General features: G+C 47.9%; 9 protein-coding genes and 1 long non-coding RNA gene across 11 annotated transcripts; 5 read left to right on the top strand and 5 right to left on the bottom strand.

Annotated features, from left to right (window-relative positions):
• Positions 1-9227: 9227 nt before the first annotated feature.
• LOC141936292 (uncharacterized) lies at positions 9228-12968 on the bottom strand. Of its 2 annotated transcripts, XR_012626724.1 has the most exons (3): positions 12732-12968; positions 10922-10989; positions 9228-10243 (listed from the first exon to the last, which is right to left on the bottom strand). It is a non-coding gene; the product is annotated as an uncharacterized LOC141936292 (long non-coding RNA). The 2 variants fall into 2 exon arrangements; XR_012626725.1 differs by lacking the exon at positions 10922-10989.
• A 13122-nt stretch (positions 12969-26090) lies between these two features.
• Positions 26091-27078, bottom strand: LOC141936342 (uncharacterized). The gene has a single exon (XM_074853219.1). The coding sequence runs from the start codon at positions 27076-27078 to the stop codon at positions 26128-26130; it is 951 nt and encodes a 316-aa protein (XP_074709320.1). The 3' UTR covers positions 26091-26127.
• Positions 27079-31925: 4847 nt separating this feature from the next.
• LOC141936376 (uncharacterized) lies at positions 31926-35838 on the bottom strand. Its single transcript, XM_074853285.1, has 2 exons — positions 35509-35838; positions 31926-34340 (listed from the first exon to the last, which is right to left on the bottom strand). Exons 1-2 carry the CDS (start codon positions 35710-35712, stop codon positions 32838-32840), a joined length of 1707 nt encoding a protein of 568 aa, XP_074709386.1. The 5' UTR covers positions 35713-35838; the 3' UTR covers positions 31926-32837.
• A 12006-nt stretch (positions 35839-47844) lies between these two features.
• LOC141936450 (uncharacterized) lies at positions 47845-48861 on the top strand. Its single transcript, XM_074853405.1, has 2 exons — positions 47845-48432; positions 48475-48861. The coding sequence occupies exons 1-2, from the start codon at positions 47845-47847 to the stop codon at positions 48859-48861; spliced, it is 975 nt and encodes a 324-aa protein (XP_074709506.1).
• Positions 48862-55988: 7127 nt separating this feature from the next.
• On the bottom strand, positions 55989-56663 carry LOC141936452 (uncharacterized). The gene has a single exon (XM_074853408.1). The coding sequence runs from the start codon at positions 56661-56663 to the stop codon at positions 55989-55991; it is 675 nt and encodes a 224-aa protein (XP_074709509.1).
• Positions 56664-81183: 24520 nt separating this feature from the next.
• Positions 81184-82582, top strand: LOC141936344 (uncharacterized). Its single transcript, XM_074853223.1, has 2 exons — positions 81184-81333; positions 81464-82582. Exons 1-2 carry the CDS (start codon positions 81196-81198, stop codon positions 82580-82582), a joined length of 1257 nt encoding a protein of 418 aa, XP_074709324.1. The 5' UTR covers positions 81184-81195.
• Positions 82583-87679: 5097 nt separating this feature from the next.
• Positions 87680-97769, top strand: LOC141936159 (uncharacterized). The gene is made up of 6 exons (XM_074852884.1): positions 87680-87817; positions 88308-89339; positions 89688-90510; positions 90871-93698; positions 95139-96569; positions 96798-97769. Exons 1-6 carry the CDS (start codon positions 87680-87682, stop codon positions 97767-97769), a joined length of 7224 nt encoding a protein of 2407 aa, XP_074708985.1.
• A 3066-nt stretch (positions 97770-100835) lies between these two features.
• On the top strand, positions 100836-102837 carry S100A11 (S100 calcium binding protein A11). Its single transcript, XM_074853393.1, has 3 exons — positions 100836-101009; positions 102136-102273; positions 102552-102837. The coding sequence occupies exons 1-3, from the start codon at positions 101007-101009 to the stop codon at positions 102699-102701; spliced, it is 291 nt and encodes a 96-aa protein (XP_074709494.1). The 5' UTR covers positions 100836-101006; the 3' UTR covers positions 102702-102837.
• Positions 102838-103357: 520 nt separating this feature from the next.
• COPA (COPI coat complex subunit alpha) lies at positions 103358-125508 on the bottom strand. Its single transcript, XM_074853390.1, has 33 exons — positions 125420-125508; positions 125125-125238; positions 124601-124674; positions 124216-124296; positions 123849-123925; positions 123267-123376; positions 119333-119442; positions 118633-118732; positions 117917-118052; positions 117393-117475; positions 116686-116836; positions 116194-116260; positions 116012-116087; positions 113924-114006; positions 112788-112927; positions 111790-111875; positions 110708-110846; positions 110220-110382; positions 109454-109600; positions 108975-109164; positions 108747-108842; positions 108302-108390; positions 107969-108092; positions 107587-107676; positions 107387-107496; positions 107117-107194; positions 106846-106914; positions 106484-106620; positions 105708-105894; positions 105520-105630; positions 105142-105303; positions 104356-104550; positions 103358-104037 (listed from the first exon to the last, which is right to left on the bottom strand). The coding sequence occupies exons 1-33, from the start codon at positions 125457-125459 to the stop codon at positions 103978-103980; spliced, it is 3675 nt and encodes a 1224-aa protein (XP_074709491.1). The 5' UTR covers positions 125460-125508; the 3' UTR covers positions 103358-103977.
• Positions 125509-125602: 94 nt separating this feature from the next.
• On the top strand, positions 125603-138748 carry NCSTN (nicastrin). Its single transcript, XM_074853391.1, has 17 exons — positions 125603-125759; positions 126018-126122; positions 127572-127695; positions 128208-128326; positions 129394-129539; positions 129728-129878; positions 130339-130448; positions 131238-131390; positions 132782-132886; positions 133069-133146; positions 133295-133464; positions 134736-134838; positions 135093-135188; positions 135683-135770; positions 135904-136055; positions 136344-136556; positions 138059-138748. The coding sequence occupies exons 1-17, from the start codon at positions 125633-125635 to the stop codon at positions 138179-138181; spliced, it is 2163 nt and encodes a 720-aa protein (XP_074709492.1). The 5' UTR covers positions 125603-125632; the 3' UTR covers positions 138182-138748.
• The last annotated feature ends 1291 nt before the right edge of the window (positions 138749-140039 follow it).

Here is a 140039-nt window from a genome sequence, read left to right as displayed (position 1 = left end):
CCCATATAGCAAAACATAGTTTGGCAACGCGTAGGAAGCTCTTGCACAAAGCATGGCTCACAGCCCACTGGGGGTCTGAAGAGGTATATAAGAGTGCTCTGAATGCTTCACTCTCATCAACGACAGCTCTTCATCTACACTTCTCCAGACCTGGTGAGTTGGATCTCTTTTGCTCTCTATATGAACCATTAGGAAAATATTTTCAGTATTTAACTGAGGACTTAGTCTTCTGCAGAAAGTGTGATGCTAAGCAATGCTGTTTGCCTTTTGTCATACATTAATTTTATAGTCATTTAAATGTATGTCTTTGTAGACACAGTTGATGAATTATAAGACTGGATTTTCACAGGCACTTGAATCAATTCAATATTGTCAGTTAACTCCAGAGCTGTGTATTATAATCCAACACAATCTTGAAGATGAGCTGCTTCCAAGGACACATGGACCTTGGCTTTGCTCTCCATGATTACTACTATTTCTAGAGCAGCAGAAAGTAATTTGGGAAGTACCAGATGTTACTGCATGCATGTTCAGAAATACGCATAAGAGAGAGAAACCTGAATTTTTCTAAACACTCTTCTTCCACCGTTTTTTCATGCTCATGAAAGACATCAGAGCAAGCTTTTTCCCTCCGGCATTTGGGCACTGTACTTATGCTTTGTCTCCTGCTGCAGGTTTATCTCCATCACAGAAGATGTCTTCAGGAGGACAGCTCATGAGCAGTAGATGCTCCTCACCCTGCGAAGTGACCTGCCCAGAGCCATGGGCAAACGCCTGGAGCCAGCCCTGCGTCACCTCCTGTGGGGACTCCCGGGCTGTGGTCTACGCACCACCCGTGGTCATCACCTTCCCAGGCCCCATCCTCAGCTCCTGCCCACAGGAGAGCATCGTGGGCACCTCGTTCCCGTCACCCATTGGGGGGTTTTCTGGGGGAATGGGCTCTGGTGAATCAGGGGGCTCATTTGGTGCTGGGGGTTCATATGGAGGAAGCAGTTCATTAGGGATGGGTGGCTCATATGGTGGGGGCAGTTCCTCGGGAATGGGGGGCTCCTATGGAGGGGGTAGTTCATTTGGCTCTGGGGGCTCATATGGAGGCAGAAGATCCTTTGGCTCCGGCTCCTATGGCGGGGGCTTTGGGGGCTCCTGCGGAGGAGGCAGCTCCTACGGTGGGGGCTCCTTTGGAGGAGGCCGGTGCTTTGGTGGGGGGAGCTCTCAGAGCGGTGGAGGCTACTCTAGTTACAGGAGGTTTGGTGGAGGAAGCTGTAGCTCTGGATATTTCTGAAGGGACAACATCTCCTGCTGCAGCAGCCCTGAGCTGTGCTACCCTCGCAGGGGAAGCTGCAACCCAGTGATGTCCAAGCCATCGACTTTGCTGGCACGTGTGGAGCTGCATCGCTTCCCAAATCCCTGGGAAACGTCCTTTGTGATCTGTGCAACCGCCTTCACCAAATGTATCCTGTGCTTCCCTGTCATTAAAATTATGCTGCATCAATATGTTCGCCTAATGTTTTCTTTTTCACCTTCTCACCTTCAAACCACTTTGATTATGAATCACATTGCCATAAAGCCAGCTGACAGATGAAAACTTTCTTAAGTCTTTTAGAGACTGTCAGGCCCCTTTAGCTGACAGCAGGAATTTGGAGCAGTGGGAAACGTTGGAACCTGTGACACATTTCAGGTTTCCTGTCACTGAACTGGAATTTTGGTTCCTGACAATGTGTGATTATCTTACCTCCTAGCTGCAGAGCTACAGAACAATTGCAAACAAATTATCTAATTGTTTTCAAATTGAGCCTGTTTCTTCAGTTATATTAATGTTTTGCTTGGAGCTGATGAGTTTCTTGTCTGCAATCATTAAATAAATCACAGATCAAAATTCCTTAACTTCTTTAGACATGGGAAACATAAGCAATTGCTTAACCCTGTGAGTATCCTCTATTTTTTTTTATCTCCAGAAAAGCTGTAAATTAAATTTTCTGTTATTGTCATTTTCACCTTAGTTTTAACAAAGAGATAATAGTTCGATTTTCAAGTGGGACCAGGAATCTACGATGGGGTCATTCTGTGTTCCGGCTCTGCTAATAGTCTCTGGTTTCAGTTCTTTCTTGACTTTGGGAACATTCTTGACTTTTGAACATGAACAATTCTGTTCAGCAATAGCGACAGAAAACAACAACACAAGGTGTTTTTTCTGGTCTCATGTTACTCACCACTTACGAAAGTCTCTCTTGCACACCCCTGTGATATGAAAGCACATGATGCAGTCATACAAATGCAGTCCTGTGATGGGGCCACAGTCAAAAGAAATTCCTAAATGTCTTCAGGTATTTAACACTACAAGTTCAAGGTGACAAATCTCAGAAATCAAGTAAGGCTTGTGTGGTTGATTTTCTTTGGTTGTAATTCTCAGTCCTCAGAGAAATTTATTTTTATGTTGGTTTGCATTCTTTAGGCACTCCTGATAATGTTTTTAAGTTGCCTAAACCTCAGACATATCCAGGGAACCATGATAATTCCTATAAACTGATTCTAAATCCAATATGGTGGCAGAATGGATGGACAAACAGACTCCTTCAGAAGAGAAGAGTTGGGCTATATCACAGAGTGTAAAATAACCTTATGAATTTCTGGTCTTCAGCTGACCATGTCTCATCCCTTATACTTTTTTTTTCCTACACTTTTCCCCATCAGCCAGGGAGAGGTAATATTAAGCAGCCTGACCTCTTCTGCAAAGGTCTCGTACATGTGACATTTTAAATCTCATCCCTCACTTGACATGAAATGAAACAGCTGCACTGATGAGAAATGAGCTATCTGAGGGTTGTCTATGGCAAGTGACTTCTGTTTGCTATCTGTTCATACACCAGCAAAGTATTGAGTCATCAACTCCGGAAACCTCTGTGCCCTACGGAGAAGCAATGCTGAACTGTTTTGTGTACTTAAATTCTGAACGCTTCTTTCAACCATCTTTTTCATAACACCTTTATTACTTAAGCAATTACTATCATATTACCATAAAAACACATAATTGTTGCTCACAGGCTGCGCAACCAGCTCTAGGAAGCCTAATGAGCAAGTGGAAAGGGTAGGACTGAAACAGTCTTGCGGAGAAAGAAAAGCTGAACAAAATTTGATGATGCAGGAGAATTTTAATACAGATGAGAAATGGGATACACTGCAGAATGAGATGGCACACAACACAAAGCAGACAATTCCTCAGTTCCAGGGAAGGCCACAGCATTCACTGCCTATGAAGAGTCCATTTTCCACCAGTTGTTCTACTCCTATCACAGTTTTATTGACAATCTCTGTGAAACGCCTTTCAAATTATTTTCTTTTCTTACATAGGCACAATGAAAATGGGGATCGCGCATTGTGAGGTGATTAACAGAAGCTGTCATTAATAGATGAAACGAAAAATGCAAGAAAGAGGTGTGGGCCCAGTTCGCAGAGGAACTGAGCAAGGGTGGCTCCCATGACTGATGCAATGGGCTTTCGCCATCTCTGAAAGCCAACCCCAGCTGCGGAGCTGGATCTTATGTTTCTGCCTCCTAAGTTGTTGCGTGGTCTGCAGGTATCTGGGCTGCCTTAGAACGAGCCACAGTTTCCAAGGCGGGAGCCACAGCTGCTGCTGTAGGACCGCCTGCTGTAACAGCCCCCAGATCCAAAGGAGCCCCCAGACCCAAAGGAACCCCCAGATTGAAAAGAACCTCCCGACATGCCCCCAGAACCAAAGGAGCCCCCCATCCCGGAGGAATTCCCAGAGCTGTATGAGGTCAAAGCACCATACGGCTGAGGAAATGATGTTCCCACAATGCTCTCCTGAGGGCAGCTGCTGAGAATTGGGCCTGGGAAGTTGAGGACGACTGGCGGGGCGTACACCACAGCTCTGGAGTCCCCACATGACACCACACAGGGATCAAGGCTTCTGCTGTAGGCACATGGCTGTGACAATGTCACCTCACGGGCGGGCAGACACCGGGAGCTGATGTTGCAGTACATTGTTCTTCAGGGTTTGAGGTGAAGCTGGGAAAGACAACGTGTAGTCAGGAAATGATCACAGTCAGGTGCTGATGGGTGCCCATCACACACATGACACCAGTGGGGTTTGGCAGATTAGATCCTTGTTCATGCTTCCTATTCCTCCCTCAAGTCCTCCTGTCCTGTGATCCCTTTTCTTCCTCCCTTCTTGCCCCTCTGGAGGATGCCTAGGACTTTGTTTATTCAGTAGGGTTTAGCTTTATATTTGCAGCTCAAGTTTTGAAAAACATAAGAAAAAATAAAGTAACTCTTAAAATTCTGTCTTTAAATGTAAAATTGATTCTTACCATTGTCTACAAGTTACTGCAGTAAATCTCCTACGAAAAGTAAGATTTCACTCTGACATCTTATCTCATTGCTAAAATCACAAAATACAGACACAGGAGAGTCCTCATTTAAAACTATCATTACAGAGACATGACAGATATAAAATTATTAGTTTAAATCAAACTCACCTAGAGCACCAGGACAGGTAAGTCAGGAGAAGTTTTTAGAAGACTCTGGAGATGTTCCTGCTTTTATACCTTTTTGCAGGCCACTCTAGAGATGTGAAGCATCTCATAAAATCTCTAGCACTTACAAAGTATGGATTTTATTTTATGGGTAACTCCTCTAATACCTGTAATTATTTTCATAGTTTCTAATCAGTAAATCATCCACAGACCTACACAACATGACTCTCATATAATAAATATGGGCTTTCTATTGTGTTGAAATTTTACAGCCAAATTCCTATGCAATATCTACACTGGATTTACAATGGAAACTGATTGACCACTGCTTACTACTTTTTGCTAATGATTTACCAAGAAGGGCCGCCCAGAAAGATCAACCCTGCAAGTCTGCTTTCAAGAATGGCCTGACCCTGATGCTGAGCAACATGAGATAATTTTGAAGTTCAACCTCACTTCTAAGTTTGAGATCCACCTTGGAGCAAAAAGACCTGGTGATCTTTGGGTATGCCCTTGCAGTGGCCCCACTGGCATCCTCATCACAAGGCTCTAAATGTAACATCCCTACGTGAATTTTGATACATACTTCAGTAAAATTACTCAGGTGGCTCAGAGTTTAAGGGAGATGCCATGTGTCATTTCAATCCCATTTATTAGTGTTTTGAAAGACTTTCTGCAGGGCTTTGTCCTGGCCAGTGTTTGAGAGTAACTTGTGAGGCCTCATTCTGTCATGGTGCTGTATCATCCATTCGGTCAACAGATACAGGCAGGGTTGTGAAGAATGCTGACTCCCCATCCAAGGTAGTGTTGGATGATTCCATTTGGGAAGTATTATACCTAAATCTAAGGCTTACAAGTAAACTGTGGGACTGACATATCAGTAAGCCACCTTCCTTAAAGCCATTACAGAGAAGTGAACAGAGAGATCAATTCCTCTTTCAGTTAGAACCAGAATGATGCTGAAAGGATTTTTTCCATTGTTTGAAACAAAAGGAAACTTCTGGGTGTTGGATGCCTGTCACTCAAAGTAAATGGATCACTAATTATGAGTTGAAATGAAAACAATTACCAGGCTTAGAAGAGTGTCTTTTTCTTAGGTAGGTGACAACAATTTAGTAAATAATGGATGACCTCATAACCTTCCTATTGTCTAAGAAAGTGCATAAAGGTGTAGAGAACTAGGAAATCTTCTATTCTTCCAGCTCCACTGACATTGCTCCAAGACACAGCGTAAGTCTAACTTCATTGTATTTCTTTGTAGCTGTAGAATACTTACAACTTATTTCATTTTTATCTTGAAAAGTGTTAGCGATTTTGGAAAACCTGAGGTAAAGAGAAGAGTAGACTCAGCAAGAATTCTTAGAAAAGCTGGGGGAAAGGGAAGAACAGAGCAAGGAATATTCTGTTACTTTCCTCTGGAGATTTTCTGAAGTTACAGGAAAACCTTCCTGTAGGTCTACTTTGAAAAGAGAAGGAATGGGACTTTTCTGAACAAGTAATTGTATTATAAGGATCAGGTAATTTAGTCCCAGAGAAAAGACCAATATTTTTTGAGAGATTCAGAAGAATGAGACGTGGATAGTACACAAAAGAAGAACAACTGAGAAACCTTACAAGGAGTCAGTCAGGAAGGAACTAGCAGGGAAAGTGGAGACTGTGAGGGAGGGTTGAACTAGGAGTTGATGGGCAGCTGCAAGAGAAGGACAAGGTGCACCTGGTTCATACGGAGATCCTGTTGACACCAGACTGTGATGGTTTCCTGACTACATGTTGTCTTTCCCAGCTTCACCTCCACTCCCCAAGAATGATGTTGAACAACATTAACTCTGAGTGCTTGCCTGCCTGGGAGGTGACGTGCATGCAGCCATGTGCCTACAGCAGAAGCCTTGAGCCCTGTGTTGCATCGTGTGGGGACTCCAGAGCTGTGGTGTACGCCCCGCCAGTCGTCCTCAACTTCCCGGGCCCGACTCTCAGCAGCTGCTCTCAGGAGAGCATTGTGGGAACATCATTTCCCCAGCTGTATGGTGCTTTGACCCCATAGAGCTCTGATGAGTCCTCCGGGATGGGGGGCTCCTTTGGTTCTGGGGGCTCCTTTGGGTATGGAGGCTCGTCAGGGATTGGGGGTTCCTTTGGACCTGGAGGGTCCTTTGTGGGTGGAGATATGTCAGGGATCAGGGGCTCCTTTGGATCTGGGGGTTCCTTTGGGTATGGAGGCTTCTCAGGGGTCTGGGGGCTGTTACAGCAGGTGGTCCTACAGCAGCAACCGTGGCTCCCGCCTTGGAAACTGTGGCTCGTTCTAAGGCAGCCCAGATACCCGCACAACAGCTTAGGAGACAGAAACGCAAGATCCAGCTCCGCAGCTGGAGCTGGCTTTCAGAGATGGCGAAAGCCCATTGCGTCAACAGGAGGCACCTTTGCTCAGTACCTCTGCAAACTGGGCCCACACCTCTTTTTTTCATGCTGTGCCTCATCTTCAGTCAATAGCAGTTTCATATGATGGCTTCTCTCCTTAAATTCTTATTAGTCTTTTACTGCGTCCTTTCTGGTGGAGTGGAAATGCTTCAGAATTTGCAAGTGGGACTTTGCTGCAAAGATTTCACCTTTACCTTGTTACCTTTTAGCATCAGTGCCTTTTATCATCGACACAGATGGGTCTGGCTGCCTTTGGACTACAGAATAGACCATTAATGAACTGCACCATTCTATTCTAGAGCACTTATGTCATATTAAAAGTCTTGTTGAATCAAATTACTAGCTTTCTGGTTTTCCTTTTCTTTCATTCTGCTTTACAAACTAGTTATAGTGAAATTGAACTCAGTGGGAGTCAAAATAGGAGGTGGAGCTCCATGTATGTAAAGGGAAGTAGTATTCAATACTCTGACGGGTGGCTGCTTAAAAGCACCAATCTCATTGTTCTTTCTGTGTAGGGAAGTGTTTCTATGTATTTCAGTGGCTGAGCCTGCAAGGAGTCGTTCCTGAGTGCTCATTTCAATTTGAGAACATTTTCAATAATGTGGTTTGCGGAGGATGAGCGATAACTGTACCTGCATTCAGCTTCATGCACTTGCACTCACACAGTATTAAGAGGATCAGAGCCGGAGATTCTGAAGCTGAGCCAGGAGTATCTACGCAAACTGCCACACACGTGACTTCAGTGAAGGTGATGCCTCATAGTTTACAAAGGAGAGTTACACCCCCACACAGTTCTTACTCAATAGGTTGAGGAATGAAACATTGAGTAATGAGATTGAAAATTGCTGGGGCATTGCTGCCACAATCTTATTTGTGGTGCACTAGAGCAAAGTCAGCTGTGCCTGAGCTGAGACTAAAACTAGAGTCACAACAGCCAAGTAACGCCTTCAGTGCTTTGGTATCCCAGTGTGTACACACACATCTCTGCATATGCATTCAAGGAGCTGAAAATACCAATTCTATGCTAAAAGAAAGGCTTTATACCCAATTAGAAGCAATCCTGCTTTTTTAACAATAAAAATATATATTATTGCTTAGGTCTGTGGATCCAACTAGCAGAACATCATTACTTTGCTTGATAGGCTTCTCATAAAGTAATGCCATTACTGCTGGGTGATATAATTCAAGCAATATTCTGTTAATGTTATGGTGCAGCACATTGTATGCGTAAGCCCACAATATGAGTAGAGCTACTTGAATATTTCTCCTAAGATTTTATGATTGAAATTCCTATTTCATCAAATGGCTTGCAGACACAGCCTCTTAGAGATCTGTGTAAAAGATATCAATGAAAAAAAAAATCTAAAGCCAGAAGCAAAGTTGTTGTGGAAGAATCTGTTTCTGAGACAGTTCTGGCAATTATTGTGCATGAGACACTTTGTGATTCTTAATTCTGAGAGAGCACAAGGGCGTCCATGTAGCTGTTGCCTGAGGGATCCCATGGTGATGTTTAACAAGCTCAGATCATTTACTGCATAAATGCTTCAATTAAGTTAACAAACCACAAGGATTAAGACAATCAAAGGAAGGAAATGAATGTTATGCTTGGCACAGCAGCACTTGCTCAGCCTACGCACGAGCCCTCTCTTGTCACTAACAGCAGCACAATGGAAACAACTCCTAAAGAAAAATATTGATACAGCTGCTGGGGTGAATTTCTCAGCTTACTTCAAGGCATGTCGCAGAATGCAAGACTTGTAGTCTGATTCTCAGCTGCATACAAATAACTTCTTCCCATCCCGTTCGGCCCTGCCTCCCCACAATACTCAGATCTAGGCTAACCCATTTCCATTTGCACTCTGTAATCAGATAAACTATTTTACCATCAAGACTAGATAAATCAGAGCACAGCTTTGCCTTCTGATGGAATCGGGACCTGTGCGGTCATTTCAACCCCTGCTGAAGGTTAAAACAATTTCCTCAGGGATATTCAAGAAATGACTGGTCATGACCCTGAGTAACTGAACTAGCTTCTAAGTTGCTTTGGTTTTGAGTGGGAGCTGTACCAGACCATTTCTGGAGGTTTTTCCAACCTAAAATATTCTGCGATTCTGTTCTATTTATTAGTATGCATATGTCAGAAAGGGGAAAAAATACTTTACTGAAGAATTTCTGACAAATTATGTTGGCCATACAGAGGAATTAATTCTTCTCTGATGATAGTTCTCAAGTAATGTGTAAGAATAGATGAACAAAGTTAACTTCTTTCAGACTGGTTTGTGAATATGAAACGACAGTGAAATGAAATCCAGAAGACGGTGCTATGATGCAACAGGGCTTTAATACAAACAAAAAGAGGAGTAAATTCTTGCAGAATGAGGCAATGCAGAGACAAAGAATGTAATTTCCATTTCACCAAGGACTACAATCAATCAGTCATTCAGAGGAGCACAAGGCTCACAAGACATTCTTCTATCAGCTGGACATTTTCACAGTCAAGTCCTATTACTTGTTTTACTCTCTTCAGGTTCAGAAAGAAGAAAACATAACATGAGAAAATGACAAAGTGAGGTAACATTAGGATTGTAAGCCTTTGATAAAGCGCAACGAGATCCCAAGCAACCCCAGCTCCTACTGACATCGGCTGGAGCAGAGGCTGCCTGGCATGTCTGATTTCCAGGCCTCTATGTCAGCTACTAGTTTGTATCTTATTGTTTTTTCAGTCATTACTCTTTCTTAAAGATTTAAAATGGCCCATAGTTTCCATAGCGATACCTATAATACCCGCTGGAAAAAGGGAAATAATTTCTACCAAATCCTGAAGAAAATGAGTTTCGGTAAAAGCTTCCCAAACGGAAGATTCCACCACCACATGAGCCCTCCCCACCGTATGAGCCCCCTCCCATGCCACCATAAGAACAGCCTGAACCACGGGAGCCCATCCCGTAAGAGCTGCCTCCACCACAGGAACCTCCAGAGCCCATTCCTCCACCTCCAGAGCCCATTCCTCCACTCCCGGAACCCATCCCTCCACCTCCAGAGCCCATCCCTCCACCTCCGGAGCCCATCCCTCCACCTCCGGAGCCCATCCCTCCCTCAATTTCAGGTATGGCAGTTCCCACAATGCTGTCCTGAGGGCATGAGCTGATAATGGGTCCTGGGAAAGTCACGACAACGGGTGGCGCATACACGATTGCTGTTGAATCTCTGCACGATCTGACACATGGTTCATTGCAACAGTCGACATATGGTTGCGGACACGTCACTTCACATGGCCCAGAACAGCGGGAGCTAAGCATCTGTCCATAGGAAGACATCTTCCCAGAAGGCAAGTTAACCTGAAAGGCAGAGAGTGCACTAGCCTGGTAAAGTTACAGCCAGAGGAGTGGAAGAACAAATGTGTTGAATGGTGTTCATCTGAACAAGTGCAGATACATATGTCAGAGTCATCTACACTAAACTTAAGACTTAGTGATTTAAAAAAAAAAAAAATCATAATAAAAGCTAATCACCATTTCTAAGACACAATCGATTCTAGTCTAAAACAGATTTGTACATTACAGATCTTAGCAGTTGAGTGAGATGAATCGCCAGGTAGAGGCTTCTAAGTCTACTCCCACTCCTCTCTAGTGCTCCATTGCCCCATAGCCTATTCCCAAACTGAGTTCTGGGATGAATGTGTCTCTATCCTTTTCTCTCATCATTGCCTTTGCTGTGTTTTTTTGCCTGGGAGTCAGTCGTATCCCAATAATATTTATGGAGTGTCTCATCTCCATAGACAGATGCTCAATTCCTAGGAATTGTTACCATCCACGTTTTTGAACCTCCCATTCATTTCCCCCCCTGCATGTGGCTATGCCTATATCCACCCTATTTGCAAATTACAGATTCTCAGTAAAATGTTTTTAGAGAATGAGGTCCTACCCATAAATAGGGTAGGATATATAACCTCATATTAACGCTACCTATAAATCCATGTCTATAATTATGAGCTGATTCAGTTAAATCTGACTTACCCAGTCACCAAGAAGAATAAGTCAGCAGAAGCAGCTACAGAAACCTGAGTTACGAGCACTTTTATATGCTGTCATAGAGAACAGAAATTGGGAGATACCTTTACGCAACCATTCTTTACATCTTGTGAAAGAGAATGTTTTCCCCTTGTGATGCCTTCCTTTGTTGCAACTGTTTTGATAACAGCTTATGCTTACTAGATAATTTGCAATCCCACACAGCATGGTGCGCACACTTCACCCATCTTGTCTTTTCATGGAAAATCTCACAATAAATTCAGGTTGGTTTTCTCTTAAATACTTGCTACTACTTGTGAAGGTAGTTCAGAGATGGATAAACTACATGCTGCTAGTAAGCACAGGATTCCAGTTTATCATTTGTCATCTCAGGTAATAATAAACTGAATAATAATAATAATAATAATAATAATATAACCTTCTGGATTTTTCCTCTTTAAAGGTACGAAATCTTTTTACATTAAACAGCCCTTAGTGTCCATGGCCATTGTGTACTCACTCCAGGGGCTTTGGGACTGGAGTTTATGGCTTGGGACTGCCCCTTGGACAGAGGTTCTCCTACATGACTATACCACGTCCCAAGGAAGTAGAAAGTAAGAGATACTGAAGCAGTTCATGGACTCTCCTGTGAGCACTAGGATCAGGCACAATAGCCCAATTAGAAATTCAGCTAAGGAGAGGCATTGACCAAGCTTTTAAAATTTATCAGCAGTTCCTCATCTCAAAGACTCATCTCCTTCCAAAGTGCCTTCAGAATAAATACCAAAAAATACTAATAACTATGAATAAATTGAATTTTCCTTTCCAAGTATGCTTGTCAGAGGCCAATGTGAGGAGAGGAACAGTATACATTACCTGTGGGACTAGAGAATCCTGGGGAAACATTACCTGAAGTACAGGTCCATAACCTCAGCCAGAATAAATTCACAAGGCCTGACAAATGCCGATACTGTGATTCACATAATCACATTTACATAAAAAACCCTCTTAGCTACGTTGTTGTGGCAAATTATTAAAACTAAAGCTAAAAAAATATATAGATGATTTTATTTACATTTCATGACCATGAAATCAATATAATGACCAGAGGAATGTATGCAGCCAATAGAGATACGACAGCAAGCTGCAGAGAGTAATATGACTCACATAATTTCTGGGAATGAGAAGTAACTAATAATTATGGCAATTGACAGCTAAAGCAATTAAAGTAGTTACCTCAAAAACAACAAGGTCCTTACTAACTTTTATAAAATATTTGGTTTGTTATTTCAAACATATAGAAAGCTTGTTCAAAACACAGTTTCTTAACACACACTGCAAAATCACACTGGCTTGACCATCCATACAGTTTGCTTTCTGTAACTGATGCTCTTTCCCAGCAGCTTTAACTAAAGGGAATTCATGTTTCATATAAGGTAGAAAGCCCTAAGAGCAGATACAGGCTTTCAAGCTCAAACTGTAGTCACGCCCCATACTCCACAGATATCCTTTTAAAAATGTAAGATACAAAACACAAAAAAAATAATTGGCAACAGTCCAGCATCCCTTTTCACAACACCTGAACCTCAGCTGCCTTACATCAAAGAATTCTTTTAAAGACAGAGAAATAAATACCTTCCCTCACCAGGTGAAAGCTAAATACTTCTGAAAATATGAATAAATACATTAGGGATTTTGTATTTTTCTCTAAAGAATTTGTTGCTTCATATACAGAGCAACGGACTTACATCAACCTGCAGTCTGGCCTGGCTGAAAAATCCAGACATGGTACTTCCAGCTTTAGATTTAAACTCACCTATCATAACGCAAATCTGAAGCATTATCTGAAAGATTCCTCATCTTGTTTTTTTCTAGCTGCTGCTTCTTGTTGTTGGCGGCGGTGGCTTTATTGATTTTTCAGGTTTTAGAAATCCCAGTACTGTGCTCTGATCCTTACACAGCTGCTTTGCATACTAAGATTAAATCTAAAAGAGGAAGCTGGTTTAATTGCTATTGCTCTCACCCATGCTATGCTATAATTTTCTAAATTGGTCTGAAAGCTCACTTGTCTGAAAGGAAATAGCCTATATTATTATCAAAGATTGTAGCAAAACATTACCCTTAACCTTCATTTTTCCACAGATTTTATCAGCAGTTCCAGGCAGATAGTGCTTGTAAGAGAACAACAAACAACACCATCAACAAAATAAATAAGCTAAAATATCTCAATCGTTGTGCAAGAGTGCAAACAAGGCTGCTTTCGATCCTGGACATCCACATTTCAGCGTACGTTTCCAGTGTGCTCTAAGAGCTGCCACCTGGAAGCATACTTCCAAAATGGCTCAAAGTGGAGGGTCAGTACTACTGAGTGCTTTTTCATTGCCTAATTACAAGACTGAAGATGAAATAAGGAACTAAAGGACTAGATCACCACTGTCTGCTCTTTCATTATCTGTACATTGAGTGCTATTATATTGCTCAGACAATAGCAGTATCTCAGTTTTGTATTTTTGTGTTCATTGTAAACTGTGCATTGTATTTACTTGATTCCCTTTGTTCATCCCTATTAAAAAAAAATCTTTTTTGTTGGCAGTGTGTTTGGAGCTGTTGGAGATTATTTACTCAGACTATGCTATTGTAAGTATTGAAAACCTCATGACTGTGGGCCAAGCAGAGCACCAAACAGAAAAAAATTAAAAAAAGGAGTCTAGACTGATGCTAGAATTTATAATTTCCAGAAAAACTGATGCTTCCACCAGTTCCCAAAATCAAAGGAACTTAATTTCTTCTTAAAATCACACCCACATCTGCCTTCTGTTTCTCAGGCTTTATCTTATATTTATAATGATCTTCTCCAGTAACCATGTCTTAGGACCTAAAACTGCTGCTTGCTTGTCCTGTCGGCCGCTCAGTAAATCAAAACAAGTCATTGTGCCTAAAAGTTGGACCTGGTTGTGTAACTATGTGGTTGCCACAGGAGAAAGGAAGATGTAGGGGTTCGATTCAGTTCCAGATTGAGATAACTACACTTGGGTGCCTCAAAATACCTCTCTGAGTTTCTCTCAGAGTCAGCAGACACGTTTGGTGGAGCCTGGAGAGAAATCCATGCCTTCACCTTTCCATAAATGCTTGCATTTCATCAAGTGTGCAGTTCTGCCATCTCTTTGAAGTACTGTCTAGCTGTCCTTTGAGAGCACTGGAAGTTTAGAAACACCACTGACATGGAGACCCTGTATTCAGCCACCACTGCAAGTTCCAGTTTCTATTGGCACTAAAATGACTTTCTTCTATTTTTTGCCTTTTTCACACTCCTCACTTAATCCCCTTTCAGCAAAATGCACCCTGATCCCAGGGGGAATTCATAGCCAGTGACCTCAGTCTACTCATCTTTAAATATTTAATAGGAAAATGCTCCTCTCTTGTTATATGGATTTCCTCTCTTATAGATAGGATTGGTTACGTTTTCTAGCTACAGTGCAACTAAAGGTGGTGACTCAATAATTATACACACAAATAATTCTGAAGCTGAAGAATTCTTCCCCACCACTAAATGAGATTTGCTTGGAGCTCAGGCATAATTACACTATTGCAATCTTACCAGGCATCTTTCACCTTAAAAACAAAACAGAACTAATGCTCTTTAATATATGAGTGCTGCTCTTCTTGATAAAACCTGAGGGTCTGTGAAACTGCAGCCCAAGGTGTACCTACAACTTGCACGTCTGTGTATAATTTAGCTTTGTATAAAAGCCGGCCAAGGTATACCTCTCAGGCTGCACACAACAGAACCATCACCCAAGCATGTTTTCTAGGCTGGAGCCACCTTGCTTGACCAGGAACAGGGCTGTAGGACTCTGAGGGATACTGGGTCAGCTGAAGTCCCCATCTGTGAGAAGAGCTGATGTAGCAGCATTGCTAAGGCTGCAGAATTTTGCCGCACCTCGATTACTGTGTTCAGTTTTGGGTCCCTCACTACAAAAAGGACATTGAATTACTCGAGCGTGTCCAAAGAAGGGCAACGAAGCTGGTGAAGAGTCTGGAGCACATGTCGTACGAGGAGCGGCTGAGGGAACTGGAGAAGAGGAGGCTGAGGGGAGACCTCATCGCCTTCTACAGCTATCTGAAAGGAGGTTGCAGAGAGCTGGGGATGAGCCTCTTTAACCAAGTAACAAGCGATAGGACAAGAGGGAATGGCCTCAAGTTGCGCCAGGGAAGGTTTAGACTAGATGTCAGGAAGTATTTCTTTACAGAACGGGTTATTAGGCAGTGGAATGGATTGCCCAGGGAGGTGGTAGAGTCCCCATCCCTGGAGGTGTTTAAGAGTAGGGTCGACATAGCGCTGAGGGATATGGTGTTGATGGGAACTGGCAGTGTTAGGTTAATGGTTGGACTAGATGATCTTCAAGGTCCTTTCCAACCTAGTTGATTCTGTGATTCTGTGATTCTGTGAGTTGCTCCATAAATCAGCCCTGCCCTGCCCCATCCCATAAGACCCAGGCTCTGAGGAAGAGGCTTGTGCCTTCTTTGTGTCTGAGTTGCTGCAAAGAGGTGAAGGACCTCGGTAAGAACCAAGAGGTTTGTAGTGGTGAGAAGGATGTAGTGATGTGTGCTCACCAGAGTGGCAGTTGTGTATTCAAAGACAGCCTGGAATAGCACTTTTGTCCCATGACAAAGGGGGAGGAAGGGGTGTGAGGTTAGCTGGGCCTTCTTAAAATGCAAGTATGGTAAAGATGTGCATAGACCTGCTTCTTAGTAAGGTGGGTGCTCATGAGTCCAAGTCTTGGATTACTTAGAGTGGAGTACCTTGGAAGTTCCACCCTTGCAAATAATCCATTTTTAATATGTTAGTGCTTATGGTATGTGCTGATACTGCCAGAGTGAATTCATATTCCTGTATCACCTCATGGCTCAAAGAGGCGTGGTGCTAATATCCAATTTAATAATCTATTAATTTTAAAGCTATTAATTAAATCTTCTTTCTAGTTCATTACTTAATTAAGCCTGCTAATCTCAGCAAGAAAAACTGGCAGCTGACTTTCAGTTCCTTCGAGGCTATTAGACTAAAAGAGCGCTGATTTGGTGACACATAACCCTGTTAAATGAATTTATAGTTGAGTTTAGAGGCAGAGAAGGCTCTTCTCACAAAAGGAAAAGGGAAAGCAGAGTTCTGCTATCCAGAGGAAATACCTGAATTATGCTGCCAGGACCTCTTCTGCTGCAAATATCTGTATAACGCTGCTTCTTCCAACTCAAGATCAACAAGGCTAAACTTCGACTTGAGTAGAAAACTGCCACAAAGTCCAGTGCACTCCTACCTCACTCCCAGTAACTTTTAAACAGTAAAAGCAGCCCTGCATGAGCACCTTCTCTGGGAATCCCATGCAGGATTCATTCTGCCCCTTCTCCTCAGTCTGTCCTATGCCTTGGTCTCCCTGGCCCCATCATAAATTTGGCTAGCGTGCAATATTGGAATTATAATGACAGGTTATAAGTAATAAGACTAATAATAATTAGGTGTGTCTAAGTCTTAGATCCACCCTTACGGATAGACTGTCCTTGGACAGGTTAGGTGACTTTTGGGCATCAGTTATCCCATAATAAGATTATAATTTTCTGTGCCATATGGGTGTAAAGAGAAAGAAGGTTTGCAAGAAGCAGTGAGATGGTGTGGGATGTTATAATGACAATGAAATGTGGCATCCTTTATAATGACTGAAACAGCAGGGGAAGGTAGAGGAACAGCTGGGCTCCAACATGCAAGGTAATATGAGTGGAAAGTATTGAAACAAGCAGGGTAAGAGAAACAGGTGAAATGTGTTTGTGGGAGGTTGCTAGATGGCAGGCAAAGGAGGAAAGATCAAGAATGAAGGCCAAATTGGCAGAAAGATGCAGTTTTGTCAGAAATACTAGGGGGTTTCTAGGCTGTTAATTCAAATGTCTCAAGTTATGGCTTAGGCAGATGAGTAGAGAATATTGAGGGTTCTTTGAAAATGTGATGTGTCAATACACACTGAATGAACCCACATGGCATGCCTGCATTTCACACTGCAGAGCACTGTGGTGTGCAGTATGGATATTACACACAGATTTCTCCAAAAGGGATCAAGCTGTAAACTCCCAGGCTGAAAGGCTAATGGCTCTTCCCTAAAAAGCCTCAGCAAGTCTCTTGGAGGACAGACTATCTTGTGCAAGGTGCTTTATTCTCAAGAAGAAACAAGTTAGCAATTTCCAGGCATGTAATTTTTTTTTTTTTTTTAAAAAGGAATAATTTGAAAGTCAGCAGCAGCAGGTAAAAATCACTTCCTGGATCCCCTTGTGCAACCAGATTATTGTTAAATTCCTTGAACTGCTGGACTGGATGGGGTGTAGAGAATGAGTCAAGACTGGGTCTTTTGGACTGGAGGCTCCTGAGAGCTCCACCCTGCTGATAACCTCGTTACCAAATTTTTCACAACACTTTTTGCATGAGCCAGGCAATCAACAAAACTTGTATCTCTACCCTGCTTCCCATCTTATCTAGGGCGTGACACCGAGACACAGTTCACAAGCTAATCTTCCAAGATATAGTAATTACATCTTCATATTGGTTCAATAAAGTAGGGCACATGCTAATGTCTTCAAGATAAACAAGCAGATTTATAGGAGTTCCCATCCTGTGAAGGGGAAAATTTAAATATATATACACCAAATATTTGAGGGGCTCATATTAGAAAGAGCAGATTTACAGGGGGCAGGGAGCATGTATGGGCTGCTCATCTCCCAGGCAGATGTCCAGGTGAGCTGGCTGAGCAGACAGCAGATCACAGGGAAGGTGAAACCCCAGGGGCTGTAGCAGACAGATGGGCAAACTGTCTTCTCAGAGGCTGGCAGCTTCCCAGGGAGACAGGACAGGGTAAGCAGGCAGACTGGCAGCAATCCAGGATGCTTAGCATATTTTCGTATGATGTTCTAACATTGCTGTAAAGTTTTCTGCAATCCCTTTTCTCTTTGAAGAAGACTCTGGAAAAACAACTGTGTCTGGATGTGACTGCATAGCCTGCTTGCAGAAGAAGGTGCACACCCTGATGTTCATGGGCATCTGCCACCACAGTTGAGGGCAAATTGTTAAACAGCAAATCTCAAGACCCACCAGCTCAACAATGGGGAGTTAGAGTTTAGCCAGCTTTCACATTTCAGTTTTAGGGACAAGTTTACCTACGAATTTTATTTCACATCTGTTAAACTGGACTTTTAGCTTGCAAAGACTGGCAGAGCTGTCCAATCATAACTGCAGCAATCTTCTTCTTGGGACCAAGAGGACAACGCTTTCACTTAAAATGTGTGGAATTCTTTAGAGGAAAAGAAGTTTAGAATGTGAGGGCGAAAGAGGTGGGGAGAGCGGAGCGGGGAGTAGCTGGGGGGGTTTCTTGAACTGAAGTAAATAAGGAAGATTTCTCAGGGTCTCATTCCTTTTCATCTACTTAGTGTTTTTCAACTGACACATCAAGCCATGAACTGTCAAAACCACAAGCTGTACTTAACAGGATGAGGAATGAGTGAAAGCTGTGAGATGAAAGTGAAAATTAAACAGTCTTGTGCAAAGGTGTGTGAACAGAGCTGAGGAGTGCAAGGAGGAGTTGATTATTTTCTCACTTCATGGGTGAGCAAGACCAACAGATTTGGTTTTGATGTTTGCAATCTAAATTTCACCAGTAGGTACCTGAAAATCAAGAGTAGAAGAGAAAGAAAATGAGAAAACCGCCATGATAATGCAGAATAATTTTAATGGGAAGGGAAAGGACAGAACAAGACTGATAGAATAAATAACAGCCCAAAGGGCACAGTTCCATATGCAGATTGTCACTCGTATACAGAAACAAATGACTTCTCTGTGTGTATGTATATATTTATCAAAAGGAAAAGTGAATTTCCTGCTGACTAGTTCTCCTAAATGCTAAGACCAGTCTAATTAGGTCATGTCTCCACTGTCCATATTTGTGGTGTTCTTGAAATAGTTGCTGCCTTCACTTTTCTGGAAAGCAATAGAAAAAAACAAATTGTTCCCGAGAATCAGATACTGTATGTTTCAAAGGTCAGGTTAAAACAAATTAGGCTGGGGTGCATTTTATTACTCTAATCACCTGCCTGAAAATGTACCTGAGGAAAAAAAAATCTATGAACTTAAGGTAAAGCATAATTTAAAGAAGACATAGGTAAGTCTGCTTTAGGCAGTAGGAGTCTACGAGGCCTTTGGACTTGGTCATTGGCATTGGTATCACTGTGTTATGCTTCTGATATCTCTTTGTCCTCCTTTGTTGTATCTGTATTTTCAGTTTCTGGCTTCTCCTCTGGAGCATGCTCTTCTCTCTCACTCTCAGATGGTTGGTAGCTTCTGTAGTTGGGTCTACTGCAAGGATGCATCCAGTGGGAAGAAAACACATAGGAGCACCGTGATGCACACTGAGGCACATATTTTGGTACGAATCTCTCTGCAGGTGGCTCTGAGCACAGGACTTCTGCTCTCAAAGATGTCAGCGGGGCTGGTGCACCTCCCTCCAGAACTGCAGAACTTCCCACTATCGTCTCCTGTGGGCACGTGCTGAGAATCGGCCCTGGGAATGTCACGATGACAGGAGGGGGGTATATAATGACTCTGGAGTCGCTGCAGGATACAACACAGGGGTCATTGCAGCTGGTAGCAAGAGGTTGTGGGCACTGCACATCGCATGAGTAGAAACACCGTCCTGCATCCGGCTCCCCGCTGAAGGACATCTGGGAGAAATGGTGGCAAACCTGCAGCACATAATGCAGACCACAGGCATGTTTCTCAAAGCATTTGCAACCCACGCCCTGCCCTTCGCCCCACAGACCCCTGCACCTCTGGGGGAAATCCTGCTCTTCTCCGCTGTCTTCTTGCAGGGAGGATGAGGCACCTGCCACAGCTGGGGATGTGCTGTGATGGGAAAGGTGCAAGTGGATAAAAGTGCAGCTCAGGTACTTTATTTATAGGGGCTGTGCTCATAACGTAGATGCTGTAGCAGAGACAACATGAGCCTGAGATTTCAGGAACTGAAGCTCACAGGTCAGTACAGGCTTGTCCCCTTGCTCACTTACCCCATCCCCATCACCCTGTCTCCACTCTCCCAAAAAGGCCTTTGGGTTTAACCAACCTCCATCCCATTTTATCACTGCCATCCATTGCCCCCAGGCCATTTTCACCTCTGCCCCTGTGTGTCTCTTTTCACTCCCAATTACAGATTCTGTCTGGGCAGACAACTGGAGAGGTACCTCAGCTGTGGCCAGTGACTTCAGCATAGCCACCGCTGGTGCCATAAGGCCACTGGTCATACAGGAATGTGTATTTTTTATCCCTGTACTGGAGAATGTCCTTGCCTGGGATTATTTGTTTGTCTCAGTGATAGAGCATGCCCAGCCCTCGTTAGAGTAATTATGTATAATAGGATTCCTGTGCCTCTGCTGAGGTTGCACTGGGCACTGTATCAGTGTCCTGAGAGGTTTGTGCAGACTAACGAGTCTGCGTCAGGCAGAACTGGGAGGAAAAATCATTATCCCAGCTCTGCAAGCTGGAAACTGCTGTACAGGAGGTGCAAGGACCCGATTTCGGTGCCATTCTGCATGCTAGCCCCTGAGCTCCTAGGAAAATCTTGCCTCCAGGTACTTCCAGATGGTTTGCAGAGACCATTTGTAGCAGAGACAAGAACTTCATAGAGATTTTTGGTGCCTACCTTTTTGCCTAGATCCTGAATCCATCTTTTAGGTCATTCAGCTGGAACTAATTACAAAAATATATTGTGGGATTTATCTGTTGAAGTTAAAAACTGCATAATGTAGATGTTTACCTATAGACACTTTTTTATGTCCCTGAAGAAAAACAGGTACTTTCAGAGTGCAGTCAAGCTCATTCAGAGGTAGGTGTTTAAATAAGTCATGTGAAATGCCTGTTTCTGTGCACCAATTATGATGGAAAGGTTAAGGGGGATCCAGTTACTCATCTTGTCTAGCTTTTCATGTCTGTTAATTCTCAGCATCAGATGGTCTCGTCAGAAAAACCCTGAAGTCACTGAATATGAAAACAATTGTCCCTGCAGAGTTTCTTCTTCCTAATAGTTCTATGATAAAGGTGTCTTAACCCCAAGAGAGAGGCTCCTGCATGAATGGCCAACTGAAAACCGGGGAGACATCACTCTTAGTGAACTGAACTCTGTTCTAGCTGTGTTTTGGATGCAAAGATGATCATTCTGGCAGGAAAGGAAGGAGGCAAGAAGATTTTGGTCCCTTCTTATCCCTTTGGAAACTAAATCTTGCTGATTTATGAATAAAAACCTTTGGAAAACAAATTTGAACATCTCCGATCTTCTCCAATTTTTTAATGAAAAAACACTAATATTATTGAGCAACCTGATCTAGTTGAAGATGTCCCCGCTCATTGCAGGGTCGTTGGACTAGATGACCTTTAAAGATTCCTTCCAACCCAAACCACTCTATGATTCTCTGATAATATTATCTAAACTCTATCTGAAGAGAGCTTAAAATGACTTTTATGTTGGATACCATGTAGCTATATACAGTTAATTGATAATAAAAAAATTGCACTACTTTTTTTTTAATAAGGATACCAGGCCCCACAGATACATTTTTAAGGCTGCACATGGTCCAAGTATACAACTAAATAATTTCTAGCAGACTTTTCAAGAAACAGTCCCATTCATATTTTTAGAAACCGCAGAGTATTATGGTCTGTTAAACCCCAGCTCATTTTAAAGCAACGTTTTACTCAATATAATTATATTGAGGTGAATGGGACTTACCAGCTGTCCAGGAAGAAGTCAAGAGAAATGGCCGGAGGAGCCCTGAATCCTCTGAGTTTTATATGCTTTCTTGAACTTCCAGAAAGATGAGACAACCTTTTTGCATGAGGTCTTAATTACTTTCCAAACAATTTTTCCCGCATGTGTAACACTTATAATTACTATAATTATTTTTAAATTGTTTACCGGCATTATTCAATTTTCTATGGTACATACTGTTACATGCTGTGGGATTCCCTTTGTATTATATTTTTATGGTCTAAATTAGTTGCTGATGTGATTTTACCACTTCTGTCTGTGTTAACATGGGGGTGCAACTCACTGCAGTTTGTTCAGCTTTGACTTAAATATCGGCCGTGTGAGCAGTGGTTTGCAGACAGCAACCAATGTATTGCAGCCATATCAGTTATATCTGTTGCTAGGTGTGGGATTTTAATTCATTCCCCTAAATCCACTGTAGCATTCCGTTGGAGGCACCATGGGGTTCATCCCTGTAGGTGGTTTTGAGAAGAGAGGAGTGGAGAACAGAATTTTGCAGGCTGCATGTACCCCATTTTTGTCCACAATGAAACTGATTTGGTTATTTGTGTTCTGTCCTTTGTTTCACTGACTGTTGTCACAGCTTCAGCTGGAGGATGTCATTCTGCTTGGGGATCCCCATGCATACTCTAGGTACTGACCAGCTGCCAAGTGTCTGGCTCCAATCACCATGCGTGATCAGAAGGCTACGAAATACCACCTCTGAAGGATGCCCACTTATGGAAGAGAAGACTGGAAGGAGATAAGGTAATAATTTCTGCAGATAAAAGGTAGATGCCAAGTTGATTTAGCTGCCATTTATACCTGCTGAGGACAAGAGAAGTCATGGGCTAAAAGTGCATCAAGGAAGACTTAAGTATGGGGAAAAGTTTTTAATCACTTGGCTACTGATGTACAGGAATTGATGCATTTTGTGGACCCTCACTGATTTCCCAAGGATTCAGGAGGATTCTCAGAGATGAGGGTCTTGTTTTCAACTCTCGCAGGGTTAGCCAAAGCCTTTTGACCCATTTCAAAATGTTTGCTTCTGAATGCAAACAGAAATGCATTATTTAATGAAAATGCAAAACACTTTGAGTTGTCAAGACTTGAAAAAAACATCCTGTTCATGAGAACAACTAAGACATTTCCATCAAAAAATGCATATTTTAAAGTTTCTATTAGCTCTGGGGTGTTTGTCTCAGATAACATACTATCAATATCATAAAGATAAAACACTTTGCATGCATAAAGCAGTAATGAATATTTTGGAAATGTTTTGACATTCCCTGTTGTATGGAAGCCTCACCTCACCGGTCTCTAATTGTCGGGATTATTTTCCCCATCCTCTCACAAAAGACAATGAAAAGTTCACACAAAGTTATCCCCAGATTCATAGCTCATGAAGGAGAATAACTTTATTGAGCTCTGTTGCTAGAAATTGTTGGCAATTTATGTTAAAAACTGTATTTCATATTCTTTAACAATTTCAGGTAGTTTATGGATCTCTTGGTGATTTCTGCACCAATTTCTGATCATACCCTTCTTTCTTAAAAATGAGAAAAATGTCTGGAAAAATGTAAATCCCTGTTTCTATTCCACTTTACCTGCAGAGCATCCAAATACTCCAAACAGGAAACTCATTTAGACCTCCCAGTCTTCCATGTAGGAAGAAAATACAGCAAGGTTACCATTTAATTTCTAGAAGTTATGATGCCTTCTGCACAAAGATCTTTGGAAAATGGAGTAGAAACACAACCCTAAACATCTTATGCCTCTTGGTAACGTGGGCAATGTGGAGTTTGTCCAGCTGAGGGATCCTGCACTAGAACAGATTTGGACAGCAGTTGCATGGAAAGGCTGTGCAAAGTAAGCCCCACAAAGAAAAAGCTGCTCTGTAGCCCACCCTGTCACTCTCCACCTCAGAGTGGAGCCCATGTTTGCTCTAAACACTCATTTGGTGAGTGAAGGCAGTAATAAACTGTCCCTTCAGTGTTTTCTTCTCCAGGGCAAACATACCCAGCTCTCCCAGCCTCTCTTTTCCTGCACCCAGTGCCCTGACCACCCTGCAGCCTCCATCGGACTCGCTCCTGGCTGTCCATGGCTCTTGTGCTGAGCACCCAAAACCACACGTGAAGGTCTGGATGTGGCCTTCTGGATGCCAGCAGGAGGGGAATCAACACTTTTTTCTTGTCCCTGGTTGGTGCTCTGGCTTAGGCAGTGCTGCCTGCAGTTGGCTGTCACCACCACAAGGATGCAGCACTGCCTCATGTCACCTTTTGGGCCACCAGGTCCCTTTTTTGCAGAGCTCATGACTTCTCCAGGAGCAGATCCCACCTACTAATCCATTTGATAAGGGAGAGCAGAGACTGCTGCCAGAGAAGGTAGTGGGAGGAGAGAGGGAACAAGAGAGCACAAAAATCATCCTCGTGCAAAGAGTCAGTAAAAATTCAGGCACCATTTAGTGGTTGCTCCGAGACATCAGATTTTTATACTATCATGTCAGCGTAACTCCTTTATCAGAGGCAAAATCACAGAAACAGAAGCTTCGATTTTTCAAAGGAAAGTCTTTTCTGCTGATCAATGCCATCTTCCCTATGCTAACTGAAGGGGAGTCTGGGTCCTTTCAGGACCAAGAGTGACTGAGATCAGCAGAGCCTTTTAAACCATGCAAGTGGGATAAATGCAGGTGGGAGAACTTCTCCTGGGCCTGGGCTGTGCCACCCTCATCCTTAATTGTGAACCTCCATCTCCCTCTAATGGCATCTCCAGGCCTCACCACCTGTCCTGAGCATGTCTGGGGTGAGCAAGGGTAGAGACGAACCAGGTTTTTAATAGACCTGCTATAAGAAAGAGTTTGATCTCATGTCAGGTAGTCAGGAGGGAGTTACTCACTCAGGCCTTTCCTCTCTTTTCATTTAATTCTCCAGGGTTAGTGATTTACCAGAAGTTAAAATGAAATCTCTCTCCCCATGGGGAGCAAGACTCCTCCTAATCCTGAAGGACTGCTGGTAGCTCTGTTTTTACAGACAAATCTATCACTTTACTAGAAAAAGGAGTCTATAGAAATCCTGCTTGGTCTGTTTGGGGTGCTGCAGAGGAAGCCAAGGAGATAGGAGGCAGTTTTCCAGCTGGGATTTTGCCAGGAAGCTGGCTGAGCAGAGCCAGACAGCAAAGCAGTGATGGGAGGAGCTGCTGGGTCTCCCTCTGCACCTTTAGATGGTGGCCAAGAGCTTCTGCTTCCCTGCTGCTCCCCAGGAGCACCCCTGGGAGAGACTGTGGTGTAGGGCAGGTATGTAAGGACACGTGCTTTGGGCCTTTGCCCTTACATATATATACCAGGAAATCAAAATATTGACCAAGCACAATAACTATTTCCTGCTGTCTATGAAGACGTAATTGTCAAAGAACAGCTGGAACTGAAAGTTAGTTTTCCCTCTGGTTACACTTTTATAACCACAGACTATTGACGCTGATCACCCGTCCGATGCAGACAAGGCCAGCTCAGGGTCACCGCATCAGAAGAGACCTTTTGCAGCATCCTCTCTCCTTCCTGCTATGCCAGGGACTGTCCCACACAACCCGTTTCATAATCTGCTCAGCAGTGGTTTGTCCAAAATTGCAGAGCAGGGGACACCTGGGGGAAGCTTGCCCTGCTCCCAGGGTAGAGGATGGAAAGCTCTCCTGGGTGGCCCACATGCAAACAGGGTGTGCTCCCCTGCGACACTGGTGAGCTAAGCCTGGATAGACAGTAAACTCCTGTCTGAGGGCTGCTAATGAGTCTCATTACTTTAGTCAAGCCTTCTTCTAAATACCACCCTGTGCTGCTTCTTTTAAATATGTCTCTGGGTAACCTTTCAAGACCAAGATCTGTTCCCACAAATGGTAAATCTTTCTAGTCCTAAAAGCATGATTACTGCCATTATTTTACACAAAAGAGTGGTATAACAACAGGGAATCATTTTGTCCAGTAGTGGGTATTAGAAACAGTTTTTAAAAATGGAAAATAAATCAGACAGAGAGCAGGAATCCAGCTACAACCTGAGTTTAATATGACTGGTACAACAGGGGAATATGATTGATCCAGTAACAGCAAAAACCTCTCAGGGTGTGAACACTGTAACAGAGTTCTATCGGTTTGAAGTTCAAAGCCTGAGCACCTGCTCAGAGTTACTTAACTTCTCACTAACAGCTTTTCTGTTGCAGGAATAATTGAAGTGTGGTCACAAAAGGAAGGCAATGCACTCTACGAGTTTAACATGGATACAATAAGGGGTAAAATAAGGCCAAAGCTTCTTTGGGGGTTAGGAATGGGAACGGGGAGAAAAATAACCTCACACCTCAGCTACATAGCTTGTTGTTTTCACAACTACTCCTTTATCTCTTTTAGCACAGCCATTTTGAAGCACAGCGACTCTTCTTGGAGTGGCTTGAACGTTTCACGCCCCCTGCATGGTGCTGCGTCGAGTGCTGGGTGGCCCGTGGGTAGTGGCACTTGGACTTGCTCAAGTGTTGTGTCGACGAGCTCTTGTGCTTGCCTCCCTCCTGCGGCAGCGAGCATTTGACTGCGTGATGGTGCGAGGAGCACTCCTTTATTCCCTGCCCAGGGGGGCACTTGGGCACGTGTGGCTGTGGCTTGGTTACACACTGCTGCGAGGAGTAGGTGGTGACACACTCCTGTGTCGGGTAGCCCTTCATGCATTTCTGGTGGGGGAACCCGCTCACGCACTCCTGCGTTATGCACTGCTGCGGGGGGCACTCAATGACACCCCTCAATGGCAGGGAATAGCCGCTGGTCATCCCCTGCAGGGACCGGAGCTCCGTGCCGCACCGCTGCGTCGAGCATTTGGAGATCTTCTGCGACCTGCATTCGTCCTTGCACGAGGCCGAGTACTTGATCCCACACGGTGGGAACTTGAGTTTGCCCGGCTCCGGGCACCTGGGTGCACATGGTGGGAGGCTCTTGGCTACACGCTTTTTCTCAGAGCAGCTGGTCTCACAGGGCTGGAAACTCTGCATTGTGCTCAGCTTCAGGCTGGGCTTCCTGCAGGGCAGAAGGCGAGTGGTCTCGCAAGGCTCAGGGTACAGCAGGACACACTGCTGTACATAGGGCTGGCAAGACAGCAGGGATGTCTGGCTCATGCTTGGCTGCGGGCACACATAAGTGAAAGGTTGTGTGTAGCTTTGCCATCTCGGCATCGGGCTCTTGATCACGCTCACTGGGTGGCACGTGGTACTGCACACATCGGACTGGGGCGTGCACTGCTGGATGCTTTCAGTGATATAGCCTGATCCCGGCAGGTACAAGTGTTTATATCGCTCCCCATAGTAGTGCATGGTCATGCAAGGCACTTATGTCTGAAAGAAACAAGAAAAAGACAGACAGTTCACATAGGCATTGGATATTTTTTGTGATGTAGGACTTGGAGTTTCCCCATGGCTGTCTCAACACGGCAAGCCCACACACTAGCTCTCACGAAGGTCAGGGGCTCTCAGTAACTCAAGACCGAGCTGTGATAACTGAGGTGACGAGAGGAGAGGCTGCTCTCAGCTCCTGCCCCCACACCCTTCTCTTAAGAGCCCGGAAACAATCAGGGATTGGAGCCAGGCAAACTGGGGAGTTTTCATGCTGCCCTTCAAAGACCAGCTAAGTGTCCATCAAAGCATTTCACCAAGGAAAAGTGACATTATGACCCTCCATCTTACTTCCGGGAAACCTTCTGTGTCACCACTGGGACATCCTTTCAAGTTTACGTTCTGCAACTCCCGAGCAACCAGAGATTAAAGGCAAGCCAAAATTAAAGGTGTGTCCATGCTGTAATACCCAGGTGTGGCTGCAGTTCACGCGGGCAAACCCAAACTGAGGTTAAATTAGCTAGCTGAGGGTAAGGATAGGTTTGTTGCAGCACGGAGCTCAGCACGTACAACCTGCCTGCCTGCCGATTCACGGTCCCACAGGGGTCTGCTGGGCTGGCAGCATGCAATTACAGGCTCTGACCTCGCTACCATAGTGTCAGCTTTGCTGCCTCTGCAAGCCTTGCAGTCCTGGCTTTGTACTGTTGTGTAGGCATCTTCAAGAAAAATAAAGAGGAAATACAACAGGATTGTTTCTAAGCATTTGGTGAAACCATAGCAGAAAGGAGATGCTATCAAGGCAAAATCTCAGTTGGTGTTAACTAGCCAAGTTTCACTCAGCTGAAAGAATTACACCCATTTAAAGCAGCCTCCAGTCCTGCACTACAGTCATACCAAGCCATAGGGTCCTGATTTTGTTACAATAACCTGAAAACTCACTGTCAAAATGGCTGGCATAGCAACTCTGACAGTGAAACCTCACCCTGGCAGCCCCTGTGTGAGCAGCACGAAGGGGAGTCTAGCTGAGACCCCATCCCTGGGGAAGGGACGAGATGGCACCGTCTGGGGGCCCACAGCTTCCTCCTGAAACCACTGTGAAGTGTCTCACTTTGCCTTGGCCCTGGGACTCATAGGAGAAACCATTCCACTTCAGTCCCCACACCAGAAAACACCAGTTTCAGGGAGTTTTCTGAGTTTTAACAAACAGGATTATTTTGAGCACAACAGGTACTGGAAGCACTGACATGTGAAACGTACTCTGATTGAAAATGGTCTTTTCATTTCAATACTGTTTGGAGATTAAGGCATATAATTTGACGACTAAAGAAACTGCATATTCTGAACGCTCCTAATTCTGTCTATAATTACAGTAAGATGTTTTATCTTCCAAAAGCCTATCACTGGGTGACTATTAGCAATAACAATGCTGTGTGTTACTATCATTAGGAAAACTTATTATCACTACAATTACAATAATCATCTACTAATAAAAACAACCCCTTGAAAAACAATGACAACAATTGCTACTACTACCTATACAATGCATACAATCTGGTGATGCTCATCAAGATAAAAAGCTTCTAAAGTAGGGGGGACTATTTGCTTCCAGGGGGTTGTTTGCATCTCAGACTTATTTTTATCGTTAGAAATTTTAACATGTTCAGCTTTAGCTAGAGAGTCTCTTTGCTGACTTTCACATTGGCACTGAAGTTGGTCAGCTTCTTCCTATTATCTGAAAAGTTGCTTTGTTTAAATTCCATAAAACGGCAACAAATGTTTCCACTTCCTTTAGAGATGCCTTTTCGTGTGCAAGCTCATATCTGACTCCTGCCAGCATCGAGCCCTTTATGTAGTCAATAGCCTCCTTTGGACTAGAACTAACAGAAAGCGTAGAAAAGCCCACAAATCCCACTCCTGACTTCACAGTCCATCTGGAATTGCTTTCCCAATATTCTTCAGTTTAGCACAGAAGAGATGCTCCAGCTGTTAGAGCCGCACACGCCGGTGCTGAAGGCAGCATCCCCCAGAGGATGCTTCTCCACAAGTACACAGGCAAGACCTCTGCCTGCTCTGGCCACCCAGGAATAAAACAGCATTTCAGGAGCTTCATTAAAAGCCAGACTTACCCACTTCATCAGTGAGAACAACCGGAGAGAAGTGCCTAGGAGAGCCCCGCGATGGCAGAGCTTTTATACAGTGAATAAGTGCCCTAGGGGAGTGAGGCGGTTTGACTGGGTGATGCTCTAATTGCCTGCCAGTCCTGGCCGAGCCACGTGCAGCTTCGTGCCGGCGGGAATGGCTGTCCTCGCTCTGCGGGGCTGCCATCACTGCCTGGCACTGCCGAGACATCTGCTTCACCTGTGAGCTCTGTGAGGGGGAGCCTCCTGATCCAACGTGCCAAACCAGTGAAGCCTCCGGCAGGCCAAGGACACCCTGTGCATGTGCTGCTCACGGCCCTCACGCTACGAATCCCCATGCACAGTGCCAAAGCGTCCCTGCCTGCCCATTGCAAATCCCACTAAAACGCACCTTTCCACCCAGAAAAAGATGGCAGTTGAGACCACCAAAGGGACTGCTCAAGGGACTCCTCGTTTCCATGGGAGCTGCCTGCATAAGTCCCTTCGGAGCCTTTGAAAACGTCATCCAGGAAGGACTCTCGGCAGCTTTTTGCAGACCATAATTACTGTGGCATGCAGACTTCCTTCACTTACAGAAGGAACCCAGGGAAGAAATGGATGATTGGGACTGAGAAAGCCTTGGGCTAAGGGCAAGACAGCTACTAAAAAGACATACCATGAAGTGAATAACCTGCTGAAAGAGGTGACGCTTTTCCGGCACAACAAAGGGGAGAAGGGACAAGAAGGAGCACTGGGGCGGCCTGGGCAAAAGCGCCTGAATCAAACCAGGCTCATGTCCTGAAAACACAAATCACATTTCCTGCTCTGCTGCACAGTCTCTGCACCAGCCATTCCTGCTTTTGTTCCCTATTTATGTCACAAATAAACCCAAGGTAAAATTAACAGTGGCATGAGTGTAAGTGCCAACAGGGAATGCATTTTTACGTAGTCATATCTGCATAAGCGAAGGCCCTTTTCCTTTAATGTGAATCTGACACCTATGAATCGGGTTCCAGCATGCTGGGAATTCAGGTGAGGTCTCACACATTGAAATAAAAAGAGCTGAAATAAGTTAACTTTTAAGGGAGCAGGTGGAAAATTTCTCACTGATATGAAGCACCAGGGATGCTGCTGGGTCACCATCCCTGAGGGGATTTAAAAGACGTGTGGACATGGCACACAGGGACATGGTTTACTGGTGGACTTGGCAGTGGTAGATCTACAGTTGGACTCGATGATCTTAAGGGTCTTTTCTAACCAAAGTGATTCTATGATTCTGTGATTTGAAGCAGAATATTGATCTCCGGATTATGAACCACAGAGTAAATTTTCTATTTCTGTTTTCACTAGAAAATCCAGAAGCCTGAAGGTAGGTTTGTTGTTTACATTTCTGATTTTCCAACAAAAAAGTCACACTCAATACCATGGAAAAAAATACAGAGTGCATATTTTTCCAGTTGATGCCAACATTTTGAGACCTACAAAAACCAAAGGGAAGAATGTTTTCTTTAGGCTTGTCTCATTTTCCACAACTGAAGACAAAAGCACTGAATCCAGCCTGGATCTCTCTAACTTTCATTGCATTTCACTCCCCCGAACCACAACGCCCTTTTTCATGGTAAATGATCTGACCCAAGGTTTTAGGAATCAAGCTGGAGTCAGAGAGCAGGTAAGTAGATTAATACAATTTTTATAAGCTCCATAAATCCAGTTCCTGGGAAAGCTCCAGACCAAGTGGCCTTCAAGGAATGCTAATATTCAGTTTAGTGTTTCCAGTGCAGGTAGCGAAATATTAACCCGATGATAACATCGTGCCTTGTCATCCAAATGTTCTTAATTAGCATCTGTAAAGTCCTTTCATCTCAGAGAGACGCACAGTGCCGCATGGGACATTGTTGTGGGGGTATTATTATTTCCAATTAATCACAGGGGAAACTGAGGTACATTGCACTGCGGTCACTTGGTGGCGCAGCGTGAGTCAGAGCCAGGGTCAGAACCAGACTCCATTGCAACCACCTCCAAAACAAGCCCCGTGCTCAGGCAGCCACTCCACCCCTGTGAGATGAGGTTCTGTGCCACCCGGCCACCCACCACTCATGAGGATTTTCCTAATGATCCCCTGGGCTCTGGCTCCTATGGGAAAGCCACAATGATGTGACAGCTCCTCAGAAGGCCACACCATGGCTCATTTCTTGGTTTTAAAGGCACAAAACGTTGGGTTGTGAGAGCATCCCTGGCTCTGCGTGGTGGAAGAAGGGCCACGGTCACTGCTGCTCTTGCATGTTGCCTCTCTAGGCCAAAGCATCGTCACTGGACATTCAGGAGAAGGTGTAAAAGGGGTCTGCTCCCCCATGACCCACTGAGCACCCTGGGGAAGCACCCAGATGCCACCTCACCATTGCTAGATGCACAGGTCTTGCCACCTCTTTGCCTTCAGAGGGCAGCCCGCGGTGGCACCCCAAGGTCACCGAGCGAGGGTGGAGCAGGGCAGAATGCGGGGCAGCGTCCTGGCCCCAGTCACACCCTCCTCTTTGTCTTGCAACACTTGTTTTTGCCCTCCAAATACGTATGAGCTACTTAGCGTGAGCTACTACTCATTTTCCTAATGATAGGGCATGTTACAGGATTTTTGTATTTTTCAGACAAGAGTTCACTGTATTTAATAAAGAACCACCAGAGGGCAAAAAGACAAGATATTTAATCTGAGGTCAGACAACTATATTTATTTCAGTATATATATATATGTATAATGTATATATACATATATATATATGTTTTCAATACAGTGTAGAGTACACATCTTCAGGCAGCATAAAGAATATAGTTAATAGCTTTTATAGCTCAAACATTTATAAAATAGTCATGCTACAACTTTCAGTGTTATCTCAGAGACTTTCTTTTGTTTCAAGTTGTGTTCTCAGTATTAATTAAAGCAACCAAGTGAATAAAAACTTCCATGTATAAAATTTCAGCAAGAACCAACTTCACCGAGACAGAAATCCTGTCTTGTTTGAGGACTCTACTGAAGTCAGCGCAGAGTCAGTGTTTTAAAGCAGCAAGGATTTCTGGCCACCTTCTGAAATGAAGGCCATTGGAGTAAGATTCATATACCGTTTGCTCAGCAAATTACATTTGGCTTCCAAATCTGTGAGTGAAAACAGCTGTTTTGGAGCACTCACAGCCTAGTGGAACCCAAGTTAACCTGAACATTGTCTTCCAAGGCCAGGACTAAACCTGGAGCCAAGCATGGGCCAGCCCTCCACCAGCCACACTGCTAATCCTCTTGATGCTCTTGTGATCTGGTCTCCTTAAAGATTTCTATTTCTTTTTTTCTTTTTTTTTTTTAAATTTTTTTAAAAATCACTGTTCATTTCAGTTAGGTGAGAATCTCACTAAACTATGCCTCGTAGCAGATCAAGGTACAAGCCACAGGCACCTGGAGTGCAGCAATGGAAATTGTATCACACCCTGGCCCAAAATAGATCTGAGCTACAGGGGAAACAGAGATAAAGCAGACTTAAGCAATAGGAACTAGTTGGCAGGTGGTACAAGGAGCTAAATAACCCCTGCCCCAAAGCTGTGCCTCGCTTTTTTTCTGTGGACCTTCCTTTCCCCTGCTCCTTTTTACCAGGGCCATTTGGACGCAGAGCAGTACTTTTTAGAGTGACTTGAAATTTTTACTCCACCTGACTGACACTGCTGCTGTGGGACACATTTGGTGGCACACTGCTGCTGTGGCACACACTTGGTCACACACTGCTGCTGTGGGACACATTTGGTGGCACACTGCTGCTGTGGGACACACTTGGTCACACACTGCTGCTGTGGGACACATTTGGTGGCACACTGCTGCTGTGGGACACACTTGGTCGCACACTGCTGCTGTGGGACACAGTTGGTGGCACACTGCTGCTGTGGGACACACTTGGTCACACACTGCTGCTGTGGGACACATTTGGTGGCACACTGCTGCTGTGGGACACACTTGGTCACACACTGCTGCTGTGGGGCACATTTGGTGGCACACTGCTGCTGTGGGACACACTTGGTCGCACACTGCTGCTGTGGGACACATTTGGTGGCACACTGCTGCTGTGGCACACACTTGGTCGCACACTGCTGCTGTGGGACACATTTGGTGGCACACTGCTGCTGTGGGACACACTTGGTCGCACACTGCTGCTGTGGGACACACTTGGTGACACACTGCTGCTGTGGGACACACTTGGTCGCACACTGCTGCTGTGGGACACATTTGGTGACACACTGCTGCTGTGGGACACATTTGGTCACACACTGCTGCTGTGGGACACAAGCTGTCTCACACTGCTGTGGGACACAGATGGTAACACCCTTGGTGGCACACTGCTGCTGCGGGACACACTTGGTCACACACCTGGTTGCACATTGCTGCGGGACATTCGTGGTGGCACACTGCTGCGGGGCACAAGAGGTCACAAACTGGTATGAAACACACTTGGTCGCACGTTGCTGCGGGACACACGTGGTGACACACCTGGTGGCACACTGCTGCTGCGGGCTGTACGTGGTCACACACTGCTGCGGGATGCACTTGGTGGCACACTGCTCCTGTGGGATGCCCTTGGTCAGGTACGGTTTCTGCGGCACACATGTGGTCACACACCTGGTCTCGCACTGCTGCTGGGGGGCATAGGTGGTCACGCACTTGGTTGCACACTCTTGCGGCATACCTGTGGTCGCACACTGCTGCTGCGGCACACACTTGGTCACACAAGGCTGCTGCGACACACCCTTGGTTGCACACTGTTGCTGCGGCACACAGGTTGTCACGCACCGAGTTATACACGGCTGCTGTAGGATGCGCTGGGTCACACGCTGCTGCTGCGGCACACATTTGGTTGCGTACTGCTGCCGCGGCACACACTTGGTCACACACTGCTGTTGAGAGAAGCTGGAGGACATGATCCGCTGCCGGGGGATGCAGGGGGTCACATACTGTGGGGTGCACAGTGTCGAGTGCCAGGTAGGCACTGGCAGGTGTCTGGTGGTGTACATCGGCGGGCACTTGATGGGGATGGGGTTCTGGTAGACAGGAGGGAGGCACTGATGTAGGTAGCACGACATCTTGGTGAGGTTTGGGCAGGACTGGAAGGACACATGAGAAAGCAGAGTCTTTAGAGAGGCACCTGGGTGTGTTTCTTGCGGTTCTGCTGCTGGCCACACCGCAGGAGTGCCTCGTTTCACAGGGCGCCGAAGACACGTCCTGCCTATGCCACAGTCTTAAAACCACACCAGCAGTAGCCGAGAACCCAACCCATCATTTTTAACTCTGAAGCACGGCACTAAGTCTAACAGTGGGGAAATTCAGAGACACGTAGAACTAAACATCTCCACAGACTGCAACTCTGTCTCCATCACCCGGACCTCCACAAGGGAGAACTGATCTTCGAGGTCAGCAGAGGAATGGCCGATCTCAGAGCTGCCTTTCAATCATTAAATCCAGTTTTGCCCTCCTGTTTTCAGCTGGTGACTGCCTCTGACCTCTTGCTGATGCATCAAGAAAAAAGCCCAAGCCAGAAACAAGATCTGAACCTCTGGCCACATCTGCCATAGCAGGAGAGGCAAAGAGCACCCAAGGCACTGCTGCTTGGTGATCCTGTCACACCGTGGGCAGGCAGAGGTTCACAGTTCAGTCCCGGCATCACAAAGTTCATGCTCATTAGGGAACCAAAGCCAATTAAAGGGTAGCGATACCACAACTGAACACAAACCTGCTAGCAGTTCTTCTAGCATTATGTTCCCTGACACACCAAATCTACTCTGACTGTCGTCAGCCCCCCCAAAAGCAAACAACAATAGCAGCACCACAATTACTGCTAACGACCTTTCCCCACATTTTTCAGGAGTGTCTCCTGGACACAGATGCCCAGCTGCAGACACTGAGAGTGCGCTCCCACTCCAACACAGCAATTCAAACAAATTAGTTTTAAAAACTTTTCCCATAGAGCATTTTTTATATGTAAAAAAGCAGAAATAAATCTGCATTTCAGCAGCTACAGAAGCTCAGCAAAAAACAGACTTACCCAGCTCCCTGGTGAGAACAGCTTTGTGATGTGACCAGTGAGCCCTAATAGAAGGAGAGCTTTTATATAGCTACTAAATGTGCCTTGAAGGTATGAGGTACCCACGACATATCCTATTAGTTCCTATGCAAAAGCTGTCCTGTGTGCAACACTCGTAGTGACTAGCCTCAGTGTACTCATCCCTGAGGATGAGTAGCTGAATGTCAGCTCCCCATAGTAAGAGTAATTACCTTTTGTATAATCCTTCCCGGCATGGTAAGACTGAATGGTATTTGCAGAGGCAGCAGCAGTGGCATCCCCAGCCTCAGGGGTTTTGCAAGGCAGAAGTGCACCCAGTAATATGCAGTAATGGCTTTCCAGAGGTCCCACTGGAAGTCAGGCTTCACAGTCCCTGGAAATGTCCTGGTGGTTCCCTGGAAATTGGGCCATCCCATCACTCAGCCTCTTTCCATACACACATGGCATTGGCTTCATGCCGTGGGAGCTACACTGACCGCTCCGTGTCCTTCTCTAGCTTTAATCCCTGGTTAGAGCCGGCAGCGCTTCTCATCTGCCCTGCAGTGCCCGGCCCCGGGGTCAGCTGTGTGTGAAGGCTGGACACAGGGCACTGCATCCTCTGAGGAAAAACAGGACCTCCTAGTAAAGTTCTAATCACCCCCTTGGGTGGGTGCAGTTCATCATCCATAGAGAACTTCAATTTTAGCTCACGTAGTCCCGATGCTCCCGTGATCCCAACGCAATCACTTGTTATCAGAGCAATGGGAATACACCATCCAGTGACTTCCAGATGAGCGGAAAAGATGAGCTACAGTCACACTTGATTGCAGCCCTTGCACAACCAGCTCAGCTGTCAAAGCTGTGACTGGCAGCACAACAGGACACAAAAAACACCAGGAGCAGATAAACTTCCTCCGGTCCTGCGGGTGACTTTCTCAGTGAGTCAACTTCTTACCGCGCGGTGCCCAGAATAAAGAAACTAGTTAGAGATTAATTTTTTGAAGTCACAGAAGATCTAATCAATGTTTTCATGTGTATGTTGTCACATGAAATATCCCCTCAAAGTGACAAATTCTTCCTGCTGACTACAAGGAGAGCTGAGGGGGACCAGCGCAGAAGAGTGCTCAGCCCCACCGACATCTAGCACTGGCTGAGATGAAACCCACCCCAAGGGGATCAGTTCCTGAGTATGTTTATTAAAAACAGTGGTTTCTTGTGAACTAGAGAAATGGCTCTGCCCAGCTGGTTTTTGAGACAAAGGAAAAGGTCCATAAATAATTTTGTAATGAAACAATAATAAAGTTTAGGAACTCTTGGACAACTATGCCCCACACCAGGCAAGAATCACAGAGGGTGAGATGCTCCCTTTACCATAGGCTTCTCCAGCAAGAACAAATCCTGACCCTTGCTGGTCAGCACTGAGTGTGTTCATCTTTGCCTGAACCACAAGAATTGTGACTTTGTTGTGGCATCTCTCCTTCATAAATTGGTTCTTTGATCCAAAGCCATAACTCTTCATTGCTTTTTGGTTCCAAAGGCCGTAGGTGTGATCCTCCCTGTCAACCAAAGTGAGCAGTTCACATTTATAGTATTTTTATTCTAGTTTGGATGCAGGCACTGCCCCAACCTTCAAACAAATCCTTATTTCATTCCGTACTTGACTGAAACCCCATGTGTACCTGCCTAATTTACTGAAAGCCCAGGTGAAGTTTAATTTTTTGATCACAACAATGACTTGTCTTTCATGTTAATACCCAGTAATGTCTGTAAAACAATGTATCTAAACCCTCTTAATCAGTACACTCCAAAACTACAGAATCAAAGAAAGAAAGAAAAACCCCAGAAATCCATTTTAACTTTGGCAGCATAGCAACTTTGGAGACTTTCACTATGTAACAATTTAATGAGTGTTTCACTTTCACATGAAAATGCCTGTCAAAAATGCGTGCTTCTGTTGTCATCATCCGTGCATATCCTAGTAGTATCCACCTTCTCCCCACAAGCCAGCCCTTCCCTGCATTGGTTCTCAGCTAAGAAAATCTCCTGTGTTTTTTTAACATGTCTGACTCAACCTGGAAAACAGCACGAGATGAAGGTGGGAAAAAAGTTAAAACAGGGCTGTGGCACTGAGAAGTACGAAGAGGCAAGCTGAAAAACATCCTGGAGACGATGCCAGGTTAGACACTAGGGAATCCACCACCTTCCCTTTAATAAGTCAGGAATGCAAAGGAGCACCGTCACAGTGCAGCAATTTTGGAGCATGAGCCAATGCACCAGGAATCCAAAGCTCCCTGACTGCTCCAAATATAGAAATCTGGCAGAACATCCCAGTCAAAAAAAAGTATAGAAGAAACACATGGCACATGGAAAATAAGGAGGTGATTGGTGACAGCCAACATGGCTTCACTAAGGGCAAATCATGCCTGAAAACTTTTGTGGCCTTCTACGATGGGGTTGGTGGGTAAGGGAAGAGAGAGAGATGTCATCTACCTGGACTTGTGCAAAGCACAAAGTGGATTGAGAGTAGCCCTGCAGAGAAGGACTTGGGGGTGTTTCTTGACAAGAAGCTCAACATGTACATTTGCAGCCCAGAAAGTCACCCATGTCCTGGGCTGCATCAAGAGAAGTATGGCCAGCAGGTCGAGGGAGGGGATTCTGAGGGGATTCTCCCCCTCTACTCCGCTATCATGAGATGCCCCCTGCAGTGCTGGGTCCAGCTCTGGGGACCTCCACATCAGAAGGACACGGACCTGCTTGAGTGGGGCCAGAGGAGGCCACGAAGATGCTCGGGGGGCTGGAGCACCCCCCTGTGAGGACAGGCTGAGAGAGTTGGGGGTATTCAGCCTGGAGAAGAGAAGGCTCCGGGGAGACCTTAGAGCGGCCTCCCAGGACTGAAAGGGGCTACAGGAAAGATTAAGAGGACTTTATACAAGGGCATGTAGTGATAGAACAAGGGGTAATGGCATTAAACTGACAGAGGGTAGATTTAGATTAGATACAAGGAAGAAATTCTTCCCTGTGAGGGTGGTGAGACACTGGCACAGGTTGCCCAGAGAAGTTATTGATGTCCCCTGCCTGGAAGTGTTCAGGGCCAGATTGGACGAGGATTTGAGCAATCTGGGCTAGTGGAAGGTGTCCCTGCTCATGGCAGGAGGGGTTGGAATTAGATGATTTTTAAAGTCCCTTCCAACCCAAACCATTCTATGATTCTATGAAACAAGGTAAATTGGCTAGGTGTGATTTGGGATATTGGTTTGAAACCTCAAGTGATGTAAAAATAGCCTTGCTCCATTAACAGTAACAAAAAAATACCAATAAACTAAGCAAAGAGATGTAAAGCAGGAGGGATCTGCAGTGGGGAGTTGTTAAGCTTTAAAACTAGTGCATAGTGAAGAACGCTACATGTGTTAGACTACATGAGAGAGTCTTCCCTTGAAGAAACAGATTTGCCTTAGAGAAATACCGGCATGAAGCTGGGACAGCTATTTCCTCCAGTCGCTCCCAGACACAGCGATTTCCTCCAGTCTTGCCAAGACATTGCCATTTCCTTCAGTCTTGTCAAGGAATGGCTGTTTTCTCCAGCCTCACCATGGCATGGCCATTTCCTCTGGTCTCTCCAAGGCATGGCCATGTCCTCCAGCCTCACCAAGGCATGGCCACGTCCTCCAGACTCGCAAGGCATGGCCATGTCCTCCAGCCTCACCAAGGCATGGCCATGTCCTCCAGACTTGCAAGGCATGGCCATGTCCTCCAGCCTCACCAAGGCATGGCCATATCCTCTAGACTCACAAGGCATGAACATTTCCTCCAAGCTCTACAAACCACTAGAGCGCAGCATTCACACACGCAACCACCTCCTGCAACAGCCTTGCAGAACCAGATACTGGTAGCTGGGAAACTGCCTTCAGATGCCCTTTCTCTCCAGGAAAACAGTTTAAATTGGCAGCCTGTGAGCTAGACCCAGCCCAACGCATTTGTGTCATAGACCCCTAATGTCTGAATGCTCCTTATTGTACCATGGCACGAAGTTAAATCTGAGTTGCCAATGCTCCTTGCAGCCCCACCACAGCCTGTAAAAGCCAGTGTCTGATTCCAGCTGCTCACATGTACACGTGCTTCTGGGCATTGAGAACACGCACTGAAACGGTAGCGGGGCTGCACGTCAGGTTCTTCACAGGAGAGTGAGTCTGCTCAGTCGATCGCTGCAGGGCAGTAAGGTGCGTGCAGGGAGGGGAAGGTGGAGAATAAAGGCAACACAAGAGAATAAGCAGAGATCGCACTTTTATTGTATCAGACTTGTAATTAGAAAGCAGCATACAGGCTGCAGATAATAAAACTTAACATATTATTAGCCCAGCAAGCACTAAATTCGCAGTCTCACTATTTCAGTGATTTAATAGCACTGAAGGCAAAATACTAACCCCTCATGCATTAGAATGAAACACTCCTCACTTGGACTCCTTCTTGCTTCATTTTAAAAGTGTTTTATTACTTAATGAACTCTTGCTGTTCTGCAATTACTGGCCCCACACACCTCTTTGTTCTGGCTGCTACCAGGCTCAGTGGAGGTTAGTCTCTGTAGAAAATCTGACTACATGATCATAATAGCCCTGGTGACTTTTAAAACACTTAAGCTGAGCTGTGGAGTTTCAACACAACTTTCTCTCTCCCCAGAATCATATCCATTAGCTCCATCCATTAGCTGGGCTTCTAATGGGAGAGAAGCCTTGGTGCTGAGGTTTGAACTCACAATTTGATCACAGCCACAGCTGTCCCCTCTGCAGCAGCACCAGATGTTAAGTCAAAGGCACAGAGCCCCCAGCAGCACAGCTCCAGGGACCGCCAGCACCTCTGCTCTAAATAGGGAAGCAGCATGTGGTCACCGAGGCACCCAGCTCCAGAAGCTGTGAAATCTATGTAGCAGAGCCTCTATCACTCCAGCAATGAGAATGTCAAGTTACCATGGCAGATTTTGTTCCTCTGCCATCACTTTCCATATACAGGAGCTACTTTGGCTTCGGAGGCCATTGACTTGGCTTTTGGTTTTGCTGTTGCTCCAAGTGCAGCACAGAAATGAGGGATTGTGGTGTCTTGGCTGGTGATGGGCATTTCTTGGCTTCTGGGTTTGATGTAAAAAGCTCCTCAGGTTTCTTTTCTTTTTGCCTGTTGCTGTGTCTGGCTCTGCCACTGCTGTGGGACGGGTGCTGGCTCTAGCGTGGTTTTGCTTACTGCAGGTGGCAGAGGGGCTGCTTGCTTGACTGCTGCTGGTTTAGCTGGGAGGACATCCTTCTTGCAAGCCAGGGACTGAGAAAAACATTATAGGAAAAAAGAATACCCAATGTTTTTGAGGAAATAAAAAAAAATACACTTTTTTTTTGCTTTTTGTAAAACAACAAGAGAAGAAAGAAACGCAGCAGCAAAAGCAGCATTTTTCTATTAGAAACGCTGGTGGCTTCATCTTCATCCACATACAGGTGTTAGAATGAAGCAAATTGTGAGAGCTCACAATTGTTATGATTTTAATGACTAACTCAGAGCAATGGAAAGGAGAAGATCCAAGATAAGCCTCTCTCTTTTGAGCTTGAAGACCAATAATTGCCCCTCCCAAGTTATCTTCCTGCTGTTTATTCATCTGGTCAATGTCCCTTTCATTACTCAGGCCTTGTTAGATGATCCCTTTTCCAGCACTCACCCATGTTAGTATTTGCAGTCCAAACACCTCTGAGGACACCAAGGTTGGGTCAGAGTCCATTTTCTCAGACACAGCATCTGTGCAAGGCTGTGAGGCTCCTCAAAATCTTCCCTGCTGCTCTGGATTTACCCTGTCCTTTTCTTCCCCAGGGAGTTTGCTCTATCAGTCAGAACATGTTATTAAGTCAGACGCTCAGGACATACTAAGCTTTTAAAATTTCCTCTTTCCATAGCAATTCAGCTAATAGAGCAGTTTTAGGATTATAGTGCAAGGCATGTTTATATAATCTCTGAGTCCTCTGGGCCTGATTCTCTTCCTATAATCACCTTGTGCAACGGTGTGATGCCATCAAAGTCACAAGAATGGCATAGGTATAACCAAGATTATCTCCATTAATCTGTGGCATTACACAGATGCAGAAACAGTAGGAGAAGAAAAAATCTAATTCTTAGAGCCTGCAGCTCCTGAAATTTAATCTCAGTTAACTCCATTTGCAAATGGAAGAGTCTGAAATTGCCATCACCAGACTCTAATCCTACAGTAAGACATATTATGGCAAGTCTAATTAACAGTATTTAATAGATTCATCAGAATCAAACTTACCCAACCCACCAGTGAAGAAATGAATCAATGCAAAGACAGAGTAACAGCTTTGGGAGTCAGAGAGGTCCTTATATACCCCCGGAGCCCTACCTCCCAGAGAGAAGGGCCTGTGCTGTACATGGTACATTTTTTCACAGCTCCAGAACTGCCCAATTTGCAGAAACAAGTATTTTTCCTGACCTTTAGGAGAGAAAACTCCCCATTCTTAGGCATTTTCTATTTTAGCAGCAAAAGGCTGTTCTGTTGGCCACACCTGAAGTGTGAAAGCTTGTTCTTATTCAGATGTCTTCCAAATGCTCTCCTTTAAAACCTCATGGCTTCAGTCCTGCCAGAAACAACAACAAAAATAACGCAGGCAGCAAATTCACACAGAAATTCAAAATGTGGGGTCTGAACCTCAGGGACATTCAAGGTCTCTTCTGACTTCTTTAGAAGCATAATGCAACCTTAATTCAAATGCAAGTGGTGCTCCAAGAACCTCCCTGTTGCACCAGACACCTGCCTGACCACCATGCAGCTGATACTCCAGTAAGCTGGTATTTCATCCCCTTCCAAGAGGGTAGGGAAGCCTGAAACGTGGCACTGTACCCCAGCTCACTGTTCTCCAACAGCAGCAGCGCTGCAAAGTCAAGCACAAAGCCAGGGTGACCCCCAGGCTGCTCTACTTTACAAATGCATGTCCTGGTGTATGAGCTAGAAAAGGCTGATGCCAGGCTAAACTCCAACAAGTCCATTCCTGAGCTCAAGTGAGTAAATGAAGCAATTGCGAATTAGGCTCTTTGATGCGATGGCTGACTGGAAAGTGTTCCTGTTGTGCCCAATGGGTTTTCAATGAGGCAATCTGTTGTACTCGAGAAGCACAGTAATTCTGCAGAAGCAGTTAGGAATAAATTTAGGCAGGGAATTAAGAGGTTTTCAAGAAGCAGTGCAGGGACACTCTGGAACAGGCTGCCAAATCAGAAAATTGGAATCAAAATATGGAATAAGCTTTAAGATGGAGGTTGGTGAATTTATGGAAGTGGTTTTATAACTAAAAATACAGAGTCACAGACTTAACTCAGTGATTCAGCCATGTGCGTCTCTTGGGAGTTGTTAAACTCATCCATTGGTATAGGTTTAATAGCAAACCCTCTGGTTCCTGGGAAGCTCAGGAGCTGTATGGCAGAAAAACCGAAGAGGAATCACTCATGAAATAACAGGCAGAAAAAAAAATACTGAAGCATGGATACTTCATATCCAGTACTTGGATACCACAGCATTTGGCCATCCCTGGGGGTGACCATCTTCTTGTCTTCTGTAACACAACCTGACACTCAGTCTCCAGCACTAGGAGAGAAGATGCTTTAGTGACTGGACTCACAGGCAGACAGACCGATACTAGGAAATTCAGTAACAGGTAATTATGTCTTTTGTCTCGTGAGAGGAGTTAATCAAGATGTCCACCCTAAAATGATGACAGACACAATAATAAAGAACAAGATGGGGTGTTAACGAAACAGTGTTTAATTAAGCCAGCAAGGCAAGCTGTGTCTTGGGAGATCCAGTTCAGCAGCTTCTGAATCACACCATGAAATCCAGGAGTGTAATGGTTTCCTCAGATCGTTTTCTCTGTGCACAAAGGTTCAAAGTACTGGATGGAGAAAAACCAAAGAGCATCCATACAGGCATGAGGGGAGGATCACAGTGACCATTTTACATCCTGAGCTGAGGTTCTCTGCAGTGGTCTCCACTTCTGAAGAAGCTGATACTTTTTTTCAGACTGAAGCAATACAGCTTCAAGACCCTTATTGATATTGAGACACTCATCTCAGCTACAGACCTCCATTCGGAGCTGCTAGCATAACTGCTGTATACCCCCCAGAGCATCTTAGACTTTTGGGGACTTACTTACCTGATCAGCATTTGCAAGGCCAGTGGCGGGTTGATAGCAGCACAGCACCTACCCACGCTGTGTGGGAGCTGGAGTAGCATTTTCTGTCTAGGAAAGATGGGCTGAGGCCAGTATTTTTCTCACTTGTGGTGTTATGTTCCCTGGAATTAGTGGCACAACTTCAGTATCGACTGGGAGCTGAGCTGGGCTCCACAAGGTGAGAGCTGAGGAACTCCACGTTCACTGTAAAGCCACCTTACTCAGTGCACGTTTCCCCCGTAGTTTCCCAAATGTTTCAGTAAGGCAGGTTTCACTGCATATGGTGTTTGGCTCTAAAAATAGTCTTTGTGCAATTCACATGGAAGGGGAAAGCAATTACACCTCTACTATGGGAAAAAACATTCACTCCCTTTCCACGGGCTGACTTCAGAGCCTCTTCAATGATAATTACCATAATTTTTCTGCTGAGGTTGCTGACATGGAGGTGAAGTGACCTCCTCGAGCCTCTCCAGACCTGGATCCAAACCAGTGTTTAAGGTCAGGATGGCCCCACCTTCTGATCTCCAGACAGGGTTCAGGTCGTCTTCCTTCCAGCTATGGAAAGTGATTTTCTTTAATCACTCGATGTTGCAAGTTGAGGCTGGGAATTTGACACCTAAATATTCCAGAAACCTCACTGCTTGCTTAAATAAAAGCAATGTCTCAACACAGAACCATGGCTGTACAGCCTGTAACAGTCTTTGCCTCAACACTGCTCCACAAGTGCTACGTGCCCTGTTTCTCTCACAAGCTCTAATTGATGGACGTAACAAAGGTTACTGAAGCTCTGACCTGAAGATGCATATTCGCTTGTGAATATTGCACAAATATTCAAATTTAATATTTGATCTAATGAAAGGCACTGTCTCCTTTCGAACCCAGCTGCTCTGTCTAATTCAGGTCAACAAGTGCAACAATAAAACCCACGTTTTTATGAGTCTGAGCTTATTCCCTCTATCCTACTGCTTTGAAGGGCTCTATTCCAGGAGCGTATCTCGGCAGAAGAGCTATTTTGATAACCACAAAGCATGATGCTACCTAGAAAGCAGACAGGCAGGTTCTCCACTGCTGGAAAGTGTCCTAGTTCCTGCCTTCAGCAGAGCTACGACTGCAATTTGTACCAGCAGAGCAGCAGGTGAGGCCTGATTCAGGGTTAGGTCTTGGGCTGGGATATTCCACTCACTAGCAAAAGCTGGCGACTAAAACTAAGCAGCTTCCAAAGCCAGCCAGGCAGGCAGCAAGGCAGAGCCCCACCTGCCATGAGGTAAGAAGGGAAGTTGCTCAGATGAAGTCACGCTATAGGAGAAGATGTGGTCTAAAATTCAGGTGTTCTATCCTTCAGTTGCCAAACGATTATTAACAGAGGAAGTTACACCACAGCTAGAAACAGCTTCTTGCATTTGCAAGCCAGAATCCCAGCTGGTGACGGGTACCAGCTCAGCCTGTTGCAACGATTGCATCTGTAGTGCGTGCTCTGATAAGAGCTCTGGTAAAATGGTGGAGACAGGACAAAGATATTCCCAAGACAACCAAATATGATGAAATTCACCTCTGTGTGGGACACATCGTCTCTGCTGCTGAGAATAATCCTACCATCAGAAATGACGACTGCTTGACTTGTATTCTGACAGCTCCCTGAGATTTTGAGAATAACAATCAGTGAGCTATTTTCACTCAATTAACTTCTTTTACATGGAATAATGCTTGGGGAATAAACTGTATATACTACAAACTCCCTTTGTTTCATGTGTAGAGTGAAACATCTTTTCAAATGCCGTTCAGGCACCTAAATGAGACCAGTGTCCAAAATCCATTTGGATGTGATGAATCTCATATGCTATTAAAAAACCCCTTTACTTTTCACATGATACATGGAGATAAACTCAGCTCCCTCTTCTGTCACATTTAGATGATGGGTGGGAGCTGCATCTTCTGTACCATGGAAAATAACATACGTTCAAAATTATCTGTTCTGAAATGAAAGAAGAATGAAATCTATTAAGATCTTCATGGCGAAAAAATAAACCCACCCATCACGAGTTTATAGAACCACGAGAAAGTCACTTTAGAGATTTTGTTGATGAAAAGCAGGTGAGAGAAGTACAGGTTAAGACCCCTGTCTTAAACTACAAATACATCCTAAGAAGCGGGGGCATTAGCTGACATGAAATGACTCATGCATGGGTTGAAGTGGAACCACGGTGGTGGACACCACACCAAGACCCCTGATCTCCACGGGGTCTGCAATGAATGTATTAACCTGAAGGTATGACCTTTGTTCACACAGAAAGTTTTCTGTTAAATCAGATTAATCAAAAAGGGGAATAAAATGCATTCTGCACCAAAAGCCTCTCTTCACAATGCCTACGTGTAAAACAAGTCTGTGGAGGAAATGCATGCACAACGGCAGTTGTGAAAGAATGAGCTCATTACCTAGGAGGACTCATTCCCAGAAGGCAGGGCTTTGAAACCATATAAAAGTTCTCAAATCTCTGTGCTCCACCATCCACTCGACTTCGTGCTTCTCCCTGTTGACTGGTTGGGTAAGTCAGAGAATACTGATACTTTTTTTGTGATGTCTATAATTTTACTGCTTGGCTTAATGTAGGCAGACTCTTTAAAGAAGTGTTTTATTCAATACCTTTGAATATGCAAAAGATTCCTTCAAAGAAGAGAAATTGTGGGCATTGGGGTAGGACAAGCAGTCCTGGAATGACTCTGCAGGCAAATTCAGATTACGTGCTAAATTAGACCCTTTCTGAAGAAGAGATTAGATAAAATTATGTTGGTCTAAGAATAACTGATCCTGCCTTCGGGGAAGGAGAAGGTCTAAATGACCTCCTAAAGCTCCTTCCAAATCTGTTTTCTGTGATTCTGCTATTTATAATAAGAATATTTTAAAAACTTCAATTTCTTTGAAGAATTATTTTATAAATGATAGATTTGGGAGTGTGAGGGGCTGCAGGGAGCAGGAGGGTGAAAATATTCCTAGTGTGCTGCCTCATTCATGTTAACCATGTCAAGAGCAATATATTAATTTGGCTTAAGATCTTATCAGGTTCTTATAAAGAAAATAGCCAGAGACAAGTGATATTTATCTGGAGGATCTAGGAGGATATAGAAGAGAGGAATGAATTTGCTTTGAAGATGTGCTGAGAGGAGTAGGCAACATGGGGAAGGGAGAACGAACTTGCACAGTCACATGATCTGTGTTGGTGCTAGTCCTGTGTTAAGAGGACTTAAAAATGCCCCTTCCAACCAACACTTCTGTGATTCTAACCTTTTATTTGTGCCCTTAAATTGTCTTTAGGAAAACAGCAACAGGCTTTACCAAAGACACAGCACCAGTCCAGCTGAGCCTGGTGCCTGCCTTCAGCAGCCCGACAAAACAGGGGCAGGATCATAAATTGTTAGGAAACCCCATTTGGCCTGTTGCACATTACTGGCCTTGGGAGAAGAAATCCCTCCTGATTATTCTGATTCATGCAAGCTACATGTATTATTAGTGGCCACGATAATCCAGAAACATAGAGACGCATTACCACTGCTAATTCTTTCCATGACAGTTGGAAGGACTGTGCCACAGGTAACCTCAATCCATTGCATCACCAATGAAGTCAGAGTGAAACCAGAGCAAGAGGAGGAGTTGGCCTATTATTGTTACTGTAAAGACTCTTAATACTACAGAAAGATATCAGCTTACTGGTGAGGTCCACCTTGAGGCCTTAGCACCTCAGGTTTCTAATTCCAAGTAGAATCTGGAAACCATTTTAAAAGGGACAAAATCAAATGAAGTATTTCGGTTTTGTCAATGTAAAATATCCTGGTGGGCCCAGATTTGTGTTTTTCTACTTTTTGATACACCAGAAGTTTTTAAATGTTTGTCTTCAGCATTCTTTATTATTATTATTTTGACTTTCTGAAACCGTTATCAAACCAGCAGATCTGTTATTTGCCAGCTCCTCTCATCAATTCCCCAGGACAGAAATGAAAGGTAGTTAACACATTGGGAAGAGCTAAGCTACAGGAGGAAGAGCTCTGAAGTGTAAATCAGCTCCAGGTTCAAAGGAGTGGTGCTACCTCAGTTAGACCTGACAGGGCTGTCCCACATTGCAGAACAGAAAGGAGGAACAAGATAAGACAGAGTCAGAGCAGGAGCTGAAAGACAGGATGAAAAAGAAAGAGCAAATCATAATTCTTTCTGAGCCAACCTGCCTTGGGAAACCAAGGGCAAACTAAGAGAACTTTACTCTTGCAGCTGATTCATGTTTCTTATAATCCTTTCACCCTTATCCCAATGCAGTTCATTTAGCAGACACAATAACACTCTGACATTTCTTTCAGATAATCTTGTTTCCTACAAAGATGTCTTTGGATCAAATGCAAATCAAGCAGGAAATCACCCTCCCACCTGGCCTGAGCAAAACTATTTCAAAGCAAAGCCAAGAGCCTGTGCCATGCACTGAGCAGGTCCCATGTCCACAGCAACAATCTGAAGTCCAAGTCCCAACACCTTGTGCAGAACCAGTCCCAGTAGCAGTGGTACCGTGCCCAGAGAAAACAGTGCCATTACCAACACCGGTGGTGGAACCAGCCAAGGAAGAAACACCAGTGGTTGTAATACCCAAGTGTCCACCCCAGGAGCAGCAGCAGCAACAGCAATGCAAGCTACCACCTGTATCATGCCCTGAACCTGTTCCATGCCCTGAAGAGAAATCAACATGCAAAGAGCTGCCTGTGCCAGCCCCTGTTTCCTGCTCTGATCCAACTCCATGTGTGCTGGAGAAGCAGGAGTGCCAGGAGACCCCTGTGCCAGTTCCCGTTACCTGCTCGGAGGCTGCAGCATGTGCCCAAGAGAAGCAGCAATGCAAGGAGATCCCTGTGCCAACCCCTGTTCCGTGCCCTGAACCTGCACCATGTCCCCAGGAGAAGCAGGAGTGCAAGGAGATCCCTGTGCCCACTTCGTGCCCTCCAGAGAAGCAGGAATGCAAGGAGACCCCCGAGCCAATCCCTGTTCAGTGCCCTGAACCCACACCATGTGCCCAAGAAAAGCAACAGTGCAAGGAGACCCCTGTGCCAATCCCTGTTCAGTGCCCTGAACCTGCACAGTGTCCTCAGGAGAAGCAGCAATGCAAGGAGATCCCTGTGCCAACCCCTGTTCCATGCCCTGAACCTGCACCATGTCCCCAGGAGAAGCAGGAGTGCAAGGAGATCCCTGTGCCCACCCCGTGCCCTCCAGAGAAGCAGGAAGGCAAAGAGACCCCCGTGCCAACCCCTGTTCAGTGCCCTGAGCCAGGGAAGTGCTCCCTTCCAGAGAATTGTCCTCCCATCGAGCAGCAGCAGGTGAAGCAGCCCAACCAGTGGCCACCCATGCAGAAGTAACTTGCAGCTGACAAGGGAAGCCCTGAAGAAAGAAGATCATCGTAAACCCAGACCTCCTCTCCCCGTGTCTCACAACCAGAGGTCATTTTCCAACACCCTTTTATTCGCTGCAGAATTTCTGTTAAGAAGCACAGCTTCCAACTCCCCCCCCCAGCTAACGCTAGCGTTATCCTATACTAACAGCCATACACTGACACGTCCACAATGTCAATAGATAGTAAGGCTTCAAGCGGTGTTGTAGGCATGTGCGTTCAGCTTTCCAGCAGCCTGAATTTCTGCCCTCTCCCAATCATCCCGCTGGCTTTTAAAGGCCCAGAGAGAGACCAAAGAGCATGATGGCACGCACGAGTCAGAGTTCATTAAGCTAAATATTCAAACTTAACCCAAATGCAATTAGGGACCTAGAGCTCATCGTCCAAACCCGCATGCTGCCTCCTGGTTTTCATGCCTTCCTCCCCACTCCCTGTATGCAAATGCCGTTTCCCACCTCACATTTAGGGGTTTTGCCTATGAATAATTTGAAGTTTGTGCAGAACCTGCTGTTAAGGGGTTCTGGTCAATGGCAACACGACTTTCTGAATCATGAATCCATAGTGCTGAATATTTTATGCAATTAAAAAAAATCCATTGGGCTAGAGGAAATAGATTTTTACAAAAGAGCCGTCACCTCTTAATTATCTGCTTAGCTGAATTGGTAGTAATCAGCACTTTCCTCAGAGAGCTCACCTTGGATTTTCTAGGATGTGTAAAAGAACAGCTCGCGCTGAGATTATTTATGGAAAATATATAGATAATTAAATCCAATCCAGACATGTTTTGAAATAGATTAACCTCAGGCGTGGCTTCCATCTGTTAGAGAGGATAAAGGAGAAAGCATGCACAGTGCTGTCTCAATTACACCCTGGAACATGTTTCACCACAGAGTGTTGTTGCGTATGTATTTGGTACTTATCTCTAATTATTTTAGGCTGATATTGTATCCAGGATTTATTTCACTGTGAAAATCAACAATAAAAATGACTTTGAATACCAAGTTGTGGAAATTTTTAATAGCTTCTGCTTAAAAAGATGAAAAGGAGCTCAGCTTGCAACAGTCAGTCGGTTTTTTAGGCTCAAAGCTGGGTAAATCAGGACTCAGAAACTCAGGTGCTCACAGGGGACCCTGGGTCCTCTTCTCCTCTCCAGGTTCCCAGGTGAGACAACCTGCAAGAGTCCCTGCACTGTGTCAGTCGGGGTTGGCCAACAGCCCTGAAACGCCTCTCAGCAAAACACCCCATCCCAGAGCATGGCACATAGCAGTGGCTCACACCCAGCTGTCCCCATGGTCAGTCTGCCCAATTTAAACATCTTCACAGCCACTCGGTGACCTTCAGCAGACATAAGACATGGGCATGTCTACGAGGCAGGTTGCAAGCACAAGCAAACGAGTTTTTCCCACACTTCAGATGAGCCAAGAGCGATGTAATCGCACTAGTTTGGCCCTGTACCTGTTAGATGGGTGTTAGATACATCCAACCTCATCGTCTGATCACAGAATCACAATGAGACACACAGCTTCTGGTTTGCAGAGCAAGCTTATCTCTCTGCCAGACACCAATATCACATCACTCAACAGTTTCTGTATTCATCATTTTCCTCCTCTACACTGCCATACAGCTGACTGAAAAATCAATTAACCAAGCCAGTATGTCCTGCTGAGAAACCAAAACATTCTGAATCCTCTCTCTGATTCTTTTAAAACAGAAACTATTAATTCTGAGCGAGCAAAAGCTTCCTTGCAGTGTTAAAAACTTGCAAAGACTATTTTCCTCTCAGCAGTTATAGTATAGTTGAGACTCTAAAACCACAATTAATTGTTCTGATAGACCCACAAAAATACACTTCAGAATGTTATATCTTGCAGAAAATTGAGTTTCCCCAGTTTGCTCCAGTTCAGGATGAAGACAATTTGCAAGATTGCCCCAAGATGGGAAGCACATTGATCCTGAGCCAGTTTTGACACCCGGGCAGCAGCTCTGCCCCATGACCCTGAATTAGATGGTCTTTGTAGACATTTTGATCATTCTGTGTCCTGTTTGCTCTAGACATTTCGCATTTCTGATCTACTTGGTCATTGTATTAACAGCTGTAGGTTTCTGGATCTATCTGAAAAAAAAATGGACAAATAATTCCTTGGGAAATGTGGAAGGCAAATGTACATGGGTCCCTGTCTATGTGTGCCTTGTGTACAAGTGTATGTTTAAAGGTAATCCTTTGGTTAATCAAAGAAAGCAAAAGAGAACAAATTACATTAGTAAAGTGAAAAAATATCAGGAAGCAAGTAATGAGGTTACTTATAATTTTATTGTAGCATGTCCCAAATTAAAGATCAGAAGAAAATGGCCCCATAATTTTATTTTTTTTTTATAGTAGAGGGCAAATAAATCCACGTTAATCAATTACATCTCTTTGTAAAGTAAAGTAATTTCTGCTTGCAAACAAAGGAGGTGTGCTGCAAATTTCTAACCATTCCAGCAGAGCCAGCAGACAAGAGAGCTTGGAAGTAAGCGTTTGCGTCTTCCACGGCACTTTGTGGCCATTGCTGTTAGTGCTACTTCTGCTTCGGGCATTGCTGCTGCTGCTGCTGCTGCGGGATGCTCTTCACAGGACACTTGGCTTGCCCTTTTGGGGGCTGGCATTGCTCCACACATTTTGGAGGACACTTTTCCTGGCATTTTGAAGGTATTTGCTGCTGCTGTTTCTGCTGGTGGGAAGACATCTTTGCTGAGCCTGGAAGAAAACCAAGGTGCTATTTCAGTTATTTTAAGCTCTACACGCTTCTTCTTTCTGGATATTAGTTTCAGTCAGTCCTTCAGCTATGACATCAAACCAACAGTGAAGAGCCTCTAAAAGTTAATCCTACCAGCAAAAGCACAAAAAAAACCCCCTTGGAAATCCCTGAGGATCCTGCTCTTCAGACCAAATGTGTCGGTGACTCCAGTTTGCTGTAGTTGCCCCATATTGCTCTTGTGGGCTCCCATCACAGTTAGACTCTGTGGAGATCAGCCACTCTGCTGAGGCCTCAAGACATAACTGTATATAAGTATAAATCAATATAAAAGGCAAGAACCATTCTAACAAAGTTGTGATCCAAACAGCTAAATGGCTACAGAGGTGGAGGGAAGAGAAACCACGAGAGGGGTTTTCCTTCTTTCCCTCTGCTGAACATTTCAGCTTTAACAAGCTAAGAAACAATATAAATTTTAATGAAGGCATGCTTAATTTAAGGACAACCTCAGAGCAATATTTAAAACTAGTCAAAGAGGAGCAGAAATCTAGTGACATTTCAGTATTGCAAATGGTTTTGAAAGAGAAAAATCATTTGATAACAATCCCTTCTGGCAACAACCATGTCTCTGCTTAGTTCATTGTGAGCCTCAGAGCAGGAGCCAAGTCTCTGGCAGCAAAATGCAGGTGAACTGTCCTCCTGTTCAGTGATTTTATACAAAGAAGTGAAACTCAGAGCCCTGGAGATCCAGGAGATTGCAGTGACCAGCCCATGGCTGCTCAACAGATGCAAAACAAGCTGCCGGTAGATGCCATCCTTTGGTAGCTGATACACAATACCCGATGGTTATCCACAAGGATTCTTATCAGCTAGGAAAAAGTTATGAGGGCTGACAAGGGTTTGCTGGCCCAAAGAGTCAGCAAGCCACCATCCGGAGCCTCAGAAAGTCTCAAAATAATATAATATGGCTTTTACTTGTATAGGGATTAAATTGCCAGAGAGATGAGTTGAAACTGTTACTAGAGAAACAAAATAAAGAAAAATCACCCTGTCTCCCAAGAACAGGGCACCAGAACCCCCACCTATATAGCTAGATGTGCGTGGAAGGACTCACCTGGTGTCTCCTGCTGTTGGAGAAAGGGAAGAAGGAGCTACTCAGATTGATGAGCCTCCCCAATGGGAGGCTTTTATATGCTTTCAGAAGTCAGCCCCAGGAACTGATGACAACAGATTAACTTGATGACCAGAATCTTTCACAACCAGAACCTGCTCCACTGACACCTCCGTACACCTGGACTTCAGTCAAGGTCTGTGAGAGATGCCTCCTCTTTCAGGTGCGGGGGATTTGTTGTTTTTCATGCAAGGCACACCCTATCTGGTAATAACTGACTAATTTATTAATAATTCATCTTGTCCCGACCCTGGGCAAAGATCCCACAACAGAACTCAGATTTGAGAGATGGCTCAGATCTGCTCCAGAGTTAGTAGAACATGTTTGCATAAAGTTTAGGTGTTTCCTGAGAGTTTTTGCCAGTGATCACCAGGACAGATGCCTAGCTGGCATAAATCTGAGCGGGGTGGGGGAGGTCTGTGTGCTGAACCCCAGCTTCTGGGAAGGGCAGCAGGTCTGTGTTTGGCAGTCTGTCATTTTGGGTTTTGCTTCTGTCCTTCTCTATTTTCCTTTCCCAAAAGGGGAATGAAGCATTTTATAATGCCGAGAAATTAGAAAGCTTTCCTCTTATTTTTCTTGCACTTTCACGTAGCTTTTCACTGAAGCAACTAAAACTTCTTTTTTACAAACACTGGATTTTGCTTGCTGAAGTTGTGACAGAATTTCTTTTCTCTGGGGATGGATCTGTGTTTCAGAAAAACGTCAATCCCGTTGAATTTTTTCCAAGCAAGGAACAGAGGAAATGTTTCAACTGAAACATTGTCTTTAGCTCTAATGGAAAAGGTAGTTCAAGGCTCACTTGAGTATTCCCCAGTGCTGTGCCCTGTGGGGTCATATTCAGCCTGATAAATTACAGCCCAGTCTCCATTACAGACTTGTGATACACAGAGAGATGATGGACATGGCTTCCCTGGGTGTAAGAGAGCAGAAGGCACTAATGGAGACAATATCATCCCGTATCTTAACATCCCTCACTTATGCCTGATTTACAAGGGGTCTTAATGACCCCGAGGTTGACAGGGACCAGATGTCACTAATTTGCTGTAATTGTACAGGGGAATCTTAGCAATGCTCCAAACTAGCCACAGGTGCATAGGAGAGCAGTGTGTCAGGGCTTTTTCCTACAGGTGCAGGAAGTGTGATGAGCACAAACCAACAGGTCTCTTCTGCCACTTCCTCTGGGGTTTTCAGAGCTGCGGGCTCCCATCTATGATTACTGCACCTGGTGCAATGCTTGCAGCAGAAAGGGAGAGAAGAAAAAATTTTAAATGACTAACACAGCTGATAGAGCTGGATGAAGAGGTTTGGAAATCAGTCACAGGTGACTAACCGATGGGATGGATCTCATTAGTAGCCGCATATGACTTCCTGACTAAGACTTTTTCCATGCCTGAAAGTGGGTGCTGACACTACACATGTGGCAGCAGCAAGCAATTATTAGTGAGGCAGAGTTCATTGCTGAATCCCCAAAGGTTTGTGCTCAACAGTAGGAATTAGAGGTGCATGTTCCTAGTCTCCCCCTCCATTTTTGTGCTGTTGAACATCTGGTCCACCTATCCCTGCTTTGTCTATCTGAACTGAAAGGTGTGTTCAGGTGTAGAATTTGTTTGCCTTACTGGGACATGTTTTGCCTATCATTATTCCTGTTTGATGGTGTCACCTTTTGGTGTTGACAGAAATAACACAAAAAGGAATCTACTGTCAAACTCTCTACACCTGCACACAGGGTTTCATTAAAAGCTGATTTGGTAATAGTGTTTACACACACCTAAATATAACTCTTTTCTTTTCTAGATTAGATATTCTCCACCCTTGCCGTAATGATATGGTAGGTGGATAGCAATTCTCTACATCCCAGACATGGAAATTGTGTGGCCATCACGGGGAGACAGAGGTAAGCAAGTCACATGCACAGCTGGGAAGACAATGGGATCATTATCTCTGAAACTCAGCATTTAAATGGGTATAACGTCCCTCCAGACAATGGGCCTCCTTCCGTTTCAAAATTATGACTCCAAATATAGAAGTTGCATTTATAATTGAATTAAAATATTATTGTACCTGGCAGATGCTAATGAACCCAAAATGCCAACCACTCTATCAGTCAGGGATGTGAATTCTCATTGCAGATGAGGAAGTGATAGACAACAAGAGTGAGACCTGCCCTAAACCACACAAAGTATCTGCATCAAACCTGGGGAAAAAACTGCAGTCTTGCAGCTCAGACCTGTTCCTGATCCTTGGACCTGTTCCTGAACCACAAAAAGATTCATCTCCTGAAGCCAAATCCCCTACTTTCTATATTTAGTCAGTGAGGATCATGGGAAGAATTAATCAAAAATACCGTTTTCATCTCCATCAGAATGTTTTTAAGAAATAATTAAAATCCCAGAAAGAATGCTTCAATTCCTTCTTTCTTGGATTTGGGGCTTTCTTCCACTTTAATTTACATTTTAAGAGTTTCTAAGATTTGTCTCCAAAATCCAGAGATATCATTAATAAACATGAAAAATATATTTCTATCATTATTGTCAAGAACTATAAAATTCTCTTTTTTTGTTATCTGTCAGAAAAGTATTGACCAGATGATGTTTTGCTTGTACTATTAGAAGATGTTGCTCCACATTATACAGCATGCTCTCTCTGTTTAGAGCACTGCATTGCAGGCACATATCCTCCACAACTATACCAGCTTTTTAAAATTAAATCTAAGGGAAGATGTACTTGTGCCCAAAGATATGGAAACGGGGAGAGGAAAGAAAGACAGAAGACGCATGATGCCGTTGATGGTCAATTTTTATTGTTGCACATAGACATTAAGAGACAAGATGAAAATTAAAGAATAGAAGGGGACGCATCTTCCAACATCAACTCTTTACAGCACAGCCATTGCTAAATACCTTCCCAAGATGCCCAGCAGTATAATATTGGCCAACTGCAGTTACTGGGATAAAGGTGCTGAGATAGCAGTAGCAGAAGTATCATAGGAAGCAAAGATACAGACGGGAAACATTCAGAGAAATATTTTCCAAGACAAAGAGAGCATGAGGTGACCAGATAAGGAGAGGTCTCAGTACATTGCAGACGGGTCTGTAACCTGGTTTTCCTTCCGTGGAGGCACATCAGCCGGTGGATACTGCAATGCTCCGAGGCACCAGGGCTGCGTGCAAGGCTCATGCGTTAAAGAGATCAGCACCGGCGAGAGCAGACCGTGCCACGCGACTCCCGGCACACCGTCTCGCATGAATCAACGCACTTGGTGGTACACACCTCCACGCAGGTGGGTGGGCAGGGCTCCACGCACTTGGTGCGGCACTGGGTGACGCAGGGCTCCACGCACGGGGTGGGGCACTGGGTTGGGCACTGAGTGGCACATGGCTTTATGCAGACGTCGATGCACTTAGGGGGACAGACCTCCACGCACTGGGTGCTGCAGGGCTCCACGCACTGGATGGGGCAGGGCTCCACGCACTGGGTGCTGCAGGGCTCCACGCACTGGGTGCTGCAGGGCTCCACGCACTGGATGGGGCAGGGCTCCACGCACTGGGTGCCGCAGGGCTCCACACACTGGATGGGGCAGGGCTGCACACACTGGGTGCCGCAGGGCTCCACACACTGGGTGGTGCAGGTCGTGGTGCACTGGGTGGCACAAGGCTCCACGCACTGAGTGGTGCAGGACGTGGTGCACTGGGTGGCACAGGGCGTCGCGCAGACCTCCACGCATGGCGTGCAGCACGGCTTCACGCAGACATCACTGCAGGGCTCCACGCACACCGTCTTGCAAGGCTCCGCACATGGGGTGCATTTCTGCACGCAAATGGGAGGGGGCAGGCAGGGCTGCTTGCACTGCTCGTAGTAAGACATCCTTCTGAGGTGCTGGGAAAGCTAAAGACAAAGCTAAAAAGAGAGATACAAAATCAGGACACTCGTCCTTTCTTCTTGAGCCACAATTCACAACCTGAGCTCTTGAAACATAAATAACAGTCAGCTGTTGGACTTAGAAAAGGACTGTTAGAAAAAATTGCATGCGTGAATGATTTCTGGATTCAGACATATGCAACTAACACTGCCAGATTATTCTTTCCTTTCTTGGGAACCTGCAAGCACCACTGTTAGGAAGACTCAAGCCATCAGCCCTGAATTTTATAGAGTTGCCCAAAGTTAAACTTTGTAGAAGCCGTAACATGAAAATAGTTAATTTCCTTATTTTCAGCAGATGTTCCAGGGCCCACCTTTTGCTTATCACTTCTTCAGTTCCTCACGCACACCACAGGGCACATCCCCCTTTGCATAGACGTTGAGCTGCTAATGCCCGAGGAAAGCCCAAAGACCACAAAATCAGACGCTATCCCAAATCCTCCAGCTGTATATCACAGTACCTCACTGGAGTTCTATCAGAATTAATGGGCTTATCCTTTCATACGAGAAGGGCTGGCCCGGAGGTTGCAGCTCCTATTTCCAATTCATTTCCTCATCTTGTCTTCTCCCAGATGTCCCCTGCAGCTTTGCCCTCAGGTATTCTGCCGCTTCTTTCTTTCAGATAATGCTTCTTCCCACCCATCTCTTTTGAAGTCCCAAGACTAACTCTGCAGCATCCACTAATTTATTTAATTTCCAAAATTAATGAGGTATGAAAAAATTAATGAAGATGGATAGAATACAAAAGAGGATGAGAGACAGTCACAGTTTCTGAAGAGGTGACAAGACATTTGCAAGTTACTTAAGAAAGAGCAAACTCTAAATTGAACATCCTCTCCCGCATTCCAGGATGAATCCTGGAACAGAAACACCAGAAGCAAAGCTCTCCTGTGATCCGTAATATATTCCCTTGAGCAGAACAATCAAGTAACACAGCCGTTGCATTATTCCCTGATAAATCCAAGAAAGACTTACCAGTTCACCAATGCAGGTGAGTGAGGGAGAAGCCAAATGAACTGGTGTGAGCATCAAAATGCAAACCTTTTTATATGGCTTGCATGGCGTCATCTCCGGAAACAAGGGAGCCCAGGGGTATGGACACCTGACCACTAACTACCTGAGCAGGCTCCACCTATACATGCTTTACATATTTGTTTACATCCTAATTTTTGATGGAAACCCTCTTCCAGGAAAAACATGTGATCCTGAGCAAATTCTGCTTCCACCTTATACCCAAATCATGTGGTTCCCAACGGGAATGACACAATAATTTTAAAAAATGAAGTACCGTATTAATTGCTTTTCAAAAAAGATTTAATATGCTTGGATATTTTCATTTTCTCATTTCCATAAATGTCTGAATGATACCTTAGGTTTTTTTCAATGCGGTAAGAATGGATAGCTGTTATTAAGGAAGATGAACAACTGATCTGATTTACTATGAGAAATACCATGTCCTAATTCTCATAGTAAGAAACAGCTAATCCTACAGTGGGCTATCAGCACTTCCACAGACTGTTGAGGCATCTGTTTCTCCAATTCCTTTTTAACCATTAAATGCATCTAATCCATCCCGCTCCATCCTCCGTTAACAACATTCATGCTTGGCAACGCCAGTGGGGACACAACTTCAGTTACCTTGAGGACCTCTTTAAGCCATTCAGGGCAAAGTAAAGGGGCACTCATTTTAAAGGCTTTTTTCACTGCCAGAGCAGTGTAAAGGGCTTTAGTTTAAGTGGGATTTAGGCCTAGGACTCCATATTAACATATTGAAGCCTTTTGCTGATCATGGTATCTCACTCAGGTCCACAGCAGAGAAAAATCTTTATTTCTCTGAGATATTCCAATCACGCTGGTGGCATGTGATCATCAGACATTTAGGTGACCAAATTCCCCAATGAGATCACTACACAAATGTTAAATGGGCAAAAGAACCCCAACCAACCCGTGCAGCATGAGCAGTGCATCCTGTTTACACTGGAAACCAGGAGTCCCACTGGAGAATTGCCGGCATCAGCACTGGTGCCTTTCTAGTGTTTACATGGGGAAACTGGAATTTCTGTCCTAAGCCCATGTGAGTTGGTGGATTTGCACTGCTCTTGACACCCTCCCAGCCGCACCTCAGGGTTTGGTCAGTCTTTCCACTCCTATTCCTTTGCTGGACAGATGCAGTGCATCACGTGCAGTTTCTCCCCCTGAGATTCATACTGCTGCACTGGCAGCTTTTATAGATGATAGGAAGAAACAGGGACTTGTACAGTGTGCAGGGCCTTAAACATCTGCTTCAGGGCGAGGAGAAACACCCATGACTGCATCAAATAGACCCTGCAGATTGTAGAACAAGCAGAGAGCTACTAGATCAGATTTAGGTGTCTAGTATTTTGACAGACTAATCTGTCCCCATCTTCTCCTCCTCAAGCCAACCCTGCTGGGTGAGGCTGAGCAAGCAATTGTCCTCCAGTACTTTTAGGTCCCCTCAAAGTAGCAACTTCCAACACTTATCTTGCTGAGGAGTTTCTCAGAGTCCGGTTTGTACAGTTCTTCATGCTTTCCTAGGGCTCCAGGCTCACCTCTAAAACCAATGCTGAGGACCGGTCCTACGTTTATAGTGGGTTATTGTACACCCTATTGTTATATTTGATTAGCAAGAAATTGTAACAACTTCTAGGAGAAACAGACATTTTAGGAGATATAAATTGATCTGCATTTGTAATATGTGGGAACATCAGAGGGCTTGATTATTATTCTTAATTGACACTTATTTGTGGATCTCCATTATATTTATGAGCAATTTGGTCATTTGACGAGTCACATTAACTCCAGTGAGTCAGGACCCCACAGCAACATCCTTTTGTGGCCATCCTCCTTTGCCAGAAGAGCTGAAAAGAAGTAGTTTTCCAAATCTGACACTTCTGGGATCTATTTCATTAAATGCCACATGTTAAGGTCTCTTGCAGAACCAGAGGCTTTTGTGATGGGTAGCACTTTGATGAAAAGAACACGACAGAGCACAAACCTGAACCAGAAGTGGTTCCTGGAACCCAGGAGGAGACAGACTCCCCTACCCAGAAGTTTGTCTGGTGCTGCAGAAGAGGAGCCCCCTGAGCACTGTATTCTGGTACTCAGGAGAATATTTCTGAAAAACTCGGTAAAAAAGAATATAGTCAACAATTTTGGCTCCCAATAATCCGAGAGAGACTTCGTATTTCACCACCAAGAGCTACCAAAGATGGAGGCACAAGATTCGAGCCATTTTCTTAAAGCTATAAAAATTTTCCCTGCAGACATGAAACACTGCATGGTCATGGAGACATGATTATTAACATAAATTCAGTATTGCAGATGTCATGATTTCTGATGGAAACATCTCAAACTGAATTTTTTTCCCTGTGTAACTTTGGATATGCACCATTTGGAGCTGTTCAGCTGGATTTCTGCTACAAAAAACCCCCTATTTCATAAACTGCTGAACACTGCTTTAAAAATATGATACCTCTGGATTTCTTTGCATCCCTTGGTTTACCTAAAAGCCTCCTAAGTAAGCTTTCTTCATCTGCGGCATCCAGTACTGGTTGGCATCAGGGATTTTATTTTGCTTATGTGCAGCATCCCATATAGTACACTACCCACATTTTGGTGAGCAAAGCATTTTCATAGAAATCAAGGATTCTCCCCATATTCTCAGCATGGCAAGGCCTTCCCAGCCCACTCCCCTGCACTTTGTTGCAATTAAATTTTAAAGTCTGGGGCTTCATTACACCCAACTTTCCCCTCTCGTCATTCCCTACCACAACTACCCAGGGAAGGTGCGAGGGTGTGATCCAGCACCCAGGGCAGCTGCCAGCTGGGGCTGGTCTCCAGACTGCTGGTCCATTGCCCCAGCTTTGGAAATTGTCGCATAGCTGAGATGCCAGGAGGCTGAGTGTAGGATGCAATTAGCCTCACATGAAAACAAGTGGCTCGTCTAGTCCATGCCCTAGGGACTATTTGATCAAGTAATTAGATCATTACTTCTGGGGCTGAGAGGAACCCAAATATGGCACTATCCGCCTCTTTTCCTGTTTACTCAGGAAGGTGAGTGCTCCGTGAAGAATGATAAGTGAGCATCTGAGTGCAATTAAATCTGAAAAAGAGGAACTAGCTGTGGTTATGAAAAAATACTTCATCTGTTTTATCTTTTCCCCTCTGACTATTGCAGATACTTGCTTTGATTTTCCCAATATTTTAGAATGGGGATCCAACTTTCCTTAGGATTTTTTCCACTACTGAATAAAACTGTGTGCTGATCTCTGAGGAACACATTTTAGAGCACGTTGCCTGACAGAGCAAGAACTGTGGGCCTACTAAATTTGCTTATGCTGAACAGCAATTTACTCCTTATCTGTTATACCAGTTTCACAGATGTGGTATAAACATTCAGGTGTTCAGGGAGGAAGGATCTCCGTTTTACTTCCTACAGCACATCTTGCGATGTTCACCTGGAAATTAAGTGTCTACTCTCTGCCAGTGGTCTCAGCCTTTTAAAATCTGAATTTCTATGTTCATATGAAGGATTAAATGTAACGCAAGCATCATGCCATCAGAAGGATGCTACAGAGAAGTAGTTTAAGGGAAAATCTTATCTGTATGCCATTTTTTCCACCTACAGTTTCTTATTTCCCAGAATTTCGTCCATTTGATTTGGGAACAGGAGCAAAAGAAATTGTTGCTCGCACAGATCCTTTTAAGGAGTTTCGGAGTCAAATCAGACCTCCACAGAGAGGTGATTAGGAAGCCTCAATTGGTTTGGTATTTCTATTGTGCATCATTTGTGTGTAGGTAATGCCTAGAGCATTTGCCAAAGTCCAGACATCCTCTGTGACAAGTACTATACAACCAGTGGCAAGAGCCAGGGTCTGCCACAACCTGTTGAGAGAGGAGGACGGAAGCAGAAGATCTGGGAGGGTGGAATGATTTGTGCAAGGCCGGGTCTCCCCAACCCACGTGCAACGCCATGTCCATTGGGTATGATTTATCATGTCCCACTATTGGTCAGACTCCTCTACTAGAAAAAGTGAGACAGTGATAATTACAGGTTAGTCACCCGCCATGTGCCCTGGGGCATCTTTAAAGAAGGAGCCAATGGGTGCTCACAGACAGAGCTGCACCCACATCTGCTGCTTCAGCAGCTGGGCTGGCTTCCCCTGCAGTCTGCCTCCCGTCTCTCCTCCCTTCAGTAGTTGCTGCTGAACCCAATCCCACTCTGCACCACCTCTGCCCTGGAAACCTGCAGAGGACTACCCTTGGCCTGGACTTTGAGCCCCTGAGGATGTTACTTACTCCTGGGTGAGCAATTTGCAAACAAATTTGGTGCTGAGGAGGAAGCACTGGGAACCTGTTAGCAGATATTCATGGAGGATTAACAAAATTTTCCAAGACACCTTGCTAATACTAACAACATTTCTGCAGAATCCAGTGCTGAGTGAATCCGTGTCGATCTCCCTAACTGGTGAGGCTTGCCCAATTGCCACCAGAGACAAGGAAATAGAAGTCAATTGCAAAAGACTGAGATAGGACCTCTTACACACGGGTGACAAAGTCATGAGGCACAGTTTCCCGACCTGCTCATCTTCCCCTTGTTAGTGACTTGTTTACCCATTGCTCGTAATGGAACATTTCATTTCTGCCTGCAGGATGCAGACACAGCTGGCCCTGAGCTCCTTCAGCTTCAGAGGACCACTTCAACAGACGATTGGGTTTTCAAAGTCTTTTCAAAACCATGGGAGAGTCATGCTTCCTTGTGATGTGCCCCATCCCCTCTCCCAGCAATGATCTGGGATATCCTAGATGAGTCCCAGGTCCCCGGCTATTGCCTTCAACCTTCCTGTGCATTCTAGCAGGAACTGCCACTCTACAGAGATCAGGCTTTTAGGAAGAAATTAAAAGGAGAAAGTATAAGTCTGGGGGAATGTAAAAGTGAAGGAAACACTTCCAGACAGCTGATGCCAAGATCACTTTGTTTTTATTGCTTCATACAAGAAATTGAAAAGATGTCAAGAAAGAACAAACAGGGAAATTCCTCCATCTACATCAGTGCAAAGAATTCCTGAATCTCTCTCCCAGGCAATATTCCTGGGGGCACAAAATCAATTAGTTACATGTTACAAGAAAAGGCATTGTTCATGAGATAAATATAGCAGAAATTATGCAGAACTCAAGGAAAACCATTTAAGGATTTACTCTTCCTAGGACAGGAAGGGCACTAGGAATACAAAGATGTGAGGAAGACATTGGCAAGTTCAGGGATTTGAAAACCATTTTCATTCCTTAACCTTTGGAGGCTCCACAGGGCAATGGCACTGCAGAGTGGGTCCCCTTCGGCTCCCACCCCAGGAGCCCCCACGTGCAGCCCCTCAAGGAGCCTTGCATTTGCGACAGCAGACATCTGCACATCTGATGGAGTAGCGTTGGCCACATGCGCACACACCCATGCACGGCGGGATGGTTTGTGTAACGCAGGCCGTGGGACAGGAATCCACGCACCTCGTAACAACCTGAACACCCCCACGGCAGGGATCCACACACGTCATGGTGCATCTGGTCACATCCTGGCAGCAGGGGTCCACACATTTGGTGATGCATTTGGTCACCTCCTGGCAGCAGGGATCCACGCACGTCGTGGTGCACTTGGTCACCTCCTGGTAACAGGGGTCCACGCATGTTGTGGTGCATTTGGTCACCTCCTGACAACAGGGATCCACGCATGTCGTGGTGCACTTGGTCACCTCCTGGCAGCAGGGGTCCACACATGTCGTGGTGCACTTGGTCACCTCCTGGCAGCAGGGGTCCACGCATCTGGTGGTGCATTTGGTCACCTCCTGGCAGCAGGGGTCCACGCATCTGGTGGTGCATTTGGTCACCTCCTGGCAGCAGGGATCCACGCACGTCGTGGTGCACTTGGTCACCTCCTGGCAACAGGGATCCACACACGTGGTGGTGCATTTGGTCACCTCCTGGCAACAGGGATCCACACACGTGGTGGTGCATTTGGTCACCTCCTGGCAACAGGGATCCACACATGTCGTGGTGCATTTGGTCACCTCCTGGCAACAGGGATCCACGCATGTTGTGGTGCACTTGGTCACCTCCTGGCAACAGGGATCCACGCACGTCGTGGTACACTTGGTCACCTCCTGGCAACAGGGATCCACACATGTCGTGGTGCATTTGGTCACCTCCTGGCAACAGGGATCCACGCATCTGGTGGTGCACTGGGTCACCTGCCCACAGCATGGATCCACACACTTAGTAGTGCATCTGATCGCACGTCCACAGCATGGTTCTACACACCTGGTAGCACACTTTATCACTCCTCCACAGCATGGAGCCACACACCTGGAGGTGCACTTGGTCACCTCTCTACAGCAGGGATCTATGCACCTCGTGGTGCACTTGGTCACTCTGCCGCAACAGGGATCCACACATTTAGTGGTGCATCTGGTGACACCTCCACAGCATGGATCTATGCACCTTGTGGTGCATCTGGTCACCTCCCCACAGCAGCATGGATCTACACACTTAGTGGTGCACTTGGTCACTCTGTCGCAACAGGGATCCACACACTTAGTGGTGCATCTGGTGACACCTCCACAGCATGGATCTATGCACCTCGTAGTGCATCTGGTCACTTCCCCACAGCAGCAGGGATCCACACATTTAGTAGTGCATCTGGTGACACCTCCACAGCATGGATCTATGCACCTTGTGGTGCATCTGGTCACTTCCCCACAACATGGGTCAACGCATGTCGTGGTGCACTTGGTCACTTCCTTGCAACAGGGCTCCACACATGTCGTGGTGCACTTGGTCACTTCCTTGCAGCACGGATCCACACATCTGGTGGTGCACTTGGTCTCTTCCTTGCAACAGGGCTCCACACATGTTGTGGTGCACTTGGTCACTTCCTTGCAGCACGGATCCACACATCTGGTGGTGCACTTGGTCACTTCCTTGCAACACGGCTCCACGCACTTTGTGGTGCACTTGGTCTCTTCCTTGCAACAGGGCTCCACACACGTCGTGGTGCACTTGGTCACTTCCTTGCAGCACGGATCCACACATGTCGTGGTGCACTTGGTCACTTCCTTGCAACACGGCTCCACACACTTTGTGGTGCACTTGGTCTCTTCCTTGCAACAGGGCTCCACACACGTCGTGGTGCACTTGGTCACTTCCTTGCAGCACGGATCCACACACGTGCTGCTGCACTTGGTCACTTCCTTACAGCACGATTCTTCACCTCTTCTGGTGCACTCGGTCACTTTGCAGCAACATGGGTCTGAACATGTGGTGGTGCACTTGGTCACCTCCTCACAGCACGGAGGAACACACGTGGTAGTTCCAAGGCAGCACGGATCCACACACCTGGCAGTCTGTGTCACACCAAGATTACCCAGGTTCACGTAAGTGGTGGTGCCTCGACCAATCCCAGTATAGCAACAAGGATCCACCCATGGAGGTAAGCACTGGATGTTACAGACAGAGCCACAGGGATCCACACATTGATTCACAGGAAAATTCCTCACCAAGATGGTGGGAGGTGAAAGGCAGAGCTGTCTCAGTTGACAATCATTTTGGCAATGCATCTTTGAGGGAGGGGTAATGTCTGAAAGCAGGAAAGAAATATACTTTATGAAAAACAGAGACATTCAACTTCACAAGGCTATTTTATACACTGAGTTAAACTAAACTTTTTCCAGTGAAATACTGAACAATATACTGGGAAAACAGCTTGAAATCCACAGCAGGGCGCTAACTCCACATGAGAGCATTTTATACAAGTTTGTAGCTACTGGTTGCATGTACATTTCAAACAACTTCTTCTCAAAATAAGAAAGAAAAAAAGTATTATTTGGAGTCAGCTAGATTATATTGCAGGGTCAGAAGTCATGACAACCCTCACCTGTCCACAGCTCCCCTTGGTTTGGAATTCACTCTTTGACATTACTTCCCTATTTCTACCCAAAAAGGAGACTACTAGTCTTCTGATAGTGCCCTGTCCACACGCAGGTCCTCAAGCTAGAGAACAGGAGTGGAAGCTTCATGCCAGAAAAATTCCACAAGGAAAAGATCTGATGTTCACAGTGCAGCTGCCTTCCCACCTCTCCCACAGAAGTCCTCCTAGGTCTTCTCATCCAGACTTCCTTCCAGGCATTGCTTACCCTTGCAGCCTGCAAGTCTCCACTTCTTATCTTCCCTCCCACTTTTCTCCTTTGAAGTTCTAGCCTTGCCTTTTGATGTCTCTCAAACCCAATAATTTCCTGGTTAAAAAAGGGTAGCAATGTCATTGGGGAAAGACAGAGGTTAGTCCACTCTCAACTACCCTGAGATACATCTTGATGGAGAAAGCACAGCAACTGCAAAACATACAGCAACTAAAGACTGGTAAAAGATGGAATGAATATTTATCCTTAGCTCAGCTGCTTGATAAGTACCACACACAAATCTCGCTAAGCAGAAGCACTCGTAAGTCTTCTAACTTGCTTCTGCAGATATTTTAAATTAAACAAACCCAGACACTACATTACTTCCCAGTAAACCAAGAGAGACTTACCCAATTCACCACCAGCAACTAGCAAATGAAACCAAAATGGTTTGAGAAACACTACAATATGAATCCTTTTATATGATTTCAGTGTCCGTGTCTCCGGAAGTGAGACACCTCAGGGGTATGGAAATAAAATTTTTAATAATCCAGACCTGCTCCACATCCAATCATTAAATTACTTGCTTACATTATAATTTTTAATGAAACGTAGGCATCGAGGTAGTACATACAGCACTATGACTGCTTGCTGCCTACAAGCTCAAATTCCTGATCCACATATTTTCTATGGGGGATGGGGAACAAAGAACTGATGATACAGCCTGGAAACAATCCCCCTCGGGATTAAACTTTGTTTGGATAAAGGTTAATTTGGTACATTTTCTTGCACCTTCCCCTGAGACAGCCATACAGACCAGGATTACAGACGGGACAGGACTCTGTAAGCAGCTTTGGTTTGCTTTACTGTTTAAGCTTGCTTGCTCTTCCTAGCACACAATATCCCTCCTACTGAGAACTTCATTCCCGATAATCTGGTCAGAATTTCTCTTGTTGCACGCTGCAGTCATGGCTTCTCACCTTGTCTTTGGGGACCTCTGAGAAGAGACTCTCCATTAACACCTTTTAGATAGCTGAAAGGGGCCCCAGGATCTCCCCTAGGTCTTGTCTTCTCCTTTCCAGGGTGAGCAGGTCCTTCAGCCTCTCCCCATCCATCATCTCCTCAAGGCCCTTGGACCACCTTGGTGGTCTCCACTGGACTCACTCCAGTTTGTTGGAGACTGTCTTGCACTGTGGGCCCCAAATGGGACACAGCATCCTGATGTGGTCTCCCATGTGCCAGATGGAGGGGAGCACTCACCTCCCTGTAACTGCTGCTGTACACCGGAGCGTGCAGTCCAGTACATGGGAGCACCCGAGTTTCCTGGGCAGCTTCATAACATCTCTGCTCCTCAACCAAGTGCAGTTTGCCAGCATAACTAAAATTTGTTACGATTTTGGCAGTTAGGCAGCCAGTGAAGGCTTCACACCACATTAAGGTCTTCAATGTCACTTAGGCTCCTTTCAGGACTTCTCCTGCAGTGGCCCATCTCAATGCAGTTGGGCTCCAGGGTGATGAACCATCTGCGTTTGGTGCTCTGACCACAGTGTCCATGGTAGTGGCCCTTTTTGGTTTGCTGTTATACATTTCTACCGCATAACAGGCTAAATCAAGACTGAAAGACGCCGTTCACAAAAGATAGTGAACTGTGCATGACAGCACAGAGTCGCCGCTTTCTGCCTGCCACAATTGTGGTGAAGAAAAGATGTTCTTGTCTGAAAATCCCTCGTTATAAGAGAGAAGGGAGAGCCAGCAAACGCATTGCCTGTGAGAGATCAAAGACTCTGAAACCTCCTTCTCTGCTCACTCCAAACCAGCCTTAAGTCACTTGGTGACACAAACATCAAACCAGTATTATTTGCATGCAGAGACGAGGGCACATAGCATCTGGAGAAGAAGGTGTGTTCTTGTGTCTGCACGTTATTCTCCCTTTAAGTGTATGTGTCCATGCTGCTGAGGATGGTGGTGTCCAATGTAGTGGCTTTTGGTTATTTAAGTCAAAATAAATAAATCTGGGGTGTGTGACCACTTGGGTTGCCAGTCACTGCTGATCACAGTGATTTGAATTAACTCTTAGTATAATTCAGCTGACTTTGGTAAATCAGTGGGCTGAAAAGTTTGGTGATCACTCCTCCTATCACCCGTCTGCTCTTCAGGGGTGTACGTACATGAGGATAAAGGCAACATCATGGTGATGGAGGAGTGTTATGTTATTTGAGTCAGAGCTTTAAGAGAAAAATGCAAAACATCACGAGACTAGTGATGATGTAAGAGTTTCCAGAAACACACCAGGATACTACCACCAGCAGCACCACGTCTGAACAGGACAGTGGCAGTGACAGAAAGAGGTCAGATGTGGCTAAAAATAAAAGAATCCCCCAGATCCCACATCCCATCCTGTCTCAAAATGCCCGCGTGATGCGTTGGGCTGGAGGATGTTTTACCGTCACAGAAAAACTGAGCCATGACTGGCTGATTATTTGAGAGCAAGCTAAGAGTCCATTCATTTCCCAAATTCTTCTCTGGCGTCAGCCCCGCTGAAAGGACACGTGAACTCAAAAGCCATCTTTGCTCACTGGAGGTTACGCTACAACCACGGAAATAGCTGGTTTCCATTAAAATAATTAGTCAAATAGTCCATCACAGAGCAGAGGCGGAGCAGGTCCAGGTTGGCAAAGGGTAGCTTGTCTGTGCCTGGGGCACCTCATCTCCAGAGGCCAGGCTCCTGAATATACAAAGCATATCTCAAGTTAAAGTTGCCGAGTCTGCTGGCTGTCTTTATTCGCTGATACTGAACCGGGTGAGTATCTTTGGGATCGTACAGATCCAAGCCTATTGCTGGTGTTAACTTTCTACTATGTGCTGAAATAGATTACTGCTACCAGCTGCGTAAGGGAAATTGTTTATTGCCTCTCACACCTCCTTGGTGATAGGGGTTTGAAAGAGTAATAATCTTCCTTCGCACTTACTTTTGTGCAATTCCCATGGATGCTCTGCCAAATGCTTCCTGTTATCTCAGCACTGGATTTAGAGGGATAAAACACCACCTTGCTCACTGAGCACCTACACAGCAGGCAGGAGCCGAAACTGCTGTGCATGTAGTTATTGTCTAAGCGGTGAAGTGACTGCAGCATCGCGTACGGCAGCGGCCAAGGTCCCAGGTAAGAGTGCCTAGCCTCACGGTAAACCTGAACTATGTCTTCCTTTTACCTGTCTAGCCTGTTGCTGCTTTTAGCCATGGTGAAGATAAGACAATGATAGCTGCACCTCTTGCAGCTGCTGCGAGATGGATATTCTCCTGCAAGGGAGTTTCAGGACAAGAAGAAAATGTCTGGAATAGAGAGGGGATTAACTTGAAGATTATGAACCTGCTGAAAATGTTAATCAAATCCACTGCTATCTGTGCAAAAAAATTCTGCTAGGGTGAAATTTTTTGGCTGAAAACAGATTTTAATAACAAAAGCTGAGTTTGGAAGTTTATATAGAAAAACAGAATGACCAAACTTCTTTTCATAAGGAGCGGTTGCAGAATTTGAAAAAAAAAAAAAAAAAACACAACAAAAAAACAAACAAACAACAAAAACAAACAAAAAACCAGCAAATTTTCTCTCTATTTCTTATTTCATGACCAAATTGTGGCACGAATAGCAACCATCTTGCTGAAGAATTCACCAGCCAAGAAAATGAAATGTCTGATGCTTTGGGTTAGTAGACACCAAATTGCTCTTTTTCTTTCAGGCTTGCCTGCAGTGCAGAAAGATGTCTTCCCAGTGCAAGCTGCCCTGCCTGCCTGCTTCTGCCTGCAAGGGGGAGGCTGCACAAACCAACACTTGCCCTTCGCATTGTGCCGTGGTGGACCTGGCTGCCTGCCCTGCACAGGACACGCACCCCTGTCCTGAGCAGACTTTCCAGGTGGACCCCTGCCTGTGTCAGGGTGCAGGCACCTGCCTGGATGCTTGCCCTCAGGTTGGACCCTCTTGCCCACCTCCTGCTGTCCCCGTGCCCAGGGATGCCTGCTGCCCTGAGCACACAGCTGCCTGTGACTCCTGTGCACCTCCATGTGTGGGTGCCTTCATGTGCCCACCAGCGATCCCCTGTGATCCCCCTCAAAGCAAAGGAGGGACCAACTTCCCATTCCAGCCCACAGCCTCACCAGTGGAGTCCTGCACCCCCGAGACTGTTGGGACATGCGTGGAAACCTTTCCCCTCCAGCATGAAATCTTGCTAGTGGATCCCTGCACCCCTGAGACAGCTGGGACCTGCATGGAAACCTTCCCCGAGCAGTACCCACCCTCAGCAGTGGATCCCTGCACCCTCAAGACAGCTGGGACCTGTGAGAAGACCTTCCCCCTCCAGCACACCATCCCGACAGTGGAGCTCTGCCTCACTGACACAGCCGGGCCGTGTGTGAAGACCCTCCCTCTCCAGCAAGCAATCTCAGCAGTGGAACCCTGCACCCCTGAGGCAGTTGGGACCTGCATGGAAACCATCTCCTTGGAGCACCCAGTCTCAACCGTGGAGCCCTGCACCCTCGAGGTGCTCGAGACCCACACGGAGGAGCCCTGCTGTGCTCAGGGCATGATCACTGGTGATCCCTGCTCCGATCCATGCTCGGCTACATGTGCGGATCCCTGCACATCCCAAAGTGTGGTTTGTACGGAGCCATGCGTGTCCCAGAGCGCTGCAGAGCCCTCAGGGACATGCACAGCAGGACCCGCAGACACCAGCTCTACCAAGGGTGCTGGCACCCGCCCTGCACGAGCACCTTTCCGCCTGAACACCCGCACCGCGGCCATTGTGGAGCGATGCCTGTCCAGGTGTCAAAACTGGCTGCGAGGCAAGAAATAAGAGTGACATCAGTGGGCACACAGCAACGAAGAGGTTCCCTGCATAGATGAGACCTCCTCTGGTGAGTCTCTTGGTTTCTCATGTGTAACAACAGGAGACAAATTTGCTTCATGTTAAATAAAAAATACTTTTCAATCATCTGTTAATTATGGCTCTTATTTTTATTGCCTAATGTTAACTGCAATAATGGCAAAACTACAATGCAAGTATTAATTGCATTCAGAGACCCGTTTCATCATCTTCAACCTTTTTACTGCCCACATACAAATAACTACTTTCATAGTCTGTCTTAAATTCAGTTACAATTTTGCCTTTGGGTTTTCTCTCCTCTTTTTTAATGGTCTTTTAGATTGAAATTATTATGAGAATATTGAGAAAAGTAGCTCAAAGGCATCATCTTAACATAGCTTGAGAAAGGTCTTTTAAGGAGATATAAAATGACAGATGGCATTTAGGGTGAAGAAAGAGCAAACGCTGAATAGAAAGAAGTTGCAGAAAACACCAGGAGAAGAGCAATGCTGAGAAATGGGAGTTTTGTTGCACAACGTCCAGTTGAAGACTGGGTAAAACTCTGTATAATTAAAAGTTTTTGTCACGTAACAGCTTTCCCCAGAACTGGAGTTATATCTCTAACTATTAGCAGCAATCTGATGCAGTAGATGGATAAAGCTTTCTAAAAGTGACAGAAAGACCAGGGGGAGAAGGATATGCCAACTATTCCTGCAGCTGTCTGCCATGTAATTGATGTATCATCTGACTTTTCTTGCCCACAGCCCTATCAGACACAGTGCTAGCATCCAAGCTCTCCGTGTTCCTGGTGGCAGTTGGTCACGAGCTGCTGTTTGCTGATATGGCAGTTTGCTGCCATGGCAAGAAAAGCCCAATCCAGTTCAGGGCAGCCCGGAAAAATGATGAGAACCAGCTTAGGCATCTGTAAACAGCTGCTCAATTAAAGCCATTTTTATTGGATTACGGCACTTTGTTTGCTGGGTCTTTAACATCCTCTGTCAGAAAGGATTTTTCTGCCTCCCATACGCACATCAAATAAAATATCTCTATGTGTTAGTGTGCTCTGTGTATTTGCAAAGAGATGAAACAAGTCCTTATAGTGTAGCAATAACCACAATTTATTGGATTGAGGGAATAAATCTTGATGGATCTCAAAAGTTTGTCAGCTGTTTCCATTTTTTTCCCAGTAAATAAATCAACAGATATCATTCTCAAGACACTATGCCAGATTACCGTGCCTGAAACTACATATATCACCCATTATGTTGTAATACGACTCTTCTGTGAGTTAGATTAGATCTCCAGTATTAGACTTTGGAAACACCTATAAATCAAACATTACTGAAGATAGCCTATAGTAACATAAAAATGACAACTAAAGATGAACCAGCAAAGATGATAAGCATAGGAATACTGTTTACTGTAGCGCCAAATATGCCCTTGCAAAGTCAGATAAGCTCAGCTCATTGCCACAGGTTGCCCAGAGAAGCTGTGGCTGCCCCCTCCCTGGAAGGGTTCAAGGCCAGGTTGGACGGGGCTTCGGGCAACCTGGGCTAGTGGAAGATCGCCCTGTCCAGGGTGGGGTTGGATAGTCTTTAAGGCCCCTTCCAACCCAAACCATTCTAGGATTGTTACAAGATACTCTTTTGACACCGTATTACTCGGCTGTCCTTCACAAATTGTTGTGCTCTCCCACATAATCTCAGTTTAAAAATATCTTCTCATTACACACTTGCATCACCCTGGCTGGCACTTCCCCTCGCAACCCCAACATTTATGGTTATGCCAACACAGTGTGCTCCATCCCAGCACATTTGACATTCAAACACCCATCTACTGATGCTCAGAGTTTATTGGCATCATCCTCGGTGCTTCCAAGTGCTTATCAACAGCAATAATAAAACAAGACCTGGAGACTGAGCCGTTTCCTCCAGCTCAGCAGCTACTCAGCAGGCAAGGAAGTGATTTTTCCTTTCCTCAAGTGTCATTAAGCTGGAGGTGTTCATCAAGACCAAGGTGACGTTTTCTTTAGCTCTTTCAAGGACCACCCAGGGCCATAAGTATGTCATGTTTTATAGGAAAGCTAAACCTAGAAAAACTTGTCCTTTTTGTTGGGTGCATCAACCATAATTTCAGCGAGTATTTCTTCATTCAAGCAATCTGGGGCAGAGACGGTCTTTGGCTGGGCTGCAGCACCCTGATCCCAGTCCCCAGCCTGCAGTGCTGGTGGTAAAGTAGCAAAGCAGGAAGAGGACCAGATCCAGCTGGATCCTTTCACTGGTCCGTGTTATCTGGGGATGTATTGGTTTGCATCTCATGAGCAGCCTGTTCAGTGCCTTCCCCCGGCTCTTCATTCCTTTGATGGTTCTCATGTTCCCCTCGCCATGATCTCCTCCCCTCACTCATCTGTCATTATTCCTGCCTTGTGACACCTCATCATCATCAGGGTGGAGTGTAATTGGTACAGCTGGAAAAGAGGCATCAGGGGTGATTGTGGCATTCCTAACATATCAGCTAGTAATTTAGACCTTTCCTACAGAGAGGAAGAAAAGGACAAAATGCCATCCAACCTAGGTTTGGCCAAACTTTGTTTGCAAACAAAAGTCAAGGACCTCATTTCTCAGGCATGGCTGACAAGGCTGAGAGCTTGCGTACAGACATCTCAGCTGGTGCTGAGATGAAGGACCATAAGCAGCACCCCAGGGCTGCTATTGCTTATTTCATGGAGCCAGGTGAGTCATTTCAGGAAGCCGATCCTTCAGAGCAGGTCAAGTGCTGCACGTCTGCACTTGCGAGCGGTGCCAGTCCACGTTCTCCTGGCCTGAGTCACCAGCTCCAGAGGGTCTTCCAGGCACAGGTTGGAGACTGAAAAGTCCAGTTAAAAGGAGCATCTCCCACCCTTTACTAAAGGCAGAGAGGTCAGCACCCCTTAGCACATTCAAGTAACTCTTCAAAACACACACAAGCTGAACTAAGTGAAGCATTAACAAAAAGAACAAGTTCAGCCACTGCCACATTGGCTCTGAATGTCCTATTTCTTCATTCCATTTTTTCCCCTCTGGTTTTCAGGCTCCCATCCAGCATCTCGCTGGGTTCAGGACAGGGTGACTTTTACCGATGGGCTGAGACTGGCTGCGTTTTGAGCAGGGCACAGTTCTAAACTTCAACACAATCGTACACCTGGGAAAGAAGTTTCTGAGAATGTCTGGGAGCCTGCCAGAGCCCAGCACACCTTCCTCTGTGCTCGCCTTTCCAGTGTAAACAAACAGAAATGTTGCTCTTAAACAAGGCAGACCACAGGCAGAACTGGTAGATCCTGGTTTCCACTGTCTGCCCTGTGTCCAACAGCCCAGTGAAGGGAGAACTGATTAGTCCTTTCTACTACGACAGCATTAACCATGTCTCCACTGATTTTCATGACACTAGTAGAGATTTAGCATTTGTTTGAACCATGTCACTGTGTCAAATTTGCTTGCAAATAATAGGTTAGGATATTAAAAACAGGAGTGTAGAAGCTTTACTTCTTGGGAAAGCCAGGCTAAAGAAAGATGAATCCCTATGAAAAAAAGAAAGTGGGTGATTTCACTGTCTGTACATCTCTCTGGAAAAAAGGAGAGGAGTGGGCAGGGCAGGCAGGAGTTGCATTCCTGCAAGCAGCACAGGCAGCACAGTGCAGGGCAGCGTGCATCAGCCTGCTTCTGCCTGGCTTTCCCCCCTGCTGCCACCCCACAAGCCTTGTGCAAACAGCTTCCAGACCTGCACTCCTTGCCTTGCTGAGTGCTGCCATACCGCCGCCAGACACATGTCCCTGCCAGGCAAGCTCCATCTTGCCCCAGAGCACCCACTCCGGTCGTCAGCTGCCAGCCCGACACAACGCCTTGCTCCTCTCTGGTGGCACCTTGCCCAGCCGGATCCACCACACTGCCAGCCTGGTTTTGGTGGGGTTTATCAGGTCGTCTTTCCCAACACGTCCTCTCTGCCCCCTTCTACCCTCTGCTCTAGACAACATTCCCATTGTTGCAGCACAGCCACCCCTGAGCACTTCTTGTTGCTTCCTCTCCACTTGCTCTCAATGCCCCTGCGGTCACTCCTTGGTGGCCAGAGCTGCTTTTCAGCACAGCAGAAAGCAGATTTCCACCCTAACCAAAGACACTAAACTTGACCCTTTAAGCCATTGTCCAAAATAGCAGCTTCCTCCAAAAATGAGCTAGCAAAAGAAACTGAAGTTTTCCCACTGATGTGCTGGGCAGTGAGGAAGCTAACGGGCAAAGGCACCAAAATTGTCCACACCACCAAGGGAAGCAGCCAAAATGAATGCAGCCCATGACTCATTTCCACCACGGCCACAAGAAGTGACTCAGGTCTCCACTAAATCCTCAGCTTTCAAGTGGAGCAAGGTAGCAGAGACCACAACTGAGCTAATTGCCCCATCCCAGCCCATCTCCTCCGCTGACAACCCTGGGAGAAGGCAGGAAGCTCCACAGTCACACGGGTGGCAGGAGCAAACTGCCGCTGCCTCCATCCCCAGCCCAGGTCCCTGCACGTGGCAGAAGAGATGGCTCTGAGCTCAGGATAATACAGTGGGGGAAGAAAATCAAAGAGGAGTGTTCACAGCTGAGCTGCTTCACCACAAAAAGCTGGTTCATGGTCAGAGCTCTACCCAGAGGCTGATTTTCCAATGCTAAACTCTGTGGCTGGCTCAGGGAGTGCGTCTGAGTGATGTCTGGGTGCAGGCAGCAGACCTGATGGGAGGGATGGCGTCCCAGCTGCCCACACCAAACGCGTACAGGTGTGTCTGTGCATGCACACACTTGGCCTGGGCACCCACAGCAAGCGTGCACACGTGTGACCGTGCATGCACACACGCAGCGTCCTCTGGCGGCCCACGGCCCGTGGAGGCAGGAGGCCATTCCCCGCTGGAGCCTGGAGAAGATGAAAGGCAAGGAACGTACAGGCAGTGGCAAAGCTTGTTTTCTGATGACAGATAAAAAACAGGACTCGGAGTCTTCTGGGCTGGAGGTAACAAGTAGTAGCTGCATGATTAATTTTGTCTTGATCATCTGTCAGTTAACAGCATTCCCAAACATCTGGGCTGAAGGGCTGCCATACAGCACGCTGCCTCACCGGGGTCCTCCCCCTTACAGCGAAAAGCAGGTGCCTTCGGAGCGAGGTGAAATAATTCTTCACAGCAGTAAATGTGGGGTAATCTCATCTCACCTTCCTCCCTGCCCTATTTCCACGTTAGGTTTATTCTTAGTCTCTAATTGCTAAAGATTTGCTTAAAATGGAGATACAGAATTTCATATGTGCTGGCCAGCTACGTACCATCATTTCCTTTCCTTTTCCAGACCTAGAGCTAAGTAAACTTGTGAGTTTCTCTGCACCTTCAGAAAAAATAATTTACTCAATGATAGTTTCTATGTTTTGAATTAAAACAGCCAGCTGGATGAATTATGAGCAGATGAAGCACAGAATAATCCAGTCTTCACAAAGAGGATCAATGGGTGAGAGGAACAAGATAATCTGAGATACCTGTGCCCCTTTGTGAGTTCTGGGGAACAAATGCAAAGGAAGGGTTTAATTAACTTCTCCATAAGTTTAGTTAACATATGTATTAAAACTGTCTCCATACCAGGAAAGTATCCTCAAAAGCCTTGTTTCAGACAAGAGATTAATTCCTAATTTTAATTGTGGGATTATTCAAATGCAGAAAGAGTCTTTTAGATATTAAAGGCATTTCTAGCTGGCTTTCAGTGATTTACCACAGGGAGACTTAGAATCCAATTACCTCTGAAGAAATATGTTAAATATGCTCATTAACATGTAAAAAAGTGGAAACATGTATTAGAGAAAAGCTGATGTATTACACTTCTTAATGTCACAATGAATTAGCAGTAAAGAAGGTTGCAAAGAAAGTTATTTAACTTGCTCAAATGCCTAGGCAACATAAGAAAATAAAGCATTTTATTCCAATTAGCTTAATTCCTGATAATGACATAGATGTAGTGATAAAACTCTCTGTATAATGGGCTCCAGCCCTGTGGAAGTTTAGGAATCGTGCTTCGTGTATGAATGAGGCAAGAAAAGGGAGGTAAGCCTGAAGCTCAGTGTAAACTGCCCTCAGCTCTCAGCAGGCAAAAAAGAAAGAAGGAAACAACAGGACGAAAAGGCAAAAGAGGCATGTTAGGAAGGCAATAACCACAGAAAGCCTCTGGGTCCCATGGTCGCACAGAGTGCAGGCACTAACCAGGCATTTGCTTTCTCTTCTAACCTTCCAAAGCAAGCCCCATCCATTCGAGCCCCATCCATTCCAGCCCTCCAAAACCCACATATAAACGCTTTCTCACATTAAACCTTTAGTGCAGCACTTTCCCTCCTCCATCAGCGCTAACCTACACTTCTGTTCTTCCCTGCTGAGCAGAAACAGAATCATGCAGAAATAAACAGTAATGTCCTGCTTTATTGTTTTGTTGAGAAACCTGACCACTCTGACCTAACTCCCACCCCCTTGAGCCTTAAACACCCCCAAGTCCTAACACCCAATACCAGCTCAACTCTAGTCCCTGCCATTACTGACACATGCTCATCCCACCCCCTCAACTGCCGACAATGCTTTTTCTGTGCCCCCTTCCCTCCCAATCCCTCCTTCCTCTGCTTCTTCCTTTCCTCCCCATTAACTGAGGAGCTGGGCAATTTCCCAGATCCAGAAGGTCTTTGGGCTGTCTGAGGAGGCACCAGTTTTCTAGTTATATTTTCAAAGAAAATAATTTTAGTTGAGGTTGGTTCACCTGAAGTTTTACACATTAAAATACACCAGGAGAAATTTAAGCATGACCCAAGTTGTAGCTCTTCAGAAATCACCATGGTGATAATAACAGCTACTAAATTATTTTAAAGACTTTGTGTAACCATACACACTTAAATTTTCCACACCCTTCTTTTTTTTTGCACTTCTGACACGAATCTTGTTCCAAATGACCACGTCAAAGTCCCAGAGCTGCTGTAAGCCAGGTGTCACCTCCAGCTTCACCCAGCCCCGCTGCACATCACTCCTCCAAACCCACCCCAGCTCTGCAGTCCGCAGCCCAGGGAACCATGGCTGCCCCTCGTGTGAACACACGGATCAGCGTGCTTAGAATATCTTTTTGCCCAAGAAACAGAAAGAAAGGTGAGCTGGACAGATGTGGATAAAATTAGGCAATCAAACTGCTTAAAGGAAACAACCAGACAGCATTTTACCGGCAGCCTAAGCTTGAATACACACTCTGCCTATCCAGAGAAGCTGGTTTGCCCACTGCCCCAACACATTTTCTACAGGTGGGTTCAGAAAACAGAGTTCCTTCAGCAAATACACCTCAAAGATTTGTGAATATTAGCGGAGTGTGTTTGCCAAGTAAGCAAAGTGCTGCAGACTTGTTCCCTCCTTCGCCACATCATGCACCTTACCTCCATGGTAAATCCACCTTGGGAAGCCAGTCCAAATTAACACGCATTTTGGCTGCTTTGAACGCAAACTCCCGAAGTATTTATCCTTCTTGGAAATGCAGGTGGCATCACAGGGGAAGGAGCTACCCCTCCTGCCCCAAAACTTAGGCTGTGGTGTTAACAATGCCTTTCCAGCACCAGCATGGCTTGAAGGTCTTGGGACACCCAGGAATCTCTAACCACACAGGGCACAGCCTTGGAGGGTGCTGGTTCCTGTTGATATGAGGTGAAAACAGAGAAATTGGAGCTCAAGCTTTATTCCAGCCAAAGGCATCACAAGCTAATTGTATTAAGCAATTTGGCTCTTCTGGAAAAACAGTTTTTGGGGTAAAGAGCAGCACAAATGCTGCTCTTCTGTTGTAGAGGAGCTCCTAGGAAGATCAGCTTCTTTCCAGACCCTTTCAGAGATCAACCCCTCCCAGGCCCATCCCAATCCTGTTCAAACCCCCCCAGCATCATTACAAACGAGGTGAGAGCTTGTGCAAAACCTCCCTTCCTCTTTCACAGCTCTGAAGGCAGCATCACTGAAGTTTCATGGGATTTCATTAGCACTGGTGCAGGAGCACCTGCCCTCCACTCCCTGGATTGAACATAATTTATTGCAAGCTCTGCTAAAAGTGTTGTTTTTCTCTTTTCTGTTCTGCAGAACTTTTAACTTCTTCACGTATCATTTGACCTTTTAACCTTTTCTCCTTCATAAAGCATCTGTGAAATCCTGTACAACATAAACCTGTTATTGTCTACAGTTGTCTACAAGAGGAGAAACCGCCCTGATCAGGGTCTGGGTGGTTTGACTAGAAATAACTTCACCAAAAACACCCTAACCACTTCTGCCTCTCCAAGGTGCCCCAGTAATTGCCCCCCACCCTCACTGCAGCTTAATGAGAAGGTTTGCAGCAAACACACCACATGTTAGAGGATAGTGGTGCGTTTCCCTGCAGGTCTGATAGAAAGGTTGATAGCCAGAAATAAAAGGGTATTGGGGAGGAGATCACGGCTCCCCCCCGGGCACTGCCCGCTCATGCTGACGGAAGAGATGCTTGATGGCACCTAGAATTAAAACTGTGATATATTAGAAACCTCCCAGCGTAAAGAAAGGGCATGGTTTCAGAGAGAACCAGCCGGAGAAAAAGGAGCCCTGAGCTCAAGAGGACTCAGCAGACAACCAAAGGACAGGACAGGCTGCGAAGCGTCCTGACCCTGCAGCATCCCGTAGTTATCCTCTCCAAGCCCTTCCATGCCCCCCTGCAAGGACTTCACCTAAACGAAGTGGGACTCATTAACCTTCCCCCTGCCAGGCATGAAGCAAGCCAGGGCATTTTCCTGAAAGTGCTTTCTTTAGTACAAAACTGGATGTATTTTATTTTCTATGCCCAAAACACCTTGTACTTTAAAAGCTATATAGATTTCTGATATCATTTTTCTCTAGTCTTTCTTACTAAACATGTATTGGCCAAGAAAAGGACTTTGAAAAATAGAAGGCTAAAGTAAGGGATCTACTCAAATTGCCTAGGAAACAACTTGCATGTCACACTGCATTTGGCAGGCAATAAGACAGCATAGGCAGATATAAAATCTACTTCCCTGAGCAAACAGCAACACCTGTATGTAGGTCTATGAGGCTGCCAGTCAACCCACTGGGCCCCAGTATGGTGGCGTCACCCACAGGACACAGGGTTGCAGTGGGGACTGGTGCTGGACACAGCACAAGGAGTTTAAGTCCCTTCCTTGCCATGTGCCTCGGTTTCCCCTTCTGGTAAATGGGTGATCGCAGCCCACCGTGCCCACAATCCCCAGCTGCCCGCTGGCTCTGGGACACACCATGTCACCCTCTGTCCTGCTCCAAATGCCACTTGGTGGCACTGTTTGAAAAGATTTCTTTGCTCGATGCCTACCTCCCCGTCGGGATCCAGAAGAGGGAGTTTCTGGAAGGAATCACGTTAATCTTGGCATTACAATATCCTCATTTTTCTTCCTTTGTTTTCTTTTCTCTTTATTCACCGTGCAAGTGCTCCCGGGCGGTCTCCTCCCTGGCATGTCAGTCACTGGGGATTGCCTTCTCACAAAACACGTTTGCCAAACACAAGAGTCACGGGCGTTGTCAGGCATCACCTTAAACTAAATCCTTCAGTGGTAAAAATAGCTTTTTTTGTTAAATTCCTCTGAAATGTGTCTGCAGGTGCGGCAAGTTTAGGAAGGATCATGCATTAACTCCAGAGAAAAGCATCTGAGTAGAAGTTAATGAGAAAGAGACAAATGAAGACAGGGGCATGACAATGTAATTGGGTGAGAGATGTTTCAGGTCGCCCTGATGAAGGGGTGTCTCCTCTGGAAGATGCAGGCTGTGGTCCTGAACTGTATATAAGATGGCTGAGAGCTGACCTGCTCCAGACTGTGCTCCTGAAGCTCAGCGCTCCTACTCCTCACCCAGGTAAGCCTGGACTGCTTTTTCATGCTGTCTGACTTTGCTACCTGCAGGAAAGCAGGAGCTTCTGGCCGTGACGATGTCCCTGAAGCTGCCACTGCTGAGCTGTCCTGGAGGAAAGAAATAATAATGATCTGGAATTACACTATTCGATGGTTCATTAGAGACGACCTCGATTCACAGCTCTGCTCTGCTCCAGAGAAAACAAAATGGGATTTTTTTTTTCCTCCTCTCTTATTGTGTGTCCCCAGCCTTTCAGCTCTCACTGTATCTCACCTCTCCAGCCATCTCTGCAGCTGAGTTTCATTTCTCAGATTTGTTTTTCTGTGAAATCCTTCTTGCTCTCTCTTTACCTCCCCTCATACAGTTTCATTTTATCTGTGCTCTTCTCTGGCTTTTCTTTCTCTCTCTGCATATCCAGCTGTGTTGTTTGAAAGTGACTTATCTGAAAAACCAAGCAAACAAACAAACAAAAAAAGCCCCTTTTTGTCTGTGTTTTTCTCACAGACGTCCTCAGTTTTGCAGGGAGATGGCCCAGCTCCAGGAAAACATCAATGGCATTGTTGCTGCTTTCTACGTGTGTGCCAGAAGCGACGGCAACTGCAGCCCCCTGAGCAGGGAGGAGCTGAGGCAGCTCATTGAGCAGGAGTTTGCAGATGCGTTGGAGGTGAGGGTCCAGCCCCACAGCTGGCGCCTGCCGCGGGTGCGCCTTTCTGCCCTGAGACTGCTTGAGTGCTCCTAGAGAGATGGCACAAATGGTTCACAGGCTTTGCCAACACCATTTTGTCTCTTTACAGAACCCCCAGGACCCCAAAACCATCAAGAAGGTGCTGTGCTTCCTGGATGATGACAGCAACTGCAGGGTTGACTTCAGCGAGTTGCTCAGCCTGGTTTTCCGCATGGCCAAGGCTTGTTACAAGCCACTCCAGCAGCACCAGGCACCAGAAGATGGTCAAGAGCCAACAGCACAAGAGAAGACAGGTGGGGAGCAGCTGTCGGGGCTACACGCAGCAGGGAGGGTCTCAAGCAACCAGCAGGTCCCTGAGCAGGGTGTGAACAATCAGGTCCAGGACACTGAGACACAGGACCAGGACAACCATCAAACCCAGGAGGGTGAGACACCAGAGCAGGACCAGGACAACCATCAAACCCAGGAGGGTGAGACATCAAAGCAGGACCAGGACAACCATCAAACCCAGGAGGGTGAGACATCAGAGCAGGACCAGGACAATGATCAAACCCAGGAGGGTGAGACATCAAAGCAGGACCAGGAAAATGATCAAACCCAGGAGGGTGAGACATCAAAGCAGGACCAGGACAATGATCAAACCCAGGAGGATGAGACATCAAAGCTGGACCAGGACAACCATCAGGATGACAGGACTGAAGCACCAGAAGGGGATCCAGAGAGAGATGAGATACTGGACACTGCAACCTCAGAGCAGGACAGAGATACCCATAAGGATGAAGAGACTGAGACACCAAAACAGGACCCAAAAACCCACCAGGCCCAAGAAACAGAGGCACCAGGACAGGGTTCAAACCACCATCAGAGCCCAGAGACTGACGCAGCACAGCAGGACCTCAATTTTCCCTCTGAGACACAAGGAAGTGACCCAAACAACAAGACTCAGGTCTGTGAGGCCCCTCAGCAGGACCCCAACCCTGGCAAGACCCAGAAGCTGCTGCGCCCACAGCGGGGTGCAAGCCCCCGTTGGGATCTCAAGCCCTGGGGAACGTGCCATGACCCAGCTCGCCATCAGCTCCCTGAATCCAAGGTGCTGGAGCTGGAGCACAGCGGGGCAGAGGCTCCGTCTTGTCCAGCACAACAGCAACAAAACGCTCATCACCAAAGACAACCCCCTATAGAGCAGCAGCTCCTGCAGCCTCTGTATCAGTGGCCACCACAGCAGTAAAGGCTGAAACAAGCCCCCATCTAAGTGAGGCTCTTGCCCCCTGCAAGGAGGTACATTTTGTCCAGTCCCACTCTGGTTTTGCATTTCTATTTGTCATGTCTTGTCTGATTCCTTATTAACTCTGGGCTTCACACCCCTGGCTCTTACTGAGCTATGCATGACTAGAGACCTTCCCTTCTTACTGCTCCTCTGCCTCTGCCTGTGTAAGCAAAGCAATAAAACTGAAGGCAAAACATCCCTGTGTCCCAGTGTGTTACTGCAAGCGAGCCCTCAGCCCAGCTCTGAGCAAACAGCCAGGTTGATGTGATGTGGTGCAGAGGACCTGAGCGTCCGTCCCTTGCATGACATATGGCCAGATTGCTCCAGGGTGCAGATGGAGGGAGGGCTGCAGAGGCAGGCGTGTCTTGGGGGTGGATAGCCTAAAGGAGCTGCTGCTCAGCTGCCTTTGCAATTTAGCCGAGGTGAATCGATTGCTCCCTGCGGGCAGGGATGTGACATCCCTGCAAGAGGTGTCTTCAGAGAGGGTAGAAGTCTGGATTAACACAACAGCACAGCCAACCTGAACAGATCCCTCACAGCATCCATCTGCTCCAGACGTTTTTCATGTCTGTTGTGAAAAGAATAAACAGCTGCTTAACACTGAATGGGAGGGATTTGTCCTATTTAACCTCACTTATTAATAATCTCAGAAGCAAGGGGAATGTGGAGCGTGCTATGAAGATCAAAAATCCCTATTAGCTATGGAAGTCTCCAAGCAAAGAAGTGGAGATGTATTAAACACAGGAAAAATGATTATTTGGGTACATCCAGTCTCAGCAACAACTGAGAGGCCAGAGATAAAAAGCTGACATGCAAATCACGCACAAACGGAGCCGATCTCAATCTCAGATTCAGTTCAGGCAGTTTGGGGGACCAGGTCCTCGGCCACTTGTCCAGACATGCACATAGGAATGCGGACAACTCTGAGGGCATGAGCAGTCCAGTGAAGTCAGTGGGGTTTATTAGGGGGTTCAGACATGCTGGACCACCAGGCAGGCCCAAGGACTCGCATCCCACAGGGAAGGTGATGCTCAGCCTGTTTTTCACCATGTTATCTTTCACTTGCGACCTATCAGCAAAATCAGCACGATAAATGCACTCGCACCTCCTGCTCTGTGGCCGGTGACAAGCAGCACGCAGAGACCTCACTGGAAAATAAAACGTCATTCCTCTGGGACACCCCAGAATTTCACAATTTGCTAAGCGCTGAATCAGAAAAACCAGCATTTCAAAACTATCCCCAGAATGTACATCACAAATATGATTTGGTTTAAAAGTGCTAATGTCAAAAGTAAATGTAGGAGACACGAAGTACACCAGTCTGCTCTACTACTGATAAAACATATGAGCAATAATATGTTCTGAACTACCTCATGACAGCTGTGGACATGCAATGGGAGAGTCAAGACTTAAATTTCATCACCTATCTGTCAAAATCCCATTCCACCTAGATATTTCTCAGAACATTTCATTTTTCAGAGAACTCCATTTTTCCTGTAAAATAGGTCTCAGAGGTTTGTCCAATAGCTCTTTGCTTCTTATTAGCTCTGATTTGGGGTCTAAAATCACCAGACCCAAACATCCCTCTGTAGTCTCAGTCCATCAGCTGCCGCCTTTTGCAATATCAATAAAAAACTGACCTCCCAGATCAGGCAAGCACCAAGCCCTGTTAGGGACATGTTAATTATATGCTCTATTCTGAATAACACTACTTTTGCCATCAGGAGTGTCATATTTGAAGTTGAGAGGGGGTTTTTAGTTCATTTTAAGTAGAACGTGAAAATAATCCCACTGACACAAATACCTAAGAGTCTTGCAAGTCTGGGAGGTGTTGGAAGAGAAAAGATCTTTCGTACACCACACAAAGAGCCCAGATCCTCTAAGATTAAATGCAACAGAAGTTTGGTCACCTTATATAAACGGTGACGGGGATGGGCACAGAATTGGGTAAGGAGGATGGACCCCACCCTCTTGGGTAATAGCTTTTAAAAACCTACCCAACTCCCATCCTATGAAAGCATCTTTGGGGAGAATGAAACTCTTGGAGAAACGGGGTCTTCAGTGCTGCCTACAACATACTTTGAAATTCTTTTTTGAAATGCCCCTGGGAAGGGCAGCAAAGCCCAAGAAAGCAGGCGAGCATGCCAGCATGTGCATGGCCGAAACGCAACATACCTTTTCCTGCATCAAAACCCGAACTCTGCTCGACGGCTCACAGGGCAGCTGATCATCCCGCACTGCCCCAGCCCCTGCGGGGGGGATTACGGACTGTTACAGGACACCAAGCCGCACTCTAATACTCTAATTTTAATAATAACTCCAATCTACCATAAAATTACAGTTTCCCAAGGGTATTATTATCCCACAGGTGGGGTATAATTTGCACAAGTATAATTTAATCTTAAAAAAAAGTTCAAAAATGAAGTATGGTTAGTAACAATCCTTCATACGCACTTGTATGAGTATCCCCAAGGTGTTACCAGCACTAATTAATTAGGCTCCTACACCCAGTATGATCTTACCTTACAGATGGGCCAGATGAGACACTCACCCAAGGCTGTGTGACAAGTTCATGCTCTGAAGGCTCTCTGCAATGTCTCCGTCATGCTTGTCAAGGCAGCATCCTACCTCCAAAACCAAAAGCAGGGGCCCAGGTGGCATGGCTGGTATCTTCCTTATTTGCTCTGGGTACTGGGAGAGTTCAGGGTGAATAAAGGAATCAGTTGGTCTCTAATTATTTTACTGTCAAAAGATTTAAAAAAAGAAGATTGTAGAGGTAATTACAGCAAAAGCTGCCTAGGGCAACCAGATGAAGATTCAACATGAATTGACCTCGCGGCAGGGAGGTTTCTGCTTTTATTTTTAATTAAAGATCAAGCAAAGTTGAAATGAAAGTCATTCATGGAAGACAGTTAATATGAAAAGTGTTTTATCGTGATTTTTCTCAATGAAAAGTCATTGCTTATTGAAGAGACATTTTCTAGTATGAAAATTCATTTTGCAAAGTTTACCATTTTAAAATGTTCTGTTTGTGGTTGGATTTTTTCCAACAAAAACCTGGATAATATAACAGTAAGGCTCCTTAATAAGAAGTTAACAAAAATAAAATACAAGGATGCCACATAAGCCAAGACCTGGAGAATTTGGGGATCTCACTGCGGTGCACCTGCATTTCATCATTTTCATAGTGCTTAGTTCTTCTTCTGACCTTCTGTGAGCAAAAGCCCATCGACCTCAGGCCCAAGGTGCCAAAGGAACTGCACAAAAAGCAAACAAAAATAGTCTCTGATGTTGTGGTACCAAGATCATGGGCCATACAGATCTCGATGGTCCCTGATCTGCTCATAGCAAGCTCTGCTACCATCCACACTTCTGTCCCCATCCTCAAAATTTCATTCTGCTGCTATTTTTATGAGTGCGTGTGTGTATTATAAATTCATACCTATGCAAATGCACATTTATATAAAAATACACCCTCCCATAAATACACATATACACTTTATAGCTACTCCAGATTTTTTAAAATCTGAAATATAATCATCCTGTAAAATAACTTTACAGTCTGGATTAGGTGGAACCAGCCAGTGCCTGAATTGCCACATGGCAACTGCTATTTCTGGGTTAAAATGATAGGTAAGGGGATGATAAGTTAAATAACCCGTTTGAGGACGTCAAGGTGCAGCTGGGCTTGGCCAAAGATGAATCAGGACAGCATCCACAAAGGGTGTCTCCTGTCTGTAGCTCCGTCAAGGACCCTATAAAAGCACTCGGGTTCTCCGATCACTCCGCACGGCTTCACAGGAATCCCACTTGATCCCGCTGGTGATTTGGGTAAGTCACTCCTTCTGAAATGTGCACTTTGCTGGGCAAGGACACGTTATTTCTATTGGATTCATGTTGGGTGGCAGCGTTGTTCCTGCTGCAGTATTTTCTGAGAGTCTTTTGCTTTTATATCCAGTGAAATGTTGGTCTGTGTTATTTGGACGCTTGCATGCTGTCATCCTGTGTCCATGTGTAGAGGCAGCTTTTCTCAAAGGGAAAATGAGAGACGGAGCCAGGTTTTGTGCTTTACTTTGGTCTGGAATCAGCTCCCAGGCAGAATGAACAGATTGGAGAAATTTTCTGTTTTCTACAGAAACACTAAAACCCAGGATTTCGTACGCAGAGATGTGCACGTGTGTTCATGTGTATGTGCATGTTAGAGAGGTGGCAAGGCAGACGTGGGACAGCTTCCCCAGCTGCGAGCTGAGATCTCAGCACTAACATACCTGACACAGGTTTGGGGATCCTGCGAGGAGGAAGGAAGGAGGTGGCTTTTGAGGTTTCCAGACACAAAGCTCCAACAGCAGCACTGTTTTCTGCCAAGCAGATCTCAGTAAAATTAAAAAAGTAACTCTGACCTAGGTGATCTGACAGTTCCCTGCTGGTTAAAATCTATCTGCCAATGAACTGATGCTGTAATGAAAGCTTTATCAATTGTTTTGCATTACTACTGGTCACAGCAGCATCAGCCACAGAGCTTGTTTTAACTCCCTGTAAGCACTCTACCTGTCTCTGACCCAGCTAGATCTTACCAGCCTCACCAGCACTGCGTTAGACATCCTCTAAGCTGCTTCACAGAAGCTGGTGTATCTCAGTGCCAGGCAGAAATAGCAGCGTGGGTCTTGGAAACATAAGTACCTAGTATAGCCCCATGGGGACGGGTTCTTGGAGCACCTCTTGAGTCACCATTCCCAGTTCCCTCCCTACGACCCATAAATGCAGGCATCCTGCCATCCCCATATCAAACGTCACTCAAATACGTCAGCAGACAACTTGGAGGACACTCCCCATCCCACTAAAACCCCTAAACATTTGAATTTCTTCCCAGTGCTCTGGTGAAACAGAGCTCGCCATGGCACAGGAGCTGACACACAGCACATGGCACCCAGCGTCCCATTAACGCACGCAGCCTGACCCCAGCAATTGTCCCTCCTCTTTTCACACTTCAGAGGCAAGGAAATCCCCCATCCTTAGGTCTGCTCCTTTTCTTGCAGGCTTGCTTGAATCTGCAGGAAGATGTCTCGCTTCTTAGACAGCATTTCCATCATCATCAGCACCTTTCACAAACATGCAAAGGAAGATGGAGACTACTCCAAACTCAGCCGACGGAGGATGAAACAGTTCATCCAGAGAGAGTTTGCAGATGTCATAGCTGTGAGTGCTGCTGCAAGGGGGAGGGCTTGAGGCCAAGACTGGAGTGCAGGGACTGCAAAATCTCCTTGTGGAGAGGGGATGATTCTTATGCCAGTGGGATGGGGAGGCTTTCACCAAAGGGGAGCAGCAGTTGCATTCCTTTTCACTGACTGCTTCGACAGCTCTTCCAACCCATTTTTCCATGAGCAAAAGGGCAAAAGCGGGAGAATGAACCATGCGAGGTATGGTTTTCTTTCAAAGGTAGGAAGGAAATGCATCCAGTAGAGTAATACAGCATATCCCAAAGAGAAGAGAGATGGTTAGCTGCAGCCAGGGAACAACCAGGAAAATGGAGAACAAAGACATGGAGTAGCTGTTGAGCTGTAAAAGTGAAGGTGTAGAGATGGACAGAGAAAGGATTACAGTTGTCCCTGTATTTGCATTTCTCAGACAAGGAGCAGGAAGGCTAAAATCCCTTTTTTGTTTCCCTGTGTGTGTGTTTTCCCTGCAGAAGCCACGTGACCCTCAGACGATTGACAAGATTCTGCAGTTCCTGGAGTGGGATGGTGATGGGGAAATAGATTTTAATGAGTTCCTGCTTTTGGTGTTCAGAGTGGCTAAGGCCTGCTACTGGTACCTGCCGAAGGGACCATGCCTTCTGCAAAGAACAGAGCTGAAAACCAGTGGAAAGTCACTCCAAGAGCCTGAAGTTAAGAACAGAGGAAGAGTAACAGAGGGAGACTCTCAAAGCTGTGAGAGTAATCATCATCCCCCCTGTGAACCTGAGCTGCAACGAGAAACAGGGGTCAACGAGCTTGAAACACCAGAGGAAGCGGGAAGTCATCGCCAACAACGTAACACACAAAGCAGAAACAATGCAAAACGATGCAGTGAGCCAGAGGAGCCAATCCCTGAGGTATATGAAGAAAGAAGCCAAGAGCCATGCGACCAACGGAAAAGCCAGAGAAGACGTCAGCCCCTGGAGCAAGACAGACAAGGAGATGTACAAGCCTGCAAGCGCGGCAGCTTGCAAGCACATGAGCCTGGAGTGCAGGCAGATGAGAGGCAAAATCAAGAGAGGCCTCAGCCAGAACAACTGGCAGACGTGAGGAGTCGCAGCCAGACCTGTGAACCACAACCACTGCCAAACCGGTGGAGTAGCCGTCAGCCGCAGGAGCCAGCACGACCATCAAATGATCAAAAAAACCAGCGGCCACAAGAAGCAGATAGAGGAAGTCACAATCAGCCATGTAAACCTGAATTACTCACAGGAGAGAGAAACCGCTACCACGTACGTGAGCTGGAACAAAAAGCACTTGAACAGAGAAGCCACCAGAAACATGAGCCTGAAAGCCTGGATTCAACACGCCCATATCAGTCAAACATACAGGAACCGCTAGAGCTCGATCTCAGGAACGATGATACCTGTGAACCAGAAAGAGAAATCTGTGATCAAGTAAAAACACAGGAACGGAAGATTAAATCTCAAGAAAGTGAGAGAGACATCCATCAGGAAGAGAAATGGGATGAACAATCCCTCTCCGTGCGGGAGAAGAAGATCGATCGCCAGCGGGACCTGGAGGTGGAGGTCTACGAGCGCCGCAGCCGCCAGACACGCGAAAGAGAAGAGCGAGGTGCCACGACCGACCCGAGAGAGACATGCAAGAGGCGTGAATGTCAGACACGCGAGCCCAAGGATGATGGGAGGAGACAACACGACTCGGTGAGGTACGAGAGGACACGGGAAACTGCAGTAGCAGCAGCAGAAGCAGACGTCAGGATCCGCCGTGTCACCCGCGAACGGGAGCCACGTGACGACGTGGAAAGGAGAGAGTGTGCCCGTGATTGCGCAGAACCAGATGACAACAGGAGGGTCTGCCGCGAAAGAGAGAGGGAAGAGCCCGTGCGGGAGAGGAGGATCAATCACCAACGGGAGTTGGAGGTGGAGGTCTACGAGCGCCGCAGCCGCCAGACACGCGAAAGGGAAGAGCGAGGTGCCACGACCGACCCGAGAGATTCATGTGAGAAGCGTGATTGTCAGACACGTGAGCCCGACGATGATGGGAGGAGACAACGCGACTCGGTGAGGTACGAGAGGACACGGGAAACTGCAGTAGCAGCAGCAGAAGCAGATGTCAGGATCCGCCGAGTCACCCGCGAACGGGAGCCACGTGACGACGTGGAAAGGAGAGAGTGTGCCCGTGATTGCGCAGAACCAGACGACAACAGGAGGGTCTGCCGCGAAAGAGAGAGGGAAGAGCCCGTGCGGGAGAGGAGGATCAATCACCAACGGGAGTTGGAGGTGGAGGTCTACGAGCGCCGCAGCCGCCAGAAACGCGAAAGGGAAGAGCGAGGTGCCACGACCGACCCGAGAGATTCATGTGAGAAGCGTGATTGTCAGACACGTGAGCCCGACGATGATGGGAGGAGACAACGCGACTCGGTGAGGTACGAGAGGACACGGGAGACTGCAGTAGCAGCAGCAGAAGCAGACGTCAGGATCCGCCGTGTAACTCGCGAACGGGAGCCAGGTGACGACGTGGAAAGGAGAGAGTGTGCCCGTGATTGCGCAGAACCAGACGACGACAGGAGGGTCTGCCGCGAAAGAGAGAGGGAAGAGCCTGTGCGGGAGAGGAGGATCGATCGCCAGCGGGACCTGGAGGTGGAGGTCTACGAGCGCCGCAGCCGCCAGACACGCGAAAGAGAAGAGCGAGGTGCCACGACAGACCCGAGAGAGACATGCGACAGGCGCGACTGTCAGACACGTGAGCCCGACGATGATGGGAGGAGACAAGGTGACTCGGTGACGTACGAGAGGACACGGGAAACTGCAGTAGCAGCAGCAGAAGCAGATGTCAGGATCCGCCGAGTCACCCGCGAACGGGAGCCACGTGACGACGTGGAAAGGAGAGAGTGTTCCTGTGATTGTGCAGAACCAGATGACGACAGGAGGGTCTGCCGGGAACGAGAGAGGGCAGAGCCCGTGCGGGAGAGGAGGATCGATCGCCAGCGGGAGCTGGAGGTGGAGGTCTACGAGCGCCGCAGCCGCCAGACATGCGAAAGAGAAGAGCGAGGTGCCACAACCGACCCGAGAGAGACATGCGAGAGGCGTGATTGTCAGACACGCGAGCCCGACGATGATGGGAGGAGACAACACGACTCGGTGAGGTACGAGAGGACACGGGAAACTGCAGTAGCAGCAGCAGAAGCAGACGTCAGGATCCGCCGTGTCACCCGTGAACGGGAGCCACGTGATGACGTGGAAAGGAGAGAGTGTGCCCGTGATTGCGCAGAACCAGACGACAACAGGAGGGTCTGCCGCGAAAGAGAGAGGGAAGAGCCCGTGCGGGAGAGGAGGATCAATCACCAACGGGAGTTGGAGGTGGAGGTCTACGAGCGCCGCAGCCGCCAGACACGCGAAAGGGAAGAGCGAGGTGCCACGACCGACCCGAGAGATTCATGTGAGAAGCGTGATTGTCAGACACGTGAGCCCGACGATGATGGGAGGAGACAACGCGACTCGGTGAGGTACGAGAGGACACGGGAGACTGCAGTAGCAGCAGCAGAAGCAGACGTCAGGATCCGCCGTGTAACTCGCGAACGGGAGCCACGTGACGACGTGGAAAGGAGAGAGTGTTCCCGTGATTGTGCAGAACCAGATGACGACAGGAGGGTCTGCCGGGAACAAGAGAGGGAAGAGCCCGTGCGGGAGAGGAGGATCGATCGCCAGCGGGACCTGGAGGTGGAGGTCTACGAGCGCCGCAGCCGCCAGACACGCGAAAGAGAAGAGCGAGGTGCCACAACCGACCCGAGAGAGACATGCGAGAGGCGTGATTGTCAGACACGCGAGCCCGACGATGATGGGAGGAGACAAGGTGACTCGGTGAGGTACGAGAGGACACGGGAAACTGCAGTAGCAGCAGCAGAAGCAGACGTCAGGATCCGCCGTGTCACCCGTGAACGGGAGCCACGTGACGACGTGGAAAGGAGAGAGTGTGCCCGTCATTGCGAAGAACCAGACGACGACAGCAGGGTCTGCCGCGAAAGAGAGAGGGAAGAGCCCGTGCGGGAGAGGAGGATCGATCGCCAGCGGGACCTGGAGGTGGAGGTCTACGAGCGCCACAGCCGCCAGACACGCGAAAGAGAAGAGCGAGGTGCCACGACAGACCCGAGAGAGACATGCGACAGGCGCGACTGTCAGACACGTGAGCCCGACGATGATGGGAGGAGACAAGGTGACTCGGTGACGTACGAGAGGACACGGGAAACTGCAGTAGCAGCAGCAGAAGCAGATGTCAGGATCCGCCGAGTCACCCGCGAACGGGAACCACGTGACGACGTGGAAAGGAGAGAGTGTTCCCGTGATTGTGCAGAACCAGATGACGACAGGAGGGTCTGCCGGGAACGAGAGAGGGAAGAGCCCGTGCGGGAGAGGAGGATCGATCGCCAGCGGGACCTGGAGGTGGAGGTCTACGAGCGCCGCAGCCGCCAGACACACGAAAGAGAAGAGCGAGGTGCCACAACCGACCCGAGAGAGACATGCGAGAGGCGTGATTGTCAGACACGCGAGCCCGACGATGATGGGAGGAGACAACGCGACTCGGTGACGTACGAGAGGACACGGGAAACTGCAGTAGCAGCAGCAGAAGCAGACATCAGGATCCGCCGTGTCACCCGCGAACGGGAGCCACGTGACGACGTGGAAAGGAGAGAGTGTGCCCGTGATTGCGCAGAACCAGACAACGACAGGAGGGTTTGCCGTGAAAGAGAGAGGGAAGAGCCCGTGCGGGAGAGGAGGATCAATCACCAACGGGAGTTGGAGGTGGAGGTCTACGAGCGCCGCAGCCGCCAGACACGCGAAAGGAAAGAGCGAGGTGCCACGACCGACCTGAGAGATTCATGTGAGAAGCGTGATTGTCAGACACGTGAGCCCGACGATGATGGGAGGAGACAACGCGACTCGGTGAGGTACGAGAGGACACGGGAGACTGCAGTAGCAGCAGCAGAAGCAGACGTCAGGATCCGCCGTGTAACTCGCGAACGGGAGCCATGTGACGATGTGGAAAGGAGAGAGTGTGCCCGTGATTGCGAAGAACCAGACGACGACAGCAGGGTCTGCCGCGAAAGAGAGAGGGAAGAGCCCGTGCGGGAGAGGTGGATCGATCGCCAGCGGGACCTGGAGGTGGAGGTCTACGAGCGCCGCAGCCGCCAGACACGTGAAAGGGAAGAGCGAGGTGCCACGACTGATCCGAGAGAGACATGCGAGAGGCGCGACTGTCAGACACGTGAGCCCAACGATGATGTGAGGAGACAAGGCGAGTCGGTGACGTACGAGAGGACACGGGAAACTGCAGTAGCAGCAGCAGAAGCAGACGTCAGGATCCGCCGTGTCACCCGTGAACGGGAGCCACGGGACGACGTGGAAAGGAGAGAGTGTGCCCGTGATTGCGCAGAACCAGACAATGACAGGAGGGTCTGCCGGGAACAAGAGAGGGAAGAGCCCGTGCGGGAGAGGAGGATCGATCGCCAGCGGGACCTGGAGGTGGAGGTCTACGAGCGCCGCAGCCGCCAGACAGGTGAAAGGGAAGAGCGAGGTGCCACGACCGACCCGAGAGATTCATGTGAGAAGCGTGATTGTCAGACACGTGAGCCCGAGGATGATGGGAGGAGACAACGCGACTCGGTGAGGTACGAGAGGACACGGGAAACTGCAGTAGCAGCAGCAGAAGCAGACGTCAGGATCCGCCGTGTAACTCGCGAACGGGAGCCACGTGACGATGTGGAAAGGAGAGAGTGTGCCCGTGATTGCGCAGAACCAGGCGACGACAGGAGGGTCTGCCGCGAAAGAGAGAGGGAAGAGCCTGTGCGGGAGAGGAGGATCGATCGCCAGCGGGACCTGGAGGTGGAGGTCTACGAGCGCCGCAGCCGCCAGACACGTGAAAGGGAAGAGCGAGGTGCCACGACCAACCTGAGAGATTCATGTGAGAAGCGTGATTGTCAGACACGTGAGCCCGACGATGATGGGAGGAGACAAGGCGACTCGGTGACGTACGAGAGGACACGGGAGACTGCAGTAGCAGCAGCAGAAGCAGACGTCAGGATCCGCCGTGTCACCCGTGAACGGGAGCCACGTGACGACGTGGAAAGGAGAGAGTGTGCCCGTCATTGCGAAGAACCAGACGACGACAGCAGGGTCTGCCGCGAAAGAGAGAGGGAAGAGCCCGTGCGGGAGAGGAGGATCGATCGCCAGCGGGACCTGGAGGTGGAGGTCTACGAGCGCCACAGCCGCCAGACACGCGAAAGAGAAGAGCGAGGTGCCACGACAGACCCGAGAGAGACATGCGACAGGCGCGACTGTCAGACACGTGAGCCCGACGATGATGGGAGGAGACAAGGTGACTCGGTGACGTACGAGAGGACACGGGAAACTGCAGTAGCAGCAGCAGAAGCAGATGTCAGGATCCGCCGAGTCACCTGCGAACGGGAGCCACGTGACGACGTGGAAAGGAGAGAGTGTTCCCGTGATTGTGCAGAACCAGATGACGACAGGAGGGTCTGCCGGGAACGAGAGAGGGAAGAGCCCGTGCGGGAGAGGAGGATCGATCGCCAGCGGGACCTGGAGGTGGAGGTCTACGAGCGCCGCAGCCGCCAGACACGCGAAAGAGAAGAGCGAGGTGCCACGACCGACCCGAGAGAGACATGCAAGAGGCGTGAATGTCAGACACGCGAGCCCAAGGATGATGGGAGGAGACAACACGACTCGGTGAGGTACGAGAGGACACGGGAAACTGCAGTAGCAGCAGCAGAAGCAGACGTCAGGATCCGCCGTGTCACCCGCGAACGGGAGCCACGTGACGATGTGGAAAGGAGAGAGTGTGCCCGTGATTGCGCAGAACCAGGCGACGACAGGAGGGTCTGCCGCGAAAGAGAGAGGGAAGAGCCTGTGCGGGAGAGGAGGATCGATCGCCAGCGGGACCTGGAGGTGGAGGTCTACGAGCGCCGCAGCCGCCAGACACGTGAAAGGGAAGAGCGAGGTGCCACGACCAACCTGAGAGATTCATGTGAGAAGCGTGATTGTCAGACACGTGAGCCCGACGATGATGGGAGGAGACAAGGCGACTCGGTGACGTACGAGAGGACACGGGAGACTGCAGTAGCAGCAGCAGAAGCAGACGTCAGGATCCGCCGTGTAACTCGCGAACGGGAGCCACGTGACGACGTGGAAAGGAGAGAGTGTGCCCGTGATTGCGCAGAACCAGACGACGACAGCAGGGTCTGCCGCGAAAGAGAGAGGGAAGAGCCCGTGCGGGAGAGGAGGATCGATCGCCAGCGGGACCTGGAGGTGGAGGTCTACGAGCGCCGCAGCCGCCAGACACGCGAAAGAGAAGAGCGAGGTGCCACGACAGACCCGAGAGAGACATGCGACAGGCGCGACTGTCAGACACGTGAGCCCGACGATGATGGGAGGAGACAAGGTGACTCGGTGACGTACGAGAGGACACGGGAAACTGCAGTAGCAGCAGCAGAAGCAGATGTCAGGATCCGCCGAGTCACCCGCGAACGGGAGCCACGTGACGACGTGGAAAGGAGAGAGTGTTCCCGTGATTGTGCAGAACCAGATGACGACAGGAGGGTCTGCCGGGAACGAGAGAGGGAAGAGCCCGTGCGGGAGAGGAGGATCGATCGCCAGCGGGACCTGGAGGTGGAGGTCTACGAGCGCCGCAGCCGCCAGACACACGAAAGAGAGGAGCGAGGTGCCACAACCGACCCGAGAGAGACATGCGAGAGGCGTGATTGTCAGACACGCGAGCCCGACGATGATGGGAGGAGACAACGCGACTCGGTGACGTACGAGAGGACACGGGAAACTGCAGTAGCAGCAGCAGAAGCAGACGTCAGGATCCGCCGTGTCACCCGCGAACGGGAGCCACGTGATGACGTGGAAAGGAGAGAGTGTGCCCGTGATTGCGCAGAACCAGACAACGACAGGAGGGTCTGCCGCGAAAGAGAGAGGGAAGAGCCCGTGCGGGAGAGGAGGATCAATCACCAACGGGAGTTGGAGGTGGAGGTCTACGAGCGCCGCAGCCGCCAGACACGCGAAAGGGAAGAGCGAGGTGCCACGACCGACCCGAGAGATTCATGTGAGAAGCGTGATTGTCAGACACGTGAGCCTGAGGATGATGGGAGGAGACAACGCGACTCGGTGAGGTACGAGAGGACACGGGAAACTGCAGTAGCAGCAGCAGAAGCAGACGTCAGGATCCGCCGTGTAACTCGCGAACGGGAGCCACGTGACGATGTGGAAAGGAGAGAGTGTGCCCGTGATTGCGCAGAACCAGGCGACGACAGGAGGGTCTGCCGCAAAAGAGAGAGGGAAGAGCCTGTGCGGGAGAGGAGGATCGATCGCCAGCGGGACCTGGAGGTGGAGGTCTACGAGCGCCGCAGCCGCCAGACACGTGAAAGGGAAGAGCGAGGTGCCACGACCAACCTGAGAGATTCATGTGAGAAGCGTGATTGTCAGACACGTGAGCCCGACGATGATGGGAGGAGACAAGGCGACTCGGTGACGTACGAGAGGACACGGGAGACTGCAGTAGCAGCAGCAGAAGCAGACGTCAGGATCCGCCGAGTCACCCGCGAACGGGAGCCACGTGACGACGTGGAAAGGAGAGAGTGTGCCCATGATTGTGCAGAACCAGACGACAACAGGAGGGTCTGCCGGGAACGAGAGAGGGAAGAGCCCGTGCGGGAGAGGAGGATCGATCGCCAACGGGTCTACGATCACCGCAGCCGCCACACACAAGACAGGGGAGAACAAGGTGCCATGAGATCCCTCAGAGAGACCCGTGAGAGAAACGTTCTCCGGATTGTTGAAGAAGAACAAGAGATGGAGTTTCTGCACCACCCTCAGGGAAAGGAATTATGGAGTGAGCCATGTGAGAGCACCCCCTGTGTGTCCTCAGAAGACCAAGAATGGAGGAACCACAGGCTTTTACATGAGGAAAAAGCCTTTGAGCCAAACAGCTGCCAGATACCTGAAGATGAAGGACAAAGACATGAGAAGTGTCTCTACCGAACTGTGGAGTTGGATAACAGAGACCTCTGCCCACAAGGTGAGCAAGCTTCTGTCACCGATGTGAGGGTCCATTATATCCCCACCGAGCCCGATGTTCCACCAGAGGTGCAGGTCGTTCCTCCGCCCTGCGAGCCTCAGACCATTGCATACTTGATCCATGTGATCCAGAATCTGAACGACCCTGAATCTACCACCTACAAGATCATCTGCCAACAGCCACACAACCTGGGGCAGCCCATCTATGTGAAGAAGTGTTCTGTGTCACCCCAGCCACTGGCAGACCCGTGTGACAAGAGCAACCCCCCAGAGTCACGACCCCAAAGGGGCGAGCGAGAAACAGGGGAGCCTGAACTGCCACGGCAAGGGGGCACACCTGGGGTGAAGGATGGGGGTCACCAGGCTTCTGCCTCCGAGCAGGATGGTGTTAAGAGTGACACTTGCTGGGCAAAGCTCAAGGAGGACAGGAGGGACAGCCAGCACCCCAAGATGTGCAACACAGAAGAGAAGAAGCATCAGCCCCAGGGAGATGGAGCAAAAGCTGCCAGGGAACAAGTCTCGAGGGAGATGGACTCCAGCTGCCAGGTGAGGTACCGTGAGGACAGGGAGGCCAAGAGCTGCCCACCTCTGCCCCAGGCTCCAGAGCCACGGGCAGAACCACCCCGGAGAGATGAAACCAGATGCTGCCGTGAGGATGCAGAGCTTGCTCCACCGGAGAAAAGCCGCCAGCCACAGCAGGAGGAGAAGAGCAAGAGGAGTCCCCAGCCAGTGAGTGATGCCCAGCTTCAACGGGAGGAGGAACCACGGCTTTGCACCAAGCAGAGCCAGGGCCCCCCTGGCCCCCCAGTCTCACAGGAGGCACTGAGTCGTCGTGCCGGGGGTGAAGCCAAGGCGTCTTAAGGGGAAGTTCTCTCCCTGGAGCTGGTGGGGCTTCTCCAGATCTCTTTGAGGTTCACTTCTGCTCTTTGCTTTCAGTTTAGGATATCACCGTGTGGTGACACAGAAGTGTTTGACACAAAAGGGTTAACGGGGTGCTCTGAGAGGGTGTCAGGTGGGTTTGGGGGGTTTTCACATAACAAATCCTCAGCAGATAGGTAGGCAGAGTTACCACAGGATCTGCAGTTTCTGCCTTCCTGCATTATGTCTCTCCACCTTGATGCAGTATTTAGTCACTTTTCTGCTCTAATTGGAATCCTTGGGTCTCTCTGTCCTTTATGTCCCTGTCATCTCTTCTACCCTGTGGCATGACTGTTCTGCATCTCACTGCACTCACGGCTCCCCAGCTCCATGGCTGACTCTCCTGTTGGCTTCTGCTCCACAACAGAATAGGAATTAAAAATTCCAGTAGCTCAATCATACTCATTCTGGGGCCTGAAAATCCTCAAGTCTGGGAAAAAAAAACACTTTTGTAGATGCAATGTTTTTTGTTACACCCTTCTGCTCCCCTAACAGCTGAGCAGAATCCCAGCTCCAGCTCACGGAGGCTTTGAAGCAGTCGAGTTATGCTGTGGTTACTGCAGGGTAATGGTGCGGGGGGGGGCTCTTTCTTCTTCACACTGATGTATTGCATGAAAAATCAGAATAAATAGCTGATGACTGCACTGACTGCTGCCATCCTTCATCCTCACATCTAATTTCTACATGGGCCTCAGCCTGGTGGGAGGGTGTCCCAGTTCAGATCACACATTCCTCCTAATCCCAAACACTTAAACCAGACAGAGGCTGCTGAAAATCCCACCAAATCCCCCCTACTCCATGTCTAGGAGCCCACACACCTCTCAACCCCTGGCCCTCGCTACTGATCTGCGTGATTTCAGGGGCTGCCATCTCAGCCCACATGTGCTCTGACCTGACACCCACGTGGGGATGTGCCCGGGCACTACGGGGACAGCCAGCAGTGCAAAGCCACTGCTGGTTAAGAGTCATCCAGACACACATTTTCCCGGCCGCATGCATCCATCTGCCTTTTTCCACTGGCTGTCCCAGACCTGGGACCACTGCTGGATCCTTGGGCAGGAGAGAGGCAGCAGCACAGTGCGGCAAACACACCGGATCGCTCCCACGGTGCACGAGGCTGGAGCTGGAGACATCCATGAACCTCCATGGAGAAAACCAGATTTTAGTCACTTTTCTTTCCCTTGAGCAGGAGAGAACCAATTCCCTCAACAGCAGTCAGGGCTGCAATGTTGCAAGAAGACAGAGAGAAGCGAGGACAACCCCAGCACTGTTTGTGTCTTGCTCTTAAACGCAACCAGAGCCCGCTGGCTGGTAACGGGGCTGGCCAGGAGGAGCAAGGGCAGCTCAGGTCCACCACGGCCTGTGCAGCCCCAGGGCCAGCACCCAGGGCCTCTCACTCAGCTGGCCACGGTCACCGGCCTGTGATGTTCTGAACCCGGGGCCAGGAAGACACGGAAGGGTCTGTCCCAGCCAGGGGCAGGTGGATGCACAGGGTGATGTCCCCTTCGTGCACGTGACAGTCGCACATCTTGGTGACAAACATATGGCAGCACAGATGGGCCGTCTGCAAACAGAGCCAGCGCCTCGACTGCGAGCACACACACACACAGCGGCAAGAAACAGGAATCTCCTGAAATCCCCCACTACAGCCAGGACAGGGCTGGGCCACGACTCCCTCTGGGATTCGCTCTTGCAAAGGGGATATTGTGTTGTTAAAGGAGCACAAAGAGGTGTTGGCAAAACGCAGGTGAAAAGTGCAAAATCCAAGGGGAAGAGCAGCAGGTTTCCTGCCCTCAGCTCCCAGGTTTGGAAAATTCTTTTAATTTATGTGGACTGAACTGTTTCCAGTTTGGGGCAGGAAATTGGGGCAAGAAAGGAAAATATATTGGGGAGAGTTGTCCCCCTGAGTAGCTGCTTCTCCTTCTCCTGCCCCACGCTGAGTCAGTCTCCAGCAGGATTTCCTGAAGAGCCCCGGCCCTGGAAGCTGTCCCAGATCCCTGGGCACATCCCAGCTCCCTCACACAGCAGGGGCAGCCTGTGTTACTCCCCTCCTCTGCTCCAGGCTCCCCCCAAGCCCAGGGCTGGGAGTCAGAGGGAAATCCAGCCCTGGGCGGGCGATTCTGCGTCAGCATCGGTCTCAAAGGCGTGGAGAGGGCAGGTAACCACGGCAGGGCTGTGCAAACACGGGTAAACACCACATGTCCCAGCAGCTTCCCTGGCTCTGGTGGATGGGGAGCGGCCAGGCATCACAGCCCCGTGCGCTGGTTTCTGAGCAGCATAAGCCCTGCAGCCCCCATCCTCCCTCAGCTATTTGGGCACCTCACTTGCCTTTCTGGGTGCCTTTTGAGTGCTTCCTGTCCCTCCTCTACACTATTTGGGCACATCACTTGCCTTTCTGGGTGCTTTTTGGGTGCTTCTTGTCCCTCCTCCACCTCTGCGTCTCCCCCTTTTCACCCTTCAGGGTCTCTCGCCCCGCAGCAGCATGAAGGTGGCCAGTCCTGGCAGGGAGCTCAGACCAGCACCCAGCACAGCACCCCAACCCCACAGGGCTACTTTCCCCCCCAACTTTTACAACATGAGAAGCTTACGAGGTGTTATCAGCAAAGCTCAGCAGGTGGGAGCGGTCAGGGTTGAAGGGGAGAGGCAGCAGCTGACCCCCAGGGTGGGCAGCCCCAGCAGCACGGGCAGGGGAACGCTGCCTGCTCACCTATGCCTGATCTGCCTTTAGCGGCCTCGTTAGAAAATGAGGGGAGCCCAAATCTTGCTGTAGCAAGAGGAAACACTGAGGATGCTCCAGGTAGCCCTGAGGAAGCCCGGGGTGGGGGCTTAGCCTTGACTCTGGGGAGGAAATGAAGGGATGAGCGGCAAAGGACCAGGGGGAGAAAACAGACAAGGAGAAAATGGAAGCATAAATAACTGTAAAGAACAGAACTCAGGAGGAAAAGGGACAGAGAGTCCAGAGGAGGGGCCCAGCACATTCCTGAGCCTGAGCTGGGGACCGCAGGCACGTCCAGATCTGCCGTTAGAGCTGACGATTGCCTAACGCAGCCCAGGGGGCTGAGTCAGGGCTCCGGGAAGGGCGGTGGCTGCGGCGTGAGGCTCAAAACCACCCCGGCTCTTGCTTTGCCACATTGCACTGCGGCCGTGCTGAGGACCGAGCCCCCTCCTCACACCTCAGCCATGGTGAGTGAGCCGGGAGCCCGGGCCGGGGAGGGAGAGGTGGCTCTATAAGGGCAGGAGGGCAATGGCAGAGGAGCTTTTCCTGCAAGAGGCCCCAGAGCTGAAGGCGAGACGCGCTTTGGCATGGGAAAGGGGAGACGGTGCCAAGAGCTGAGCTAAATCTCTGCTGGGGAGGGGGCCCGGGTGGGGGAAGAGGGTGTAGAGGTAGAGAGGGAGGGCAGAGGGTCCCTGCAGATACAGGGGACCAGGGGGTGGCATTTGCGTTGTTCCCCACCACTCCCTCCCCTCCTTTTTCCCCACTAACGCTTCCGCTTGCCATCACCAGACTTGGGGCTGCAGCTCTGCCTCCCACTGTCCCGGGGGGTTCAGAGGAGCCAAGAGCTGAGGACCTGCAGCTGAGGGCGGAAGCGACTCAACTCCTCTCACATTAACCAAAAAAGGTTGAATTGAGCCTCAGACAGGGCAGGATGTGGCAGGGAGGCCCCAGGATGCTGAGGTTAGGCAGGGAAGGGCGGACTCCGGCCCACTTCTCTCCACACTGCTCTTTGCCAAAGACTGGGGCCAGGGGGAGGGGAAAGAGCCCCACAGGCCCCCCACCTCCCTCACCTTGCCCTGTCCAGCCCAGCTCTGTCCCTGCCTGGAGGCAGTAGCTTGGGGAGACAACTCTGCTCGAATTTTTCTCTCATGACTCAGAGTTTCTCCTCTGTCCAGACAGGGCAGGGGGGAGGGAAAGGGGGAGACAGGCTTATCTTCCTACAAAAGCAGCCCCAGCCAAATCGTGCTGGAGAGCACGGAAAAAAACGAGCACACCACGGTGATAGCAGAGCAAGCTCTTCCCAGTCCAGGACACTCCTCCGCTGGGAGCCGACATCTCCCTGGGGGATTTTCCATGAACCACTCCCCAGTCCTCTGGGTCCTTCCCCCAGCACAAACACTGTGCCAAGGCAGCAGAGAAATTAATACCAAAGAAAAATGCAGCTGGACAGGTTGGGCATAGAGACTCCTCGAGGAAAGGGATTGCAAGAGGCCCCCCTCAGCCCAGCCTTCCTCCAGGAATAGAGCCAGGCTGCTCTTCTGGGAGCCCAGAGCTCCCCGCAGCGCTCACCTGAACGTGTTCTTGCTCCTGCAGCCCACGGAGACCGAGCGCTGCATCGAGTCCCTGCTGGCCGTCTTCCAGCGGTACGCCGGGCGCGAAGGCGACAGCTGCAAGCTCTCCAAGAGGGAGTTCCTGGCCTTCATGAACACGGAGCTGGCCGCCTTCACGAAGGTGAGCAAAATCCAGGCCAAAAGAGGCTCCCAGAGCGTCTGGGACAGCCCCCACAGGCACCGCGGGGTGGGCACTGGGAAGAGCTCGCGCCCCTCAGAAGCCGGAGCGTGGCCTGACGAGCCCTGGCCTGGCTGAATTCTGCCTCCGTCTGCCAGTCCCTCTGCACCGGTGACGAACTGGGCAGCGGCAGGTCCATTCCTGGGGCTGGGGGGGTGCTCAGTGAGGGGCACCTCTGCCTCGAGGCAGACACCGATTCCCCTCTCTTTGGTCTTTTGCAGAATCAGAACCCAGGGGTCGTGGACAGGATGATGAAGAAACTGGATTTGAATAGCGACGGGCAGCTGGACTTCCAGGAGTTCCTGAACCTCATCGGGGGCATCGCAGTGGCCTGCCACGATACCCTGATTGTTAAGGCCCCTCACCCCTAGCCCTGGCTGCTGCATCTCCCCACCACCGTGAACATTCCTCGAACAAGACCGATGCAAAGCTGGAAGCAGTGCCTTTATGATGGGGACCTCCCCGTTCTTCATTTTTATGTATAAAATAAAAGGTTTAAAATCCTGGCGTAAGGCATGGTTTTATTTCAGCAGCACGACCGAGGAGGAAGGCCAAAGAAGGCAGTCCAGCCACAGGGGGAGCAGGAGCTCCAGGTCCTGCCCTCTGCTTCCCCACCCCTGCATTTGCTCATCCTTGTCACTGCCTGAAGATCCTCCAGCCTCTTAAGTACCACGGGGAAAGTGGTACATTTTCCATTTTTTTTTTTTTTTTACTACAGTAACACTAAAGAATACAACTACACAAGGTAAATGCAAAGACAGAAGCATGACCAAGAAGGATAATTTGAGCACTGGCAACAGCAGTTATATATTAACTATATAATTAACTATAATTAGCAGAAGCAGCCCCTGCCAGCATGATAAATTATTTCAGGACTACAGCCTCCATTTTCTGGAAACTTCAAAACCCTCCACATGTGGGAGCTTAAGAGTGCTGAAGAGGGCCTGGGGTAGAAGGTGAAAAGAGGAAATTAAATCTATTCTCTCTTCTACCTCAGTAAGACCAACTGAGCTACAAAACAGGAAGATCAAGATGGTCAATTTACTTTATTCATGAGAGAAGCTGATTATTTTGAGAAGCGTTGCCAGGACAACAAAACAAAAAGTCAACACTATTACTTGAATGCTGAGCTGCTCTTCTGCCACTTCCGAGGGGGGCGGGGTGGGGGGAAGAGCTGCCCACGAGCAGGGACAGGCTCTGCGCTGGCCCCGCAGCCAGACAGCGCGACGTTCCTGCCAGAGCCAGGCACGGCTCTTCCTGCTGCCCAGGCTGCAGGAGGGGCTCAGAGCTCTTCTCTCAGGAGCCCAGCGCTGAAGGATGGAAGAGGCAGCTCAAGGAGTTTCTCCCAAGCGCACTGTGTGGTCACCAGGGCTCAGCAAGAGCCACCCTTTGCCCTCTGGAAAAGATCTGCCTTGAGACAACGGCCCAGAGAAACTTCCCGTCAGCTGGATCGGGAAACAGAAGCACAAGTTGCTGCTACTTGGAAGCAGAAGAGTCTCACTACAGCATTCCTGGGTGGGGAAAAGCAGGCGAGACACGGCACAGGCACGGCTACGGTGAAGAGACTACAGACTAAAAGCTGGAATGGTGGGGGGTGCAAGATTCCAGCCTGGGCTCCGATCTCACACCTCCCCAGGACAGGATGCCCTAACGGAACTGGAGGGGGCTGATGCGCAGCCCGATGACATCTTTGCCGATCTCCGTCACCTGAGGAATAAAAGGGAGATGATTAATGCTTGGAACAACTCAACAGCCCAACCCACAGGCAGCGTTCAGAGCCTAGATGGTTCTCCAGAACATGCGCTGCCCATCGCTGCAGTGCCGGTCCCTGAAGGCAGCGTTTAAACTCCACAATATTTCACAACTTCCCCACCGTTCCACCTCACACGCCAAGTCCTCCGACACTCAGCTTGACCCAAAACCTGTGCCAAGTTAGGGGCAAGCACGGGGGAAGCTGCTGGAGAGGATTCTCGAGGGGAACATCACAGGTTAGGAGTGGGTGGTTACAGACAGAGACTCCCTTACTGTAGTGACGCGGCAGATCTGCCCGTGGAACTCGGGGCAGTAGCAGGCGCCGCTGAGCGGACACTTCTCCACGGGTTTGCCACGATAAATGGGTCGGTAAGAGGCGGCGCAGATGTCAAAGGGGTTGTGCATGTCATAGTTGAGCTGGTAGGTGTCGGTGGGATTCTTCTCACAGGCTGACAAGATCTTGCGAGTCTGCAAAAAGCAACCACGTTGAGGGGCAGCTAGGGAGCAGGCCAAAGGGGGGCTGCCACAGCAGGTATCCCCCACCCTGCACCTCACAGTCAGAATCACAGAATCGTCTAGGTTGGAAAAGACCTTGAAGATCATCCAGTCCAACCATTAGCCTAACATTGACAGTTCCCAACTACACCATATCCCTCAGCACTGGGTCAACCTGGCTCTTAAACACCTCCAGGGATGGGGACTCCACCACCTCCCTGGGCAGCCCATTCCAATGCCTGACTACCCGTTCTGTAAAGAAATGCTTCCTAAGAGCCAGTCTAAACCTCCCCTGGTGCAACTTGAGGCCATTCCCTCTTGGCCTGCCGCTGGGTCCTTGGCTCAAGAGACTCCTCCCCCCTCTCTGCACCCTCCTTTCAGGCAGTTGCAGAGGGCCAGGAGGTCTCCCCTCAGCCTCCTCTTCTCCACACTAAACCCCCCCAGGTCCCTCAGCTGCTCCCCATCAGACCTGTGCTCCAGACCCTGCACCAGCTCCGTTGCCCTTCTCTGGACACGCTCAAGTAATTCAATGTCCTTTTTGTAGTGAGGGGCCCAAAAACATACCTGCTGGGCCACCTCAGGCTTTGGACCCAGCTCCAGCAGCCGACGAGCAAAAGTAGCAGCTGTCTTGAAGTTTTTGAGTTTGAAAAAGAGGTTGAGAGCAGTACGCAGCACCAAGATCATGTGGACGGGCTGCAGGTTGGAGTGGGTGAAATAGGCAGCCATCTGCAGTAGGGAGAAGGAGGGGAAGGAGAGACACAGTCACTGCCACGCACGGGGATAACTGAAAACACTGCAAGAAACCCCTCCCTGGTAATCACTGCCACATCTGCTTTGAAGGAGGAAATGGCAGAATTCAGCATTCCCAATGCCTTTTTAAAGCCAAAGGCTACTTCCCCCCTCATCTCCTTCACAGTGAAGGAATTCAAAGACTTTCTGTACCTCACAGATTCGCTTCTGCTGCTCCAGCGTCTCTTTGGGCAGCTTCTTCCGCTCGATCTCCATCGAGAGTCCTACAATATACTCCCGGCAAATGGCTATCAGCTGCTGGGCCTTTCAGAGAGGGAGACACAGTCAGGCATTCGGCCTCCTGCCCCACGGGCGTGCAGGAAACAGAGCCTGCCTCTCACCTCAGCGATCTCCTGCTTGTTGTCCACCACCAGCAAGGGCACGCTGAGCAAGATGGAGCGGAACTTCTCCACGGCCTCTTCAAACTTGCCAGCCGTGGTGAGCTGGTAACACAGCTGCAGGCGCTGGATCAGGTCGTTGAGTTTCAGTCCAACGGCAGGGAGGGCATTCTTCAAGCCAGCTTCTTTCCTGGGGGGCACCAAAGAGGGGTTGGGGGCACAAACGGGACCACTGCAGAGGCCAGCAGGAATACACACGTTGTCAGCTCGACTGCAACTTGTCAGAAATCTTCTGACCTAGGACCACGCTGGTTTTCCTTGCCCTTGGCTTAGCACAAAAGACATCTGAGTTTCCATAATTCTGCCACCCACAACGCCCAGCTTGCTCTGCAGTAGCACAGGCTGGGAAGTCTGGCTCCTTATTCTACAGTGGCTTCCAGGCACCACTGTAAAAAACACACCTGTGTCCTCTAGATGCCTCAGACCAGCCTTGTCAGAGGCAGAGCATTAGCGCTAGAAAACACAGCATCCCAACTGCCCCACCCTGGTTTTAGTCTTTAAAAAAAAAAATGAAAGCAGTTCTTTAACATCTTTACATCTAACAGCAGGCAGCAGAAAAACCCCACTAAAGACAGAATGCTCCCTGATTTTTGCTTCCAGCAAACAGGAAGGCTCCTCCCTTCCCAACAGAGACCAGAGATACTTCTAGCTGCAATGCCAAGGAGTCTGGGCAGCGTATGGCCCAAGGGAAGGAGCACAGAGCTAACGCCATCGCTTACCAGTTACGATGTGGGTATCCATACATGGTGGGGAGAGATGGCAGCGCTTGGTAGGTCGTACGGCCACGGGCATAGGTCTGCAGGAACAGCTGCTTGTAGGGTCCAAAGTTTGTTACTCCTACCTGGTCATGGAGGAGCTGAAAGAGACACATTGATCTGCTGAGGAGAAGTTGTCCAGGGCTGTACAAAGGCTGCACAGACATCACTCAGGCTCACAGCACCTCTTGTTTCATACCCAGAGAGAACAATGCCCAAAACGACTTACAAAGGACACAAAGCAAAGCTTCAGACTGGATCAGAGACAAAAATACATGGGGACAAGGGCACAATCTTCTCCCTAGGAACTCGCAGGGGAAACTTACTCTCATTGCTGTCTCAAAGGAGCCTGCCAGAATGTGGTCAACAGGAAGCTGAGAATTGTTACACCACACCTACAAGAACAGAAGGGAAACATATACAAGAGGAATTGTGTACACGCACACATTTGTCTTACCTACCCCATCACCCTTAACTCCCCTTAACAAAGTTCCTGTGTCGTGCTCACAGATGAGTGTTAACAAGGACTGAACCGAAAAAACGAAGCACCAAAGTAGAAAGTTTCTGAGAAAGACAATCAAAGACTTGTGCCACTACCTGAGCTGGGCTGGTGCCTTTGGTGGGTGGCACGAAGAATCCATCCTCTGGTGTTCCTGGTGGGCCAGCAGGAACGTCCTGGGGGAACACACAGAGCTGGGATTAGTGTGGAAGCTTCCAGCACCCTGATGAAATCAGAGCTGGCCACAGCTGGGATGACCAAGTCTCTGAAGAAGTCCAGCACACGCTTCCCCCACCACCACAAGCTGTCATTGCCTTCCCAAGTAACTACAGCTGGGTTACTTAAGAAGCCTCCCGGAAGCCTCCTACCAGTTCAGGGGGAAGATCCAAATCTTCTTCGACTTCCCATCCACCTCCTTCTTCCTGTCCTTTACCCAGACCTTCCTCTCCAAAGCCCTCTCCAGCATCCACAAAGCCATCTGCAGGGAGGGGGCAGGGGGGAAATGGTCAGAGCTCTTACACAGGCACACACTTACACTTCTGCAAGAAAAACTCTGGGATTCACCCACCTTCATCCAGCTGCAACTCCGCATCTTCTCCCCAGCCTTCAGTGCCAACCGTGTCGATATCAATATCGGCAGCCAAGGCACCTCCTTTGCCTACAGAAAGGGGTAGAATCCTTCATTTACTCATCGCTGAGTGGGTGAGGTGTTAAGCAAAGAATTATGTTAGGCCAGCACCCTCCCTTCCAATCGTCAAGTCCCACCTTGTGCTAAAAGGCCAAAGATTTGAGAGATTTGCCAAAGACGGTGTAAATGCCAAGCTGGATTCCAACCTCTGCTAGTAACACACAGATCTGTGGTTAACAGCAACCATTCAGGAGCCACGGAGACAGGTATCTCCACTCTGCACAGCCTGGGTTAATGCAACTTTCCAAGTACAAAGCAATACCTTTGCTAGCAATCGTTCCTTCGAAGAACCCCTTGGAGACAGTCAGCAACGGCCAGTTGGTATCCAGAGGCATGACAGGAGCAGGAGGCTGCAGCAGCTTTGCATTGTGGTCAATGTCTGGAATCTGAGCAGAGAGGAGCAGAAAACAGTTCAAGGCCACATCAGGAAAATCCCATTCTTTGACCTACCCACCTCCAAGCAGCAGAGTCTCAAGCCCAGTAAGCGGTGACCGGAATGGAGAGGGTTCCTCCCTCCCAGAAAGGAGCTGCCACTGTCACCTCCCTCCCAAACTCTAGGGCTCTTGAAGCAGGAACCATTAGTCAGTTTGCTAACCGTTTCCTTTTCAGGATCAAATGTTTCCTTCAGGCTTTCAGCTTCCTCATCCAGACCATGAGTTGCAGCTGTGAGATAGGCCAGGGACTCTGCAGTGATATATAACGAACATGAGAGCGTGTTCCTCATCGCCTGCAGGAAAACATCGCCAGCACGCGCAGCCACAGTCACAAAGGAAAGATTAGCACCGTACCAGGGCGTAGAATCACACCTTTAGGGGTTTCACTGGGTTTAAAATGTGCAGGCAACAACTGACTGAATAAGCTCTAGTTGATTCTGGTCTCCTGAATGGGATTCTAGCTCTCGGGTTCCTTTCTGTTCACCTGATTCAGTTTCTCAGGTAAGGGATTATGCTGATCTGCCTCCAAAACTTACTGTTCATCCCAACAACCTCCCCAGCTTCTCCGCAGCCCACAGGGACACACGTCAGTCTGATATTACTCACTTTGCCCACAGTTCTTCAGGATCCTCACTCTCTCCGCCACATCTCCTAGATACAAGGCATTCTGGTAGTGGCCACTCATATCTTTACGGATCTCAGCTAAACCAAAATGAAAAAAAGTCACGATAGCTTTGCTGCTCTTGGCCTCCACTGTGATGCTGCACATTCCCTCTGGGAATGACACTTGGATCCTCTCAACTCATTCTTCTTCACCACCCCCCTGGCACTCACCGATTTTCATCATCTTCCGAAGCTTCTCCAGGTTGCCAGTGATGAGATAGAGGAAGGAGAGCCTATCGAAGTTCTTGGTGCGCTGGTAGCACATCTCCACAATCTGGTGATTTCCCTGCAGCAACGCCACTTCTCCCAGTTTCTCCCAGCAATTCTTGTCATCCAGAGCTTTGGCTGCTTCCAGAGCAATCTAACAAGAGAATTGACACGGTTACAAAGACTTTGCAGAAAGCAGTTTTCTCTGCTGGCTTCTGTTAATAATAATGCCCATGAAGGAAAGCGTGGGATTGGAAGGATCACTGCACTGAATCACTCCCCCAGCTGAGGGCCTGCGCCTTGGTAGGGCTGCTGTCATCCTCAGCTCTATCATTCTCAACTAATACTCATTCTTCCCAATACTCCTCCTCCTCGCAGCGAAAAGGTTTACAAGTGATGCCCCAAAGGACGCGCCTTTCCCACAGCACCACCTGTCACCTCACCTCAATGTTGCCACACTCCAGTGCCAGGCTGAAACGGGTCTTCTCGTCCTTGACGAAGTGCAAGGCCACCTCTGGGTAGCCCTTCTTCTGCAGGTAGGCAATGATGGACTGGCCCACAAGCTTGGCATTCCTCACCATGTGCAGCACCTGCAGAGAGAATCCCAGAACCATCAAGGTTGGAAAAGCCCTTGAAGCTCCTCCAGTCCAACCATGAACCTCACCCTGACCGTTCCCAACTCCACCACATCCCTCAGCACTGGGTCAACCTGGCTCTTAAACACCTCCAGGGATGGGGACTCCCCCGCTGCCCTGGGCAGCCCATTCCAACGCCCAACAACCCCTTCTGCAAAGAAATCCTTCCGAAGAGCCAGTCTGACCCTGCCCTAGCGCAGCTTGAGGCCATTCCCTCTTGGCCTGCCGCTGGGTCCTTGGCTCAAGAGACTCCTCCCCCCTCTCTGCACCCTCCTTTCAGGCAGTTGCAGAGGGCCAGGAGGTCTCCCCTCAGCCTCCTCTTCTCCACACTAAACCCCCCCAGTCCCCTCAGCCGCTCCCCATCAGACCTGTGCTCCAGACCCTGCACCAGCTCCGTTGCCCTTCTCTGGACACGCTCGAGTCATTCAATGGCCTTTTTGGAGTGAGGGGCCCAAAACTGAACCCACTCATCAAGGCCCAGGCACTGAAGCTGTCAACGCCGCTTGCGAGGGACTTCCTCTGACCCTCAGGTACAGGTCAAGGAAGAGCCGGGGGGTTTCTCATGTCTCCTCACCTCGTCGTACTTTCTGTTGATCAAGGCCAGCTTGAATTTGAATTCAGTGGGGTCGATGGTGAGGACCCTGGGGCGGCACTCTCTGTCCAGGCAGTACACATTGTTCCCCTTCACGCGGGTAACGTAAATCGGCAGGTCCAGGGTGCGGATAATTCCATGATCCCTACGCCAACACACAGCACAGGTGTGACGGGCACGCCGACACCTCTGCAGGGCCGTAGCCCCCATCTCGACGCTCTCTCTGGTATTTTAGCCTGCATTATAACAGCAAGCCCCAGGTGGATGAAGAGCGCAGCCATCCAGCCCAGCGATAAGACACCAGTGCACAGACCAAGCAACCAAACATGAGTATTTAGCTCTAGCTGTCTTTGGGTATGTCCATGCTGTATTTCACAAGCACCAGCTTTGGTGTCTGCCAAAAAAACCCCTCCAGGAGGCTGCACAAGGCCTGCCAGTTGAAGGGCTCGGCGCACGACTCCCAGACTCACCCTGTGGTGACGGCGTATTTGATGTGGTTGCTGGTGGTATAGATGAAAACACCACTTTCATCCCAGGCACCACTCTTGACACGGATGTTTTCGTGGATGTTACACAGTGACTCCAGCTTTCTGTTGCAGATCATGATGGCTGGAGAGGAAAGCCAGAAGAAGTAAGGCTGGGGAACCCTCTGCTGTTAAACATCTGCCTCAGAATTACAGCTTCTCTCTTCCACAGTGCCAGCAACAGGAACTATATTCAGTGTCAGACACTAAGGAGATGATGGCAACCACAACTAAATTGTCACCATCCGCCTTTGTTTTATGAAAGGGATTAGCTGCATCACAGAATCATCAAGGTTGGAAAAGACCCTGAAGCTCCTCCAGTCCAACCATGAACCTCACCCTGACCGTTCCCAACTCCACCACATCCCTCAGCGCTGGGTCAACCCGACTCTTCAACCCCTCCAGGGATGGGGACTCCCCCCCTGCCCTGGGCAGCCCATTCCAACGCCCAACAGCCCCTTCTGCAAAGAAATCCTTCCGAAGAGCCAGTCTGACCCTGCCCTGGCGCAGCTTGAGGCCATTCCCTCTTGGCCTGCCGCTGGGTCCTTGGCTCAAGAGACTCCTCCCCCCTCTCTGCACCCTCCTTTCAGGGAGTTGCAGAGGGCCAGGAGGTCTCCCCTCAGCCTCCTCTTCTCCACACTAAACCCCCCCAGGTCCCTCAGCCGCTCCCCATCAGACCTGTGCTCCAGACCCTGCACCAGCTCCGTTGCCCTTCTCTGGACACGCTCGAGTCATTCAATGGCCTTTTTGGAGTGAGGGGCCCAAAACTGAACCCAGGAATCGAGGTGCAAGGATCATTTTGAGGAGTACAAGAAGCCCTCGGTTTTACAAGCCTGTGGAAGGGTTTTGCTGAAGAGACAACATGGCAGGGCCCACACTGTGAACGTCCTCAGCTGCACCTTCACCGCCAGCTGTGGCACCGAGCGGTTTCTCTGGCTGGCCATGCTAGAGGGACTCTGCTCCCAACCCAGGGGGGAGTTAGTATGCACTGGGGTCCAGGTGAAACACTGCGCCCGCCTGCTGCTTACCATGCTTAGCCAGCAGAGCTACATGGGACATGTCAGCAGACCAGATGACATATTTCACCTTGGAGATCTTCACCGAGGCCAGAGTTCTGGGAAAAGGACAGCACTGACATCAGAGAGCTGAACACCACCCCTCCACAGCAAGCTCTGTGACCAAGCTCTGGATGGGAACAACCAGCACCCAACAGCCTGAACCCAATTTGCAGGTGCTCAAGCCCCTTTTTGCCATTCTGGGGCTGTAAAATCATGAGGCAGAACGGAGTATTTCTGCAGTCCAGTGCAGCAAAACCAACCTCTCTCCATACCTGTGCAATAACAAATATCTTTGAGTGACAACTGACTTCAAAACCTATATTTCTGAGGGACAGATTTAACAGAAGGAGGGAAAGAAGATATTTCCAAGCAGCATTCACATTGTTTAGTTTACTTATAACTTTCCCAGCAATACTAGAAAGACAAAGGCGTACAAGTAAGGAAACAAGGCAAGTTCTGGGACATAAGCTATCAACATACACCATATCTATCTGCAGATAATCCAGAACCTTCTCAAGCCTTCAAAGATGGCCAAAAGCACCAACTCCTTGCCCGTTTCTTTGTGGCTAGCAACACGTATACCACCACAAGCATGCTGCCAAAAGATCACTTTGAGCAGATATAAAACCTAAGGGACAAGACATCAGGCAAGCTTAGCTTGATTGAGTTTGGGTTTTTTGATTTCTCTCCGCTTTTATAGCGCCCCGTTCTGTAGTCACAGGATTTACAGGGGTATGGCACACATCTCCCTGTGATCAATGGCACGATGCCTGCAGCATAAATTGCACCTTGGCTATGTTTACACTCTGCTCTTCGTTAACAGTTGTTAGCCGTGGTTTGGATCGGTCTGACGCAGCCTGCAGCTGATGCTAAATTGTGAAGTGCATTAATAGCTATTACTTGTCCCCAGAGGGCACACGCCAGCAGGATTACAATATGAAAACTTCTCCCTGCAGACTGGATCTTACCGCTTCTGCTGCACGTCAAAGAGGGTGATGGAGTCTGTATCTCGCAGTAACAGGTTCCCTGTGCCAGCGTAGAAAATCTCATCACAGTTCGGCACCTGCACCTTCTTCGTGATCTCATTCTTCAGGTTTTTGATTAGGATCTGCCACGTGATGAGAGGAAATGTAACAGCACAGGACAGTTAGGTAGATTCCACAAAGAAATTTAGGATTATTTTAGCTCAGAATTTTTGTACAGTTGAACCTCAGTGACAAGAGACCAAAATAAGAGCTGCAGCCTTTCTCAAAGCAGGATCAGACTTCATGCTGCTAGAAAATCCAACCACAAGTTTACCAGGGTGCAGACCCAGTGTACCCTTTCTTTTCTGCCCACTGCTGTCATTACTAGCTGGCAGATACAGTTTGCAAGCCCTCTCTACAACGAGTGTATGAACAAAGTCAAGCGTAGGGAAAAGTGAGAGAGAACCCGGCATAGGTAGAAAAAGGAAATGAGGAAGCTGAGAGGGGAGAGTTGCAAGTGGAGAAGGGGAAGGCAGGGAGAAGTTCACAGAATAGGCATGAAATAAACTTGAATTTACTAAGTCAAAAAACACCCTGAATTAAAAAAAAAAAAAAAAAAAAAAAAAAAGAAGAAAAAATACAATATCTTGCATGGGGCAAAGAAAAAGACTTTTCTTCCCCTTCACATCAAGTACATTCAAGCAGGGAACGCTTTCCATGACTGTCTTTCCCCCTTCTTTCTCCTATTGCACTCCACAAGTGAGAACAAAGAGCTTTATTAAAAATCTAACCTGTATTTTCACCATTTCCCCATTACTTTTGTGCTATGAAAGTGACCTGGGCTTCACAGTCCCGTTCTGGTGAGCCTTCGTGCCTGAACTCACCTGCTGTAGCAAGCTTCCAGCAACTGAACTAAGATTTACTGTCAAAGAAGTTAAATAATATTTCAACTCATTACATTTGCACTGCATTATATTCCTTTGTGTATGTCTGCAGCCCACTCTCTGCTGACAATGCTTTGCCAGTCTACTTGGATCTCCAATAATTCCGTTAACCCAATCTCCCGCTTTCCATCTGCACGCTTCCAAACGACACCATACCCTGTTAAAAAGATGACCCTATTAAGCTTGTCCCCTTACCGAATGCATTCGATCCAGGACTGCAAAGCGGTTACGAGCTACCCACACAGCTGTTAGCCCGGAGGAACGTTTCCCTTCAGGGGCTAGGGAGAGCAAAACACAGGCAGTGAATAAAACCTCTGGCAGGCTCTTCCGGCAACACATTAGTCAGTCTTGTTTGATCCCATCTTGGCTGTTGTAGCTGCTTCCTACTAATTCATGTTTAACCTGAGGCTATTCACAAGACTCATTTCCTCCCCCGATGTCCTTTCAGATCTCGGCGTGGCCAGCGCCAGCCCTTCCTCTCCAGCCAAGGCACAAGACAAGTGGCTGGTGGCCCCGCCAGCGCCTCTGCCTGGCGCAGAAGCGGGCCATCGCGGGCGACAGCACCGTCTGTCAAGCTAACGAGCAGAGCCTTGCCGGCCAAACGAAGCCAGCAGCGAGGGTCCCGGCTCCAGTGTAATCCCCCCCCCCCGCCCCCGCTCTCTCCCGCCCCCCTGCAAACTGATATAACGAGCTGGAGGAGAAAGGCTGCACTCTCCCCAGCACGCAGCTGTTCTCCCCGTTTTAAAATGCTAATACAAACACAGCTCTGCGTGGCAGAGAGAACAGGACCGCAGGACGCGTACCCGATGCGGAGAAGGCTTTCTGCAGCAGCGCAAAAGTGAGAGCTGCTGCTGGTTTGCTAAATTAAAATTTTCTTTAGTTCTCAGCCCCTTTTCTCACCAGTCCCGCTCCTCAACACGAGTGTTTTTGGAGACTTGCACGCTGTTTCACCAAGCATAGCGCCGTTTGTGGCAGATTTACATCCTAACAACCGACGACTTAAACCTGACCACCTCAGCCCTCAGCCCGAGGAAGACTTGTCTGAATTCAATTCAATTCCCAGCTCCGCTTGGGGTTTTCTGATGGCAACTTCACCTGTTTTTCTGCATCTCCACAACTCAGCCTTTTAAGTCTTTAACACTGACTGTAGATCAGGCAGAAAGTGATTGAAATCTATTACCCAGAAGACTGTTAAAGCGTGATAAGAAAGCTTAGCTTCCCTTGTAGTCAGGTAAATAAGCTGAAGGACACGAGGTGACAACCCCAAGGCACACGTTAAATACCAACATTACAGCCCTGGGAGATCATCGGCAGGTGCATTTATAGCAGCTTGTTGGAGAAGACACTTATCAACCAGTACAATTTTATGCTATTCTTGAATATGTATTAAAAGTGTGTGGTTTTCATGAGACCTAGACATTTCTTCATCTAGAAGAATAATGCCTTTCCCCATTTAAAGGGTCACACGCTGGCTGTCCCCAGACAAGTCAGCCTCGAACGTCTCAAACTAAATATTTTAAATATATTCAGTAACATTTAATCTAAACCTCCCTTTCTCTTTCTCTTCAAATACACCTGCTGACTATACTCAGCAAAAAAATCCTCCCTTCATTAGGCCCACAGAAATCAATAAATCTATGAACAAGTGAGCTGGATTCCAGTCCAACTCATTCATCACTCCCACTCGTTTCAAACTCTTTACTGCCGTGACGACAGAGGCAGGAGGAACCAGCTGGAGTTTCAGATCCCAAATGGAATTCATAGTTAGGAGAAAGAATTATTTTTTTTTTCCTAAATCATGTTTTGACTTGTAAATTGCACAAAACTGATCTGGAATTTGCCGAGAGGAAGAATGACTACTGGCACCCTGGCACTGTCACTTTTACAGCCACTTTTCAGAGTATAAAACCTCTTAGAACAAAACATATCTGGTTAAAATCCATCTCTGTTGACAAGCCAGGAAGGCTGCCTGCTGCGTTGAAAGGGAAAACTGAAAGTTCCTAATAACAAAATTATAAAATATATATTTGTAGCAGTAAAAGTTTGGGATGAACATGAATTTTTCAAGTCAGTGTAGTGTGATATAGTGAGCAGGAAGCCTGCCAAATGATGTGTGCTGCAGGGGCACTGGGAAACACGGAGAAAGAGTCCAACGAGAGAGGCTGAGAGAAATGAAGCTTTTTTTTTACATATCGCACACACACAGAGTTGGAGAGCAGGGGAGGGGACAGCTACACAGTAATAAACACTCACGAGGATTAATGTGAAATAAGAAATGCCTACCATCCGGATTCTGGGAGTCTGCATCCTTGGGAATGGTGTATAGGTCATAAGTACTGTTCTCTAAGTTGCTGGCTCTCTGCAGAGACGGAGGGAAAACCCATTTTGAGATAGGATTTCACAGAACAAACATTCACAGCCTCGTGGAAAGTTCTTTAGCACAATATGCAGCAAAACTGACTTACTGTGCAGAGAAGGACAGCGTTCTCCGCAGGGTTGTATGACATGTTGAACACAGGGAACTTGGAACCACTGGAGAGGAGTCATGAAGAAAAGAGAAAGTGAGAGCGGACCAAGATTATTTCTACCAAAGTCACCTCGTGATAAATGCTCTTCATTTTCTGAGATATCCTGAGTACCAGAAAAGCTCAGTTTTGATGAATTTCCTGAATCAAGACCACTTGGAAACACCGTAAGAACATCAGCGTTTCATAAATGAAAGAGTCAGATTTCAGTGTGAAACTTAAAACTAGTTAAAAAAAGAAATTACATCTGCGCACAGATTAAAATTGACCTAAAAAACTTCTTGTAGGTTTGGTGAGGTCATCTGACAGAAGAGTCAGTTGGAACTGCGGTATGTGAATACAACAATACGACCTATCTGTAAGCGAGAAACTAATAAGGGATTCAGGATACTGGCAACACCTCTTGTAACGTGCCGAGCCCCCGTCCCCTACCTTCGCAGCTGCATGACAGCAACGTCTTTTGAACTGTTGAAATCAAGCTGGCGGAGGAAACGGTCCTTCACGTAATACAGCATGTTCCCGTGCACAGCGTAAGCCGGCCGCTCACGCTCCAGTTTGAACACAATCATTCCCCCGTCGTGGCCTGAGAAAAGACACGTGAGAAGTCAAACACGCGAATTAAATCCTGTGTTTTGTCTCGTCATGAAGATGATGCTACCGAGCCCTTCAAACCAAGAAAGGGGCAACAAAAATCACAACCAAGGACTGCCAGCCGCCTCTGCTACTCCTCAGCCTGAGTGAATTCAGTGATTCCACTTCTTTCCTAAGGGCTCACCTCCCTTTATGTTTCCTAATAAATCTAAGATCTGACCCTCTTCTAGAAACACTCTCCCTCAATGTCACGCATTTTTTCAAGTTAACAGTCCAGCGTGGGTTCCCCTAGGATCTGTCCCATCCCTTCTTAGCTAGCTAATGCAGAGGTCATCTTCTTCTAGCTTTGAACTACAGCTGATACACTGAGACTGTGTTCCACTAAATAAGGATCTTTTCCCTGCGATACATTTAATAAAAGCATCTGCAAGTCAGCGTGTTCTGCAAAGAATGCTAAAGAAAAGCAAACCCCATATGGATTTCCTACACAGAATACATTTTCTCTTCACAGCAACCTGTCAAAACACTGAGTAGGAGGTTTTTTTTACCTGCAGCAAAGAGGTTGAGGTTGGGATGAGCAGCCAATACCCAAAAGCGATCATGATCACGCCGAAAGGTCTGGACACCTGTGCTGTATGGGGAACAGAAGGAATGAGGAATACAAACAAAATGGAAACCTTGCTGTAAACTTCAGCTCCCAAAATGAAGATCCTAAGCTTTGCCATACAGACCATCTCTAGCATTCAGCACGAGGAGTCCACTGAGAGTTCAGTGTTTTCAAAGCCTTCTGTCAAATAATATATTCTCATTTAACGGATTTTCAGCAGCGCTATCACTAGACAAGTCAGCTCTCTCCACTTGCTTTCAGACAATTCCAAGCTTTGCTCTCAACATGTGCCTCAAAGGGGCAGAGAACGCGAAAAACATGACTCCTCACTCATGAATTATCAAACACTAGCAACGATGGTTTAAGAACTGCTGGTGTTCAGTTTCTCTAAGAATAAATGTAGGTCTTCCACACGTGTAAAAACTTTCAAAACAAGACCGAGTCAGACGCCTGACAAGCACTAACCGTTTAGACATATCCCAGACACGGATGCTCTTGTCTTCCGAATTGCTGAGGATTAGCTCCTGCCGCGGGTGAAAGACAGCACACGAGACGTTGTTGTAATGGCCCCGGCAAGTGTCAACCTCCCAGGCCTTCGATTCTAACCAGAAGTGGAAAAGAACGAGGAAAATAACACTTAAACTGGTTAAGCTCTGCTATAGCAGGCGCTTTATTATAAAGCAAACTGCATTGGCCACTAGTTCCTAGACCATTCTCTGCAGTTTACATTTCTGATCTCTCTCTAACCACTAGCACAGCTCACCTAAGAGAAACAGATAAGCCAGATTACTCAAGAGGTGCTAAGAACTGTATAGAGTTTAGCTGGCCTGAGCTGGCAAAAGCACAACCGTTCCTGTTGGAGGGCTTCTGGCTCTCAAATCATCTCTTTTTCTTATTCCATCAGGGCATATTCAAAAAACTTCAGAGTCAAGTTTTTCTACTTCTACAAGCTTCTGCTCAGTAGCGTTTGCAAATCAAAAGAAGCTGGAAGCGTTTGCTAGAGAACTGAGCTCCCCTCAAACTGCAAAAGCCAATGCTGTTTGGGATCACTTACCACTGTATCATACAGACATGTTTGCAAAGCGTAAAATACCTCCAGGTTCAGCCTACGGATGCTCAAACATAAACTTCAACTCTCAACACCCTTCTCCCTGTGGGCTGTCCCCGGAGAATCCTCTCACCATTCATCCGCCAGATCTTCACTTGCCGGTCATCAGCTCCTGACACAATGAGCGGCATCGTGGGGTGGAAGGCAGCCCAGTTCACCCCCCGATCGTGGCCCTGCAGGCAAAAAGAAAACAGTCACTCGACGTGATTTGGTGACTGAATGGAACGAGCAAAGGAGGGATGAAGCAACAAAGACTGCGGGCAGTCTTGCCAAGACACAGCTCTCACTGGTTTTATACACCATGCTGCTCATACCGAAGGCTTACAGACAGTAAGATTATAGATGCCCGCAATAATAAGCTTTGCAGATACCGTTCTTCACCAGTAGAGCAAAGCTGAAGCTCGGCAGCAGAGCAGCACCACTTCCGAACTTTAACAAGCCGTTACAGAAGGCTGTCTCTACCATAATCTCCTCTGTTGCTTCCAGTAACACAAGGTAATAACATCTGCTATTTAACTGAGCTTCTGGCTGTACAGAGAAAACCGTTATCTGTTTGGTTACAGCGCAAACATCTCCAGATTTCAGATCTGAAACTCAGAAAAAGTAATGCCATAATCTACAAGAGCATTAACTCTACAGAGCTGAGCCAGGTGTTTCAGTTTTTTTTTTCCCCTCTGCTATTTTTCTGGGCTTTTAGAGGATCATTTGTCTCACAGAGATCTCATTAAATAAATCTGAAAAGCCTGTACTGCACACGCACATTGACACTGTACCTCAAGAACGTGCTTCACAACCGCATCTGTCGTCCCAAACAAATCCACCCCCGTTATTCCCCTGACATCCGATTCCACAGCTCCAGGGGACAGGTTCTTCTTCCTTAGGCCTTGTGGAACAAAGAGGAAGGAGAAGCAGGGGAGGAGGAAGCAAAGATTATATTATCAAGACAGTGTTTCTAACTGAACAAGCCGAGTGCTCTCCTGTGCTGTTTACACACATCTTCAGGTGGAAACTGGGAACTTGAAAGAGGGTGAGAGACATCCAGGACTCCCTTCCACTTCCTTCAAAAGCACAAGCTCACATCAGACGTACCAGAAAGGAAGTCTGCACGCAGCAGATCGTACGAAGGATCACCTCAGCTCACTGGGACAGACAGCAGCACCTCAGCAAAGAGGGACTGACACACCCCGATTTCTGCCCCGCTCACCCCTTTGCTAGTCTGAGCTCGCACCTTTCAGGGGACCTTCCCCCATGCCACTTTGGTGACCGCTTGGTTATGGATTTGGACAATCTGCCTGGAAACAAAATATTTCCAGGAGCTAAAACTATATGAAATAAAGCTTGTTCCCAATTCTGAAGAAAACTAAGCCATCCAAGTTAAAACAGACCTATACCTGCCATCCTTCATTAAAACCCAACGGAACACAGTAGGGAAACCGAGAATTGAAAAGAGCTTCTCCTCCAAGGAGAAAAGACTGTACATGTAACACTCTAAAACATAACTTAGAAAATGTGCTTTTCCATGTAACAGTACTTGGCCCAAGGATGCTATCACAAAATTTATCAAGGATAAAAAAAAAAACCTGTCTAGGATAAAAGCAGAATTGCACGGGTATGGATGCCAACAAAGAGAGAAGTTTAAGAAGAAAATAAATAATACTGCAGTCAAAAATTATTATTTTCTTGTTGCAATGCTGATTCCCAGTCTCCTCGTGGATTAACAACTCAACAACCTCTCTGACAAAGTTAGTCTAATAAACCAACAAGTTAAGCAGTGTCTCACAGCAAAGCACAAATGCTCAGCACACATACAGATGGTCCAGGTAACGGTGAGGGGCTGGAATGGCTGAGTAGATACTTCTACAAAGCCGACACAAAGTACCCCAGAAAGGAGGAATAAAACATACATAATCCAGGAAAGATGTGTGAAGAAACACAAGACTTTTGGAAGAGAAAATACTTGAGCCTTTGACAAGCCAGTGAAACAGGACCGGGACACAAGTGGAAAATTTCTGGCGTAACTGCACAAATCGAGAGGAAAGGCAGGACACTCACAGAACACTCCAGCCTCCTGTGTTGCTCTGGGGAGGGAGCAGGGACAGAAAAGGGACTCGTAGCAGAAAGGCAGCTATTAGGCATTCTGAGGAGAGCTGTTAAAAAAAACCTGAAAAGGAGACTCAGCTCCACATGCACACGAGCACTCAGAACAGGTATTAAAATAACCGGAGTAAAGGGGCAACATGCTACCTGTGAACAACGAGTTGTGAGTTAGGAGAGAAGACAGACAATCCTTCTTCAGTGGAAACTAAAGAGGGCTCTTGGGCACAGGCATTCGTTCTGGGCTGAGGTTCCTCCCTGTAACCCAGCCAGCGGGCAATTAGAGAAGTGCAGGGGAGGCTGAAGTGGTACCAAGGGTTTTGCCAGCCAGCACCACACCCCCACGGAGGGTGCTCGGGGAGGGGCAGTCCAGGCCTACAGAGGCTCAGCTCCAGTCCCAGTCCCACGGCTCCTCAACGCTGCCAGCCCAAACCCTCAGGTGATCCTCACTTAAGCTGGTCATCCAGATCGACTAAACAGAGTCCTGACAGAATAAGGAAGTTTCCTGCCAAGCGTCAGACATTTGCCAACCACGAGTAAGGTTAAACAGGAGTTGGTGTGTGATGTTAAGAGCACACACAAAAGCGCTCTGATCGGCGTAAGACCACCTACACACTCCTCAGGGGGTTAATACTTATAAAGAGAGAGAGAGAAAAACAGATTATTTTGTAGTTTCTGCAGGTTAATATCAGAGTCATGAGCAAGGACTTCATTCCACAGCACGGGTGAATAACACAACACAAACATTCATGCATTGTGATGTCTATAAACAAGCTTATTCTGACTGCATTCACACAGTCTCTCTCAGGAGAGCAGCAGGAAACAAACCCTTTAACTTTAAGCCTATTTGGTTTGCATTGAAGGTCCTTTATCAGCAGGTTTCAAACCAAGGAGCCCTACCCATATGGGAATTCAAACAGGACCATCCTCACATTCTGGTGCCCAGCCCGGGTCACACTCTCTGCTGAGGCCTCGTTTTGGGAGGAGGCTTTTAGAATGTGACCTTTAACCTCATTTAACTGAGGTCATCAAAGAACCAGTGCTCATAATCCCAAAACCTGCTGAAAAAAATTCCCACCAATGTCAGCAGAAGCTGCAGGTTAACAGCAGCACTCAGAAGTGGAGTTCAAGCTCACCACCAAACGATGCTCTCTGTGACCAGGATTATGTGCACAACAGACATCAGACAAAACAGGGAAATAACCTTTCCCAGGAGACTGCTAGAGCAGAATCCTGCTGAGGGTATAAGTCATTTTGGGGAAAAACTGGGAAGTAGAATTGTATTTTGAATCCGTTTCTCATCTCTCTGTAGGTTTTTTCCCCACACTAGTATTCTCGCAGCGTCGTGTCTGACTGGAGCGACAGCTGAGTCAATAATTCAGCATGTCTCTAAAACCCTTCATCACATATCAGCTGAGGAAAAAAAAGGTCTGTACTATCTCCAAACCAATTTGGCAGCTGGAACTCTGCTGAGAGAGAGTGTTTGTGGGAGAATGCAGCAGCAAAGCTCCCTGGCAGAATAGCTGTTAAACTCCCCATGCTGGCAGTACAGAGAGGGGGACAGGTTTTAAATAACCAGGATATCCTGTCCCCAGCCCCTACTGTTGACACAGCTGGCCGTGTCTGAGCGTGTACTACAAATACCGCAGCGTGCCCAACCAAAACTGCAATGGCGAGAGCAGCAGGTCGGGTAAAGCCTGGCTCTAGAACAGTTTATCTTGTAACACCACCAGTACTGCCCCCGCCTGCCTCCCACCAGTCCCTTATCTCCATCTAATATTTTCTCCATTTCTAGCTTTTCGTTTAGGGATTGTATTTCATTCCATTAGGTCACCTTGTGGCCTACGTGTAACTAGGAAATAGCTAAAATATCAAAGTACGTCGGAGTTTTGGCTTGCAACTCCTGCTCTGATCTTTAGGCCACGCTTCATTTTATGAAACGGACAAGCAGAGTGAAAAAGTTGAAAGAATTCCTAATAATATTATCTTCCTGTCACCACCCGCAACTAGGCTACCAAAAAAAAAAAACCACCAACCAACCCACCCAAAAAACCAAAACCCTTTTTGCAATCCAGGCAGAGGCCTTTTTATCTTCCTCTCAGAACGAATGACTTATTGCTGCCTCCAACAGTTTTTCAAGGGGATAAAGCTGATCCAGAAATTTCTAAAAATCCTCCTACAAGTCTGGCATAGCTGCAAAGCTGATGAGCTGGCAACACTACGTCCCTTCTGACAGCAATATTCGTTGCTATATTGGCTGCAAAATCAGACTGGGAGACTAGGTTGCAGAATTTCCATCTTCAGAGGGTTTTTTTGGCTGCACAAAGCTACAGCTGACCTCACCTACTGCCACGGAAGACTTGCTTCAAGTGATAGGGTGGACTAGAAGATGCCCAGAGATCCCTTCCCAGCATCCCACTTCATGGAAACTGAGGGGAATAAGTCCCTCTTAGTACAGAACTTTTAACTTTCTGCCTGAGGTTCCTGCAGTCAACAGGCTGCTACTCCTGCCCTCGGATCTGAACCCCTCTTTCCTGCCTCTCTTGGCTTTCAGCAATTGCAGTTTTGAAGTGGGCTTTGCCACGGGGTACCCCCTTGATCTGGGCAGCTCACCAGAAATATCCCAAACGCGCACAGTCTGATCCAAGCTGGCTGACACTACCAGGTCCTCAGAGGGGTGAAACTGGGCACACATCACATAGTGGTTGTGTCCTGTCAGCACACTACAACAAAAAGGACAGAAAATACCATTTATACATAAGGTAGGTTAATACACATTCCAATTTGCACCAACAGCAGTAAGCTCGGACTCGGGAAGGAGGATGAGGAATATAGGATTGCTAAACATTACTCCTCAGGAGTTAGCACGACCGAACACCGAGCGTATCTGTTCTTACGGAGAGCGTTCAAGGGTCAGGTTTCTGCTATCAATAACTCCAGGGGCTTCAGCATTGGCATGTATTATTTCAACCTCAAAAAATTTCCAACCAAACAACATGTGAATTTATGAATACGAGTCTAGTGGCATCAGAATAAACAAGCAAAAGACAAGACTGATGGAAATATTCATAACTGATCAGTTCTCTCTGTCAGGTCTATTCCTTCAACTAAGCACGGCTTCCGCTTGAAAACAACAGATGAAGACAGCTCGACCCAGACCGTGCAGTTATTTTTTAAAGCAACCATTGATTTTACCAAACACAAGTTCTGGACTGCCAGTTCCAAACCCGAATGGTCTGGTCATCAGAAGCACTCAAGATCCAGGGATATTCCTAAAAAAGACAAAATATATGAAGTAATCCAAACCCCAGACATTCCCTCCCAACGTGGTATTTTCCAACTGTCCCCAGGAATGACCCTTTTTAAATCTCATTTAAGATCCTGAAAGTGGAATTTATGTCTCTTGCACCTCTGCAGAAGGCCACCATATCTGGAGCACCCTCATACCAGTAAGTCCAGCACAATTTCTTTAGCAAAGATTCCCATCCAGGGAAGCAAGAGATTCCCTTTCGTGCACAAAGGGAGGAGGCAGCCCTCCCTGGGTAATACGAGAGGAGCTTACGTGGTGGAAGAAGGTAGTGCGAATATAGTCCAAGTGCCCGAGCAAAGTGAAGAGACAACGGCGCAATTTGTAGTTCCAGACCTGCACAACACAGAAGCAGAACAATGACAGTACGTGCCACCACCTGCTAGATTGTTTTGTGCTTTCTCATGTTTCAGTTCACCTACAAGCCTCTCTCTTCCCTTTTAAAATATGTTTCTAATGCAAGCTACAAAGAGACTTCAACTCGCTGCAGTTAACTCTCTGAAACAGGAGAATCACAATTCCCAAACACTATTTCCCACCCACAAAAACTCCTTCTCATCTTTTAACCAGCTTCTTTATACATTCCTCCTCCCTGCATGACACTTTTCAGAGAACAAGAGCTAAAGGAGTAAAATTTTACCTTTATTTTGTAATCATCACCTCCAGAAACAAACAGAGGCTGCTGTTTGTGGAAATCAATACCTCGAACGGGTCCTACAAATAGGAAGAGCAGGTTGGACACAGCCAGATGGCTGACAGCCGCAGCAGTCCCTTGTACCACTTAAAGACTACAATTTGCACTCCTCCTCATTCCTGTTGCTCTTGGTAAATTAAGAGCTTCAAAGACACAATAAAAATTAATTTTAACAGGCTGAGATCCCATTCCCAAACCCATTCCTTTCCAGCAAGATGCCTGCAACCACCCATCACAAAACATTCAGGCCCTTCAGATCTCTATTTACAGGTTTATTTAAGCTACTACCCCACTTTATGCATGTGCAAGCAACGTTCAGAGCCAGAACACTGGCCAGAAAGAAACACAGGTTAAAACTGAGAGGCTCTGAAGTGAAACAAGCAGAGGCCTCAGTAACACTTCAGCAGAGCCTCCCTTCCTCCTCTCGCACCCCAGTCTTCCTCCACAACACCTCCTCCCTGCTGACTGACCATCGTGCTCATCGAATTTGTCGATAAGGGTGCACATCCGATAATCCCACAGCTGGATGACGCCATTGTGCAGGCTGGTGAGGATCCACGGCCGCTTGGGGTGGAAGCTGAGCCCTGCCGAGGTACAGAGAGACGTGACAGCGAGGCCTCCGCGCCCTTAGGGGCCCAGAGGCCCGGAGCAGCCCTGGGGGAGCCGCCCGGCCCCCCCGGTCAGAGCCCCCAGGGGCGGGCAGGAGCTGCCGGTACGGTCTCCTCAGGTCCCTCCAACACGGCCCAAGCCTGATCCCGCCATTACCTTTCACCCGGGCCGACTTAGTCTCGAACTTGGTCAGCATCCCCCTCCGCCCCGGCCGCCCCGGCCCTCCACGTCAGCGCCCCGGAAGTGCCCCGGATGACTTCCGCTTCCGCCCCCTCCCCGACCATCGAGTGTCGGTCCTCCCGCGGCGCAGAGCGGCTTCCGGCGGCGCCTGTGCGTGGCCGCGGCGGAGGAAGCGGAAGGGCTGGAAAGATGGCGGCGGTGGTGGGGAGAGCCTGGGGCAGCCGGGGGATGGCGGCTGCCGTGGGGAGCTGCCGGGCCCCGCTCCCGGCCTGGTGGGGGCTGCTCCGGGGGCTGCTTCTCGCCGTGCTGGCAGCGGGTGAGGCTGGTGGGGAGAGGGGCGGGGCAGGCCCGGCCTCCCCCGCTTTGGGGCTGCTCCGCGGCTTGAGGCGTAGGGAGGGAGGGTCTGGCCTCGGGTCCCCTTTGAGATGGCGGCGCTGGGAGCCTTCGCCTGTCCCACTCTCAGTTGGGGAGGGGCTCATCTCTCCTCCCCATTCCCGAGTTGGGGAGAGCGTTTTGAGATGCGGGCAGCCCCTGGTTTGTCCCCCTCTGAGGTGGGGCTGTGTCTTTCCCCCAGGCTCCTGCCAGGGGAACTCTGTGGAGAGGAAGATCTACATCCCCCTGAACAAAACGGCGCCGTGCGTTCGCCTCCTGAATGCCACCCACCAGATCGGCTGCCAGTGTGAGTACAGCTGTGGGGCCCCAGAGCTGCTCCGTGGGAGGGCTGTGCCGTGGGCGATGAGGGGTGATGCAGCTCTCCTCTTGGGCTTGCCTGGATCAGTATTGCCCTTGTTCTCGGCCCTCTTTTCCAATAACGCTGAATATGCTGACCTGTTTCTGCTCAATTGAGGGGTGGAGACCTTAGAGAGACCTTGTGCCTACAGACCTCGAAAATCCCTGCTAAGGTAGAGAGCAGCGTTTGAGCTTGTGCAGTCAGTGCACACACAGGGCAAAACCACACCACGGCTTTCAGGGGTACGAGGCAAAGCTGTGAGTGCTGCCGGATGCATTAGGGGTTAACAAGGGAAGAGAGAAAGGGAGGAGAGAGTGAAGAAGTGAGAAGGTGATGTCTGAAGGGAGTAGAGGGTTTGGCTGAGCTGTTCGTGCAGTGCTCATTAACATTGTAAGATATTTTTTTTGTCGTATTGAAATGGGGAAGGCAGGACAGTGTGACTGTGAGAAGATAGACAAGGAAATCCTAGTCAAGCAGCCTTTCTGGTTGAAGTGAGTCCGAGTTAGTGTTTTTCTCATTTCCAGTTCAGTTTTGCTTCCACATGGAGCCACTCCCTGCAGCAGAGGTGGTCAGCTGCCACTACAGGGCAGCACAGCTGCACTCGGTCTGCCAGATAACCGAGGGTACAAGGTTCTCTGACTCCTCTTCCACCCTCTGTGTGAGCCTAGTGTTTGGGCAGACAGCCCTACGCTGTCCTGCCTTCCCGGTCACAGGCAGTTTCTGACAATAACAGCAGCTACTAACTGGGTGTTGACAAAAGTGCTTGTTCTTATCAGTAGCTTCTTCTGAAAGTGCTTTGTCCATCATCCGTTTTCTTTGGGACGGGGCGTGATGGCAAGCAGCAGACCTGCTTTGTTGCTAGTCCCCTTTGCTGTCACAGCCCCCTGTGCTCCTCCCGGCCTCATGCTGAGCTGTCTCTGAGCTCTCAACTTCTGAATTTGCCATCTTTTCTCTTTGCTGAGGGGCAGCACTAAACTGCTTCTGTCACTGTGGTCCTTGAGGCAGGTCCTGTCTCCTCTGAGTACCTTTCTGTCTCAGGGCCTCAATTTCCTCCTATTCTCTTCAGTCGCAGGAGACTCTTAGTGCTTAGTTAGCTGAAGATCCTTAAGTGCTTTGATGTGCTTAAACAAAAGATGCTTTCAAATCATGAGCGCTTAGCTCCTAATCTGGGCTGTTCAGCTTCCCCCCCCCCCCCCAACTAAAAGCCACTGTTTCTTTTTCTGCTTTGCTATAGCTAAATGATGTCATTCCCCCAAATTGCTTCTTCCAGCCCTCTAATCCCATGACTTGTTCTTCCCTGAAGCCCTCACTGACGTACTGCCCTGCTATCCCGGGGTGGTTTGGGGGTGTGAACAAAGTAGATCGCTGTGAAACACGAAGGGCACATTCTTTCCACAGCCTCCATCAGCGGAGACACGGGGGTGATCCATGTGGTTGAGAAGGAGGAGGACCTGAACTGGGTGCTTGCTGATGGCCCACACCCACCCTACATGATACTGCTGGATGGGAACCTCTTCAACAGGTCAGTCAGCAGCAGTTTTTGTCTTCCCAGGGTGACTGGAGCCCAGAAGACCAATATAGGTCCCTAATCTGGTGATGAAAATGTCATTTTTCAAGTTACAGATGGCAGAATCAGCCCTGACTGCACTGAAGTATAGCGAGGTTGAGCCATCTGTGGGTTTACTGTGTTTTAGTGCCTGAGTTTATTTCTTAAACGAGCTGCTTTGCTGCTCTGCTCAGTGTAAATTCTCATGCCATCGCTGTAGCAGTTACTAAAGTTCATCAAACAATGTTATGAAGGTTGGTCACGTCTCTTCCTGGGCAGAGCAGGAAAGAAGTGGCTGAAGTTTTCTGCTTGTTGCTGCGTGCATAATCCTATACAGTTCTGAGAAGATAAAGAAAAAGGGACGTGTTGGTTATTTTGACCAAAAGCATCATCACATGCTTGACTGTAGTACATCAGCATTAGCATGTCTCGAATTGTAACTCTTCATTAACGAATTCATCATTTCGGTCGTATTTTCTCTCTTCCAGGAGGGTAATGCTGCAGCTGAAGGGGACCTCACGAGTGTCAGGCCTTGCTGTGGCCATTGCCAAGCCCAGCCCTCCCCAGGGATTCTCTCCTGGTTTGAAGTGCCCCAATGATGGGTTTGGTAAGGAAATGTTAAGTCTTTATCTTTGTTGAGAGGAAGAGAAATGGTGCCTTTACGTTGTATGGTCAAAGAGGGAAGTGCAAAGGATGGCTGAAATCACAGCTACGCTTTAATATCAAAATGGTGTTTAAAGTAACAGGCTCAGCATGTTCTTTCAAAGTGGTTGGTCTGAGCTGGCATCTCATCACCCCTTAACAAGGGCTGGGACAGGGGTTTAGGGGAAGGCTGTTAGATAAGCTGGCTAAAACAGCGTTAAACTGCTAAAGAGCTAAACCTGACCAAGGGTTGTTGTAAGTTTTCTTTCTTTAACATGTGAAACTTGCATTTTGTCCACACGTGATCACGAAAGCGCCTTGTGTTTGCATGGATTGAGCGGCGTGTGTGTGTTAACCTCTGTCTGGGCCCGGCACTACTCTTTAAAACGACATTCTGCCTCCCAGATTTTCCCCCTGTGGTTTCAGTCAGGTTTTCATTTCCCTGCTTTTTCATGCGGCAAATTTACTGTATCGCGCTTCGAGGGGAGAAATTGCTACACCTTGTGTAGTTTGCACAAAGCTTGCTGCTGTGAAGGATGCCGTGTACGCTCTGGAGATGAGTTTGTTGTGCTGGCATTTGTCATGTCTCTGCCTTCCTGCTGTTTGCACAGTATCGAGGTGTTAAAATGATTGGCACGTTATGGATGCCTTAGGGGTACTTCCAGCACAGGATGAGCTCAGAAAACGTGGGTTGGTGTGTTCCTCCTTTTGAGGGATGATGTTTCTCTGTGTGCCTCCTCCGCTCGCTCAGCGTGTGATAAATGCTCGCGGCGTGCTCGCGCCAGCCTCCTGGCACGCGGTGCCTTTGAGTCTGCTTGTTCCTCATTCTCTCTGCGTGGCACAGCGCTCTGTCTCCGCCACTCTGCCGCATGCAGTCACCAACTCCATCTCTCCAAGCTTTTGTCAGCTGGTTCCTCAGCCCATAATGGTGCTCATTCTGGATTTGCTGCTATTTTCTCAGCAGGCCCTACCTCTCCTGCAGTCTGTTATTCTCTTGCAGGCTCAGATTTGCCCGTTTCTTTCTCTTTCCAGGTGTCTATTCCAAAGATTACGGCCCTCAGTTTGCACACTGCAATAAGACTGTGTGGAATCCTGTGGGGAGTGGGCTTTCGTATGAGGATTTTGACTTCCCTATTTTTCTCCTCGAAGATGCCAACGAGACGCAAGTTATTAAGCAGGTACTACACCTCCTCAACGAGTAGGAGAGGGGAGTGGCTGCACGGTTCAGGCAAGGAGGCAGAAGTTTTGTTTTCTCTCAGCTTAGATGCTGAAATCTACAGTAAAAATGTACGGTCCGACTTTATATGCAGTACACAACGCTGTTACAGAAAGGCTAAGTTTTGTAACGATTTTTATTTCCATCCAGTGTTATCAAGACCATAACGTCCCTCGTGATGGATCTGGCCCCGAGTACCCTCTCTGTGCCATGCAGCTTTTTTCCCACATGCATGCTGTCACCAGCACTGTGACCTGCATGAGACGCAGCTCCCTCCAAAGCACCTTCAGCATTAATCCAGGTGAGCAGATTCCTCTTTCCTTGTTATGATTTGGGATAAGGCTGGTGGTAAAAACCCAGGTGGAATACAGTTGTGCAAAAGAAATGATATTTTAGAGTTTTGCTGTAGGCTTGCTTGCCAGATGAGCCTTTTCAAAATAACCTATTGAAGTGGTAAGGAGTTTTGGGCTATGTTTATCATCAGGTTAGAAAATAATATGTAGGATTGATGCTGAAAAACACCTAATATCTGTTACGTAGATCAGCAAGAACTGCTCCGTTAGACTGTGTGTACGTGGATTGGGATCCTGGTCCCGGTGAATGTTTTGCCAGTGACTGTCCTGGGGCCAGGACTTCACCCCTGCTGAGCAAAGTTTGCTGCTCTGATAGAACCCCCGATGAGCTACAGCTGACCAGAAAGCTCATTTCTCTCTTGTCACTGCTGTAGTCTCAACTCGAGCAATGTTGTTTCTGCTTCCTAGAGGTTGTATGTGATCCTCTTCTTGATTACAACGTGTGGAGCACCTTGCAACCTATCAATTCCTCCGGAAAAGTTGATGCCGAGAAGGAAGTTATTATTGTCGCTACACGAGTAGGTACCTCTTAATCCTGCTTTGTAGAGAGTGGACTGGAAGGGTTCTGGGAAAATGTGGGCTTCGAGCCTCATGGGAATATACTTCTCATATCTTTTCATTTCTTCCCATGTTCCAAACCTTTTACATCTGACTGGCTATAGTATTTCTGCAAGTACGAGCCTTGCAGTTGGTGGGTTTACCTGTTGTTTCAATAGAAGGACACCTGCATTTTGTTTCTTTCTCTCTTATGTGAGACTTTTTTCAGCATTGTCTTCGCTGATGGAACCACACAAGTAGAAATAGTCTGTTATGCTTTCTTAATATATTTCACTCTCTGCAGTGTTGCAGAGAGGGAGGCAGCGTGGTTGGCTCATCTGTATTTTGGGGGGGGGGGGGGGGATGGGCTGAATCACATGGAAATTTTGTTGCGTGTCGAGCAGCTCAGAGTCAGAGCTGAGAAAGAGGTTTACTTCCCTGTCTAGCAGTCTGGTTTACAGTCACTTTACGCCCTCCAGAGATGCAAAACTCCATTTTGTCAGAGCCTGGTGCTGAACAGGGATGATAGCATTAAAATTCTGGCCCAGTTGATAATGTCAGTTTTCAGGGCAGGGTGGTGGCAGGGCTCTGAGGCTTCACGACTGCCACCGCAGCACAACTGGTATTTTAAGCTTCATGAGGCGGGGTGCTGTGGCTCTTCCCTTATCAGCAGGATGAGTGGATAAGAGAGAGGTGATAGATTTGCTTTCCCAATACAGTATTCCTCTGTCTGCGTGTGCTTTTCTTACCCCTCCTGTTCATGCTTGCAGATTGACAGCCATTCCTTCTTCTGGAACATTGCACCCGGGGCAGAGAGCGCTGTCTCTTCTTTTGTGACCCACTTGGCTGCCGCTGAAGCCCTTCATAAAGCATCAGATGTTCATTTGCTGCAAAGGAATATAATGTTCACCTTCTTCCAAGGGGTAAGAGCCGTGGCATCGCTCCACCATTTGGCTTGTTCTAAGATAGCAAACCAGCCTTTGGCTCCCCGCAAATGAACTTTTTCCCTACTCTTTGTGCAGAGTCATTTGTCTGCATCCCCACACCGTGGTTCTCTCCGCTCCCCCAGTGAGAACAGGAGCTTAATTGCACTGGGATAACAGCAGCAGATGGAGCATCCACTGGGGCAACCCATATTCTGCCCCACAGTTCATTCTGGATGAATGACTCAAACTTTGCTTTCCCTCCTGTCTCCTCCCAGCGTGCCTGTCTGTATGTCTGTTCTCTGCCTCACCCCCTCTTCAGGATGGACTGCAATGGCCAGGCTTTAAATTCTGAAATAAAGCCCAGAAAAGGCTAGATTAAAAATATATGTGTTGACAACAGCGAAATGGAGCTCATTTCTGAGAGCCCAGCGCTGGAGTTGGCAGCTGTGGAAAGGCAGAACAAGCGTGTGGAGGAGGGACTGATGGCCAACAGCTGATGTTCCCCTCAAGGCATCTACATTGATGGCTTCTTTTGTGCAGCTTTGTGAAACTGGCTCCCACAGCCCCATGCTGTGGCCATGTGATTCCCTTCATTCACCCTCCTCAGCACATACATCCTGAGTCAGAATTTCCCTGGGGGAGGCGGGCGGGCGGCGCTCTGGAGCGGACACTCTTCTGTCCTGCTCCCAGGATATAAGAGGAATGATAAGATTTGGCTGTAAATTGGTCAAAGGGGAGATCTGGTGCCTGGCCGACTTTGGTGCCCGTCTCTGTCCTGGGGATTCTCTTCCTGGGGACACCTGTTCTTCCCCAGGCAGCGCTTGGCTTCTCGCAGCTCCCTTGACAAACTCATGTCTGTCATCTAGCCTTCCCTCCCTTTTCCTCAGGGAAACGGCCACCCCTCCTTTCAGGAAAGCTTCATATGTTTTAATTCCTGGAATGGAAAATTGCCCTTTTTCCCACTTGCTGTCCTCCTTGCCAAAAAACAAAGAGGATGACACGCCAGAGTAAAGGCTGCCACAGTAACGCCTCTCTGGTGTTGCAGTAACAGTATCTTGCTAGATATCGATGCTCACTTAAGTCTGACTTTGCCTCTGTGCCTTTCTTGCTTGTGGAATTCAATAGCTGTCCCCTGTTTTTTTGCTCTTTACCTTCCTTTTTGTCCTTTGCTCCATCCCTTCCTACAATACCTTTGTCTTTGGAGCTAGGCACAGTGTAATCTTTACTTTGGTCGTTTGGTGTGTGCCAGGCTATGTGAACCTTCAGAAATACCTGGTGCAGCCCTTGATCTCTTGGTTTTGGTCCACCTCAGCCTCTCCGGTACTGCTGCCTGTGTGCCAGGCAGCTATCCCTATGTGATTCATGTGCGAGTTTTTTCTCTGTTGCAGGAGACCTTTGATTACATTGGCAGCTCACGCATGGTGTATGATATGGAAAAAGACAAGTTTCCTCTCCGCTTGGACAACATTCATTCATTTGTGGAGTTGAATCAGGTGTGGGATAAGTTAGGGGACCTTTTTATTCCCTTTTCTCGGTGATAATTTAGCTGTGATTCTCCCAGCCAGCCTTTCACTGTGTTTGATTTTTTTTTTCCCTGGACTGGATTTCCCTGCTCTGCAAGACTCAGTGATTTCCAATCACGTACTTACGGTGGTTTGGTTTTTTTTTCTTGAAGGTGGCTCTAAGGAATGACTCGATTCTGTGGATGCACACAGACCCCGTCTCTCGGATGAATGAATCTGTTGAAGTGCAGGTAATAGAAAGCAATCTGTAGTCGTTCATCTCGCCGAAATGCTGTGGGATCTTTAGCCCGCTGCAGTTGATCAGTGTGCGTATTTCGCTTCCTAGAGAAATTACACCCCAAAAGAACAGCAGAACAGTGCCGTTTGCTCTTCTTTCAGGTTAGAAAATTGCTAGATATTCTGAGTAATAGCAGCGTGGGAGCGAATGTGACTTTGCAGGAGGCTGGATATTCGCAGCCTCTTCCCCCATCGTCCTTCCAGCGCTTCCTTCGGGCCCGGCACATCCCCGGAGTGGTCCTGACCGACCACAGGACTGCCTTCCAGAACAGGTACTGCTGCGGGGGGCGCGGGCCCGGGCTGGCCCACGGGCACAGGCCGGCCCATGGCCAGAGGCAGCGGAGCCGGCAGAGGGCATCTGAGCTCCTGCAAGGCCTCTGCCAGGGCTGCGCTGCCCAACATACATGTAGAGCCGCAGTCTGGGGGGAGCGGAGGAGCAAACATGTGCCATGTAATTGAACAAGCGCAACATAATTATTCTGACAACCGAAAGAAATCCAGTTTTGTACAGAAAATGTTCCCCACAGCTGGCTGGAAGCCAGAGGTGAGCAAATGGCAACTGAGCGTGCCTAAGCCTCATCTGTTCTTCCAGAAGCTAGCTGCTTTTTTTTGGTTGTGGTTTTTTTTTTTTTTTTTTAATATAGCTTTCTATTTGTGATGGCAGAAAGCCCTGGGCATTGGAAAGGGCACTTTCATTCACCCCACATGACCCTACTACAGCGTGTCCTTGGGGATCCCCTGCTCCTCTTCAACTTTGGAAGTGGAAATGTGGGGCAGAGGACAGACAGATGCCTCTCCCCTTTTTCCTGAACTCTTCAGATGGTCTCTTTCCCTTCATCTTCTATCCTTCTCTGCTCTTTCTGAGAATCGAATCCGAGAATCCTTCTCTGCTGTTTCTGGAGCAATCGAGGGGAAGCAGCTTCCCTTTCACCTCTAAATCTGCCCTGCTCTAAAGGGGTAGGAAGAGCTGGGGTGGGGGAAAGCACAACTCAGTGCTGTGTGACCCATCTTTAGACGGGGGGATCGGTCCCAGCTTGGCTGGGGATGTCAGGTGCACAGACCATGCAGTGGGCTCTCAGCCCAGTCCCCAGTTCAGCTGCGTGTGCTGCAGATGCTTTGGTGTAAATCTCTCCTAGAGTTCACTTGGAATTCCTCGCCGCCTACAAGATAAGACATTAATAAAATCCACTGGCACGACTTGCATCAAAGCCCTCTTCCCAGGAGACCTTCTGCACGGGTTGTCCTTGCCTCAGTTTCTCTACCCATTTAATAGATTGGGCTGTCGCCCACCTGAAAGCTAATCACAGCTTGTAAATTGCTTGGAGATCCTCAGATGGGAGAAGCTGTGGAAGGGCCAAGTTAATTATAAAGCCTCATTAAATGGTTTAAGGAGCGTGTGGCAGGGCAGTGCTTTGGCAGGGCTGTATCTCTGCTCCCAGGAGACTGCTCCCACTGTTTGCTTTAGGCACACTCTGAATTGAATTCCATGCCCTGTGGTTTCTTTCTGCCCCTCCCCAACCTCTGTTTGCCTCCTTCTTTTCAGATACTACCAGAGCATGTACGACACTCCCGAGAACATCCGGATGCAGTACCCCGAGGGGCTCAGCCCTGAGGAGACCTTGGAGTATGTCACAGACACAGCCAAGGTTCCTACTTGACATTTTGTTTAGCTGCTGTATCTGGGGTGGATGGGGCAGACAGAAGCGGGGTCATGGGGAGAAGGGGAAAGCTGTTTCCTGAAAGGGCAGAAGGAAGGTGGGAGTGCTTTGTACAGCGACGGAGGCCATAGGCACTCCACGATGTAAGCGTTTTGATGGATGTGTAGGTTCTGGCTTGCTCTCCTTGCTTGTTTTGCTGGATCTGCCTATCTTGATTAACACAGAGCACTCTTCCTTTGCAGTCCCTGGCAGAAGTTGCCACAGTGGTCGCCCGTGCTCTCTACCGGCTTGCAGGGGGAGCCAACAACACCTCTGCTATTCAGGCAGATCCAAAAACGGTACGAGCAGATGGAATTGAGTCCCTGGCATCTCTGATGAGCCCTCACGTACTTCCCTTCTGTCTCTGTTTATATGTGTTTACACAGCATGCTGTCCTGTCTGTCTCCGTGAGGGCTTTGCCTCCCCCCTTCTCTCTTTCCCCACTACAGCTGAATGAAAAACCTTTCACCCTTCTCTAGTTCCTCGCCTCTCGATCTCAGGGCAGACATTAAGCTTCACAAAACTGAGCTCCTTTACCCTCGTTCCACAAAGCAGGAGAGGAAGCTGAGGTGAAATGGCAATGTGTGCCACAGGGATCAGCTAAGGAGTCAGTGGAGCTGGAATCAAACCCAATTTTCTCAGCTCGCTCCTGAATTACATACAGTTGTGACATATAGTCTCTCCTTTGCTGTGCTCTTGGCCCCTGTAGAGGGAAACATCTATCAGCCAAATAGTCTCGAGAGGTCTAGCTGTTCTCTCCTCTTCGTATAAACCAATTTCCATCTCTTTCCAGGTCTCTCGAATGCTGTATGGGTTTCTGATTAAAATGAACAATTCCTGGTTTCAGTCCATCATTAAACCAGACATAAAAGGAATTCTGGGTAAGAGCAACACAGGGAGGAAGAACACAGGGATGGGTTTGACCCCATATGTTACCTGGCAGCTTTCTGACACGCCATACTAACGCTGCTTCTGGCCATCTCCCTGCCAATCCCATTTCTCTGACTGTTCCAGGTGATGTTCCCCAACATTACGTCGCCGTTTCCAGCCCTGTGAACACGACCTACCTTGTACAGTATGTCCTGGCCAACCTCACGGGCACGGTTGTGAACCTCACCAAGGAAGAGTGCCTGAACCCTGAAAAAACACCCAGCAGTGAGAAAGAAGTAAGTATCCGTTCGAGTGGGATGATAGGTAAGAATAGGTCTGCTGTCCAGTTCGCTGGTTTTCTGCTTTTGAGGAAAGCTGCTTAGGAATTGCTCGTAATAACACGTGGGAGAACTGGGAAACTCCTCCAACAAGGAGATGTCTTAGTGCCCGAGGGGAGGAGTGGGCAAAAAGATCCCCTGAGAGTGAGAACGGCCAGTAGAGCCCCTCTCTCTCTCCCCAGAGACACGGGTGAGGTTCCAGAGCGAGGAGATAATTTGGTTATGACTGTTTGCTGTTCTCTGCAGCTGTATGAATACGCCTGGGTGCAGGGTTCCCTGGAGCCAAACTCAACGGCGCGAGTCCCCTACTGTGTCCGGTCAACTGTCCGCCTGAGCAAAGCGCTCTCTCCTGCCTTCGAGCTGCGGCAGTGGGGGTCTACGGAGTATTCCACGTGGACAGAGAGTCGGTGGAAAGAGATCCGTGCCCGAATATTTCTGGTAGCCAGCAAGGAGCTAGAGGTGAGTTTGTACATGTCTGAAAAAGAAGGTAGTGAAAAAAATGCGGCTAGCTTTGAATAACGTCTCCTGACAGCTGGAGAAACAGTTCAGTTTGTTAAAGGATCTTGTGCCATCATCCTGGGTGAGCTGCCCAGTCTGGCCTTAACTTCTGGCCTTAACAGGCTTTGATCCTTGAAAGGGGTAACCAAGAATGCAGCACTGGGGATACCCCTGCCACCTCCAGCCATTTGGGGGTTAACACCGTGTCGCTGAGGCTGAGACTGCAGAATAATCAAGAGTCCCATGAGCAGGCTGAGCTCTGTGAATAAAAGATAGAAGTGACAGGAGTCTTAACCCCTTCCCCAAGCACGGCGAGCAGAGCCAGTGAGTCTGGCTTAAGGTGTTTTGCAACGATGTGCAGCCCAGATCTTCCTTCCTGCAGCTGGAACCCCCTCTCAACAGCGCAGAAATAACTTTTGCACGAACAAAAGCTGCTGTTGGCTCAGTGTCTCGGATTCGAAGCAGCCCTTAGCTGGGTGTGATGTGGCTTAAGTGCCAGCAGAATAAGGGTTAAGTGTGGAGTCACTTTGGGACTCTGTGCCTGTCTTGATGCCCTCTGGTTGGCTGTTCATGATGTCATGCCCTGTCAGGAGCACTCAGCACTGTCATCATCATGTGCTAGCCAAGCCACCCAAAGGCCATGCAAGCCCAGGCAATTGTTGCATCTCTCGGATGGTTATTTGAAATCTGAGCAATTTATTTGTGTGGCACTGGGCCTTTTTAACACTCTCGGGCAAACACAATGCCCTGCCTGTGTCCCTCGGCCCGTTACAGCCCAGTAGATACTGGTGCCCTGGAGATGCACAGTTTGAGCCCAGCCATCCCTGAAGTGTTGGCCTGATAGAAAATGCACTGAGAGAGTTGTAGCGGCGTTGTTTGGCCGCTGCGTGGGGACTGTCCTGAGATACCCAGGGGAGAGGCAACGGCAGTTCCGCCGTGCAAGGGGAAGGGGTGACGGGAAGGAATCCAGCGAGGCCTTGGGCTGGGCTGGCGTTTAGGCTTCAGGAAAGGTGCTGAGCAGGAGGTAATCTCAGCTATGCAGAGGTTGTTGTCAGATGTTGATTCTGCTGTCAACTGTGCTTGTTGAAGGCATTTACAGTTCCTTGCCGGAGGAGATGACAGTTCATGCTTGCCAAAAATCTGTGCGAACTGCGTTGGCCACTCAGAAACACGACAGGTTCTTTATCCGTGATACAACTTCCTTCCCTTTCTTCTTAAACATTGGTTTGTGTGCGCCGCTGATAACTACGGCGAAAGCTGACCCGAGCCTGTCTGGCAGTCGCTTTTGTCTGAGGCTTTAAGGTCCTCAGAACTTCTTTTAATTTCAAAGTACATTGTGCCTCAGCGGGGGACTGGCCTCTGTAGCTTTCTGACAGAGACCCCCCCATTCGATGCAAATTCTGTGAGGTGCTGCCGGTCTGTGTTTGTAACGACGATGCTAAGTGTTTCTCATCCCTTCCTAGATAATCACTTTGGTTGTTGGCATTGCCATTCTGATCTTCTCTCTCCTCACCACGTATTTTATCAACGCCAAAGCGGATGTACTTTTTAGCATCCCACGGGACCCTGGGGCTGTGGCTTACTGAAGATGCTCTCGGGGCTTGAGGAGTCTTAGCCCTTGGATTGCAGTTGTCAAAGATAAAACTACACTGGAATTGCCCCTCTCTCTGGATAGGGACGCGGATGGTTCTCTCCAGAGCTTCCATGCTGGGTTCTGGGAACTGAACCCTAAAACGTGAGAGACTTTCGCAGAAAACCGTGCCGACCAAGCCCTGAGGAAACTGTGACAGAGAAGTTCCCAAAGCCTTTCTTTTTAATTTGTCCTTCCTTCTGAGCGAGTTGAGAGGATTGGTCCTGAGACGACAACATGATGGATGTGTTCCCTAAATGAAGGCCAGGGTGGAAGGGGTAAAGGTATTTTCTCTGGGATGTACGTGGACCAGCAGATTTCCGTGGTGTCCGACAGCACAGGCTGCCTGTTAATGTCCGACAGTCGCTGTGAATCTGTGTATACTACAATGCAGGGAGGGCAAGGTGTGTTTAACAGATGATTAGGTGTAAAATGTCCTTTTTTTAATGGTGCAATATCTTCTGGGTTTTGTATATATATAAATAGTTCTGTTTAATTAAAAAAATCTCCACCTACAAATTAACCCATTGCCTGTTTTGTCTTAGTTGCTGCCAAAAGGACCAAAACCACTGGGTGTTGCAATATGTTTTGGTCTCGGGAGAAACAGAGTTGGTCTGATCTGGTTTTTGACTCGCGTTGAAACTTTGAATTCTTTTTACAGCTGGACAAAAGAAAGACGTTGTGCCCTCGGACGGGACAGGGAGTTAACTCCCTTGGTTAGACTGTAAGCTCTCCAAGGCAGGGGTGGCTGATCGCTCCAAGTGCTGCTTTGGACGGTGGCACCTTGACCCCGGTCGATCCCCAGGCGCTGGTATAATAAACGTGGTTACATCTTTGTTTCCTTCGATGCTATTGCTTAGTGCCCAGCCAGGCTGGGCTCTCAGGGCCAGTGGTTGTGACCGACCAGGCACTTGAATATTCCTGGTTTCTTTTGTATGAAAATTCACTTGTTCTTCAGCAGTTGTGATTTGAAGGTGTGGTAGTGCTGTCGTCCAAAGCGACGAGCTCAAAAATAGGTAGAGGATTGATTCCAGAAATCAGAGTTGACTAGCACTAAAGCAGACGTTGCTTTCCCTTTCTTCGACGACAGCGATTGTGTTTAAGTCTTTTTCTCAACTGGGCATACACTCAGGAGTTTTAAAGTAATTCAGACCTTGTACTTCCAGTGCTACCCCGAGGGACACTTTTTCCACTTGCTAATGCATCCTGCTATCAGGAAACTGCTCCTGATACTTGATGGAATGTTTCTGTGCCTGATTTATTTTCATTTCTCTTAGCAATGCTGAAGAAACTCGTATCTCAATTTACATGGAGATATCTTGTCTTTACAATAAGGATTTTCATAGCCTCTAACTCCTAATCTTTGGACTCCTTCCAACTTTGTCAGAACAAAATCAGTTCCCCAGAATTACTCAAGTAGACTGTTTCTGTGCACGAAGGTATTTTGGGTGAGACGCAGGACCTCGAGATAGCACGTGGTCTGGCAGAGAATTGTGTAGAATATGTTTTTCCTTCCCTAAGGTAAGTTTATTATTTATATTTTTTTACGTATCAAAATGCAAATGCTTAATCCGTGGTGGAGCAGTGCTGATGGAGAGATGTTGGGATCGCTGATGGCTAATCAGCAAATTGGGTCAACATACACAGGATTCTTGATAATTTTCAAATTAAAAATGTGTCCTTCCCATACTGCTGTCTCTCCCATCTTTCAAATCTAGATTCTGTGCTTGGGTTTGGGCTTTTTTTTTTTTTGTTCCCTCCCCACGAAGGCTTCTGGATGGAATTTTTTTTTTTTTTTCTCCTCGTTTCCCCCA

Source organism: Strix uralensis, chromosome 32, assembly GCF_047716275.1.
Source record: "Strix uralensis isolate ZFMK-TIS-50842 chromosome 32, bStrUra1, whole genome shotgun sequence".
In the NCBI taxonomy this organism is placed as follows: domain Eukaryota; kingdom Metazoa; phylum Chordata; class Aves; order Strigiformes; family Strigidae; genus Strix; species Strix uralensis.
The sequence above is the reverse complement of the archived record's forward strand: the minus strand, read 5'-3'. Positions and strand labels throughout refer to the sequence as shown.

What these genes read in the sequence shown, in the direction of transcription:
- LOC141936344 (XM_074853223.1), top strand. Translation starts at nt 81,196, where the DNA reads ATGGCCCAGCTCCAGGAAAACATCAATGGCATTGTTGCTGCTTTCTAC. An exon ending in AGTTTGCAGATGCGTTGGAG is followed by an intron (nt 81,334 to 81,463) that starts GTGAGGGTCCAG and finishes GTCTCTTTACAG; the next exon opens with AACCCCCAGGACCCCAAAAC.
- COPA (XM_074853390.1), bottom strand. Translation starts at nt 125,459, where the DNA reads ATGCTGACCAAGTTCGAGACTAAGTCGGCCCGGGTGAAAG. An exon ending in GCTGTCATGCAGCTGCGAAG is followed by an intron (nt 116,261 to 116,685) that starts GTAGGGGACGGG and finishes ACTCCTCTCCAG; the next exon opens with TGGTTCCAAGTTCCCTGTGT. An exon ending in ACGCTGTCCTTCTCTGCACA is followed by an intron (nt 116,088 to 116,193) that starts GTAAGTCAGTTT and finishes CCGTCTCTGCAG; the next exon opens with AGAGCCAGCAACTTAGAGAA.
- LOC141936159 (XM_074852884.1), top strand. Translation starts at nt 87,680, where the DNA reads ATGTCTCGCTTCTTAGACAGCATTTCCATCATCATCAGCACCTTTCAC. An exon ending in AGTTTGCAGATGTCATAGCT is followed by an intron (nt 87,818 to 88,307) that starts GTGAGTGCTGCT and finishes TTTTCCCTGCAG; the next exon opens with AAGCCACGTGACCCTCAGAC. An exon ending in ATCGCCAGCGGGACCTGGAG is followed by an intron (nt 93,699 to 95,138) that starts GTGGAGGTCTAC and finishes CGGGACCTGGAG; the next exon opens with GTGGAGGTCTACGAGCGCCG.
- S100A11 (XM_074853393.1), top strand. An exon ending in AGCTGGCCGCCTTCACGAAG is followed by an intron (nt 102,274 to 102,551) that starts GTGAGCAAAATC and finishes GGTCTTTTGCAG; the next exon opens with AATCAGAACCCAGGGGTCGT.
- NCSTN (XM_074853391.1), top strand. Translation starts at nt 125,633, where the DNA reads ATGGCGGCGGTGGTGGGGAGAGCCTGGGGCAGCCGGGGGATGGCGGCT. An exon ending in TGTTCACCTTCTTCCAAGGG is followed by an intron (nt 131,391 to 132,781) that starts GTAAGAGCCGTG and finishes TCTCTGTTGCAG; the next exon opens with GAGACCTTTGATTACATTGG. An exon ending in TTCAGGCAGATCCAAAAACG is followed by an intron (nt 135,189 to 135,682) that starts GTACGAGCAGAT and finishes ATCTCTTTCCAG; the next exon opens with GTCTCTCGAATGCTGTATGG.
- LOC141936450 (XM_074853405.1), top strand. Translation starts at nt 47,845, where the DNA reads ATGTCTTTGGATCAAATGCAAATCAAGCAGGAAATCACCCTCCCACCT. An exon ending in AGGAGTGCAAGGAGATCCCT is followed by an intron (nt 48,433 to 48,474) that starts GTGCCCACTTCG and finishes GAATGCAAGGAG; the next exon opens with ACCCCCGAGCCAATCCCTGT.
- LOC141936376 (XM_074853285.1), bottom strand. Translation starts at nt 35,712, where the DNA reads ATGGGATGGCCCAATTTCCAGGGAACCACCAGGACATTTCCAGGGACT. An exon ending in CGGGAAGGATTATACAAAAG is followed by an intron (nt 34,341 to 35,508) that starts GTAATTACTCTT and finishes GTGTCCTTCCAG; the next exon opens with TCCTGCCCAAACCTCACCAA.
- LOC141936342 (XM_074853219.1), bottom strand. Translation starts at nt 27,078, where the DNA reads ATGCACTACTATGGGGAGCGATATAAACACTTGTACCTGCCGGGATCA.
- LOC141936452 (XM_074853408.1), bottom strand. Translation starts at nt 56,663, where the DNA reads ATGTCTTACTACGAGCAGTGCAAGCAGCCCTGCCTGCCCCCTCCCATT.